This window comes from Nelumbo nucifera, chromosome 2 (genome assembly GCF_055504915.1).
Source record: "Nelumbo nucifera cultivar China Antique chromosome 2, China Antique-T2T, whole genome shotgun sequence".
NCBI classification, from domain to species: Eukaryota; Viridiplantae; Streptophyta; class Magnoliopsida; order Proteales; family Nelumbonaceae; genus Nelumbo; species Nelumbo nucifera.
In genome coordinates, this window is record NC_142650.1 from 50,064,518 (window position 1) to 50,168,028 (window position 103,511).

General features: G+C 39.7%; 4 protein-coding genes, 2 long non-coding RNA genes and 4 pseudogenes across 9 annotated transcripts; 6 read left to right on the forward strand and 4 right to left on the reverse strand.

The window, feature by feature from the left end:
• Positions 1-12,717: 12,717 nt before the first annotated feature.
• Positions 12,718-15,696, forward strand: LOC148802201 (uncharacterized). The gene is made up of 2 exons (XR_016082668.1): positions 12,718-15,123; positions 15,314-15,696. It is a non-coding gene; the product is annotated as an uncharacterized LOC148802201 (long non-coding RNA).
• Positions 15,697-16,200: 504 nt separating this feature from the next.
• LOC104601075 (nifU-like protein 3, chloroplastic) lies at positions 16,201-17,781 on the reverse strand. Its single transcript, XM_010264264.2, has one exon. It carries the CDS (start codon positions 17,779-17,781, stop codon positions 17,050-17,052), a length of 732 nt encoding a protein of 243 aa, XP_010262566.1. The 3' UTR covers positions 16,201-17,049.
• Positions 17,760-18,536, reverse strand: OHP (one helix protein). The gene is made up of 3 exons (XM_010264263.2): positions 18,339-18,536; positions 18,088-18,210; positions 17,760-17,966 (listed from the first exon to the last, which is right to left on the reverse strand). The coding sequence occupies exons 1-3, from the start codon at positions 18,492-18,494 to the stop codon at positions 17,898-17,900; spliced, it is 348 nt and encodes a 115-aa protein (XP_010262565.1). The 5' UTR covers positions 18,495-18,536; the 3' UTR covers positions 17,760-17,897.
• Positions 18,537-19,424: 888 nt separating this feature from the next.
• LOC104601076 (uncharacterized) lies at positions 19,425-21,709 on the forward strand. The gene is made up of 4 exons (XM_010264265.3): positions 19,425-19,615; positions 19,758-20,012; positions 20,142-21,077; positions 21,471-21,709. Exons 1-4 carry the CDS (start codon positions 19,543-19,545, stop codon positions 21,521-21,523), a joined length of 1,317 nt encoding a protein of 438 aa, XP_010262567.2. The 5' UTR covers positions 19,425-19,542; the 3' UTR covers positions 21,524-21,709.
• Positions 21,710-25,365: 3,656 nt separating this feature from the next.
• LOC148802202 (uncharacterized) lies at positions 25,366-32,584 on the reverse strand. Of its 2 annotated transcripts, none has more exons than XR_016082641.1 (3): positions 32,202-32,584; positions 30,258-32,037; positions 25,366-28,101 (listed from the first exon to the last, which is right to left on the reverse strand). It is a non-coding gene; the product is annotated as an uncharacterized LOC148802202 (long non-coding RNA). The 2 variants fall into 2 exon arrangements; XR_016082642.1 differs by having other exon boundaries at positions 30,258-30,969; positions 32,202-32,501.
• Positions 32,585-32,645: 61 nt separating this feature from the next.
• On the forward strand, positions 32,646-37,941 carry LOC104601077 (uncharacterized). Of its 3 annotated transcripts, XR_735818.2 has the most exons (6): positions 32,646-32,794; positions 32,978-34,852; positions 35,613-35,817; positions 35,984-36,183; positions 36,259-36,515; positions 37,168-37,941. XR_735818.2 is itself a non-coding variant. In XM_010264268.2 (5 exons), exons 2-5 carry the CDS (start codon positions 33,064-33,066, stop codon positions 36,318-36,320), a joined length of 2,256 nt encoding a protein of 751 aa, XP_010262570.1. In that variant the 5' UTR covers positions 32,646-32,794; positions 32,978-33,063; the 3' UTR covers positions 36,321-36,850. The 3 variants fall into 3 exon arrangements, 2 of the variants coding, with proteins under 2 accessions (XP_010262570.1, XP_088754621.1); XM_010264268.2 differs by lacking the exon at positions 37,168-37,941 and having other exon boundaries at positions 36,259-36,850; XM_088898495.1 differs by lacking the exon at positions 37,168-37,941 and having other exon boundaries at positions 32,670-32,794; positions 33,051-34,852; positions 36,259-36,850.
• Positions 37,942-56,402: 18,461 nt separating this feature from the next.
• On the forward strand, positions 56,403-59,226 carry LOC104601078 (L-type lectin-domain containing receptor kinase SIT2 pseudogene; annotated as a pseudogene).
• Positions 59,227-73,112: 13,886 nt separating this feature from the next.
• On the forward strand, positions 73,113-75,949 carry LOC104601300 (L-type lectin-domain containing receptor kinase SIT2 pseudogene; annotated as a pseudogene).
• An 840-nt stretch (positions 75,950-76,789) lies between these two features.
• LOC104601079 (L-type lectin-domain containing receptor kinase IV.1 pseudogene) lies at positions 76,790-79,081 on the reverse strand (annotated as a pseudogene).
• An 11,164-nt stretch (positions 79,082-90,245) lies between these two features.
• On the forward strand, positions 90,246-92,688 carry LOC104601080 (L-type lectin-domain containing receptor kinase SIT2 pseudogene; annotated as a pseudogene).
• The last annotated feature ends 10,823 nt before the right edge of the window (positions 92,689-103,511 follow it).

Here is a 103,511-nt window from a genome sequence, read left to right on the forward strand (position 1 = left end):
GTCGGTTACCCCTCTTTAGCCATAATGGGCCATCTTGCGAGGTCCCCGGTTATACACTAGTTTAATGGGCCTAAATGGGCCATTCAAATTTCTGTTATTATCAACAGTTCCATCAACTCCTCTCCCCTTTATAACAACCTTGTCCTCAAGGTTAACGCCGGGGTAGCGTTGCTGCAGTTGACAGTAGTCTTCCCATGTGGCGTCTTCCGGTGGGAGGTGTTTCCATAGCACCAAGGCTTGCTGAACTGTCTTATTGCCATCTCGTACCCACCTGAAGTCAGCAATATGATCCATCTCTGGCTGTAGATGTTATGGACACACCGCCTGCAGCACACTGCGGCGCAGTCATAGGCAGCAATACGCACAGCGAGCCGCCTAGCAGCACGCACCGCCCAGTAGCGCCACACAGCCACCCGGCAGCACACTGTTATGGGCCCGAGCGTAGGATTTCGTCACGGGGCGGTTTGTTGGGAAAACTCCTTGCCTTCCCTTTGCGAGTTGACCCTATGGTGGCGGACTGAGGGGTGATTTGTTCAAGAGATCACCTAACTCTCCTTGCTCTCTTCTTGACTGAAAATTCGATACCTTTATTGAATAAATCAGCTCCTTAAATAGAAGATTACAGGAGGGTTTCCTTCTTGTATTCGGCTAAGGTAGTCCCTCTCTTATCGCAACTTAAACTTCTATCGAAACTCAAACTCCTACTTCTAAAGGGAACACAAAAATAGGGGATAAGGGAAAGGTACAACTGGCGTTGGCGAGTAGGGCTGTTGTGGCCGGATAAGTGCGGGCCCACCCGGATGAGCTGGCGTGTGGGCCCCGTTCTACCCTTGGTGCGCGCGACCCACCTTGCTGTTGCTGTGAGGTGCATGCTGCTGCCGTGTGGTGCGTGCCGCTGCCGTGCGGTGCGTGCTGCTGCCGAGTGCTGCTGTCGTGCGGTGCATGCTGCTGCCGGGCGGTGCGAGCCACTGGGCGTGCGGCTAGCAGACTATACCGCGGCACGCTGCCGGGCGGTGCGTGCCGCTAGGCGCACTGCTGCCTGTGGTTGCGACGCAGCGTGTTGCCCGGGAGTCGTATCCATAACATTACACCCCTCCTGGACAACGAGCTTGTCCTCGGGTAGGCGTTGTGCAGGTCGGTCCATGGAATCCAAGTGGCCTCCGCTGATGGTAGTCTGTCCTAGTCTACTAGAACCTCGAAGGTGCCCTGATTGATGCGTGACCGGACGAGAGCTCTAGGTTGGAGGATGGGTTTGCCGTCCTTGAGAGGGGGTAGAGGAGGCACTTGCGTTGGGGGAGTCCTTGTAAAAGGCTTTAGTAGGGACACATGAAAGACATCGTGGATTTTGCTGTGCTCGGGCAATTCCAGTTGATAGGCAACCTTCCCGATCTGTTGAAGAACTTTGAAGAGCCCGTAAAACCTTGGGGTTAGCTTTTGGGGGCCCCGTCGCCTGAGGGAGAGCTGTCGGTAGGGCTGGAGCTTTAGCCAAACGAACTGTCCTGGCTGGAAGGTGACCTCGCGGCGGTGTTGATCGTAGGCTATCTTCATGCATGCCTGTGCCTGCTGCAACCGTAAGGAGACTTCAGCCAGTAGGGCATCGTGGTCTTGGAGGCTGCGGTCTACTTCTTCCAACCATGTTGAACCCGACTCGTAGGAGAGAAGACGAGGAGGGTCTCGCCCATACACCACGCGGAAGGGAGTCATGCCAAGGGACGAGTGGTAGGATGTGTTGTAGCAGTATTCGGCCCAAGGAAGGCAGTCCACCCAGCGTCGTGGTTGGTCCCCCTTGAAGCAATGGAGGTACATTTCTATGGTGCGATTGACAACCTCCGTTTGCCTATTCGTCTGTGGATGATAGGCGAAGGAAAAGGCTAGGGTCGTGCCTTGTAATCTAAATAGCTCCTTCCAGAAGGTGCTGGTGAAGACTGCATCCCTATCACTGACGATGGTCTCGGGCAGACCATGTAGGCGGAAAATGTGTGTGAAAAAGGCGTGGGCCACAGAAACTGCGTTGTAGGGGTGGGACAATGGGAGTGAAAGGGGCTGCAGGAGTCCTACTGGGTGTAAGTTCTCCCACTTTTGTTGCTGACATATGGAGCAGTTCTGGATGAAATCCTTGACCGAGCCTCGCATACCATGCCAATGAAAGTCTGCACGGACGCGGTGTAACGTCTTCTACACCCCTTCATGGGTGGCATTGTGGATGCTGGCGAGGATAGCTGGAATCAAGGGACAATCTGTTGGGAGATATACCCTTCCTTTGTACAGCGCAAGTCCCTCGTGGATGGTCCAGTTTGGTTTGGTTGTGCCCGACTGTAACTCTTGCATCAGGTCTCTCCACGTTGGTGATTGGGGCAACACGCTCCTTAGGTCCTCTAGTAGGGTCACGCGGGGCTGGGAGACCGCGCAGAGGTGCGCCGTGTCCTCTTCACGCCTGGGCAGCGCATCAGCGGCCCCGTTAGAGGCTCCCGCCTTGTGGTCTACGCGGAAGTCAAATCCTAGCAGTTTGCTTGCCCAGTGCTGTTGGGGTGGAGTAGTAAGCCGCTGTTCTAGAAGGTATTTGAGGCTGTAGTGATCTGTCTTGACAATGAAGGGTCTGCCCCACAAATACGGCCTCCAGTGCTGGACGGCCTTGGCTAGTCCGATCAATTCGCGCTCGTAGGCCAGTAGCTTGAGGTGCCGATCTGCTAGTTTGCGGCTAAAGAAGGCTATGGGGTGCCCTTTCTGTTACAGTACTACTTCGATGCCTATGCCAGACACATCACATTCTACCGTAAATTCTTGCTCAAAGTTTGGTAGTTGCAGCACGGGGGTAGTGGAGAGTGCGTCCCTTAGGTTTGTGAAGGCGGTGTTAGCTGCTTCATCCCATTGAAATGCATTCTTCTTCAACATCTTGGTCAATGGGGCCGCCAGGAGTCCATAGTCCCTTACAAACTTGCGGTAGTACCCTGTGAGCCTCAAGAACCCGCTGAGAGCCCTAATGGTCTGCGGCTTGGGCCACTCCTGGATGGCTTGAATCTTGGAATTATCTATCGAGACTCCTTCCCTACTGACTATATGGCCTAGGTAATGAACCTGCGGCTCTCCAAAGGAGCACTTGGTTCGTTTTAGGAAGAGCTTGTGCTGTCGTAGCAGCTCTAGAACTGTCCTTAGGTGACAAACGTGCTCCACCCACGAAGTACTGTAAATCAAGATGTCGTCGAAAAATACTAGGACGAACCTGCGGAGGTGGGGTCGAAATACCTCGTTCATCAGGGCTTGGAATGTAGATGGGGCATTGGTGAGACCAAAAGGCATGACCAGGAATTCAAAGTGGCATCCGGAAGGCTGTTTTCTCCACATCTTTAGGGGCCATTCGGACCTGGAAGTAACCTGACCTGAGATCCAGCTTAGAAAAGTACTGAGACCCGTGGAGCTCATCTAGCAATTCGTCTACCACCGGGATCGGGAACTTGTCCTTGACGGTTCTACTGTTGAGTTCCCTGTAGTCCACACAAAATCTCCAGGTGCCGTCTTGCTTTGGCACCAACAAGACCGGTGAAGAGAATGGAGAGCGGTTGGGGCGTATGATTCCCTGTTCTAGCACCTCTACACACTGCCTCTCTATCTCGTCCTTCTGTAGGTGCGGGTAGCGGTACGGCCTCACGACAACGGGTCCTGCCCCTGGTATTAATGGGATCCGATGGTCACACGACCGGCCAGGTGGAAGGCCCTTAGGCTCTGAGAACACGTCTGAAAAGTCGACAAGAAGCCTCTCCCTCTCTACGATGTGCAAGGTGTCGCCATGGAGAGTATGCACCTATGGTTTTCTTGCTCTCATCTTGGTCCCTTTCCAGGTGACCCGCTTCCCATGTAAGCCAAATGTCATGGTCAAGGTGCTGAAATCCCATAGGATGGGGCCGAGGGTGATGAGCCACTTAATCCCCAACACTATGTCGAACTCGTCTAAGGTCAGTACAAATAGATCTACGAGGAATGGTTCAGAATCCACCTGGATTTGGACGCTTCGGAAGATCCCTAGACTGTGAATTCTCTCCCCGTTTGCTACAGCCACCTGGAGCCGCGGTCTGTCTTCCATTGGTAGCTTCAGTCGGAGCGCAGCCTGCTTGCTGATGAAGTTGTGGGTGCTCCTTGAGTCAACCAGAATCCGTACCTGTTTTCCTGCCACCTGGACCTACAGCTACATAGTTTGGGAGTTTTGGACTCCAGTGATGGCATGGAGGGAGATCTTGGGTTCTTGTGCCGCCTGTTCCTCTTCTTCCTCCTCCAGCTCATCTACCATGAGGCAGAATAACCGCTTGCAACGGTGGCCGGCTGAGTACAACTCGTCACAGTTGAAGCATTGGCCCTTGGCTCGGCGCTCTGCCATCTCGGCCCTGGATAAGCGTCTGATGGGAGGTGTTGTCGTGCTACTACCCATGCTAGTTGCAGCTCGGGTGGTGTTGCTGGTGAAAGGGCGTTGTTCCTTGTTGGCGGCCATCGAAGGCCCTCCTATGGTAGATCTTGGGTTCGCCCAAGTCGTTGCGGGACGCCCCATGCTGGACGGCCCTCGGCTGATCTGCAGCTTGCGCTTGAACGCTCAGGCCAGATTCATTGTTGTGACCAAGTTGGGTGGGTTCTGCATCTCCACATCAACCCTCAGAGGTTCTGATAGGCCGGCTGTGAACATATCCACCTGCTGGTCTGGCCGAACCGAAGAGGCTCTGGCGATACAGGTCTAAAACTGCCGCTGATACTCCGCGACGGTCCCGATCTGCTTGAGGTTAATGAGCTCCCCCAAGGGGTTGCTCGTTAATGGGAGCCCGAACCGGAGGAGGCAATACGACTTGAACTGGCCCCAACTAAGGCCTGGTTCTTCCTGCTCCACTCAGTAGAACCAGAGCTGTGTTTCATCGGTCAAGTGGAATGCTGCCAGGCTGACCTTGTCCTTCTCTTCCGTGCGCTGATTGCGGAAGAATTGCTCACAGCGGTACAACCATCCAAGTGGGTCACCGCTGCCGCTGTATGAGGGGAACTCTAGACGACTGTATTTGGGTATGATTGCTGCTATTGGTGTGTCATTCTGTCGCTCACCGGAGCCCTCTGCCCGATCTGGGTAGCGGCTGTGATGAGTGGCTGCCCCTTTAGGGCTCCCTTCACTGGTGGAGAAGTATAACTCCAGTAGACGCCGAAGTTCCCTGACGTCCTCTTTAACTTCCCTTATCTCCGCGTGATTTTCCACGAGACGGTGTTCCAGCTCATGAACCTTGGTCGATAGCTGCTCCATGTCGCCCATGACACTCGGCTCTGATACCAAAATGTTATGGGCCCGGGCATAGGATCTCGTCACGGGGCGGTTTGTTGGGAAAACTCCTTGCCTTCCCCTTGCCTTCCCTTTGCGATTTGACCCTATGGTGGCAGACTGAGGGGTGATTTGTTCAAGAGATCACCTAACTCTCCTTGTTCTCTTCTTGACTGAAAATTCGATACCTTTATTGAATAAATCAGCTCCTTAAATAGAAGATTACATGAGGGTTTCCTACTTCTAAGGGGAACACAAAAATAGGGGATAAGGGAAATTTACAGCTGGCATTGGCGAGCAGGGCTGTTGTGGCCGGATAAGTGCGGGCCCACCCGAATGAGTTGGTGTGTGGGCCCCGCTCTACCGTTGGCGCACGCGACCCACCTTGTTGCTGCTGTGAGGTGCGTGCTGCTGCCGTGTGGTGCGTGCTGCTACCGTGCGGTGCGTGCTGCTGCCAAGTGTTGCTGCCGGGCGGTGCGAGCCGCTGGACGTGCGGCTGGCAGATTGTACCGCGGCGCGCTGCTGGGCGGTGCGTGCCGCCTGTGCCGCGGCACGCTGCTGGGCGGTGCGTGCCGCTAGGTGCGCTGCTGGCAGCGTGCAGCACCGCCTGGCAGCGCGCAGCACGCACCGCCTGGCAGCGCGCAGCACGCACCGCACGGCAGCACGCACCGTGCACACGCTCGACACCGCACGGCAGCGACACCATGAGCCGCGCACACGCACTGCGCGGCAGCGGCACCGCGTGCACGCACCCGACAGCAGCAGCGGAGCAGGGCCCACATGACAAATCATAGGGGTGGGCCCACCCTTATCTGGACACGTCAAGAGAACTCGCCGCCAGCCTACCTCATCCCTTATCCTTATCCTTATCTTTATCTTATCTTAAGTAAAGATTTGTGTTTCCATTAGGAGTAGGTAATTAGGAGTTTGAGTTCAAGTTGGAGTTTGAGTTTAATTAGGAATTTCCTTCTGTAATCTCCTATTTAAGGAGCCACGAATTAAAATAAAGGCATTCAGTTTTCCAGTCAAGAAAAGAGTGAGGAGAGTTCGGGTGGTCTCTTGGACAAATCACCCATTCGGAGAGTTAGGGTGGTCTCTTAGACAAATCATCCATTCAGTTTCCGCAATAGGGTCCGCTCGCAAGGGAAAGCGCATGGGAAAGCAGGGCTTTCTCCCCGTGGACCGACCCGTGACGAGATCCTACGCGCGGGACCATAAGAGTAGAACCCCCTCAGAATATTCTGGTAAGCAAGCTGAAACCGAAGGGACTGGCCCTAAGTGTTTCTTCAATAGGGATACATGAAATGTGGGGTGTATCTTGGAAGAGGTAGGGAGGTCTAACTTATAAGCCACCTTCCCCACCCTGGTTACAATACGAAATGGACCATTAAAATTTGGGAGCCAACTTTTGAGAGGACCTTTTGGCCAAGCTACTCTGCCTGTAGGGTCTCAGCTTCAAATAAACCCAGTCTCCTACCTCGAACTGAACATCTCGATGTTTCTTATCATAGTAGGCCTTCATTTGTTGTTGTGCCTTTAGCAAGTTGGCCTTTAAGTCCTTAAGGACTGCATCTCTGTCTGCTAGATGTGCATCTACTTCAGCCACAGCTGTGGATCCCTTCTCATAGGGTAGTAGAGAGGGTGGTTCCCTTCCATACAGGGCATGAAAAGGTGACATGCCAATTGAAACATGAAAAGAGGTGTTATTACCAGTATTCCGCCCACGGCAGCCACTTGGTCCACTTCCCGGGGTAATCACTAGTAAAGCACCGAAGGTAGGTCTCAAGGGAACGATTCACCACCTCTGTCTGTCCATCGGACTGTGGATGATAGCTGGTGGAATGGTGGAGTTTCATTCCTTGCACCCGGAAGTATTCACCCCAGAAACGGCTCATGAAAGCTGAGTCCCGATCAGAGATAATTGCCTTGGGTGTGCCATGTAAACGGGAGACCTCCTGGAAAAAAATTTTGGTCACTTGTGCTGCAGTGTATGGATGGGAAAGTGGTGCAAAATGCGCATACTTAGACAGCCGATCCACAAAAACAACAATGACTGTCTTTCCGCCGGAAGGAGATAGACCAGTAATGAAATCCATAGTTACCTCATCCCAAACTTGTTCCGGGAGCGGTATAGGCTGAAACAGCCCAGCCGGGGACTGATTGTCATATTTATGCCGCTGACATATTGCACACATGGCAACATACTCCCGAATCTGTCTCTTCATCCCTACCCAATAAAAATGAGATGATACCCTACGATATGTTCGTAGGATGCCAGAATATCCACCCACTGGTGAAGCATGAAAAAGCTCTAAGAGGGCCGGAATGTGGGTTGAGTTACCTGGCAGCACCATTCTGCCCTTGTACATCAGAGTTTCATTACAAAGGGAGAAACCAGGTGGGACTTGTTCTCCATTCCGGATCTGGTTTCTGATCTCAGTGAGACGAGCATCATTAGAGGCTTCCTCCCTCAGCTGACTCATAAAGGGGTAAGTGAGCCTAGTAGCTACCATCTGACAGCACTCATGTTGCCTTGACAAAGCATCCGCAACTAGATTGGACGGACCTGTTTTGTATTCTATTGTGAAGTCAAAGCCTAGCAACTTATGTAGCCACTTCTGTTGTATCTCATTCAGAACCGGTTGTTCTATTAGATATCGTAAGCTTCTTTGGTCGGAGCGAACGGTGAAAGCTCGACCCAGCAAGTACCCCCTCCATTTCTGCACAGCCAACACAACCGCCATTAATTCCTTTTCATACGTGGATTCCCCCGGGCCAGTGGTGAGAGAACCTTTTTGAAATAGGCAATGGGCTTTTCGTCTTGTAACAGTACCTCCCCTACGCCCTTTCCTGATGCATCCGATTCCACTACAAACGGTTTTGAAAAATCTGGCAGGGACAAGATGGGGGGTGTCGTAAGGGCCATCTTCGGTGTCGTGAAGGCATTCTCCGCTTCTTCCGACCATTAGAATGCATTCTTCTTGAGCAAGTTTGTTAGTGGAGCCGTCATAGTGCCGTACCCCTTAATGAACTGCCGATAATATCCAGTAAGACCCAAAAAGCCCCTAAGATCCTTGACAGTTGTGGGCTTGGCCATTGCAACATACAATTTATCTTGTCTGGATCAGTTCTGACTGTGCCTGCTGTGACAATGTATCCCAAATAGTGAATTTGCGTTTGTCCAAAATCACATTTCGACTTTTTAGCATACAACTGATTGGCCCTAAGAATATCAAAGGTGGAGCGTAAATGCCGCATGTGAGACTCCCAGTCCGTGCTGTAGACTAAAATGTCATAAAGAAACACCAGAATAAAACGCCGCAAATACGAACGAAAGATCTCATTCGTTAAGGATTGAAAAGTAGGAGCATTAGTAAAGCTGAAAGGCATCACCAAAAATTCATAGTAGCCCTCGTGAGTCCTAAATGTCGTCTTATAGACGTCTTGAGCATGTACTCTAATCTGATGGTACCCTGCCATAAATCTAATTTGGAGAAAATTTTAGCCATACCAAGCTCATCCAGCAGTTCATCAATTACGAGAATCGGAAACTGATCTCGGACAGGTGCCATTTTTCTTCTTAACCAAGAGGACAGGTGCTGAAAACGGACTGTTACTAAGCTTGTCCCTGAGTTCCTTCACCAATCTTTCTATTTCCGTTTTCTAGCAATGTGGATACCGAAAGGGTCGCACATTGGCAGGCACAGCACCTGGTTTAATTGGAATCCAATGGTCATGTGACCGCACTGGCGGCAAGCCAGAGGGTTCCTGGAAAACATCTGAGTAACCAGTAAGTAATAACTGCAGTTCGGTTCCCCGCGTTTCAGACATGTGTTCACTGTCACTCCCGGACAAGGTTGGGCCTGGCTGACTCACGCCCAAGCTTGATAAAATAACTCCCTTCGCACCAGTTCCCGACTTTAAGGTTTAACCTCTCTTGTTGTATCGTCTCAGGTTTCCAACCTTTAAGGTGACACCGTTTGCCTTGGCTCTGGAAATCCATCGTGAGGTGGGCCCAATTACATGTTATGGCTCCAACTCTTTTAAAAATTGAATCCCTAACACCACCCCACAGAATTCCAACGGGTACAAATCCACTCGGAATTCACACCCTTGCATATGTAACCTGAGCCCTTCGCATACTCCATCTCACCGTATACAGTTACCATCAGCTACATGGACGGAGAACGGGATGGTCGGTTCGATTGCTAGCCCTTCTGCTTAGCCAGCACAGCGGTAATAAAATTCAGAGTACTACCACTGTCGGTTAATACTGCAAGCCGTCGGCCCAAGCCGGCCCATCACCCGCATGGTCTGGACTGAATGTGTCCCCGTCAGAGCTTGTAATGAAATGGTCAGCTCTCCCGGTTGCCCTAACTGTCTCGGTTCATCCGTGTCGTCGGTCCAGTCATCTTCATAGTCTCCCTCAGGGTCGATTTGTAAGGTGAACACCTGATGTCGGTTACACTTATGTCGAAGGGAGAATTTCACGTCGCAGTTGTAGCAGAGGCCTCGTTCCCTACGAGCCTGCATTTCCGACCATGAGAGCTTCTTCAGAGGAATTGTTTGAGTTGGTACTGTCGTTGCCTTGGCGGTCGGTCCTGCGCCTTGGTTTATTTTCCTCAAGCTATTTAGCCTGTCCTCGTGGAGTCTAGCCAGTCCAACAGCTGCGGACATGGTGGTAGGTTGCATGGCCTTCACCTCTACTCGTATTTCGTCTCGGAGACCGCCAATGGAACATCCTACGAGCGCATTCTCCGGCCAGCCATACACTCTCATAGCCAGTCGCTCAAATGCAACCTGGTATTCCCGTACCGTGCCTTCTTGTCGCAGCTTCGACAGAGCTTCGCCAAAATTTTCGAAAGAGGAAGGTCCAAAACGGATACAGAGGGCTTCCGAAAACTCTTTCCACGTCATCTGAGGATGCGATCGTTTGTACCACTGGAGCCAGTTGATCGCCTCTCCTTCTAAGTACACTGAAGCGATCGCTACTCTCTAATGGCTCGCGATCTCCTGGATATCAAAGTATCGCTCTGCTCTGTAGATCCAAGAAAGAGGATCTTCTCCACTGAAAGCCGGAAAATCCACTCTGACCTGGCGGTGATTATTTCCGCCGAACCGGTGAGAACTGTCTTGGCTGGAGCTCTCGTCACCGTTTTCTTTGCTGTTTGGTGATGCATTCATCTTCTCAATTCGATCCACTCTCTCTTCTACCGACACTGATCTGGTCTGCGGCATGGACAACAACTTCTCCGGACGAAACCTCAAGCTCTGATACCAGAATTGATGAGAGCCTGCTCACCACAGGAGTCTTCTTCGAGGGAGACTCTGCCTCCTGAAATCAGAAAAGAGAGAGACTGAATCTCATTGTTTCATGAGCTATTTATAGATATCGGTTACCCCTCTTTAGCCATAATGGGCCATCTAGCGAGGTCCCCAGTTATACACTAGTTTAATGGGCCTAAATGGGCCATTCACATTTCTGTTATTATGAACAGTTCCATCATAAGCATGGAGAACAGATTAGCTAAATTTGATGCTTGTGTTATGGGCTGTTGTACCTATAGAAAAGTCTCATGCCAGCTATAGAGTGCATATGGTCCAGAACTACTCAATCTCTCTGCAATTCTGCTAATGAGGCCCACTAATCATATGCATCCCATCTTAAAGAGATTTTAGAAAAAGAAATATCATGTTAATCATACTATGGCTCCGTTTGTTTTAATGTAGAAGCATGGGAAATTTCAAATAGAAGTTTTTTAGCTATACTTTTATTCACTGTTTGAAAACTTTGTTTTTCACCCATTCTCATTCAAAAAAAAAAAAATGTTAGCCATAAAAAAATCATTGTATGCATTCTTTTGGAAAAAAATGACAGAAAAGAAAAAATAGTTAGAAGCTGTCTATAAATATGCTATTGGATAAGATGGGTCATGATACACATGAATATCCAGCATGTATATGGAAGTAATAAAAATGGGGATTTCCTTCTTGTCAATAAGGATTTGATTTCCTTTTGCAAGACATTTTATAAGGCACCCAGGTGAGCATAGGCGACTATGGGGCGCCCAGGTGCCTAGGCGGTGGAATCCAAAAATAGGAAACCTACAGCATTTGGGCGAGGTAAGCACCAAAAAGCACCTATTCGCCTAGGCGTTGCCTTGACAACTATGCTTGATGTATCGATGGTTCACATGTGGCTTGTCACATACCTTTAAGTGCTCCAGTAAACTAAAGAGAAAAGCTTAACCTAACAAATCACAATTATTTCCCTCTTATGGTACTGGCCATATTCAATTCAGGTCAATACATTGTTGAACTCTGAAATTCGACATAAATATGATTTTGGAAATTGGACACAATTATTCTAGATCTACAGCTGAAAGGAACCAAGATGAAGAATTCTATGGCTTTGGTACTGACTCCTTTCCCTGAAAGTCTATATGGTTTTGTGACATCTTTGTTTTGAATTATATGATATAAAATTCTATACAGTTTAATATTAATAACGTACCAAATGGTGCTCAGATCTGCTGCCCACAACAACGCTGCCCAATCCACAAGACACTTGTTGTGAAAGAATGAACCCAAGACCTGAGATTGATTGGAAAATGGAGAAAACAAAAGGAAAAGCACAAAACAGAGCAACTCAAGAATGCACACAGAGATTTACGTGGTCATTGTATAGCCTACACCCAGAAGAAATCCACTATATTAATTACAGGCACAGTGTATACAGCCTCCCTCACCAAAACCCTATCTCCCAATACACCCAAACATGGTTTGTAATATCGATATTGATAAACATTTTGCCATATAGAGTTAGAGAAATTTTGGAGATATTTTTCTAATTTCACTAAGACATTTGAAAAGTTTTAAAAAATCAGGAAAATTTTTTAGAAATATTAAATTAATTAATAAATCTTCAATAGATCATTAGAAGAAATATAATTGCACAGTTAAGGCTCAAAAATCCATAACAAAGAATTATATAAATCAAATGGGATAAATTAAGTGATTGTAATAGGTATATTTCTCTTTGACTCCCTTTTGATCTTTAGCCATCTTCTGTTCTTTATATATGTTAATTGCTTGCCATTTTAACTCTTGTGTTTTTGTTACTATATGTTTTGGTTAGAATGAAAATATTCTTTTGTAGTTATAGGCATTTTTCCTTTTCTTTTTAATTATAGCAACTTAGTGAGTGAATCATATAAAAGTATTAAGCCAATTATTCAATTGCTAATTCCCTGCTAGCTCTTTTAGGAAAATATTTTTAAAATATTATGATGATTTTAATGAAATGTTGAACTTTTTAATATAAAATTTAAACTTTAAATATATAAAGTATTGGGGGTATTTGAAAAAAAGATGCCTAGAAGATTTCATATCGCCACCTAGCAAACGGGGATTTATTGGGTATATATATATATATATATATATTGAAATAGGTAGGGTATAATTTATTAGAAACAAAGAAGAGCAGTATACAAAAGACGAGAGACCGAATTCGAAATTGGCCTAACAAAGAAAATGGGAAAACCCACAAAACACCCAAACCTAAAAGCTAAAAAGAAAAAACACCTTGATACTTAACCTCTTCCACTCCTTCTTTGGGTATATTTTGCCAAATATCGTCGATATTGTGAACCACACCCTCTCTCTAATCTTTTTTTTTTTTTTTTTTGAGAAAAAAGTAATAGAATTTCATTAGAAAAAGAGGTACTTGAGAGGATATACAACACATAGGGGAATCCCCAAAAGCTTACATAGGAAGCAGCCTATCACCATATAAAATATCCAAAAGAGCACCTGGCTAGGCCATCTGCAATAGGATTTAGCTCCCTCGGAATCCAGGTCAAGTTTGCATTTAAATACTCCAGAGAGTCCCTAGCTTCTGGCTGAAAATGGCTCAATCTCCATGGGCCACCCTCTTTGTCCCTTGGCCATTTTATGGTATTTTCTAAGCCACCTGCAATGGTTAAGCTCTGAGAACCCAGGTTTCTCACTATTTTAATTCCTGTGAGAGCAGCCAACACTTCAGCCTTAGTAGAATCAGCAATTCTTATTGGACCACTGTAAGCCCAGCAAATATTACCCCTTCTGTTCCTTATAAATGCCTCCAATGCCAGCTATATCAGGATTGTCTGGAGCACTTCCGTCAAGGTTTAGAGAAACCCCTCCTTCCCATCTAATTACTGGTTCTCTTGAAACAATTTGGGGAGAGTGGGGATGGAACAGAAAAAGTATGAGCAAGATAGCTTGCACAAGATACTAAGAGATATATGAACGAGAAACAGAACAGCGGGAATTCAAGGCACCAACACAACAACACTACATTCGTACATTGGAAACATCTCCTGTACTTGTATGTTATAATTCATGGGAAGATGTTCCTAATGTGCAGCTGTAGTGTTCCATATGTAGGTGCAGTGTTTTAAAAGTGCAAGGGGTAATTTGCGTCCAAGGCGCAAGATGCAAGGCGAGGCATGCGCCTTTTTTGAAGCAAGGTGCAAAAAAAGTCAGAAAATAAAAAAAAGCCAAAAAATCGAAAAAATGAAAAAAAAATATTAAACATAATATTAATAAAACATATAAACTTAAATTTTAAAAAATATTTTTTAGAAAACTTATTATCTAAAATTAAAATACATAAACATAACATGTAAAGCATATTCAAATGAAAATTTAAAAATAAAATCAAACATATAAAACATTTTCAATCATGTAAAATCCACAATCTCTTTTTTTCCTTGATTGCATTACTTCAAGCAGGTAATGTGATGTAAAACATATTGTGTTCCTGATTCTACGAGTTGCCTTTGTACAAAGCCCTTTGAGGCAAGCCCAAACAAGTACATGTTAAATTCTTAAATTCTTTATTCTCACACAAAAAATAATGATTTTATAATTCTAATTGCCTTTTAAGAAGATATTTTATTATGATGAAAATGAATGAATGAACAACATTAAAAAGGCGCACGCCTTGGCTGACTAGGCATGCGCCTTTTGAAAGTGCTGCGCGTAGGACCGCCTACCCTAAAATGTGCCTCACTTGGTGTGCCTAAGCATGCCTTTTAAATTACTGTGTAGGTGTGGGTAGCAGATCTGGACACCACCAAATGGCCTTAGTAATAGAAATTAAAATGCTAGCATTGGGCATGTGGACATAGATTAAATGCCACTAAGTGAGCCTTATTTGTTAGGAAATCTGTGGAGCCAATTGGATTTAGGTGGCTCTATCCATCTTATTTCTCACATTCCTTTTAACAATAAAAATACCTATGGTCAAAGATCCATATAAAAAACTCAGTCTGAAATATTGGATTTTGATTTGTACTGATGCCTTCTGCCCTGCAGCTAACCCCTGCAAAAGAAGTAAAATTAAAATTGGAGAGCTCTCAGGTAGAATCCTTCAAATGTTGAGTGCCTTTCTCTGATCTTGTGAGTTACATGTGCTGCTGATCTTTCATTAGACTGTATTTATACACAGGACCTTGTGTCTTACAATCCTTCATTGGCCTTGTATATACCTGAAAGTGAGGGGATGAATTTCTTACCACATTCTATTGTGTATCTTATCTTCACAAGAGTCATATTTCTTTAGTTTCTTATGTTTAACCCGTAAAATTTTCTTGCTTCATCTTAAAATCTTATCTGGAATCTTCACCTTATTATCCAAAAGAAGGAAAGAAAAAAGAAATGACCTATATGTAGTTTCTAAACTTGATTGCCTATAGTGTTATAGAGGAACTTCTTAGAGACCTCCAATAAGAATTCTGGAACCGGAGGCTAATGTTGGTTCACAAGGGAAGCCAAAGAGCCCGTGGGAAGAACTGGTGGTGAGTCGTTGTCATTTAGCATTTTACCCTTGTGGTGGAAATTCAGTATTGAAAAAAAAAACACTAAAAAGATGGAAGGATTTGATCTATTCATTGTATTGACTAGAAATATTGAAATGTATAGGACCTTAAAGCAAGAAAAATGAACTAGTAGAAAAGATCACTGCTTACTACGGTCTTTGTTTTCCAGGACACGGGGGAAGAATTGCTGGAGTTCCTGGAGGAGTTGAACATCAGTGGTTCAATTGGTGAATTAGAAAATTACAACAAAGGACCTCTGCAGGATGAACCATATGCAAAATGTGGAGCAGAAAGAAGGAAAGATGATATTGGAGTTAAAACAGGCAAGAAAAGTAGCATTGAAGACAACATTGATGAGATTGAACTGCTCTTGCATGGTTGAAAAAGGAGTTGGGACTAAGGATGCAACTTTATGTCAATTTTCATTTTGTTGGAATGAAAGAGAACGATTTGCCATCAGTTGTGTTTCAAATGTGTTGCAAAGATTTTGAACTGAAGGTTGTGTCGAGTCTCAATCTCTCAAAACAAATTATTTTCTTTTTCGTCGTGGAATTCTGCATTGGGCCTATCAGTACTTCTCCGTTTTTTTTTTTTTTTTAGTTTTTTGCTGCACTTTCAATCCATTTTATTTAGGATTCCAAGTTTTTCTAGGTAGTGGTGTCATAAAATGATTCCATTCGATGTAGCATGCAATTTGCAAACACCCCATTGAGAATAATCATAATTTACAATCTCTGCTTCGGTATGGAAGATCTGCAGATAGTCTTCAATTTCTACATGGGAGATTTATCTGCATATCTTTTTCGATTTTAGTTTTCAGTGTGCTTGGACAAGCAGAGCAGTTCGCAGATTTTAATATCATGTTCCTGTCATTGTTAAGTGAAACAAACACACAGGTGTTTGATAGTGCAACATAATTGACTTCCTACTATCTATTCTTTGCAGTTGGCCAAAGTATCGACACGTATTGGCTTATAATACAAATCGTGCCGATAGCTTTCCGATACGCCCTTATAAGGGTTGTATCGGGTCAGATCATGGTTTAAAAGATACGCCTGATTTAAAAAATAAATAAATATAACATAAAAAAAAAGCATCGATAGAGGCTGATACGCCTTATGTCAATACTTTGAACCTTGCTGATAATAAATGTTGAGATAAAATGAATGAAAAAAACTGGAAGAACATAGATAAAACGAGGGAGAGTAGGTTAAGATGTTTGGTATACGTGCAGAGACCAGTATACTTTGATAATAGCAGTAGCAAAGATCCTGCTATCACTATTAGATGTGTGGGTTTGATCTTGAAGTAGCATTTGATAATTGCTGTTTTCTACTTTTCTTGATGTTGCATTATAGTTTTTAAGTTTCAACCTAATCCTACCTTCTTTCTATCTCCAGACAGTCTCTCCCGAAATCTGCTGTCAATCAAACTTTCCCATGTTTCCTCCGAGCTCGAAACTCTTTATCTTTCTTCGCCGACTCAACCTTTCGCGGCAACCGCTTCTGTGGTTCCATTCGTCTTCAGCTCTTCAAAGCTACATCCCTCCACAGTATCTTCCCCACGATAACCATCTATCTCGAGTTTCGGTGGCGCTGAGGAGATTGGGTGAAGGTGAGGACAGACGTATAAAGAATTTGTGGAGGAAGTACAAGCGATCGGACGGGTTAAGCACCCCAATATTGTAAAATTAAATTAATGGCTTAGCACTATGCTGCTGAAGTCTGAAGAGAAGCTTCTCATATATGATTTCATCTCAGATGAATGGTAATTGGGCGGCTGGAAGAGAAACTCGTCAATGGGTTACTGGAAAATTAAATCACTTTATCAATTCCAGATGGCAAAGAGAATCTGGGATGGGTCATTTACCCTGCTAACAGTCAAATGATATTTCTGTTACTCTAACTATTCTATTAGTTGGACGGCTGCTATTGCAGGTATTTTTTCTCTCAATTTTTGCGTTAGAGCAACTCGTACTGTCATAACCCCTGCTGCAGGCCCACTAAGGCGGACCTTGACAACATAGTCATTGATTTGAACAAGCTCCAACACCCCACCTCCTGTGCCTGCAAGATAAGGTCTTATCTCAGCGAGAACCTTTTCAACATTTTCCTCGTTTAGCTCAAGCCCAGTCTCTGTATCTAGGATCTGCTCCACTTCCTGGATTTCAGGAATCTTATCCCTGAGCCGAGTTTCAATTCCCATCTTCAAGGTCATAGTTGAACTCGGGCATGAACCGCATGCTCCTTGAAGCTTCAATACAACTACAAGGCCATCGATTTCATGGAGAGCTACATTTCCTCCATCAGCCATCAGGCTTGGCCGCACTTCATCAAGAACCTTCTCGACATTTTCTTCGGTTAGTGGAAGAACACAGCTCGGAGAAGTGAAAGTTCCAGCTCGGTTGCTCCTACGGCGTCCTGAAGTGACTCGAAGCAAGTCTCTGATATCATATTGGCCTCTTGAGAAAGAGGTGTGCTTCGACGAAACTGCGTTAGATTTGGATACGGGGTTCTTGAATAAGGATAAAGAAGCAACTGAGGTTGGTTCAGATGAAGTCAAATATGGATTAAATGCTGCAGTTCCAGTTTTGGCTGTTGCATTGAGACCTTGCATTTGGGTTGAGAAGGCGCTCATCTTAATTTCTAGAGTACTCCGCTTAGGAAGCAAATGCCCAATTACAGAATGATGGAAGAACAGAGTTATATTTCAAGTACAAACCCCTAGTATGTAAAGAATACATGTAAATATACTCATAGAGGAAGATCAAGTCCTTTCCCCACGTCCACTCCAATGACTTGAAGTATCCCCTTGTTTAATATCTGAAAAGCACAAGCCACCCAAGAAATCAGAGAGACATTGCAACAACTATAGCTCATCTCTATTTGCAATGCTAAGGAAACCCAATTTTATAGAATTAAGTAGTAAAGACAAAACACTCACTAGCTCTACTATGAAGGTCCCAATAAGGCCGATCATACAAGCTCTAGAATTCCATATCTCTGCAGTCTTTGTGAATCCCAGGAAAGGAGATTGGAATTTGGGCTCTACCTTTGGCACTTCTACCTGAAACATTTCCACCCATTTGATATCTTCTTCTTGTCATTCGATTATGATAAGAATTTTGAGAATTTCCAAGGAAATAAAAAAAACAAAAAAAATAACGGAAGGAAGAATCACAGAACAGAACTTACACCAGGAGGAAGCTTTGCTGCTCGGACTCTGAAAGAGAAGGACCTTCGAGTTTTGGCTTGTGGACCAGAAGAATTGAGGAGAGGTCGATGATGGGTTGGGAGAGCAGCACTCAGGGCTCTCGTTGGGAGGAGAGACGACGGTAAAATTGTAGCCATATTTTTCTGTTTCCACAATCGACTGGAACCATTGCTTTCTTATCTAACCACCCACCTTATCTCCTATGCTCTTTTATTTGTGGTTGAACGAGCATAACGCACTGATAAATGATAATGCGGGTCCCATTCCATCTAGTTGTGCCACATGTGTACACTATGTACCAACACGTTACAGCTTAGAGAGCCTCAACTCAAAGTGTATGATGATCAACCATATACATGTGATACGATCGCCCCAAGCCATTGGATCGGAACCAAGTTATTATATCCGAGTGCATGGTTTGGAGTTCGAAGTTTGAACCAGATACTGAGACCGTATCTGTTGCTGGTTCAGACTTCAGAGTTGATTTCGGTTTCTTATTTTTTCCATTTCCGGTTCATATCCAGTGAATTCGTGACACGTGTTTACGGGCAAAAGGGTGTCGCAACTCGCAACGCAATCACCGTCCAACATACAGGAGTCCACAAATTAGTTTTGATGCATGATATGTCAATCTGAGTCTGAAACGAAAATCTGATCTGGCAAAAAAAAAAAAAAAACAGTGGGTAAGGAATCTTCGCTTTCAAATTTCAAAGAAAAAAAAACCAAAAGAAACGGAAACAAGAAGAGACATCGATCTCTGTCTCTGATTCTAAGTCTCCTCCTCTCGCGGAGTGGATTGGCATTGAGCGAAGCCGCAGGCTACGGAGGAGGAAGATGGTTGGTCGGGAATCCAGAGTAGGGACCTGGTCGACGGTTATGTTTGGAGTTATCATCTAAAAGGATGCCACGTGGCAATAAGGGTAAGATACAAAAGCTTTGGGTGATGTATAATAATTAACACGTGGCTTTCTCAGATTGTTGCATGCCAAAAAAAGACAGGAAAATAACGGCGGAAGCATCGGTCTCCTGAAGCATTCGCCTATAACAGTTTGCAGTTGGAGCCTTGAGGACGATCCTCTCACTTTCTAACTCCTTAAATTCTTCCGAGTGTCTGAGAGAGGGAGATAAAGATAAGAGTCAATCGGGACTCGGGAGAAGGAGAGAAACCGTGATTTCTTAGCAAACATGGCTCAAATGGAGAGAATACGAAGACCCATCGAGACTCCTATCACACCCACCGTAGAGCAGCTTCTCCATGGTAACATTCAATTGCATGCATTCTCTGCATTTCTTAAACTCTCTCTGCATGAATGAAACTGTATATAGAAATTAATTGATCATTTGAATATGCCTTTTAATTTCTGTTTTTCTCTCCTTCGGTTCGGTTTTGTTTACAATAGACGATGAGTCGAAGTGGGGGGCATCATCACCCACCCTATCGTCGATATCGAAGCATTACGATCAAGACGAGGATCACATTCACCACTCTAAGAAATCTGTTCTGGCCAAGGTGAGAGAGAAGGCTAAGAAATGGAGACAAACTCTTGCCAACAAGAAGAAGAACAATCAAGACGAGAATGCCACTCCCTCTTGGGGTGTCAGTTTGGACGAAGACGAGGAAGAAGATGAAGATCCCGAATACTTTGGAGCCCCCAGTAAATTATATATAAATATTTTCCCTTTCTTTCTTTCTTTCTTTTTTTTTTCCCTTTAAATTCTACGTTGATGGTTAAAGCCGTTACTTATGAGTTTGTCATTCACTTACCCTCTATTCCCTTTCTCAGTGTATGAATCAGAGATGGCACCCGAAGCCTGCAAAGAGAATGCAAGACAGCATCCACGAGCGAACCCTGTGATTTCCGACAAGCATATTTTGGTGACGAGTGCCGTTCACCGTAGCGACCAAGACAATCAAAAGACGGAAAGCAAACCGGTTGCCTATAGCAAAGCGATTACCGCCGATAGCAAACCTATTGCCGCCGATAGAAAAATTATTGCCGCCGATAGCAAACCTGTTTCCGCCGAAAGAAAAATTATTGCCGCCGATAGCAATCCTGTTTCCGCCGATAGCAAACCTGTTGCTGCCGATAGCAAACTTGTTGCCGCCGATAGCAAACCTGTTGCTGCCGATAGCAAACCTGTTGCCGCCTATAGCGAACCTGTTGCCGCCTATAGCAATCCTGTTGCTGCCGATAGAAAACCTGTTGCCGCCAATAGCGAACCTGTTGCCGCCTATACCAATCCTGTTGCTGCCGATAGCAAAACTATTACCGAAACAGTAACAGAGAAGCTTGCACCGGCCTATGCCAAGGTAACCGAAACTGTGTCGGAGACGCTTGCACCCGCATACGCTGCTGTTACCCAGGCCACCAACATAATCGCTTCAAAGATTCATGGCTCACCAACCTCAGCCTCTGAGACTGGACCACAGAGTATTGCTATCAGTAGCAGTGAGCAGAAATGGGATAAAGGTGTTTCGGTGAAAGAATTTTTAATGCAGAAACTGGAGCCCGGGGAAGAGGAGAGAGCGCTTTCCCAAATGATATCCGAGGCGATGAGTCCGAGGAAAGTGCCTGGTGAAATGGGAGTCGTAGAAAAGGTGAGAGAGGCTGTTTCTTCTTTGCTAAATGTTGAGGAATCGCCATCATTATCATCTGTGCCCTCCACAACCGACTTATCCACCGCCACAGGCATTCCAGTCTCCACCAATGCTCATGAAGGTACCTTTTCCTGCTTCCGATTAAGTTTTAACGCAACCCACCCTGGCTTCTGTTTGCTTAAACAGGCTCTGATCATGGCCTGAAAATATTTTCCACTTATAAGCAGCAATTTATATATTGGGGAGCAACCCAAGTTCTAATTATCGTCCAACTGGATCAAAACTTCTATTAGGAGATCAACTGAGCCACCCATCTTGACCTTTTATCTGCATTTCACATTTTTAAACTTTCTAGTAGGAGATCACTTCTAGTTGGAACGACTCTAAATTTTTTAATGACCAACCCTCTTGCAATTTTTTTTTTCTTTATGGTAGAACCTTCTTGCAATTGGTATTATAATCTTTACCAGTTTTCATCTTGACTTTTCATTTTTTTGTTTGTTTATTTTTTCAGTAGTTGAGATTGAAAACGAGGGAACTCAGGGAAGGATAGTCCAAACCAACTGAGGCAGAGACCTTTCTCCAAGCATCAGTATTTGGTTTCTTTTTCTCTTCTAGTCTAAATTCAAGTTTACAGATTTTTATGTACTAATGGCATAGGTTCCAATCTCTGTGTAATTCCTAAGCGTAATTCTTGTTCATCTGTACTTTCATTTCCTCGTCAATAAACAAATTTGTAGAATTGCAGCCAAAGAATTACAGAATGGAATTTATCACAATGAAAGCCCAGACCAGTACAGAAAATTAAATAAAAAAAACCTCTGACTCTTCATCTGCCCATCACTTCTATCCTTGAATGATGAAAGCCCATACCGGATTGGATTAGAGCTAGTAAGACATTCAGTCAATTAGTTATATAGGAGAGATCTGAGAGCATTAACCAAATTTACAGAAGACGTGATGAAGGATAATGGACTGTGACACCGTTCCTTGTCTGGTGGATCGGCCTCTACTATGGTGGTCTTCCATCTTTAGCTTCATTCGATCAAGTTGGAATTTGACATTGGATCCAGCATCCTGAGGAAGCAGAACAAATCGATATTCTGCTTCTATTAAATACAGTTGTGGGGCTTGAAGGGTAGTAAGGGTGCCTACAAGCCATTGAACCGTAGGTTGGGTCGGGTATCTGCTCTTGCATGATCCTCTGGCATCTATCTTCCATCTCGGCCTGCATCGGCGGTATGGTGAACTACAAAAAAAAATTGAATTAATATGTAGAATATCGACATTGATCAACAGTATAGTCTATACTGCATCTTAGTGCTGATACTGTGACGCCGACGATGCAAGGCCTGGATCCAAGAAATTTGCGACCTTTTATAATTCAATCCACCCAGAGGGTGGAGCTAAGATTTCTAAGAGTGGACTGAATCTGCCCGTAGATTGAGGCTACTGGGTGCTGCTGGCCTAAAAGAGCTTGGAGGAGAAGCAACTAATTTAGGCTATTCTTTGTCCTGAGGAATATTTTGACAAAGTGTCAAAATGGTTTTTAATCTTTTTCAAGAATGGGTCGGGGCATATTAAGGGACAGGTGTAAAAAAAAAAATTTAAGTGCTCATTGGATGTGCTTATGACTTTGTGCCTACCTGATCGTAGTTTGGGTAGGGCTGTAAAGAGCCCGATTTGGATGCCTCCTTTGATCCTTACAAATCAGACCAGATCAAAAAAGTAGGTCTATCTGATGTGTTAATTATGAAATATTATATCTTATGTATTAATTTTATATTATATATGTATATTCTATATATATATATATATATATTATTTATATCATTTTATATTATATATTATGTTTTATATATTATTATATTATATAAATAATATATTATATTATTTAAATTATACCATAAATATTTTTATTATAATTCTAATTAAATCCCATATTCTAATTCGAATCATTCTCTTAAAAACACGACAGATTCTTATCGGATTAAATTGGATAAATCTAATCCAATCCATTTGTAGCCCTAAATTTGAGAATGCTTATTCGAAAATTTGGGTCGAGACCACACCAATAGTTAATAATTGGCGTCTGGGGAAATAAACCCCTTAGAATAAGTGCTTATGTCAGAAACCCAAAATTTGGGCTTATTTTTAGGTGCTCATTCAATAATCAATATTTTTTTAATAGCCTGTCTTGGCCTGCCACATCATTTTGAAAAGGGTATGCCTCCCTATTTGAAATAAATGTTTTTTCACCAAACGCTCGTAGAATAAACATTTATTTTTCAAATAGCAAATCCGCTTAAGAGTGTGTCGTCTTCGCAATTGAGAGGCCGTTCGTTCCAAAACTACTACCTGATTAGTAGTGCAAGTGAAGTTAATTTGGGCAACGACTGTTTCCTTGGTTGTCTCGACAACGAAGCCTGGCATTTCGTTGAGAATGTTAGATTTAGGATATGGATTGGATTCAGTTGGACTCTTCAGATTTTAGCATCATTAAGAACGTTGAAGGTTCGACAAATAAGGACTCTCTTCCCCTTTTTCAGGTACTGTTTGTTGGGAGTTATGGATATGGATTCAGTGGTAGCTGGTAGGTATTTGCTACGTAGAGCATATTTTCAAGATCAAATCAGCCCTTCACAAGATTGCCCCCACAATGTCCCACAGCACATCGGGAGATGTTCCCAATACACAGCGGGGATGTGCTGTGGGGGGCAATCTTGTGGGGGCTGATTTCTCCATGTTTTCAAGGGAGAGTCCTCTGGTTTCTCGGAAAAGAGTAGAGGCTCACATAAATCCAATGCCTCACATGTTTTGATTTTGAGGATAGATGGCACAAAACGATTAATATTATGAACAGTCTTAACTGTATATGATCAATGAGGGTTGACAGATGGGTACCCACCTGAACTGACTAATTGTTCCACAAGTGTGGTCCATGATGCACCTGTAAGTACAACAACCAAAAAAAAACTTTTAGGTCTGCATTGCACTAATCTTTTATTTAATAGTTGGATGACCTTTCTTGTTTCGGTAGTAATATAGTTGGTGACACAAGTACCCATTATCATCATGAAGCTTATCCAAATTATTAGAGTTGTAAGTGGTGACAGTTCTTTGTTTTATTTTTTGTTGTTGGTGATTATGTATGTAGAGCAAGTATACATGCTTAAAATCTAAACAATTCTCAATTACAGTGTTCAACTTGGAGTTATTTATTTTCTAATTGGTGTATCAGCCAAAAAATGTTTAAGTTTTGTTTGGTTGCACAGAAAATTAATGGAAATGGATAACTTACTAATGATCGTGGGAAATGGATTGGACTAAGTCAGAAAACAATCTGCCCCCGCTCCAATTTTCCTACATTTTGGTTGCAATTTTGAAAATTGGACCATTTGCTTTCTAAAAGAACACCTTCTTAATCATAATTCCACAAAATTCATAAAGGAATACATAAGCCATCCCAGATGAGGCCCTTGTATACTTACGTAGTATGTATTCAACCCCACCCACATCACATAAATGAAAATGGGAGAGACTTGGTAGATTTGAACTACCATCCTCTTGAGAATAGAGAGCTATGCTCTATTTCCCAAGTACTCTACCAATTGAGCTAAAGTCTCTTATAGAAGCTGTAAACAAATTCATTATCTCATATAGACACCTGGATCCATGTTATGGTGTCTATACAATTTGAACTAGCCCACAGCCAATTGCCATCTTTTCAGTTATCAGTTTGATATGTTTCTAGATACTGAATTTCTAGCATTTTTAATGTATTGCATCCAATTGTCACTGGATGTATCAATGCAGATTGAGAGAGAGTAACTCCAATTACATGGAACCTTGTCATGCCCAAACTTAGGTTGAAGTCCATGATAAAAGATCAAAATAATATTTTATATAAGAAAATAAATTGCAGTTCTAATTTAAGCACATCAAAAGCATACTTATCCTTAGATATCACATGGAAGAAAAATGAAAGTGTAGTACTTTTGAGGAGAAAAAGTAATATCAGCCATCGGAAAATTCAAACAGTTAAACATCACCAACCTCTCCTGTCAAGAATGGCATAATCATGAGTCCATTTTTAACTGAATTGATTACAGTAGAAGGCGATAAACATGGGAAAAAAGTTTTAGCATAATATGGATGAAAAAAAAAAAAATCAAGGAAGATGTCCAAGGAGGAAGCCCAAAGAGGATGCCATTCTTTTTTTTTTTTGAAAATGGTAAGGTAAAACTTTATTAATAGAAGTGTACAAGGAGTACATGAACTGCAGACAAGAAAACAGGCACACTCCAAAGCATTGCACCCACCCAAGCAACTAGCAATGCGAGTGCCACCAGCTCTCACCCACAAAAACCAAAACAGCAAAAAACAAGCAACTTAAAAAAGACCTGAAAATAAATTGATCAAAATAGTGAATTGGGTGAAGATATTGGAGATATTTTCTTCTTTTTCCAGAGATGACAAAATTAGAGAAAGACATTACATGGCAAACTCCACAACTACAAGGATAAATAGGTTAACAGAATGGTTCCCACCTATGTAGAACAAAGAAACTTTATTTCTTTTTCCCCCCTTTTGAGAAAGGTAAAGTAATGAATTGTATTAATAATCAAAAAACCATAAACACCTGTACAACAGGTTTCTGTACACAGGGAATATACAAAGCTGTTCACTACATTCAAAAGATCAGATCATGGTTGTTTACAAAAAAGATTATCAAAATTAAAAAAAAAAAGTATTTGTTTTCTTTCCCCCTGTGACTTGCAAACCAAGAAACATTTTCCACATAATTCTGACTATTATCGCTTCTTCACACTGAACTTATTTTGAAAAATCCTAGTGTTTCATTATTTTCATAAACACACACAAAAAAAAAAAAAAAAAACTGCTGCAGGTAACACTCCCTTTGCTACTTTACCTTTCTTACACAGCCCTCTCAATTACAACCATCTTACAAAATCTGCAATTGAGGCAAGGAAGCAACTCCTGACACAAAAAGTCCTATCATTTTTGACCCAATACTCTTAAGATGACTTGCAATGTAACAGTAAGTGGCTGACTGCCTCTAGACATTCATTGCATAGAGCCATAGAGCACAATTTGTGTTGAGTATCTGCATTCCTTTTTGGATGAGATTTTCTCTAGTCAAGATTCTGTCCAGAGTGGCTGATCAGACAAAAAAAGCATGGCACAGCTGCACACCATATTCTGTTACTGGGAAACTCACACCCCACCTACCTGGTTAATCCATTGTAGAAGGATCTCACAGAGAACTGGCTACAATTTTCCCAGGATCAAATTCTCTTATCTTCTCTATTGACTACCACCTGTATGTCGTAGAGTTTCTAAACTCTACCATTGGGGCCACCTCTCAATCATTTAGGTTTCTCCTATATATGGGGTTCCATGCTATCATGCCATTTTGCACTTGGTAAATTGGTAGCGTTCAGCTACACATGCCTCCTTATTAGATGCCACTTCAAACAGAGCAGGGAAAAGATCCTTTAAAGGTTGTTGTTTTTTTATCAAAAATCCTTTAGAGGTCTTTCTTCAGACCAACAATCCCTCCAGAACTTGATTTCCTGATAATTTCCCACTTGAAATTACACACCACTGTAATAGCTAAAAGGCTGCATTTGCACAAAATAGTGGCATAGGGTAACTCTAAAACAATAGTGAGATAACTTATAAATGATTCTAAAGGAACACAGAACACAAGAGCATCAGCACACTGTGAAATGAACTAGGCAGCCCATAAGGGAGACAGGAGTGAAATGGGTTTGGACTCACAGAGCATCAAAAACAGTTGCTGACTCACTAGCAAGACAAGGAGTTAATAGGAACAATTGTATTTTGGGGATCACAACTTAACTATCACTTGTAAGATATGTCATGGGGTTTGGTAGCAACTGCTAGACTAACAATGCAGCTTTAATAGTTTGTAGAAACTAGAAAGGGCATGGGTTGAAGTAGTAAGGAATGGTAGGGTGGAACAAGATTAATGTAGTATGGACTGAGAGAGGTTAGGGGATGGGTGGTGATTATATATAACACTTTTTTTTTTTTTGATTGGAAACGACAACTTTCATTAAAATAACAGTTAAATACAAGAATGTTAACCACTCAGAGCATGAGTGTTGATCCCATACAAATCTCAAGTCTTACAATACAGCCCAAAACAAGTTTTCCCTGAGAGTCCCCTGCTTTGCCAAATTGTCAGCCACAGAATTGGCTGATCTCCTTACCCATTTGAAGATTACTCCCACTTCCCTTGCTAGGAAAAGTATTTCCCTCATCTGTTGTCTAAGGGTCCATACACCCAAGCCTTTTGTCTGCAGCCATCCTCTTAGAAGTTTAGAGTCTCCCTCTACCTCAAGGTTTTTGATATATAACACTATACACCCAAGCTTTTTGTCTGCAGCCATCCTATTAGAAGTTTAGTCATAAGTCTATGCACCAACTACAACAACTAAAAGGTGCATAGACTTATGACTAAACGGAATGCTTACCTAATATCTCTAAAGTAAATTCTTAACATTCAGGGAATGCAGTCTGCATTCAATCTGGGTCCTAATATGGATGAATGATAATTAGTACAGGTCAAAGCCCCCATGAGGACAGTTATATTTACCAGGGTCTAACATGTAAATGATGCCCATTTTGAAGAGTACATGAAACAGTGTTAATTGCACCATTTGAGGCCCATTTATGTAAGAGTTTAGAACATTTCCTTTTTCTCCTCAATGACCTCAACTCAAACCTCAATAGGGAAGGACATTGTTGGATCCAGAGTTTGGGAAGCTTGACAGGACATCAAACAAATGCTAATGGTAGCAGTTATTAGTGTAGTTGTTTGTTATAAGCTCAGCCAAAGGTGCAGTACATATACTTTATATTGGACCTCTGGACATTGTATCATATCCTCATCCAGTGGACTGAGGTAATACAATTCTTAGTTAATGTTCAAAAATAAAAAGAAAAAATGAATGCAATATAAGGATTCCTGAAGGTAATGGAGCAAATCCATTATAGTTGATAATTTTGATCAATAGTGTTTCAGTAATTTTGTTGCTGCAATCTTGTTCATTGGGAAAGTAAGATGGACAATGTCAGTCTTTGTACAGTTACATCTTCTGTTATGGGCCCGCAAATAGGATCTCGTCACGGGTCGGTCCACGGGGAAAACCTCCTGTTTTCCTTTGTTCCTCCCTTTTCTTGAAGAACCTATCTTGCCGCCCCTAAGGTGATTTGTTCAAGAGATCACCAACTCTCCTTTGCTCTCTTTCTTGACTGAAATTTTTGATGCCTTTATTGAATAATATCAGCTCCTTAAATAGGAGATTACAAGAGATAAGAATCCTACTTTTAGGAAGACTCCTTGCTAATTAGGAAGACTCCCTACTAATCTATCCTACTGAACTGATAAGATAAGATAAGACTGAACTGATAAGATAAGATAAGACTCCCTTAATCTATCCTACTGAACTAATAAGATAAGATAAGACTCCCTTAATCTATCCTACTGAACTGATAAGATAAGAACTGTATCTAGCTAGAATTAGATAAGATGAGAATCAGCAAATCTTGCTCCCTTTACTGCTGCTGTCGGCGGTGATATGTCTTCCCAATAAAAGCGTCCACATCATTACTCCCCTCCTGGACTAAGAGCTTGTCCTCAAGCTCGAATTCAGGATGGGTGTCTTGAAACACAATCAAAAGAATCCAAGATAGGTGGAATGATTTTGCCCTCTTGGATCGGGTTCCAATGAAGAGGGTTCATCCTCATATTCCTCTTGTTCCACCAGGAGGCAGAAAAGTCTCTTGCACTTGTGCCCTGCTGAGTAAAGTTCATCACAATTAAAACACTGTCCCCTCGCCTTGCGTTCCGCCATCTCAGCCATGAACAAGTGCTTAATAGGGGGTGCAACAACGCTGCTCCCCACACTGGGTGCTGATCTGGAATTGTTGCTCGTCTGTGGTTTCCGTTCTTGGCTAGCTGCTGAAGATGGAGCCATTCCGAGTGGTTCCGGGGATGCCCATGCTACTGGAGGCCGCCCTATACTGATACTTCTGTAGTTGAGTTGCAGCTTGCGTTCAAAGGCGCGAGCCAAATTCATAGCAGTAACCAGATTGGGGGGATTTTGCATCTCCACATCCACCCTCAAGGTTTCTGCTAACCCCGCAGTGAACATGTCAACCTGCTGGTCTGATCGCACCGATGATGCTCTTGCAAGGAGGGTCTGAAACTGACGCTGATATTCAGCCACCGTTCCCATCTGTTTGAGGTTGATTAATTCGCCTAATGGGTTGCTTGTTAATGGGGGCCCAAATCTAAGAAGGCAGTAGGATTTGAATTGGGTCCAACTGAGCCCGGGTTCCTCCTGCTCCAATTTATAGAACTAGAGCTACGCCTCCTCCGTCATGTGGAATGTGGCTAAGCTTACCTTGTTGCTGTCCCCTATCCGTTGGTTGCGGAAGAACTGCTCACATCTGTACAGCCATCACAAAGGATCTCCGGTGCCATTGTAAGAAGGGAACTCCAACCTGCTGTACTTGGGAACGACCGCGGCTACTAGGGCGACGACTTGCTGTTCGCCGGACGATTCCGTCCAGTCTGGTCGGCGGCTGTTTGTGGTTGCAGCCCCTTCTGGATTCCTTTCCTTGTTAGAGAAATACAACTCCATCAAGTGCCGTAACTCTCGGACATCGTCCTTGATTTCGCGTACCTCCGTGCTGTTCTCCACGAGCCTGTGCTCTAGTTCGTGGACCCTGAACGTCAACTACTCCAGATTGCCCATGACGTTTGGCTCTGATACCAAATTGTTATGGGCCCGCGAATAGGATCTTGTCACGGGTCGGTTCACGGGGAAAACCTCCTGTTTTCCCTTGTTCCTCCCTTTTCTTGAAGAACCTATCTTGCCGCCCTTAAGGTGATTTGTTCAAGAGATCACCAACTCTCCTTTGCTCTCTTTCTTGACTGAAATTTTCGATGCCTTTATTGAATAATATCAGCTCCTTAAATAGGAGATTACAAGAGATAAGAGTCCTACTTTTAGGAAGACTCCTTGCTAATTAGGAAGACTCCTTACTAATCTATCCTACTGAACTGATAAGATAAGATAAGACTGAACTGATAAGATAAGACTCCCTTAATCTATCCTACTGAACTAATAAGATAAGAACTGTATCTAGCTAGAATTAGATAAGATGAGAATCAACAAATCTTGCTCCCTTTACTGCTGCTGCCGGCGGTGATATGTTTTCCCAATAAAAGCGTCCACATCACCTTCTATGTCAATAATTACATGTTTCTATTGATGAAAAAAAATTCAAAGAAATGTAGGATAAGGATGGTTAAGGGTAACATCTTATTTTTGATAAGCAAGGCTAGGAAATCAATCCATAAAATGAAAAAAAGAAAAAAAAAAGGCTAGGTTTATTGAAAACATCCAATTTTCTTCATAATCCATTTTCTAGTTTCATTTGTTTTCTATTGTTTTTCTATTAGTAACTGAAACTTATTTATTAATATAAAACATCATAAGTACAAAGCTTTCATACAGCCTACTTTTTGGCTAGATGTATCAGGCAAGCCTAACCCATTTAATTATATACTTTAGATCTGAGCCCAAAACAACTGTGCTCTAATCACCTTATAGCACAATCTTTCCAAGTAAATGTCTCTTGTCAATCTTAAAGCCTAAAGTGCAGCCATCAGCTACACTCAGAGTTCCCAATTCCTATTGGGCCTGAAAATAACACTACAATATATCTACTTTCATTTATAAATACACCTCCCACTACAAAAGACCTGGATTCCCCATTTGTTTTCTATCGTTCCTCACTAGCAGAACAGTGTTCATCAAGTTGGTACCAAAACACCATTAGGGTGTATGGTGTCAACTCATATGCAAGGGCCACCCTCAACTTCAAAATAATTTGATGCTATCTGAGATGCATACCCCTTCACTAACTCCAGCAGAGAAGACCCTTAGCTCCTTGCAACAAGAAATGGATTATCAGATCAGAAAGCTATAGAACAATTCTTGAAGAAACCATACAATCATTGTTCTAAGATCTTGTTATTAAGCAAGCTAAGTTGTTTAAGAGGTTTGACAGGGGAGAAGCTGAAGCTATCAGATTGGTCCCTGATATTCTAGTGTGGGGATTTCTTATTGTATGTTTAATTGAGAATCAAGTCCAATCCCTGGGTTGGTCCTGCCCAGGTAACAATATTTTGAATGTTTTCACAAGCTAAGATACTTTATTCCCCATCCTCTGTTACTCTATAATGCAGCCCCTTAGAGAATAGTCATATAAGGTGTGCTTCTGCCACCCCTTTGCCCCCTTTGTCTCAGTACAAAGGTTTTCTGACCAAAACAATTTGCTGCAACCTAAAGTTTTCTTAGAACAGATTTGGTCAAGTATAATTCATTTAGCAGTTCCAGTTCCACTTATGGATTTATAATAATTCTGTAACTAAAATATTTAAAGATTTTCTTTGATAGGTAACTAAGACATCTCAGATTAGCCAAACAAGGGAGTATCACATCAGTGGTATCTTGTGTTCTCAAGTCAGCATTACCAGTAATGTGGTAAGCCCTTCTAATGTATGGAATAATAATAGTTTCTTCTGATTTTGCAATTCATAAAGGTTTGGTATGAATTTGGATAAGTTTGGCTGTGAATCTGGATGATATGTACAAATTGCATCGCACTAGGAATTGGAAAAGGAAAGTAATTGAATTTTTTTTTTTTTGATCAGTAAGGAAAGTAATTGAAAATTCTAATTCGTTCTAAGCACTTCGAAGTCTAGCTTAGCCTTCTTCCTGTTGATTAAACAATTAAATGACACTTTCTTTTTCTGAATATTAACATAAACAGACTGGGGTCTGTCTCGATAAAATCGGAAGAAAGAAAGGATCCACTCCATGGAAATCTATATTTAAAAAATTGCACCAATAAATGAGGATATAATAACTTATAATCTTAGCCACGGCGTAACCCTAATCCTAGCTTGACCCTAATAACCTCCAACAGCCAATCCAGAAATAATCAACGTCCACCTATTATAATGAAAAGCAATTAAAAGGAAAAGAAAGAAAAAAAAATCAAGTTCTCGAGGTCATAGAGCTTGAGAAAAGCTTAATGGAAGCATAATAAGTCGAAAATTCGGACAAGCATATATCTATATTTGTTAAACATAAAGAAGCCAGAGTTCCATCGGTACCTGAAACTAACAGCGGTACAGATCTATCCACCACTCGGACGAGACGCTTCGCCAATCGATCAGATTCCATAAATATTCAAACCGGCGACATGAAAGACAGAAAATCGAGCCGTCGTTCTCCACTTTTCTCAGGAATAACCAACCAAACGATTAACCAGACCTGCCAAAAGCTCCAATATAGAACTGGTTTTATCACCCCAAAACGCCGTTCTCCGGCCGGTTTAACCGGAATCTGAACCATCGCCGGCTCTACCACGGCCGTCGATGTCTGTTCCATCTACTTAGAACCGGTCCAATGGCAGAGTTGACCTCGTAGATACCGGCTCATCCGGTAAAACCCGATCTGGTCGGAAGAGAAATAAAAACCCGTTGTCCACACAGATATAACTGGTTCATCCGGTTAAACGTCAATTCTCTCCAATGGTTTATAAACAACGAACCAGCCTGTCGCTCAATTTCTCCCTTCAACCGAAATAGAAACTTCTCTCCCCCTTCCTCCCCTCTCCCCCTCTTTCTCTCTCTTTCTCCCGTTCACTCTCTCTCTCTTCTTGGTTCGTCGTCGGAGCTGAAAAGACAGAACTGCTAGATCACAGGTGAGTAAAAATGTAAAATATGCTTTTTTTCTTCGATATGTTTTCTTTCCTCCGGCAGTTAGATTGTGAAAATGTCTTAAGTTGTAGGTAGTTCCATGTAGTATTGGTCTGTTATTTGCAATGAAGAACGCTTTTAAGTGTTTTTTTTTGGATAAATTGATTTGCTTTTTATGTCTTTTGAAGAGGGAAGTGCTTGTTGTGTTATGGACTAGTTGCTGCATTGCTCTTCCACTTAGGTTGCCAGTCCTGCTTTCAGTAATCGTTAGTTGATGATGGAGACTGAACTGGAACCTATGCCTATTGGTGCACTGAAACGCGACGTAGCATGGAAGCACTGCCAAATGTTTAAGTTTGAGAATCGAACCCGACTCAAATGCATCTATTGTGGAAAGATGTTTTCGGGTGGGGGAATTCATAGAATTAAAGAACACTTAGCTGGTCAGAAAGGAAATGGAGCTACCTGCCCTAGAGTGCATCCAGATGTTCGGCGTATCATGCGACAAAGCCTGGAAGGGTCCATTGTAAAATCGAGGAGGAAACAAAAGAGACCAGAAGATATTCAGAATCGTCTCTTGGGCACCGGTGAGATGGAAACAATGATTACTCAGAGTGAAGCAATTACTGGACTCCAGTTGCTTGCGGCCCCTGATGCAGGGGAACCACATTTGAGATTGTTAGCCAAGGAAGAGGAAGGAATGACTAATAGAAGAATGATAGGGAGAACTGGAAATACTTCTTCTCCTCCTGTTACTCCTCATGCTCATCCCACCAGTAACCTTACCTTAGGATTACCAAAGGGGAAGGATCAAGTGCATATGGCAATTGGTAGGTTTCTCTATGATGTTGGGGCACCTCTGGATGCAGTCAACTCTGTCTATTTTCAACCAATGATTGATGCTATTGTATCAGAAGGACTAGGGCTCAAAGCACCATCATATCATGATATTCGAGGCTGGATTTTAAAGAATTCAGTTGAAGAAGTGAAGGGTGTAGTGGATCAATATAAAGGAACATGGGCAAAGACTGGATGTTCTATCCTAGCTGATGAATGGACAACAGAAACGGGTAGAATTTTGATACATTTCTTGGTTTACTGTCCTGAAGGGACAGTGTTTCTGAAATTTGTTGATGCATCAGATATAGTTCGATCACCTGATGTTCTGTATGAATTGCTTAAGAATGTTGTGGAAGAAGTTGGGGTGCAAAATGTATTGCAAGTGATTACAGATAGTGCAGATCACTATATTATTGCTGGGAAAAAGCTAACTGACACATTCCCTACCATGTATTGGACACCATGTGCAGCTCGTTGCATAAATTTGATGCTTGAGGATTTCGGAAAATTTGAATGGATAAATGCAATACTTGAGCATGTTAAATCAATGACAAGATTCATTTATAATCATGTTGTGGTTTTGAATATGATGAGAAAGTATACATATGGAAAAGATTTAATACAACCTGCACTTACCCGCTCTGCAACAGACTTCACAATCTTGCAAAACATGGTTAATCTTAAAAGTAATTTGCAGGACATGGTTACTTCACAGGAGTGGATGGACTGTCCATATTCAAAGAAGCCAGAGGGGCTTACAATGATTGATATCATCTATAGTCAGTCATTTTGGTCTTCATGCAGTAGTATTATTCATTTAACAGAACCACTCTTGCGTGTTCTAAGAATGGTTGGTAGTCATAAAAGGCCTGCAATGGGCTATATATATGAATGCATGTATAGAGCAAAAGAGGCAATTAAGAAAGAATTTGTTGAAAAGAAGGATTACTTGGTTTATTGGAATGTTATAGATCAAAGATGGAATAAGCAATTAACACGTCCTCTCCAGGCGGCAGGTTTCTATCTTAATCCTAAATTTTTCTACAGCATTGAAGGAGATGTACATAATGAAATCATGTCAGGGATGTTGGATTGTATTGAGAGGTTAGTATCTGAGATAAAAATTCAAGACAAAATTACCAAAGAATTGAGCTCTTACAAGAATGCTGTTGGGGATTTTGGGCGAAAGATGGCAATTAGAGCAAGAAATACCATGCTTCCTGGTATGAATTCTTTCTTTTAGATGTAATTATGTTTTTGTGTCATGTTTTATATTGGTGTTTCATTTACTCATTTGTTTAATTAATTGGCTTACGTTCTATATTGCACTGTGAGAGCAGGGAAAACTGACATTCTTTCCTTTTATATACACAAAAGAGATGGGATTGTTTCCCTCTCTTCTCTCTTTTCTTGGGGGTTGGGCAGGGAATTTTGTTTCTAACATGAACAGACATTTTTGAGGGTCACATTTGGCATATAACCAATTTTTATTCACAAGTTGCTTCACCTTGATTTAGCTTCATTGTCTATTTGAGATGACCTTTTCTGTTTTCGAATCTCATGCCATTTCCAATTTCCATGGTAATTTAGCTGTTTCTGAAAATTACAGTTCAGACTACATTTGTACAGGTCATATTTAATGTATCTTTGTAGGACAGATATAATCACAGTCAAATGATTCAACATGTCTAATTTATTCCTTCAATTGATAGCAAACTTTTATTAAATTCCCAGAAAATACCACTGGAGCCAAACTTAACTCACCTGATGGGTCAATTGTTCCCTATTGTATCTTGTTTTGTGCCCTAGCCCCTTATGGGCTTATGCATGCATGACAGGGGGAGGAAGTGATCTTCCTTTTTTTCTGCATTCTAATGTAGTATTCTATATATGAAAAAAAATGCAGTTTTCTATATATATATATATATATATATATATATTATTCTCACACCACTGTTTCTCTTAAAATCTTAATCTTCATAGCTGAATGGTGGTCTACTTATGGAGGAGGTTGCCCAAATTTGTCACGCTTGGCTATTCGTATTCTCAATCAAACTTGCAGTGCAGTTGGGTTCAAGCAAAATGAGATTTCCTTCAAGCAAATTCATAACGTCACAAGAAACCAGCTTGAGCATCAGAGGCTTAGTGACCTTGTTTTTGTTCAATATAATTTGCGGTTGCGGCAAAGGTAAGAAAAAAATAGTTGCATCCTTTTCGTACTGATTAAAAGTGTTTCATGATCATGCAGTGTATTTTGAACAGTTAAAGAACCTAAAAGGTGGAAAAAGAAAAAGAAAAGAGAGAATGCATTTGTGGAAAATGAATGACCAACAATTTTCTATTATTATGTACAGGCTTCTCAGAAAGAATCAAGAACTGGATGCTATGGACCCTATCTCCTTTGACAACATTGATACTGTTGAAAACTGGATCACTGAGAAGGAAGCAGTGACAATGGAAAATGGGAGTTCAGATTGGATGGCACTTGACCAACCTTTAGCTAATGCTATGCTGGCACCATCTCCAAATGACGAGGCTTATGGCTTGGATGCAGGTAATGTCAGTTCCTTAATTGTTAACTTTGACTGAAGTAGGTAAAATCAGTTAAGTTAATTTGGATAACAAACAGGGTTTGAAGATGATGAGATTTTCAATGGAGTCAGAGACGAAGAGGAGAATGGCCGTCAGTAGGGGATGTCACATTATTCAGGACTTTGAGGGTGGAATCCATAAGAACTGTTATTTATTGCTGATTTAAGAGGCTTGACTTGTTACTTGCCACATCTCCAGATAGTCCATGCCAATGAGAGGGTTATCTCATTTTATAATGCAGGACGAAAAGCCATGTAAATTACGTGTGTATTAGGAGTTTACAGTTGAAATAAGGTAAATCATTTGTCATCTTTTTCTTTTATTTCCAAGTTTCTTGCTTAGTAAATAATGATTCTCCTTCTTGTTTCCAGTTTAGTTCTACATCTAGATACTCTTAACATTGTTGGTATAATGGCTTCTGAAGCATGTAGAAATATAGGAGACTAGGCAAAACAAGAACAATGAACCTTTGTATATGTATCTGTGACTGACTGGAATTCTCTTCGAGAAAGCATAGACCTATTATTTTATTTTATTTTATTTTTTTGAGTCCTTGAATAGGACCCAGTTTATAGAATTACAGAATTTGATCATTTGTGCAATTGAAGAGAAGAAATTATTCTGTGAAAGTGAAACCGGCATCAAAGAATGAGTGAAATTTATGGTTCTCATTTCATAGCATTGCTATTATTGAAGATAGTCAAAGCTTCATGGGAGAAAGGTACTTAATGAAAGATGTAACTTTGGAGAGGGTAGGTAATCATTGGCCATTCCGTTATTGACCTTGTATTATCCGAATTTCCATGTCATTAGCTTCAATATCTTATAGCTGAATAGAATTCATTGTTTGATTATTTTCTAGATTAGAAGAGCATATTAATACCTAAACTAGTGAAGAAATGGATTGCCACTTGCTAACAAGCTGCCCGCGTAAACTTTGCTTTAGGGGAGGGAAGAAAGGGAAAAAAGGGACTGGGGAGGTGTCGCACAGCAGAGCTGATCTTGCAGAGTCAAGGGGCATGCTGGAAGATTTTTTTTTTGATGAATAAGGCATGCTGGAAGATTGGAAGCAACTTTTTTGACATCAGCACTTTGGTTTATGGCTTTATGCTACATATACAGAAAGGGCATGCCTGAAGCCTCTTCTGGTTGCGAAGCGAAGACGAGAATCAGCAATCACCAGTTAAGGGGCCCCAATTCCCATTTTCCAACTCCCAACTTAAAGTTGCTCCGCCGTAAAAGCAGACCAGGTTAATCGTAGCCAAACTAGTACTATCTCGTGATCATGTTTGTACTATTGTATGTATCTCTCAGATAGGAGCTTGGGACACACAGATGCATAAGAAAAGTGGCCGCTGAGTACAACGTCGCAGAGTGACAATCTACCATGGATGAGTATGAATGGTGCCGCATGCCGCGGAATTGCGAAGACTTTTCGTGGGGAACTGGACGGTTGTTGGGTAATAGGGTGTTAGAAAGTGGCGACAGGGTTTTTTTTTTCGACTTATTGCTTGCCGCCTTGTCCGGCTTCTTCCGGGGAGGAAGGCGCTTCGCTGAAGGGACAGAGTTTCCACTTCACGGTCATTATCTATATACTAGGAATGACCCCGTACTTATATCATTTAATTTAAAATTTACTATTTAACTATAAAAGTTAAATTAGAAAAATTAACATGGGTCTTACATTTTTGTATATAATTGACAATCTATTTTGACTTATTTTGTTTGAAAATCATTATTAATTTATGTTGTTTTTAATATGATTTAAGAGATTAAATAAAGTCTTGCTTGTAAGCAGTAAGCCACTTTAATTGGTATTTACTATTTTTTTGATAAATTTATTTTTAAAAGCTAAATTAGGTTATGTTTCCAATAAAAAGTTAAATCTAGTTTACAATTAATGAACTATTTCATTTAAAAGAATAAAATTCACACCATTTGTATTAATTGTTTAGTCATTTTTATGAATTTCATTTATTTTTATTTTATTTATTTAATATTTTAAATATTTTTAAGTTAAATTATTTGTTTAATCATTACTTTTGAAATGGTTGTCTTGGAATAAAATTCAGTTTTACCATAACATTTGAAGTGGCTACTTTTTAGGTATTAGGATGCTATGTGTGAATTTTAAGAGAGTGGAGTTATCACTTTTTTGTGAGTGGATAGACTTTTTTAAGAGTGAGAGTTTAACCTCCTCTAACATTCTATTTATTAAAATTTTACAATGCCATGTGTCTAAAGGGTAGGGTTGTTGTGTAAAGACCTTTTTAATATATAATATACTAGTGGGGACTTGTGCGATGCACAGGCTTTGTTAAATGAAAGTTAAACAATAGAAATATATAATTATTTTATATTTTAACTTTTCAATAACCAATTCGATTGAATTCAATCCGAGTTGGTCAATTTCCTAGTATTTTCGATCGGCTTTGGTCTAACATTTTTTCAATTCATCTAAATTAGGTTAGTTTCGATTTGGCCATTTGTAAATCGACCCGACAATAGATATATATTAAAATTTTATATTTTAAATATAATTTTTAATACGAGAAAGTAGGAAAATTCTTATATTTCTTTGTTTAAAATATTTTATAACATAAATTTAATTTTTTAATTTATTTTTTAATAATTATATTGTAATTTATTAAATTTAAATTTAACTTTTTAGTTTAAATCTTTTAATCAAAGAAACAAAATTGAAAATAGACCCAAACTGATACAATCCGAGTTGGTGAGTTTTCACTAATGGTTAATCAGTTTCAGGTGATAAATTTTCAATTTAACTAGGTCGATTTGGTTAGCGAAACAACCAGCAACCAAACTGAACCGATACTTGACCACTCCTAATTTCCGCTATATTAATAGTATAATCTCTAATAAATAAGATTAGTTTAATCTTCAATAATTATTTAAAATTTATACCAAAAATACACAATTATTGAAAACACATTTATAATGAAAATACAATAGATATCTACTAAAAATATATTAAAATAGTCAATAAATAGTATAATATCAAATAATAGTTTAAACTCTTATAAATATTAATTAATAAATTTTAAAAAATACATAATTACTAAAAAAATTATAACAAAATATAATAAATACGATAAATTAAATTTCAAAAGTTAAATAATAGTTGTTTAATCTCCAATAATTACTGACAATTTATTGTTATGTAACAAAACAAAAATAGATTTAAAAATAATTATTGAAAACATATTTATCAAAAAATACAATAAATAATTAATAAAAATAAAATAAATTTTAATTTTAATATATATATATATACAATGAATATACACTATTATTGTAAAATTATTACTAATAAATATTATATTTTTGAAAGTTATTATCTATAATTATTAAATGATATAAATGAAATTATTTATATACAATATTATTTAGTTATTTAAATAATATTGTTATTTAAATTTTTAAAACATTTATATATTGAATTTAATAATTCATAAAATTATAATTAGTACTATTATTACATAATTTGTCATTAATTTTTTAAAACATTAAATTATTATTAAGAATATTGTGAAATCTATGATAATTATTTTTCTTCTTTTAAGAAATTTTCAAAATTTATTACATAATTTCATTATTTTAAGTATTTGAAATTAAGCCATGTTAAATATTTCGTTATTTAAATATTTAAATAATATGTAAAATATTTAAAATTTTTATTATTTGATTATTTTTAATTTAATGTTATTATATTTTATTAAATATTTTGTTATATAATTATTTAGATATTTTTAATGTTTTCTTATTTAAGATATTTAGTTATTGAAATATTTAAATAATGTTTTATTTTTTAATGTTAAATTTTATTATTTGAATAACATTTAAATTGAATAATTCGTAAAATTATAATTTATATTGATACTACATAATTTCATGATGAATTTGTAAAAAATATAAAATGAAACTTTCTTTAGATAAATGTAGATAAAAATTGGGGGAGAGGATAAATATGAATTATAGATAGTTTAGGAGGGAATCTCTCTACTAAATTAGAGATAATTTAAGAGATAAATAGGAGTTAGAGATAATATTGGAGATAAATAGGAATTAGAGACAACTTAGGAGAAAGTGGGGGAAAGTGGTGCCACTTTAAACATTAGAAAAGAAAATCCCTCTTTCTTTATGGTTGTTAGAAATAGTTAAGCTTATATTATTTCTTTATTGGTTTAATGGGTAATTCTGTGGAATTAAAAAAATAAAAAATAAAAAACACAAGAAATTAAGAAGGGGGTTTGGAGCAAAGAGAGTCATGGTGACGTGGACTGTCTTGCTATATATATATACTAGTGGGAACCCATGCATTGCACGAGAAGACGGGTTTAGGAAAAGGTTCCCACTCCCTGTCAGGGATGGGGAATCCTCGAATTCCCCCCCCCCCCTAGTCTCGAGCGGGTTCATGGCAAGGCACCCACTCCTTGTTAGGGACGGGGAATCCTCGACTTTTCCCACCTTCTCTCTAGTGTCAGGTGGGTACAGGGCAAGGCACCCACTCCCTGTTAGGTATGGTGAATCTCTTGAATTTCCTTGCCTCGTCTCCAGTATTGGGTAGTTCAGGGCAAGGTATTTAGTCCCCGTTAGGGACGGGGAATCCTTGAATTCCCCCCTCCCCGTCCTTGTTCTTGGGCGAGTTCATGACAAGGCACCCACTCTTGGTCAAGGATGGGGAATCCTCAAATTTCCCTACTTCATCTCCAATGACGGATGGTTCATGGCAAGGCACACCACTTCCCCATTAGGGACAAGGAATCCTCAAATTTTCCCCGCCTCGTCCCCGATGTTGGGCTAGTTTAGGGCTAGGCACCCACTCCCCCTTGGGGATGCGGAATCATCAAAGTTTCCTTGCATGTCCTTAGTGTCGGGCAGGTTCGCGACAAGGCACCCACTCCTCATCACTCCGTCAAGGATGGGGAACCCAATATTCAATTTGATGAAAAAAATGGTCACAAGGATATACTGAATATCAACCAAATGGTAAATTTCCAAAAGTATCTAAATTATCTTTAATTTTCAAAAATGTAATTTTATAAAAAATTTGGAAAATTTATTACGTTTATTTTATTTTGAAAACTTATTGAAATTTATTTTTAAACTTTTATTAAATAATTTATTTTCTTTTTAAATGGTTTACTAACAAAGTTACACTAATTTATCTTATAGTTTCTAATATAAACTAATTAATAATTTCGTTTTTCTAATATTTAACTAATTTATCTTAATAAATTTTGTAATTATTGGTTCAAATTACAGTTTTCCCTTTCCCATACTCATTTAGCTTTAATAATTCACAATAATTTACAATGAAAATTACACAAGTTTTCAATAATTTTCCAAAATATTCCAATAATTTTCAATAATTATTTACTACATTTTAAATAAACTTCCAAAAATGTTCCAAAAGTACAATAATATATCTTTTATTTTCCAATATAAATTAATTAATATTTTCATTTTTCAAGATTATAATATTTTATTCCCCCATCTGCATTCGATTATTAACTATAATAATAGAAATAACTAAAAATTTTATACATTTTGATAGTTGTTAAATATAATTCTCAATTTTATAGAAATTATTTAAAGAGTTTTTTACTTCTACAAAATTTTGTTAATTAATATGAATATAACAGTATTTACCTAAAATGCATTAAAAAGTTATGACGAATTAATTAATAACTGTATTTATTAATTTTTGGTAATAACAATTTAATGCTCATTGAATATGGATTGGATTAAATATTAACCAAGTTTAACTATTTATTAATTAACATGAATATTTTAAATGAGAGAGAGAGTAGATATAGATTGGGGGGAGGGATTTGAATTGATTGGGGATTGGGGTACCTAATGGGTTAGAGGAGATATCTAAGGAGAGAGATTGTAGGAATATTTTTAGGTAATTGGATTGGAAATACTGAGGGGGAGTCTGGTGACTTGGCTTATTGGGAGTAGGGGAAATGGAAGAAGAGAGAGAGTCAACGAGAATGCAAGGTGGGAGTAATGGAGCAAGGAGAGGCATAAGTCTAGTAATTTTCTCCTTTTTTTGAATTTTTTGAATTTTTATTCCATGTTATTTTTGAAACAACTAATGGGAGACTCCTTTTTTTATTAATTTCTCTCTCACACATGTTCCCAATAACCTAAATAATCTCATCTACTAAAATTTCTCCTAAATTAGCTTCCCACCTAATTAATCTCCTCTCTAACAACCAATAGATAAAGAAAGAGGGATTTGCCTTTTTAGTGTCTAGCCAAGTGGCACCACTAGCCCCCACTTTCTCCTAAATTATCTCTAATTCCTATTTATCCTCACATCCACATTTTATCTATATTTATCTAAAGAAAGTTTGAATTAAAAAATTTAAGAATTATTTAAATACTATCTCAAAATTATATTATAACTTTAAAATATTTATTAAAAACACAAAAATAATTATAACAGATTTAATAATATTCATATTATTAATAGTTTTATATTTTTTACAAAAATTATCACAAAATTATGTAAACTATAATTAATAACTTTAAAATAAATAAAATTCAAATATAAATTTTAAATATTTTACAAATTAATTAAATATTTAAATAACTAAGTATTTAAAAGAATGAAATATTTAACATAACTAAATTTTAAATAGTTAAAATAATGAAATTATGTAATAAATTTAAAAAAAAATTCTTAAAAAAGCATAAAGTTTTCTTAAATTTAATAAGTAATTAATATTTTAAAAACTTAAATAATGATATTATTTAAGTAACTAAATAATATTGTAAATAACTAATTTCAGTTATTTCAATTAATAATTCTAAAAAAATTATATATACTAGAATTTATATATATTGTATTTTCAGTAATTGTGTGTGTGTATAGCAAGACTGTCCACATCACCTTGCTTCTTGCTCCATTACCCCAACCCAGCATTCTCCTTGACTCTCTCTCCTCTCCCCTTTTCCACCACTCCCAATTTGCTACCTCAGCACCCTCTCCCTTCATTCCTATCCCTTCCCATTGGGTTCTCTCTCTCCCCCAACTCACATCTCTCACTTTCTATAAAAACCTAACTTCTCTCCTTAATTAGCTCAGTATATATTTTATCCTCTCCTTCACTTCTATATCTAATTCCCCTCTATTCTTTCCACTTTTCCATACAAATAGGGCCATAATTTATTAAGATTTGGTTTTCCAAATCAAACAATATTTATATCTATGGACATGATTTCAAGTAAAGAGAGAAGAATAAGGGGAATTCGATGTTTTCTATATATTCATGGCATCTTCCATTATTGTTAAATAATCTATTATTAAATAATAATCTATTGTTAAATAATCCATTAGTTATGAAAATTATTAAAAAATTCTAGAAAATATTCAACCAAAAATTATGAAATAATTATTTCAGAAACAATCCATTATTTAATAAATATTAAATAATTTAATAATCTACCAAAAATTAATAAACATTCCATTATTTAATAATTTTTTGTTATTAATAAAAGTTTAAAATTTCATTGTTTAGCATAATTTACATTAATCATTATAATTTAATAGATTTTCATTAAATATTTAAAATAATAATTTATTGATAAAAGATATTGAAAATTAGCATAATTTACTAATTTCTATAAAATCAATAATTATAGTTAACAATTATCAAATAATTTAGGGAAACTCTTTAACTAATAATCCATAATTATTTTTTAAATAAGTTGATGGAGCGCAATCCGGTCGGTCCTAGCTGTCAACGATCTTGCCTCTGACTGGAGCAAAGGTGCCTGAAATGGGGAAGAAAGCAAGTAGTCTCCGGGGAGGAACCCGATGAGAGTGCTCTGAAGCTCAAGTTAGTATTTTCTCAAAGGCAAGATAAAAAATCAGATGGCGCAAAGTTATCACGTACCTCCATTCGTGGGGGGAAGAGGGCCTTTTATAACCACTTCGCGCACTCACTCCCAAGCTCCTGTCAGGTCGGGTATCATTACCTCTGCACTTCTGCCAGTTTGGGTGTCATCACCTCTGCTGGGGCAGACAACCGCCACTGCTCTCTTTGTCGGAGCCGTCTCTGTAACTGGAGGTGGCGGTGGCAGGTGGTTGTTGAAGTGCGGCTGTCAAGCGTCAGATCCTAAGTCAGTCAGGCGCGCCGCCTCAGAATACAGACTCCTTTGGTGTCAGGTACGGTTGTTCAGTTCGGCGGCCTGGAGACGAAGTGTCGGAGTGGTGTGCGAGGTGAAGTCTTGAGTTCGGATAGAAGTGTGGCCCGAACTGCCCTGGGGTGGGCCAGTTCGGGTTGATGCCCTTTGTGCTCCTTGTAAGGCTCGGGGTCAAAGGGAGAGTTCGGGCTCCTTTTGGGGAGCTCAGACCGCTGGTTCTTCCTCTTGGAGCCCGCGCCTTGAGCGCACTGCCGTGTTGAGCTGTCGCTCCTGCCAGGTCACCCTCGGTTGCTTCCATGTGTTGGGTGGCCTAGAGGTCGGGCCAAATCTTCCTCCATCAATTGCCCCCCACTCCTCGCGCTAAGGCAACCCTAGCGCGGGGAGTTCGCGAGGTAATGGGTGGATTTGACCCGTATTTCAAACTGGTTGACTGATGGCGTGAAGTGTGCGTACGTACGTCAGGAGATTTCCGGATTCCTCGAGCGCCAAAAAGTTAGAAAGCGCGCCAATCCGTCTTTAAACGCTGGGAGACGTGATAGAGGGTGTTTATTTCAAATTCAAAAAACGTGCCACTACTGCTTTCAATCCTGGGAGACGTGCGCCGGCGCCACTTCAGTTTCCAAAGATGTGTGGCCAGTCACGTCTTGGACTTAGGAGGCGTGCAGTCAGCTTGATCGTAAGCCGTTGGATTTGCCTTGATCAGAGCCGTCGGTTTTCGGTCACTGTGGGTATAAATAGTGGGGGACCCCCAGTTGCTTTCCATCGCCATTCTCCTGCGTTCGCTTCTTGAGCTCGCGTCAACCTTCCGTAGTTCGTTAGCTTTTTCTAGGTGAATCAGTACTTTCTTCCTGGTTTTCCTTTCCTCCCGATGTCTAGCTCGGACAGCTTAGACAGCTTCTTGAGGGGGTCAGATGTAGGTTCCACGAACCGAGCTGCAACCCCTAACAGCCTTAGTGAGCCCAAGGTAGAGCTCGAGGATGAGTTCAAACCCGTAGGCCGAGTTGCCTCGGGTAGTTTGGCGTCCTCCTCCCGTCGAGGTCGGACGATAGACAAGTTCGGGTCTTCAACCATGACGCCTGAGGGGCTTTACTCCCTTATCACCCAGTTCAACCTGCCCGGGGAGTATACTTACTTTATACCCTCGAGCGATTTCCCTTGGAAACACGGTCCGGACGAGATCGTGATATTCCGGGAGCAGCTCGTCGCCAGGCTGCGCCTACCTTTCCACCCTCTTATCGTCGAGGTTATGAACCACTTCGGTGTCATCGTCGGTCAGCTCCACCCGAATTCTATCCGCAATTTGGTTTGGACTATCTCCCTCTTTTGCGAACACATTCTGCCTTTAGACCTAGAGATCTTCTCTTCTATTCTCATGCTTAAGAAGCAAGCGGGTCCCCTTCTCGAGCGTAGGCGGGCGTACTACCTGTCTCCTCGCCCGGGGTTCAAGCTTTTACACGATCTTCCCAACAAGGTTCCGACGTGGAACGGGACTACTTCGTGGTACGAAGTGCAACGGGGTGGCCGTTCCAAACCGGGTGGGGGTTGGCTACCCCTGACCCCGGTGTTACGCTAGATAGAGAGACGGCAAAGGGCCTTCGGGACTGGGCCCGGCTCGGGCTAAAATGCCACCATTATCTGACGGAGGCCAAACTCATCCAGGCTGGCCTGAGTTCGGGTAGGTTCCTTGCTCAGAGGCTTGCCTTTGTTTTGCTTTCCATTCTTTCATTTTCCTGATGCCGAGCTCTTTTTGCGGGTGCGATAGACGTAGAAAAAACTTGCGGTGGGAACATGTTTCATGCCATGAAGAGGAGGAAGCGAGTTGCCAAACGGACTCGTGCTGAACTGCCCCGAGATGCGGAGCCCGAGGTACCGAGCTCTTCGCCAATGGATCCGCCTAGGGAGCCCAAGATGGCCCCTCCAGTACAAGAAGCGGTAGGGGCCCCTTATGCCAAGGCTGCTTATACGCGGGCTGGGCCTTCAGGCTCGGGAGGCCAAGGCGAGTTCATGAGCGTGTTGTCGCCGAACCACGCTCTTTGAAAAAGTAAGGAGGCTATTTACCCTGAGGAGGTCGCAGCGTGGGCCGAGCTTCCTTTGAACCACGTAGCCGGGTGTGCTGCCTCTTATGCCATGGTGGTAAGTCAGTGACTTCTTGTCGGGCTCCTTGTCATTACCTTTCTCGCTATTACTCTTTTAACATTGTCGTTATTTTTCTTTTTGGTAGGTGAACTCCTCCATCCATGCTTTAGCGGCCCAGGCAGAAAGGAGCTTGAGGCAGGCACGAGCTGCCGAAGAGGCTTCCCGCGCTGTCGAAGCGGCTTCTCGTGCTGCACAGGCCAGGCTGGCAAGGTCTCAGAGAGACACCGAGGCCCTGGGAGTGGTGGTGAAGCACATGGCGGACCTGAGGCTGGACTTGCAGCATCGGGTCGAATACCTTCAGGAGGATATTAGGGAGAGGACTGAGATCTTTTCTCAGGGCATCGAGGATGCCAAGAAGAAGGCCGTCGATCACTATATCGCCTCGCCATGCTTTGACGACCTGATGGTGGGCTCGTACAGAAGGGGTTTTAAACTGAGCTGGTGGATGATCAGGAACACGTACCCCGAGCTCGACATCAGTGCCATAACTACTTCGCGCATTACTTCGGAGATGGCCAATGCGACTGATGGTGAACCGGATTCTGAGGATGAGGCAGGACCTTCGGGTATCATTGAAGTGCCTTCCGAGGGCGAGGAAAATGTACCTCCGGGCCTGTGAGCTCGCTTCTTTTTTTTTTTTGGAATGTACACAGAGTATTCTACAATGAAATGTCCTCCTTTTGGTTAAGTGTTGTTCTGTCACCCTCTCTTTTTTCCGAACTGACTATATTGCCGAACTGACTATATACCTATGATGATGAGATGCCGAGGTCCTTATTAGCTCGCTGTTAGCACTTCGCCTGTCAGCTAGGTGTTAGCATTTTGCCTTTGCTTGCCCATGCCGAAGAGGTGACTAAGTCTTATGGTGCCGAGGTCCTTGTTAGCTCGGCATTCTAGCCCTCAGGCTCTGGTAGCGACTCCTAGTCCACTTCGTTTGGTGATTTATAGGTAGTATCGTCTTAAGTTGACAACGTTCCACTTCCGGGGTACTTGTTTGCCCTCTAGGGTTTCGAACTCGTATGCTCCCCCGAGTGTTCTCTTTACTCGGTAGGGTCCTTCCCAGTTCGGTCTGAGTTTGCCAACGCCGGGCTCGGGTGCCATGATCTTACGGAGGACCAGGTCGCCGACGCGGAAGTTCCGCTTTTTTACTCTGGCATTGTAGTACCGAGCTACTCTTTGCTGGTAAGCTGCGGTCCGGATGTACGCGAGGTCTCTTACCTCGTCGAGTAGATTGAGGTTGGTACGCAGCTTGTCTTCGTTTGTTTGATCGCCGTATGCTTCTAGTCGCAGTGTGGGTACTTCGATCTCCGCCGGTATTACTGCTTCGGTGTCATAGGTAAGGTTAAAGGGGGTCTCCCTCGTGGCGGTTTTCTCCGTAGTTCGGTGGGCCCATAGAACACTGGGTAGCTCGTCCGCCCACAGCCCTTTAGCTCTATCTAGTCGCGCTTTTAGCCCGCGGAGGATAGCTCTGTTCATGACTTCTACTTGACCGTTTGCTTGCGAGTGCGCAACCGATGTGAAATTCTGCCGAATCCCCATACCTTGGCACCATTCCTGAAATTTGATGTCCTCGAACTGCTTGCCATTGTCGGAGATCAGTACCCGAGGTAACCCGAAGTGGCATACTATGTTCTTCAAAAGAAGTTCTGGACGTTTCGAGCTGTGATTGTTGCGAGGGGTTCGGCTTCTACCCACTTTGTGAAGTAATCCACTGCCACTACTAGGAACTTCCTCCCACCTGTTGTTGGCGGGAATGGTCCTAGTAGGTCGATGCCCCATTGTGCAAAGGGCCACGGACTAGTGAGGTACTTGAGGTCGGTGGCAGGCTGATGGTGGATATTGGCGTGCCTCTGGCACTTGTCACATTTTCTAACGAGCTCGATGGCCTCTGCCTTCATCGTTGGCCAGTAGTACCCATGTCGAAGTGCCTTCTGGGCGAGATCCCTGCCCCCCAAGTGTCCGCCGCACAGACCCTCATGGGTGTCGCGTAGTACGAGCTCGGCCTCGGTAGGTCGCAAGCAACGTAGATAGGGGAGCGTGTAGGATCATCAGTACAGCCGTTCGTCTATTATGACATACTTGGCTGCCTGGCGTTGCACCCTTCTGGCTGCGTTGCAATCTGTAGGGAGGGTTTCGTGTAGCAGGAAGCTTGCGAGTGAGTCAACCCAGCTCGGCTCTGCTCCAAGGACGGGAGCAACCTCCTCTGCCCCCCTGAGAATACTAGGCCGAGGTAAGTCCTCTATATACACGGTTCTCATGGTGTTGTCACTGGTGCTGGCTAGCCGGGACAGGGCATCGGCCTCAGTGTTCTCTGACCTCGGGATCTGCCTGATGAAGTGTGATTGGAAGTTGAGCAGAATCTCCTTTACCTTTGCTGAGTAGGCGATCATGGTTGACTCGCGAGCTTCATATTCGCCGGTGACCTGGTTGACAACGAGTTGGGAATTGCTACAGACGACTATGTGCTTCGCTCTTACTTCTTGCGCTAGGGCTAGCCTAGTTATCAATGCTTCGTATTCCGCCTCATTGTTGGATGCCGCGAACTCAAAGCGTAGTGCATACTCCAGTTTTATGCCACTCGGGCCGCGAAGAACTACACCGGCTCCGCTGCCCTGCTGATTTGAAGAGCCATCTACGTGAAGGATCCAGGGCTCCTCATCCCAGTTCGCGCTCAGCCTAACCAGGAGAGATACCGAACTGGGTGCGACCTCACGATGCTCGAACTCAACCTGCCTGGGAGCACCGAGCTCACCCGAACTGGGAGCCTCGTGCTCGATCGGACTAGGGACCTCGGAGCTGAATGTGCATTTTGCAACAAAGTCTGCCAAGGCTTGCGCTTTGATGGCAGTTTGGGGCTTGTACTGGAGGTCGTATTCACTGAGTTCAATGGCCCACTTCGTCAACCGACCGGAGACCTCGGGCTTGAGTAAGACTTGCCTCAGAGGTTTATCGGTCAAGACAATGACAGTGTGAGCCTGGAAATATGGGCGGAGTTTCCGAGCTGCAATTATCTGTGTGTATGCCAACTTTTCTATCTGCGGGTATCTCGTCTCTGCTCCCTACAAAATTTTACTAACATAATAGATGGGTCGTCGGACCCAATCTACTTCTTTTATTAGTACCGAACTGACCACCTCGTCGCTTGCCGAGTGGTACAGTTCTAAGACATTGCCCTCCTCGGGCCTGGTTAAGACCGGCACACTAGCGAGGTAATTCTTGAGCTCGTCGAGCGCGAGCTGGCAGTCGGGGGTCCATTCGAACCCTTTGCCTTTAATTGCCTTAAAGAAAGGCAGGCAGCGGTTTGCCGACTTGGACATAAAGCGGCCCAGGGCGGCTATGCGGCCATTTAACCTTTGAACCTCCTTCAATTTTTGTGGCGGTCTCATGTCTATGATTGCCTTAATCTTATCTAGGTTGTCCTCAATGCCGCGCTGGTTAACGATGTGCCCTAGGAACTTGCCCGAGGTGACACCAAAGATACATTTGTTTGGATTTAGTCTCATGTTGAATTGCCTTAGGATTTGAAATACAAAACACAAATCGTGTATTAATTCGTGCGAGAACTGTGTCTTGACGACCATGTCGTCTACATAGCACTCTATCTTTGTGCCAATTAAGGGTTGAAACAGCTTATTCACAAGCCTTTGAAAGGTTGCCTCAGCATTTTTTAATCCGAAGGGCATAACCTTGTAACAGTATAGGCCGAACTCTGTGATGAATGAGGTCTTTTCCTCGTTGGTCGAATCCATTCTGAGCAGTGGGAAGCAGTCTTTTGGGCAGGCTGGTTCAGGTCGGTGTAGTCGACGCACATGCACCACTTGTCGTTGGTCTTCTTTACCAGAACGGGGTTGGCTACCCAGCTCGGGTAATGGACTTCTCTCACGAAGTTGGCTGCGAGAAGCTTCGCGACCTCCTCGTCGACTGCTTTCCATCGCTCCAGGGCTAGGTTGCGTTTCTTTTGTCTAACGTGCCTAACTTCAAGATCGGTATTAAGTTTGTGAGTTATAAGGCTGGGGTCAATACCGGGCATATCGGCCGCAGACCATGCAAAAATATCTAAATTTTGAAGTAAGAAACTTACCGGTTCGAATCATAGAGGTTCCTGGACGGAAGCACCGATCTGTAGCGTTCGAGCTGGGTCCGCATCTAAAGTTGGGATCGCGACCGTTTCTTCTGTGGGCGCAGCTCGTTTCTTCTGTGGGCGATCTGTAGCGTCCGACCGTTTCGTCGGCTACCTTGGTTTTTCCCTTCAGGGCGGCAACATAGCACTTGCAGGACTCGAGCTGGTCGCCCTGTGCTACTCCCACACCGAAATCTGTAGGAAACTTCATTTCCAAGTAGTAGGTGGAGACCACTGCCCGTAGGACATGAGTGATTGGCCGCCCTATTATGGCATTGTATGGGGAGGGGGTCGTGACCACCAGGAAATCGTGGTTAAGTCTGACCGCACAGGGCCATGTGCCGACTTCCACAGGTACTGTCACTTTCCCGAGGGGCCTGACTTCCTCTCCGCTAAAGCCCGCCAGAGGAGTGTTTGCGGGCTTCAACTCGCTTCTCCGCAACTGAAGCTGGTCAAATGCCGACTTGAAGAGAATGTTCGCCGAGCTGCCTGAATCAACAAGCATGCGCCTGACTTCGAAGTCGTTGATCCTTAGTTTTATGACAAGCGCATCATCGTGGGGGTAGTGGACCCCCCGTGCATCGTCTTTCGTGAAGAAAATCGATTCCTCCGTCTTCGACCTCTTCGGAGAGTTCTGCTCTTCTCGGGCAGCTTCGCGAACTGACGCTCGAGCCGCTGCCGAAGTACAACCCGCTACTACCGAACCTCCCACTATCACATGGATGGTTCCCCGAACTGGCCTCTCTTCTGGAGGTTGTCTTTGCGACTGTTCGGTCGGCCTGCTGCTGGACTCAGGAGCATCCTTACCGTGCTCCCCTTGCCGACCTGCCATGGGAACTATGACCGTGGTCTCTATGGAAACTGCAGTACAAGTTCTTGTTCCTCTCGTTTGGGTTCCCTTTTAGGCGGGGTGGCCACTTTACGTACGGGGCGTCTTTGATCGTCATCAAGATCTCAGCCCGCTTCGTGTTCAAGGGCGTGTAGTCTGTTCGACCTGCCATGGGAGCTCGGACGGCTGGCTCGGTTTCGGCGCTCGAGCTGGATCCTTCCAGTTGTCTCCTTGATTGGGGAGTTCCTCTCTCTTTCTTTTCTCAAACCCACCCCCATTCCTTTGGTTGATCTCCTCCTCCGTTCGCATGAACTTGTCCGCGAGCTTAAGGAACTCAGCAATGGTCGCGGGCTGGTTGGCCACTATGTGCCACTTGAACTCCTTGTGTGTCACCCCCATCTTGGCCGTCACGAGCTGAACTACGGGGTCCAGGCGTGGGATCTGTAGGCATGCGTCGTTAAACCGCTTGATGTAGCTGTGGATGGGCTCCCCTTCCTTCTGGACCATGCCGAGGAGGCTCTCCTCGGTTCGGGGGCACTGCTTTCTGGTGACGAAGTGCGCGGTGAAGACCTGCACGAACTGGGCCCAGCTCCTTATTGATCCGGGGGCCAGGTTCCTGTACCAGGTGCGAGCCACTCCTCTGAAGGTGGTAGGAACTGCAAGGAGTTCTGATGACAGGGGGGAAGGGACTGAGAGGATAGGGGCAGCCTTTACCTCGTCCGAGCTCGCTTCTTCGCCCCGGAGCTCGAGCAGGACGCAGGTTGCAGTTTGGCGGCTTCGCCGGCGGTGCCTCTGCTGCTTGGAAGGCCCGGCGTTGGCACTGCTTGCCTCGGTGTTCCCGAGCTCGATAGGCCTAGACTGCTGGAGGTAGTCCGCGGCTAAGGCGCTGAACCGGTTTTCGGTGTACAAGGGCCCGTCCTGAGAGCGCCGAGGTGATGCTGACTTGATGGATCGGGTTCCTGGTCCACCGGTGTGTGGCGAGGTGGGGGCAGCCGCTCTCTCTCTTGCCGGGGGATGAAACCTGGCTTCTAGAGGGGCTCCGAGCCTAGGAGGCCCAAGCTTGGGAAGCCTCCTAGTGGGAGTGCCCGCCTTGAGGGGAGGGCTTGGCTCGCCTAACGGCGGGGTGCCAAGGTGGGAGCTGTGGCTGACTTTGAGGCAGTTGGGGGAATTGCTGCTGGTAGTGGTATTGGGATACATGGTGCAGCATCTGCTGCTGGTAGATTTGATGTTGTTAAACCTACTGCATTTGGGCTTGGATGGCCCGCATGCCATGCACCAGGTCATCAAGCTGGTTTTGGCTAGTTGCCGGGGGAACAATGGTTGGTTCAGCAAAGGTGGTTCCAACAGAGGGAGGAAGGGGGACGTTCATGGCGGGAAGATTCACGGGCGCCACTGTTCATGGCGCATTCAGGCTGGGGATCCCATCCACCGGAAGGGGGATGGTGAACTGTCCGATGCACACCACAGGGACTTGAAGTTGTTCCCCGGTGGCGTTCATCTCCGTGCTACGTCCGGCATTGCTGGAAGAGGCCATGGGTGTTGGGGTTTCTTGGAAAAAAAGTGCTATGAAAGTTTTAGAGGGAGGCTTTTAGAAGCGTTCCCACAGACGACGCCAATTGATGGAGCGCAATCCGGTCGGTCCTAGCTGTCAACGATCTTGCCTCTGACTGGAGCAAAAGGTGCCTGAAATGGGGAAGAAAGCAAGTAGTCTCCGGGGAGGAATCCGGTGAGAGTGCTCTGAAGCTCAAGTTAGTATTTTCTCAAAGGCAAGATAAAAAATCAGATGGCGCAAAGTTATCACGTACCTTCATTCGTGGGGGGAAGAGGGCCTTTTATAACCACTTCACGCACTCACTCCCAAGCTCTTGTCAGGTCGGATATCATTACCTCTGCACTTCTGCCAGTTCGGGTGTCATCACCTCTGTTGGGGCAGACAACCGCCATCGCTCTCTTTGTTGGAGCCGTCTCTGTAACTGGAGGTGGCGGTGGCAAGTGGTCGTTGAAGTGCGGCTGTCAAGCGTCAGATCCTAAGTCAGTCAAGCGCGCCGCCTCAGGATATAGACTCCTTTGGTGAGGTACGGTTGTTCAGTTCGGCGGCCTGGAGACGAAGTGTCAGAGTGGTGTGCGAGGTGAAGTCTTGAGTTCGGATAGAAGTGTGGCCCGAACTGCCCTGGGGTGGGCCAGTTCGGGTTGATGCCCTTTGCGCTCCTTGTAAGGCTCGGGGTCAAAGGGAGAGTTCGGGCTCCTTTTGGGGAGCTCGGACCGCTGGTTCTTCCTCTCGGAGCTCGTGCCTTGAGTGCACTGCCGTGTCGAGCTGTCGCTCCTGCCAGGTCACCCTCGGTTGCTTCCACGTGTTGGGTGGCCAAGAGGTCGGGCCAAATCTTCCTCCATCATAAGTAATTAAAAAAATTAAGAAACTAGTCTATGAAAGAAGTATTCTCCAAAACTATTTCAATAATAATCCATTATTATTATTATTATTATTATTATTATTCAACTAAATAATTATTAAAAAAATAGGAAATTAATCTATCAGAAATTGTTTCATAATTATTTAAATAACAATCCATCATCATCATCAACATCATTATTATTATTATTATTATTGTTTCAATAAATAATTATTAAATAATTTAGGAAAATTATTAAGTCCATCTACACTGATCTAGACCACTTGGTTGACTTTGACCATACCGGGTTTTACATTTTTTAACAACAAATGTTTACTTTTAATTAAAAAATAATGTAATTTACTATAATTACAATTACTTTGATTAATAGTAAATAATTTAGGCTTAAAAAGTTAATAATTTACTTTAATTTATTATTATTGTAAATAATTAATCTACTATACATTACTACTAATCAATAGAAATTTCAATAATTTTTTAGAAATGATCATAAAATATTATAATTTATTGTTATTTAATTGATCATGGGGCCCGCCAATAATAGATATTGTAATTCATTGTTTGGCTTCCATCCAGGCAAGTTAATTGGTGTTCGCATAATTCAATCGGCCCCTTGCAACCTTGCATTGGAAATATCTCCAATGAATTAATCCCAACCCAAGGCTGTAAAGGCTGTTAGAACGGACTTTAATTTGCCTTGACTGAAGATGAACTCATTGCATATAGCCCCATGTGTATACAACACACGTAACCAGGGGGAAATGTTTCCAATTCACGGGGATAGTGTATTGTGAGTAGGCATGGATAGAGTTCTTGTAGACAGGAGATCCAGAGTCATTCCATACATGGGGCTTGTGTATGAAACATTGGAACACTAATGTGTTGGTTTAAGTGTACGAAACACTTGTGTGTTTACTTGTGACAAGATTCATACACCTGCATAAATTCACAAATTCACAGCAAATCGTGTGCGATTTGAGGCATCATCCAAGGTGATGAACATTTTGTGGAGGATTAGAATGTCTTGGAAATAGTCCATCCTTCATCCCCTTATACCCCCAACCCCTGGTGGCAGCGGGACAGGTGACAAGTTTGACATTGTTCTTTATGACTCAGGCTCCGGGTTAGCTAAAAGAAATAAATTAAATATTGCCATAGCGCCATTATCAATTTATCATAATATGAAATTTGTACGTCAATGTGCATTCAAAAAATAAATAAATAAATAAAACAATAGGATATCAAACCAGACGTATAAGACCTTTGTTTTGGGTCCTGATATTGTCTTATGGCCTCTGAATTTTCGATATATTTTTAATTATAGTTTCTTTATCATTGTCAAAGTAGAACAAATAAGAATAGCAAAACACTGTTAGATGATTGCTGACCTTGTCTAGGTCACTAGGTGGATATATAAGGGGAAAGCTTCTGACTTTCTGGCAGAATTTTCCCATTTCTCCATTATACAAGGTCTTAGCTAGGAAGTTAGGATAGAGGAGACGGGAGGTAGGGAACATTTTCTCTTTTACTGAAAAACCTAAGAGAAGGGGAATTATTTGGGCACACCTATGAGTCGTCATTCACGGGGGGAGTAAGGTTTAGCTGAACGCTTTGGCTGTTCAGCAAGAGCTAAAGTTTTAGCTGTTTAGCGGACTATGGAATCAATGATAATATTTCATATTAATATTTAAATACATGGGGTCCACATCTTTACAGTGAGGCCCATTAATTTATTACTAACATGGTTCTGCAGCCGGCTGAACAGTTAAAAAAATACATGGGCCCGCATGCACCTTTTACAGTGGGCCCATGAATTTATTATTGACGTACAATTTCATCATTGGTTCCACAGCTAGTCAGCTGAACAGCCAAAGCATTCAGCTAATTGGAATTCCATTCATAGAGGTATTTGTATCAAAACACAAAACGCCTTAATGTTTTGAATCATAATCAATAATAGAACAATAATTTACAGCATTTCTTTGTAAAATTTAGGTCTCATTTGTTTTTCAAAATGTAGGGGCAGGTAAGTTGATGGGTCCTTGATAGGCTGATACTCCAGTAAAGGCGTATAGGTCTATATCTTTGGTCGTTTTTTTTCTTTGAAACTGGTTTAGAGAAGTCGGTTTAAGGCCAGTTTTCCCCTAAAATAGACCAAACACTTAAAATCCACCTGTAGGGGAATAAAGGGAAGCCTCAGGATGGTGTTTGGTATCCATGTACCTTTTGGAAGAAACAGTGCCAACAACAAATTGATTATCAAGAAAACACCAATTTTAACGTTTTTTTTTTTATATTTTTTACTGTTTGGCTTATATGGCGTCTAGTGGCGCCTAATGGTGCTGAAGTATAAAAAATAGTACAAAACGTTTAAAGCAGATTCTATCTCGTAGAAAAAATTTATCTACCAAACAACCTCTAGGTAAATCATTTACTCATTTACACTAAAATTTACTAGTACACATGATGCGATATTTGATTAAAACATTCATTGTATAACAACTTTTAAGTGGGGAATAAAAAAACAGTGAGAAGTGGTAATTTCTGAACACAATTGCTAAGGGTAACGCCAACGAGGACTTATTAATTTTGCTTACCAAAAATGAAATGTACTTGAATCACTCAACGATATTCACGGGCAGGAGAAAACGAATTAGCAGTACATGGAAATTAAGGGAAATCACGTTGATATTTCTGCTGTACTTTCTTAATAAAATTGACCAAATGGGGTGGTATTAATAATAATAATAATAATAATAACAATAAAAACGTAACGGAGACTGGAAAAACAATTGTTATCGTACGTAGCTAGGGACGGCGAACCAAACGTTGTTCTAGACTTCTAGTATGTACAACGCATCCAGATCCAGTCAGAGTTTCTACGCTGTTCATCTACCTTCCTTCCTACAGATTTAAATTGAGAGTAGTTGAATTTTCAATCTTCAACGTAAGACTAACGACCAATTCATCCCCATGTCTTAAGAGGGAATTGATAAAACAACGAGTTTGAAATTTTGAGTACGCATATATGCATTGAAGATTTTGGAGTCATTGCGATGATTCTACAATAAAAAGCCCATTTTGTCGTAAAGAAAAAAAGGAGGAACCTTTTCCCTCCTGCCAATGGCTATAGATCTCCCATTGCTCGAATCCCTGCTACTGCTCTTCGTTTCTATGAATGCCGTCGTAGCCTTAGCCCAGGACAATGGCAGTTTCGTCTGTAATGGCTTCCAAAGAGCCAATCTGCGCCTGGGTGGAACCGCTGTTATCCATCCCACTGGTCTTTTGCAGCTAACCAATACGTCCAAGCAAATAATAGGTCGTGCTTTCTACCCAATTCCTTTGGAATTTAACAAGTCTTCTTCAGCTGAGTATTCTCGGTCTCTCTCCTTTTCTACCACATTCGTATTCGCTATGGTTCGCGGGGCGACTAACGTCAGTGGCCATGGAATCGCCTTCGCTTTCTCGCCTTCCTTGGAGTTCTCAGGGGCTGTCGCAAGCCAGTATCTGGGGCTCTTTAATTTGCCGACTAACAATGGAAACTCTTCCAATAATCAAGTGTTCGCCATCGAGTTAGACACCATTCTTAGCCCTGAATTTTCTGATATAGATGATAACCATGTGGGGATCGATGTAAACAGCCCAAGGTCGATCAAAGCGGCTCCAGCGGCTTATTACTGGAGCGAAGAAGGGAAGAATAAGAGTCTGGTCCTCGTAAGTGGAGATCCTATACAGGTTTGGATAGAGTATGATGGGGTGAAGCAGCAACTCAATGTAACATTGGCTCCTTTGGCTAACCCAAAACCAGACCTTCCTCTGTTGTCGACTTCCATAGATCTTTCTTCGGTTTTTGTAGATTCTATGTATGTTGGTTTCTCTTCATCTACTGGTGCGGTTGCAAGCTCCCATTATATTTTAGGGTGGAGTTTCAGCAGAAATGGCCAAGCACAAAGGCTAGAACTATCTCGTCTTCCTTCACTTCCAATTCTAAGAGAGTCCAAGGCAAAGCAACGACTTTTGAAAATCGGGCTGCCATTGATGACAGTAGCAGCTCTACTTATAGCAACGATGGGGGGCATATACATAATCAGGAGAAAGAAATATGCAGAAGTACGTGAAGATTGGGAGCAGGAGTATGGGCCTCATAGGTTCTCATACAAGGACTTGTATAGAGCCACCAAAGGATTCCGGGACAAAGAACTTCTGGGTGTTGGAGGGTCGGGAAGGGTTTACAGAGGAGTGCTACCGGCAGCCTCCAACACACAGATCGCAGTGAAGCGAATCACCCACGACTCAAAACAAGGGATGAAAGGATTTGTGGCGGAGATTGCAAGCATGGGAAGGCTGCGACACAGAAACTTGGTGCAGCTACTCGGCTATTGCCGACGAAAAGGAGAGCTCATCTTGGTCTATGACTACATGTCTAATGGTAGCCTCGACAAGTTCTTGTTTACCAATGAGAGGCCTAACCTTAGTTGGTTTCAAAGGTACAAAATCATCAGAGACGTAGCATCTGGTCTTCTGTACCTGCATGAAGAGTGGGAACAGGTTGTCCTACACAGAGATGTCAAGGCTGGTAATGTTCTATTGGATGAGGATATGAACGGGAGATTGGGTGATTTCGGGCTTGCGAGATTATATGATCACGGAGCCAACCCTCAAACCACTCATGTGGTTGGCACTCTGGGCTATCTTGCACCAGAGCTTACTAGAACCGGCAAGGCAACTACAATCACTGATGTGTTCGCTTTTGGGGCCTTAATGCTCGAGGTTGCTTGTGGCCGGCGACCCGTAGAGATGCGAGCATTGCCGGAGGAAATGATTTTGGTAGATTGGGTGACAGAATCCTGGAAGAAAGGAGCAATTCTTGAGACGAGAGATCCACGACTGGGCGACGATTATGTGGTGGAGGAAATGGAATTAGTTTTGAAACTGGGGCTGCTATGTTCACACCCTCTGCCCACCTGTAGACCCACCATGAGACAGATCCTGCAATATTTGGATGGGGTTGCTACTTTGCCCAATGTATCACCATTCGATGTCTGTAGTACTGCTGTCGTGGCTTCTGCAAGTGAACAAAGATTTGGTCATTATGTGGTGTCATACCCGACAATATTGATTGGGAAGACGCCGGTTCAAACATTGTCTAGAATCGATTCAATCCTCATCGATGGCCGCTGAATGAATCTGTTCACCATGTAATCTTTTTTCAATTTTTTGATGCCAACTTAAATACAGCCACAGGGGCTTTTGTGTTCTTTGTGATTTAAGGACTGAAAAGAAAGAAATAGAGGGGAAAAAACAAAGCGAAAGACCCAATTGCAAGAATAGTTTATGTTCTTTAAATGTTGAAAGAACAGCTCCTCCTTAATTTGTTTTCCATTTTTCTAATGCACAGAAAAAGACAATAACTATCAACGTCCATACACATGTGGAAGAAACCTTCAAAGCAATAAATTTGTTTTGGGGATATGTCTTTTATCTTTTCAGCTGCTTGTAGAGAATTTTCAACTTTCCTCCCTTTTGATACAAGGCAAGAGAGTCCTGACTCGTGAGTACATAGATGGACCCCATTTAAAATTATAATTATTCCTTTTTCCTCTAGAATTTGTTGAAGGCCTCCAAAGCCACAAAAGTAGACTTTTGATCTGTTGTACCAATTCCATTGAGAAAACGATTTCCCATTTATCAGATAAGTTTAAATTCTGACGAGGATGTAGACTCCACCATTTCAATACATATTTATTTAATAACTAACTTCAACTAACGAGGATGCAGACTTTTGATCTGTGTAATGCCAAGGTTAGAAGTATTCCATTATTATACCAAACTAATGGGATTAATTAGGAGACTTTGGACCATTCAAGTTCCATGATCATGGAACAACTCCTACCGAAATGAGCCTTGACAACTCTCATGATAATTATTATTAGGAGCCTCTAATGAACCAAACTTTAGGGCTTTCTATACTTGAAATTGCTTGTGACTTTGATTAACACTCTACAACAGCCATGCTAATTTTGTCTCCTAAGAAGGTGTAGATCTTCTTTTTATTTGTTCAATGAATCAATTAGTTTTTATTGGCCAAATCATAGGCATGTATCAGATAGGGTTTCCCTCAGTCACTGCCAATGTTTTAAAAAATAGCCCAAAATGGAACAGTTTTTTCTTTCTAGGTAGAGGGTCAATGATTCAACCATTCAAGTTAAATGGGTAAAGTGTGATATCATTTATTAAACAATAAAAATATAAAATAGATAAAATTTGATGTATCTATAATATACATTATATTAACAAAAAAGTTTAATAAATAAAAAATTTTAGTTATTAATGATGGGAATGACTAAAAATGCGAAACAAAAACAGAAAATGAGAATTAATATACTTAATGTGTAAGCCGGAATCAGATGAATCAGCAGTACGAATAAAACCTGGACAAGTAATAGATCAAGCGGTCTGACAGCATTCAATTGCAGGTTGAAAACATTGGTCACCACAGTTAGCTTCACAACCTATGGAGAAAAATATAAAACATTTTTCACGCCTGCTTATGTTATATATGGCAAGCGTCTTATTATTAGGTTGTCCACACTCCACAGAATATGTGGACCCTGGGTTTAGCTACTTTTTGTTGTTATTCCAAAAATTCCACCAAAAGTCATTTTAATAGATCGGCCACACTTTCATATTGGATCTCTATGTGACTCCGGTAGGAGGCCGGTTTCGGTTTGTACCTCAATCACTATACTCTGTGAGTCTGTTACATCATTGAATGAAACATCCTTTGAACCAATGGTTCCCTCTCCGCTTCAGGGCAGGGACCACATTTCCCATCTCTAACCCCAAACCTGATCGGGTATCCTAATTATTCTCATTTTCATCTTGGTCCCCATCAGGGGTGTCAATGGATCGATTTTGAGTTAAACACGTTTAAATTGATTTAGAGTTGGACGGATTGGATGGACCAATAAGATACATTGAATTGGATCAATCTAATCTAAAGTATTTATTTAATTGGACTGGACCTGGTCCATCCCTATTATATTGAATTGGATAGGATTGAATCAATATCCGGTTTTTGATAGAAGATAAGAATACAGGTGACAATGGGCCAAATTTGGATTGGAACCAATTTATATTGAATTGGACTGATTCAAAATAGTCCAGAGTATATTCATTGGATTAGACTGGATCGGGTCTATTTGTGATGGATTCATATTCGACCAACTCAGTCCGATTGACACCCCTAAATTCTCCACCAGAACAGTCTCCATACTTGACTCAATTGCATCAGGGAGGGAAGGGTGCCCTGCGAGGATGGGTAAATTGCCCCTCCCCTTGATAAAATGGAGACTTTATGATCATGGGTTACGCGTTCATGGGTTTTTTTCCGTCAAATACTAAGGCCTCCCATTTCATTATCATGCCTTCAGTTTTGGTGAATGAAAGTGATCACTTCACATTTAATTAATAACATTTCTAAAGTTCATATATCTTTTTTTTTTTAAATATCTTGTAAGTTATGTGATAATAATTTTATCATTTAGGCTCAGTTTGGAAAGAGTATAAATATAAATATGTACATTATAAATGCAAACAAAATAGTCCAAAATACAAGGATTTGTACTTTACATATTTGTATTTTTTTTCCTTTCAAACTGAGCCTTATACTTTTCAAAGGGACAAATTTTTCCTACCATAAATTTATGTGGAAATGAAAATTTAAGATGATACCAATTTCAAAATATATATTTTAATTTGGAGGAAAAACTAACGTTTATTGTTAAGAGCTTTTTAATAAAATAAGGCCCCATTTGGTTTGTGAGAATAGGAGTCTGGAATCGGAATGGGCTATTCTGATTCCAATTGTTTGGTTGGGCGGAATCGGAATTTCATCCGCATTCCTACTGGAATGGTATTCCCCCATTTAAGGGAATGGCCATTCCCTGCCCCTCCCTTGGGAATGAAATCTCATTCCTGTCTGAACCAAACAGACTATAATAATGGACCATTCTGATTCCAATTCCAAAAAATTTTGGTTCTGATTCCGATTCCAAGTACAAACCAAACAGACCTTAACTATTATATTATTGTTCCTTCTCTTCAACTAACGGTGTGAATTATTATTAGATAAACCTTAGGAGTGGTATGCATTTGACAGAAATTTCAAATGAAGTATAAGTAATTTATTCTAATATTAAATAACATTTTACTGTAGGGGAGCAATTTAGGTGGGCCGATATTAAATAATATTTCAAATGAAGTATAAGTAATTTTGACCCAAGCCCAATCCTAATAATTGAGTTGAAGGCCGATATTAAGGTCAAGCCTGAATCTCCTGATCCATCCAATTTGGTCAATCAGCATGCACTAAAAACTCACATAAATGTATATGTAAAAAAAAAATGTATATTGGCACGTATATTTACAAACCTTGCATTTCATTAGTTAATTTTGTGGAATGTTCCTTAATTAAAAACATTTCTAAAATCTCAAACTGCTCTTATATATTTTATAAGACATTTCAACTTATTTTTTTTTCTACAATTCTAACTCAACTTTAATTCAACAAAATTCATCATGAGAATGTCCTGATATATGTATGTATGTATAATATATATATATATATATAGTGGGGATCCGTGCGATGCACACGATTATATAGGAATGACAATGGGGTGGGTTCTGGGCGGGGCACCCTATCCTTGTCCCTACCCCATAGTCAAGACACTCTACCCAATTCCCCATCCCTGCCCCATTCCTAGTGTTAGGTGGGTTCAAGACAAGGCAACCACTCCTCAATGTTGGGCAAGTTCAAAGGCAAGGCACCTCACTCCTCATCAAGGATGGGGAATCCTCAAATTTCCCCACCCCATCCCCAGTATTGGACAGGTACAAGTAGTGGTGTAAACTGGGTCGTGCTGGGCCGAGCCTTGGGCCAAGCTAGGCCACGTACCAGGCCAAATTATGAGAGGCCCATTTAAGAAAAAAACATTGAAAAAGATGTTTAAATTTTTATTTCATATGATTTTTGATGTATATAATTGTTTATATATACAATTGGACCTATTCATGGGCCAAGTAACCTGATGGCCCAGCCTGATCTGACCTGTTATTTTTCAAGCTTGGACAAAATTTTAGGCTTGTGGGTTTGAGGTTGAGCTTTCTCAAATAATCTTGGCCCGATACTATTACATATATAAAAAAGTACTTATGTTATATATAATAAATAATATATATATATATGCTTTTTAAATTATTAATAAATATCAATTTACTATTATGAAATATAAATTAGTTTATTAATTTATTAAATGATTACTAAATTAATCTACTATTAGTTTATAAAAGTATACAAAAAATAAGACATTTTCTATACACATCGGGCTTTGAACTTGGGTTCGAGCTTTGGGCTTTATATAAGGGCTAGGCTCGGACTCAAGATCTAGGTCCGATGGTCAGGCTGGGCTCAGGCTCGAGCTTGCACATTTTCTTTTGATAAAGAGGCCCGTGTTAATTATAAAACTATGATTTTTTATAAATTAACATTTTTATTTAATTCTAGTCTAGTATAAAAAATATATATAACATTTCTACATACATTAATATAAAATTTTTTTATTTAAATATTATATAATAATATTTACCATATATGCATATAACTTCCAAGTTGAGATTATAAGGGGATGTTTAGCTTGGGCCCTATCCGCTAAAGCCATCATTGGACTCCAAAAGTTTGATACCCAATTAGACTTTGGATTTGATTATCTCTAATAATGTGTGGGCATGGTGCATATCTCAACTAGATATAACTTGAAAGAAAATAATTGCTTGAGCCTGCAAATTTATAGATCTAATCAAGTTAAGTTAAGTTATAAATGATTTATTATTTATTATTATTAATTATTAAAATTTTGTTAGCTGTTAAAATATTGTAATTATTAAATTACCGTATTTATTTAAAATACAATAATTTCTAGAAATTATCATATTTTCATAAATATTGCAAATTTCTTGGCTAAAACTAATTAAATGTAATTTTTTGGTAATTAAATATAACTTATTGGTAATTAAATGTAATTTTCTACTATTTATAGCTTAAATTATAATTACTGTGAATTACAATTTAAAAATAGTTATTGTTAATTATATTACTATTAATAATTAAAATACATTATTTTTTCATTATTATTCAGTATTTTTTGCAATAAAATACAACTAGTTTAATTTTTAATTATTTTTAGTATTTTAACTAAGATTTAGGTTTTTCAAAATTTTTGGATTTTTAATTAATTTTTGGTTTCTTTTCATTATTATTTAGTAATTTTTTATATGAGTATTTTTTCAATAGTTTCCAATATTCTCATCATTTATTTTTACATATTAGTCACTACAAAATTAATTTGCATTTGCTTTCAATAAAAATAAATTAAATAACTAAATAAATACCATAGTTAATAAAAGATACAACTAATTTTCAATATTTTTCATTAATTTATGGCTTGGCTATTTTTTTACTAATTTTTTGTTATTTTTTAGTAATAAAATACTATTAATTATTTTTTAGTAAATATCCTTATTAATATAAAATATTGTTAACTTTAAATATTTTTAATTATTTTTGGTATATTAATTATGTTTTTTTATATTTTTTTGAATTTTAATTAATTGTTGGTATTTTAAAACTATCAATTAATATTTTTTATTAGTGTTTATTAAGGTCTTAACTCATATGTAATCTAATAATATTATTAAAACTATCAATTAATATTGTTTATATTTAAATTTCTTATTTTTATTAGCATTTATTAAGTTGGATTTTTAAGTGGAATTGAAACACATTTTTAATATATACTAACTTTTGTTAAATTTTTTTTTAGTGAAAGTTTTTGGGTTTTTTAGATTAATAATTTTTTATTGTTTAACCTCAACCTATTTATATTATTTGATTTATATAATGGTTTTCAACAATAGACCAGGCCAGAAAAACTGGGAACTGGTTAGGCGACCGGTTCCGTTTTACTCCAGAACCATTATTTTGCCAAAAATTGTTGATTTGGTCAGCAAACCACTGACCCAAGCAGTCAAACCGTTTGAACCGTCCAACGGTTTTGGTTGTTTTTTATTTTTATTTTTTGTTAGAACATGCATCTATTCGATTCAAACAGTCAAACCGTTCGACTCAAGAACCAAACCTCTAACCAATTCGTTGTTCAGTTCGATTTTAAAAACATTGATTTATATTATTACTATTCTTTCTCTCTCTCTCTCTCTTAAATGTAATAATAAAAAGCATTAAAATAACAAAATAAGAGGTCTTAGAAAACCCAAAGGTCTCTCTCTAATAGTGTGCAATTTTATTAATCTAATCAAGATAAGCAATGATTATTATTTTATATTTTTAAAACAAAAGAAAATAAGAAAAATGCAAATAGTGGAGAAACTAGATAAATAGATTCTCTCAAAGGAGAGACATGTTGACATGGACCGTCTAATTTTAGTATATATATATGTTACTGTCGACCCATAAAATCTTGAATTATCAGTTCATAAAATAGCAGGTGAACAATTTAGTAATTTTACTATTGTCATAACCCCATTAGTTGGTCAGGAGACAAAAATATTAGAATTTACAAGTTCATTGTCAGAGCAGGGGTTTTTGAGGGTTAAGTGTTACCACACCTTAAATACAGGTTGTCTATATGGAATATACCCAAAAAGATTCCTTTTATAATTTTGTTTAATGTTTTTGGAAGAATTATGAATATATTAAATCAAATACACTGATATCATCACTTGATGTGTAGTTTAATTCCAACACCACGATGAGAGTGAAAATACTCGGTCTAATGTGGTAACCTTTGGGTAGTTTGTAGCACCAATTTTACTATATGAATAATTGTTGTTCGGGTGATGGTTGAGCTGCTCAAGGATGCCACATGGTAATCTCCGCGATCATTCCCTCTTCGAAGCCACATCGATACCATGCATAAAAAAAAGGCACGACTAAGGAGTGTCCTGCATGGACAAGGAAGCGGACTCCACCAGGGAATAGGAAACCTCCTGAAGACCTTGGTGGATGCCCTCATCTCGGTAATCCCAGAAGTCTTATCCATATAGGACACAAACACCCAACTATAAATAGGTATTCCTCGCTTGAGGTAGGTGACTTTTGGAAGAATACTCTTTGAATACCTCTCTACACTATCTCTTCAACCCGGACCAACATTATTTCAACCTACTCGGTCCAACCACATCTTTCTCTACCCAACTAACTTAAGCGTTGGAGTACCTACCTGGGGAACAACTCCTCAGGCCTTAGACCTTTCTCCTGGTTGTAGATCTCAATGCACGGCTTCGTCCTTCCACCTCTGTCTCGTTTAGTTGGTAGGATTATCTAATTGTGTCCTCGGTTCGGAATACCTTGGATTGGACAGTATCAGATTGGCGCTATCTATGGGAAACATACAAAAAATTATCTCCCAAATGCCTTTCCGTGCACTTAAAGCAACCATGCCTAAAAACACATCTTGGGGATCGTACTCACTTTGCACCTCTCCGCCTCAGGAGCCCCAACATCAAATTGTGGTCGACCCTGCGCAATTCCAAGCCATGCAACAAAAAGTCGACTATATCCTAGCCATGATGGAGATGCTGGGGCAACTAGTTGATGCCCTCCAAGCTACTCACCCTGCTACGCAGGCGCCTACTAATGTCGATCCTTACACTGAGGACCCCAAAAAATGGCACATAGATAAGCACAAGGCCCAATCCGACCACGAACAACTACATCCATGTAGAAGATTTGACTCCCTAGCCTGGCCTCGCGTGCACGACACCCGTAGAAGATCGCATCACTCATCTCGAGTGCTGGCGAAAGAACGACTCAACCAATGTCTGCAATAGCCACTGATCTTGATAGCCGAATCTAGCTTGGTTCGAGACCGACCTGCAATCCCAAAAGGGGAAAGTCCATGACCGTGGTCCTAGCCGACAAAGACATCGAAATCAGAGAACTAAAAAAGCGATTGGCCGAACTGAAGTGCTACCAAGCAAATAGAAGTGCAGCTCCTCCAACGGCCTGGCCCTTAGAACAACACTATAGCCAGCCCAAAAAGGAACCCATCTTCGTCTAGGAGATCGTTGATGAGCTTCCCCTAATCGGTTGGCAACACCCTCATTTTGAGAAGTATGATGGAGCATTGGACCACAACAATCACATTGAGGGGTTCAAGGCCATAATGATGTTGCACAACTCCTCTGAAGGTCTCAGGTGCAAGGCCTTTGTCGCCACCCTCCACAGAGTTGTCAGAACCTGGTATGCCTCCCTTCTACTATGGTCTGTATCCTCCTAGGAGCATTTGGAAACGCAGTTCCTAGCACAGTTCACCGCTAGCCAAAGGCACTGGAAGACGTCGGTCAGCCTCATGCAAGTGTGATAGAGGAAAAGAGAGACCTTAAGGGAATACTTGGTGAGGTTCAACTTCGAGGCCTTCTAGGTCCAAGCTCTAGATCAGTCAGTAGCTGTGACAACCATCATGAGTGGACTGCGTTCCTAAATGTTCAACTTCTCATTGCAAAAGAACCCTCCACCCAACCTGATCGCGCTCATGAAACATGCACAGAAGCATATGAACACTAAGGAAGCCTAGGCACTACAAAGGAGCGAAGATGACCAACATGAACAGAAGTTGAAAGACCATGATGAGTGCAGATTAGACAGAGATAGTAAGAGACAGGACCACTGACCAAGGACCCCGCCGCCAATATACAAAAACTTTACTCCCCTGAACGTGCCACGAGTGAGATACTGATGCAGATCCACAATCGCAGTTTCGTTAGGTGGCCCGAAAAGATGAAGTCATAGAACAACAAAAGAAATCAAGACAAATACTACAATTTCCATCGAGACCACAACCACGAGATTGAAAGTTATCGTGACCTACGCCATCACTTGGAGGACCTCGTCTGGCGTGGGTACCTCGATAGGTTCGTAGACATCAAGGAACACAAGTCAAAGGGAGAAGAGCGCCGCCCTAACGCACCACCAGTTCGAGCTCCCCCAGTCGGAGTCATCGCTGTCATCTCGAGCGGGATGGCCTCTGGAGGAGAGAGCAGCTCGACCTACAAGGCCTATGCTAGAATGCATATTAGGTCGAGGACAAGGAACCAAAAAGACAGCGGTAGGATGCTCCGATCGCCTTCACCGACAACGACCTCAGGGGGGTTCAGACACCACATGACAACGCCCTTGTGAAAACCACTAAGATCACCAACTTTGAGGTCCGACGCATATTGGTGGACACAAGGAGCTCGACCAACATCCCCTTTGAAGAAGCCTTTAAGCATCTCAACATTGGGAAGGACCATCTAACGCCAGTCAACACTCCCCTGGTGGGATTCTCCGGGGACTCCCTAATACCCTAGGGGAAAATTACCTTGCCACTTCTAATAAGTGACAACCTCATCACCACAATGGCAATGATCAACTTCATCATTGTTCGCATCTTGTCCCCCTACAATGCCATCCTTGGCTGGCCCATGTTGAATGCTCTATGAGCCTCAGTCTCCATGTACCACTTGGCCGTGAAGTTCTCGACCCCATATGGAGTGGGCATAGCTCGTAAAAACCAAAGAACTACGAGGTAGTGTTAATTGATGACCTGTAAAGGGAGACCACACACCACTAAAGCGCTCACCACAGAAAACATGGACCTAAGGGATGAACTATGGATCATCGCGACCAACCCGTGGAAGACCTCGTTCAGGTGCCCCTCTTTGGCGAAGACCCCGAGAAGACGGTCCAAGTAGGATCCCTCCTAGAAGGCCACCTTCGAGAGGACATTATGCAACTCCTCAAAGACAATGCTGATGCGTTCGCTTGGTCAGCAACAAACATGTCGAGGATCGACCCCAAGGTCATCACCCACTGCTTGAATGTTAACCTGCGCTACTGGCCCTTAAGATAGAAGAAGGTGAGTTTCACCTCGAAACGGTGGCAAGTGATCAACAAACAAGTGCAGAAGCTGTTCGACGTCGACTTCATCCTAGAAGTGACATACTTCAACTGGCTGGTGAATGTGGTGATAGTCAAAAAGGCTAATGGAAAGTGGAGGATCTAAATCGACTTCACTGACCTAAACAAGGCTTGCCTGAAGGATAGTTTCCCCTACCGAGAATCGATCAGCTCGTTGATGCAACGACATGGTATGAGCTCCTAAGCTTCATGGACGCCTTCTCCAGTTACAATCAGATCCAGATGCGCTCGGATGATAAGGAGAAGACGACCTTCATCACTGACTGAGGACTGTACTACTACAAGGTGAGCCCTTTGGGTTGAAAAACGTCGACGCTACCTATCAGAGGTTGATGAATTACATCTTCAAGGAACAACTCGGCCGAAATGTGGAAGCCTATGAGGATGACATGTTGGTGAAGAGCAAGAAAGCCAAGCAGCACCCGACTGATCTAATGGAAGTCTTTGGCACGCTTAGGAAATACTAGATGAAGTTGAACCCGACGAAATGTGCCTTCGGCGTTGGCTTCGATAAGTTCCTGGGTTTTATGGTTACACAAAGTGGAATCGAGGCAAATCCAGAAATGATCCAAGCCATCATAGGCATGCAGTCATTGTGAACATACAAAAAAGTAAAATACCTTACTAGACAAATAGCTGCGTTGAGTAAATTAATGTCAAAATCCGTAATCGGTGTCTACCCTTCTTCAAAGCATTAAAAAAGGTGAAAAACTTCCAATGGATTGAGAAATATAAATGGTCCTTTCAAGAATTAAAACGCTACTTGAGCTCTCCACCCCTACTCATGAAACTAAACCCGGAAAAGCAGCTTTTGCTCTACCTATCCACAGTAACGAAGTAGCCAGCTCGATCATAATAAAACCAACCTGTGTCAACAAACCAAGATAAAGGCAGGATTTTATTCTTCTCTATCGTAATTTGTATTCAATAAATTTGTACAATGGACACCATTGGCAGATATAATCTCTTCTTTCCATTGGTATGAGATTCCCGAATTCTATTTTCACCATTGGCAGATATAATCTCATGTTTCTATTGGTATGAGATTCCCGAATTTTATTTTTGTTATAAAGAGGATTACGAACTCTGTATATACGCCAGATGACAGAACTTTGACTACAATCACTCCACTCGAGTACACATCGGAGACGACCACAAACCATTAAAATCTGAGTTGCAGAATACAACCTATGTTTCCTGTGATCTTGTTGCAGATTGCAACGATCTTGACAAATAATATAATGTTTTAAGTATCATCTCATGTTTCCATGTGTTCTGAATTCACTAATCGATCTATCGTTAAGATATAGTTTCTTTGAATGAGTCAAGTATGCGTCCTTTTCAGTTTGTTCAATTGAAGTAAAAATATAAATTTTGTAGATTTGATAGAGAAGCTAGAATTGCCGTAAGCGAAGCTGCGACGTAGGGAGGTGAGAGTCAATGATAACACAGATTATAATAAATTTTTAGTATTTTACCTCTTTTTACATTAATTTATCATTTATATTATCGATCTCATTTAAATAATTTTTACTACTTTTACATTATTTTTATCATTAAATGATATATTTTATATATTTAATTTTTATTGCTATTATTGTTTTATTTTTCTACATTTTATCATATTTATAATAATTTTTACTATTTTATCATTTTTATTCTTTTTTGATAACATATATTGATTTTTATAATATTTAATATTTTGTCTTATTTTTGTAGTATTTTTTATAATATCTTGTTACTTTTAATAATTTTCATTTACTTTTGTTTAAATAATGACTTTGAAGGGTAAACTTATAAAATCCAAACTTCTCAGATGTTATAGCATTCAAATTATCGAATAATCCCACTATATTCAGATGTTTGTAAAAGCAGAGAATCAAATTTTCCTTAAATGCTTTCAGAGATTTTATGGAAGTTTTTTCACTTTTCAGACTAAAGATTTTCCGAACGCCACCTTAGACTGAGCTTGAGTTTGATAAGACATTGGGCTTAGGGGGTTCAGGTAGGGGGCTGGGCTGGATGAGGTCAATTAGGCCTAATACTAAGAGTTGGGCCTAAGGCCTGAGATGAAAGTCAAGCCCAATTATTCAATTCAGGCTCAACATGAACTAAAATTTGTCATGTTGCTAGCCAGACTTGGTTAGGCTCGGGTTAGTTAATTGGGCTCAAAGGGGGTTGTGTGTGTGTATACATGCTTATATACATCATGAATTTATGTTATTTATGTATTAACATATGATATATATACAATAGGTTCATTCTTCATCCATGGAGGCTCCTCAACCACACACCTCCAACTAGCCATAAGATGAGTTGGCCTATCAAAGTCCTTCTTAACAAACTCAAAATAGGCCGCACCGAAAAAACTTAATTTCATCATCTACTGAATCTACAAACTGTCAGGTAGGTGCCTCAATGGACTGGTTTTAGGCTTGATCCGTCCAAGTCAAAATCAATTTGGATGGATTGGATGGACCAATAAGATATATTGAATTGGACCAGTATGGATTTAATGGTTCAAAGTATTTATTAACTTGGACTGGACCTAATCCATCTATAATGAATTTATATTGGATGGGGTTGGAACCAATTTAACTTAAAACCAGTTTGAATAGATTGGATGGTCCAAATATTAAATTGGACTGGTCTAAAATGTTTGTCAGATTAGATTGGATCTGGTCCATTTATAATGAACTCAGAGTTGAATTGGACCAAATCTAATCCAATTGACACCCCTAATCGGATGTCAATGTTTTTAAGCAAAATGGCTAATCTTTATTGAGTATGAAACAGCCCTCGAAATCTGGCCAAGTGATTGATCAACCACTCCAACCAACCGGTTCATCCATGGATTGTAAACATAGATGTTAGGAATGGAAATACTATTGAATCCTATCATCATCATCATCATCATCATCATTCAATCCTTATCCTAATATATGGGATTGGCAACATGAATTTTTTTTCTTTAATCTATTTTATGTAATGTCTTATACATTATTAAATTATTGCTACTTAAACCATTTCTTAATACTTTGTTTTTTTCTGTTTATTCCTTATCTAGGCTTCAATGGCTGAGCGAAAAAACAAATTCATTTTTAGGTCGTATTTAATAACCCAAAGGCTATTCTATTTTTTTTGGGCTAATTATTAAAAACTATTTTAATAAAAATGAAATGAGAACATAGAACTAGATCGAATAACAGATAGTGGTAATAAACCACCACAAGGCATATTTCAATTTAACCGGCATGACGAGCGACTTTTATGTTAGACTTTTCTAATTAGGGTTTTACTCATGCAGACTTTATCGGTATGCCCCTTCCTCCCTTTCTCTACTTCCCGCTTCCTATCACTCATTAAAGTCTTCCTTCTATTTCTACACAAAAAAGAAAATTTTGTCCCGAATTTGGCTTCGGTCAGTGCATGCCCGTATTCATACCGTTCGAACAGTCTTTTGTAAGACTGTAAAGAATGTTCGAACGGACGACCGAAGCTGAACTCGTCTGTCCCTACTCCCTATATTTGTAGATCGACAAATAACCCGATTCTAGAAAGGTGATGTGAATTCTTCGAATTAAGTACGCCCATGAATGTGTGTTGACTGTTGACCCCTTTTGCAGTAATTGTGCAGTAACAAGTTCATGTAAGGCCAACCATGTCCCTATATTTCCGGTTTTCCACCATCAAATGGTTCTACTTCTGCACGCTGCTTTAAAGTTTAGGCGGGTTGAAGGAGTCAAAGTGAACTGCAAGATAGTATTTTACTTTCGGCATCATAGATTTTTCACATATATGTATATAACAAGCAGATGAAAAACTTGTACAAGTGGCAAACGACCTAGTCTAATTTGGTGTTCTGCCCTCAGTCACCATTTAATTCATAGAGGATCAGATCCACCAATGACAGACTTGATGGTTGATCACTTGATCCAACATATAAATTGCGCTAAAAGTCAGCCAACAAGATTGCCGAGCAAATAAAAAAAATTAGCATGACCAGATGACTTCCGGACTTGTGATTTGGAAGTGACATCATTAGATGCAGACATTTCAGTCCTCCGATTATCTGAATGGTTCTAGTGTGATAATAGATCTCTTAAAAGTTAAAACGGGATCCATCCAATGGTGGGTGACAGACTCCCAATTCTTAAGTCTCGCTTTGGAAAGAGTATAAATGTAAATATGTATTGTCTAAATACATACAAAATAATATAAAATATAAGTTTTTGCACTCTACTCAGCCCCAAGGAGTCAAGAACTCGGGAGAGTAGAAATGGATTTTCATAATCCAAATCCAATTGCTTTTGAATCCGTTGACCTCATAATAAAATTTCCTTTTGCCTTCGCAAAGAGAAAATAAAGGAGAAGCTTAGTGGTCATCTTTTCGCAATGGCTTTCCAATCACTTGAATCTCTGCTAGTGCTCTTTGCTTCCATGAGCCTGCTGGTAGCAGCCTTAGCCCAAGACAATGTCAGTTTCGTTTACAACGGGTTTCAGAGAGATGATGTCCAACTGGACGGAATCGCCTTCATCCATTCCAACGGTCTGTTGCAGTTAACCACTACGTCTAATCAAAAGATTGGTCATGCTCTGTATTCATCTCCTCTGAGGTTTAATTCTTCTTCACCTGAATATTCTCACTCTCTTTCCTTCTCTACCACTTTTGTATTTGCCATGGTTCCCCAATTGACTACTGTGAGTGGCCATGGCATCGCCTTGGCTTTCTCGCCATTCATGGGGTTCCCAGGTGCTGTGGCAAGTCAGCACCTGGGACTGTTCAGTGAAACCAACAATGGAAACTTCTCCAATCACGTTTTCGCCATAGAGCTAGATACAATTCTTAGCCCCGAATTTGATGATATAAATGATAATCATGTTGGGATCGATGTGAACAACCTTAAGTCAATTGAATCAACTCCAGCGGCTTATTATTCAAGCAAAGAAGGGATCAACAAGAGCCTGCACCTCATAAGCGGAGATCCAATGCAACTTTGGATAGAGTATGATGGTGTAGAGAAGCAACTCAATGTAACATTAGCTCCACTTTATTACCCCAAACCTGAGATTCCCCTACTGTCGACATCACTTGATCTTTCTTCAGTTTTCATGGACTCTATGTATGTGGGTTTCTCTTCGTCCACTGGTTCGATTGCAAGCTCCCATTATATTCTTGGATGGAGCTTCAACAGAAGCGGCCAAGCGCAAGAACTGGAGCTTTCTAGTCTTCCTTCACTTCCAATTTCAAGACAATCCCAGTGGAAGCAGAATCTAAAAATTTGGTTACCGTTTACTATCGCAGCAGCTCTACTAATAACAATTATTGTGACCGTCTACATGATCAGGAGAAAGAAGTTCGCGGAAGTACTTGAAGATTGGGAACAAGAATATGGCCCTCACAGGTTCGCCTACAAGGACCTGTACAGAGCGACCAAAGGATTCAAAGACAAGGAGCTTCTTGGAGCCGGTGGCTTCGGAATGGTTTATAGAGGAATATTACCGGATTCCAAATTACAAATTGCAGTAAAGCGATTCTCCCATGATTCAAATCAAGGGATGAGGGAATTTGTGGCCGAGATAGTGAGCATGGGGAGGTTGAGGCACAGGAACTTAGTAAAACTACTTGGATATTGCAGGCGAAGAGGGGAGCTCATCTTGGTTTATGATTACATGTCGAATGGGAGCCTTGACAGTTTCCTGTATGATAGTGATGGAAGAAACCTCAGTTGGGTTCAACGTTATAGAATCCTTAAAGGAGTGGCATCTGGTCTTCTATACCTACATGAAGAGTGGGAGCAAGTCGTCCTACACAGAGATATAAAGGCCAGCAATGTTCTATTGGATGACGACATGAACGGGAGATTAGGAGATTTTGGGCTTGCAAGGTTATATGATCATGGCTCCAATCTTCAAACCACTAACTTGGTCGGTACCGTAGGCTATCTTGCACCAGAGCTTACCAGAACCGGCAAGGCGGACACCAGCACTGATGTGTTTGCTTTCGGGGCTTTTATGCTCGAGGTCGCTTGCGGAAGGAGACCCATAGATCCTCTCCTATCGGTGGATCGAGTTGTTTTGGTGGATTGGGTGTACCAGTGCTGGAGGAGAGGAGTAATTCTTGAGGTGAGGGATCCTAGACTAGAACATGATTATGTAGCTGCAGAAGTAGAACTGGTTCTGAAGTTGGGGCTACTTTGCTCACACCCTCTGCCTACAGAAAGGCCGACCATGCGGCAGGTCATGCAGTACTTGAATGGCGACGGCATCTTGCCTGAGATATCACCGGAATATTGTAAGATTTCTGCAGTTGAGCAAGTCGCCTCTTCATTCCCTTCACTATTTGGGATTGGGAGGACGCCTCTCCATTCATACACTACCGCTAGCAGCATTGATTCCATACTCATCTATGGCCGTTGATGGTGTCATGCTATGTACATGTATTATTTCAAAATTTCTCTATGAATAGCTTTTGCTTCGTTATGATCTCATTTTGTTGCTGAAAGATTCATCGGAACGAACCCAGATTTCCTACTCATTTTTCCTACCCACTCTCTACCCGCCGTGAATAAGTGCAATGGATTCTTCCACTGAAATTTTTTATCTGAGAAAATATCTTCTTAGAATCAATTGAACGGTTGAAAGTTGAAACCCAAACCCAGTTTGTTAGACATTGGGCTTAGAGTTGGATTGATTGATTTGTTCAACCACGAGAATACGTCTATCCATGAATCCAAAGTTTAGGGGTTTAGGTCAGGCGGACTGGACTGGATTAAGGACAAATAGGATTAATCCTAAGAATTGGGCCTAAGGCCTCAGATGGAGGTCAAGCCCGTTTGTTCAATTCATACACAACCTGAACTGAAATTTGTCCTATTGTAGTCAATTGGGCTCAAGGGGTTGTGTATGTATACATGCTTATATGCATGCATAAATTTATGTATACACTAAATTTCATTCACCACCCATGAAGGAGGCTCCTCAACCACATACCTCGAGTTTTCATAAAATTAGCCATAAGATGAGTTGGCCTATCAAAGTCCCTGTTAACAAACTCAAAATAGGCCGCACCAAAAGATGAGTTGGCAATGTTATTTGAAATGTATTTCAACTCCTCTAATCCTTTTTTCCTTTGACTTGTAATGCTGTATGTATTTGGTTCCATGGACATTTATAGATGGGGTAGTGTTTTTTCAGATAAATGTTTTAATTGAAAAATGTTTTCTTGTTTGGTTGAATGTTTTATAGGCGTTTTAAGTAATACACCGTAAAGCATTTCATTTCAATAAATGCTTGGCTGTTGGAAGAAATTAGAACTTGAAGTTTCCCCCAATGTCTCAAGCACATAAATCTAAGTGTTTCTTTTTTTTTTCTTTTTAATTTATTTGATAAATATTGAAACCAAATAGTGGTTTCATTCATAATAAACACCCACGCCTAAGTAGCACTGATTTGGCAGCGTCATAAAACCAAACATAGCTTTTGTTATATTTGTTTCGTTGCTTCATCAGGAGATGGCTTTCTTTTTAAAATTTCCCATGTTCATTGTATATTGTAAAAGAATTTTCTTTTTTTTTCTTTTTTTATTTCTTATCCAAGCTCGGCAAACTGAGCAGATTGGGTGAGGTGCTAGGACAAATTGTGCAAAATGAACAGATGAGAGAGTGCGAGTGGTGGTGGAGGGATTTTGGGGACTGACCCATTCAGACATTTTATCGAACAAATGGGGGTCAGCTATTTTCAGCAGTGAACAAGACATGGAGGGTTAAAATAGGGTTTTAAAAATTTTAAGCAAGTCATGTAACGAAATATTAACAGTTCTTTAGTAGAGGGTATGCTTAAATCCATTGGATCGGTCCACAAGGTATATATGTGTATTTAAAAAAAAAAATCAGGGGATGTACAACAAGGATGTTTTAAGTCTTTTTATACATGCATTACATACGACAAAGATAAATTTACAATGGAAAAGAAACATGGATCACACCAGTTTTTATTTATCACTTACCCTTACAATAAACGCCTAAGCTGCTTCGTTAACCAAACATATTTCTACCAACGCCCTGTGGAGAGAAGAGACTCTGCCACCGATGATTGAGTGGTTGTATTCCCCGGAGAAGAATACGGCATACTAAAGTCGCTGAAGCCTTCACTGTGAGCAAACGCAAGACTACTAGCGCTAACCGACAATGGATCTGGGAGAGGAGCTTCTCCCTTTAAGAACTCCAATATTTGTCGCATGGTCGGCCTAGCAGTCGGACATGAATTACAGCAAAGAAGGCCAAGCTTCAACACTAAATCCATTTCCTCAACTACATAATCACCCCTTAATTTTGGATCTGCTGTCTCAAGAATTGTCCCTCTGCTCCAAAACGAGATCACCCAATCAACCAAAATAACATCCTCACCGGATGCCTGTGGTTCTATAGGCCTTTTCCCACAAGCCACTTCAAGCATAAAAGCCCCAAAAGCAAACACATCTGTACTTGGAGTCGGCTTACTAGTTCTAGTGATCTCCGGTGCAAGGTAGCCTAGTGTCCCCATTACATGTGTCGTTTGTGGATCAGTTCCGTGATCATATAGCCTTGAGAGTCCGAAATCACCTAACTTCCCATTGAATTCTCTATCTAATAAGACATTGCTGGACTTCACGTCTCTGTGAACAACGATCTGCTCCCAATCTTCATGCAGATAAAATAGCGCGGACGCTACCCCTTTGATGACTTGAAATCTTAGGTCCCAACTGAGTCTAGACTTTGGTTGGTCGAACAGATACTTGTCTAAACTTCCATTCGGCATGTAATCGTAGACCAACAGAAGCTCTCCCTTACGCCGGCAATAACCCAAGAGTTGTACTAAGTTCCGGTGCCGCAGCCGACCGATACTAGCAATCTCGGCAACGAATTCTGTCATTCCTTGTCTTGATTCATGGGACACTCTCTTCACTGCAACTTCCACTTTGGAGGTGGGTAATATCCCTCTGTACACCATACCGAAACCGCCCGTACCCAGAAGCTCCTTTTCCCTGAATCCCTTGGTGGCAATGTAAAGATCCTTAAATTTGAACCTGTGAGGCCCATAGTCTAGTTCCCAATCTTCAAGCACTTCCGCAAATTTTCTCTTCCTCAAGATAAAAAGGATGCCGGCGAAAACCGTACACGATAAAACCAGGCCAATAATGGGCAACCCAACCGTAACAAACTTAGATATCTGTTTGGGTCCTACTCGAGGAAGCTTAGGAAGTTGGGAGAGAGTGAGCTCTTTTGCTGGACCATTCATCTTAAAGCTCCACCCCAACACATACTGTGGTGTTAGAGCTGGGCTATTAGACGCCGAGAAACCAACGTACATGTGGTCTTCCAATATCGAAGAAAGATCGTAAACAAAGGATAAGAGTGGGATATCAGGTTTAGGCACATTAATAGGAGCTAATGTGACATTAATTTGAGTGTTGACGCCATTATATTCGATCCACAGTTGCATTGCTTTCCCACTTTTGAGGGTTAGGTTCTTATGCCCACCATTTTGATCGGTAAAATAAGATGCTGGTGCGGAAGCAACAGAAGTTAAGCTGTTAACGTCGATACCTACATGATTATCATCGACATCAGCCAATTCAATGTTCCGGAGTGTGTCAAGTTCAACTGCAACAATATGGTTGGATGATTTTCCATTGTTGGACTTGTTGAAGATGCCTAGATACTGGTCTGGTTGAGATCCGGGGAACCCTCTTGAAGGTGCCATCGCAAAAGCTAATCCATGGCCGCCTATATCTGGGTAACCGGGCTGGCTGAAGATGGCGAACACCAAAGTGGTAGAGAAGGAGAACACTTTACCGTCCGATAGGTTCTTGAAGTTGAGTGGGTACGGGTAGAAAGCGTGACCTGACTGTTGTGCAGTGCGGTTGGTTATCATCAATAGCCCGTTTGATGTGATCTGGGCCAGACCTTCCAGGCTTAAGTTAGAACCTCGGAAGCCATTGTAGGTGAAATCAGCATCTTCAGAATCTGCATACCAGACAAGCAGAAACAGAAGCAGATTTAGCTGCGGGAGCTTCACAGACATGGGTGGCCAAGTGCGTATTTGCTGCTTAATCGACGAGGGTCTCAACAAATGAGTGCGTTTTTCTTCTGTTAGACAGATATAATTTGTTTAGTAAAAATCCATGAACCACCAAAAATAACGAGAAAATTGTAAAAGAAACAACAAAATTAAAGGACAAAAGTCTCAAACCAAATCAAAATATCTTGTTCGCATTTATTACACTTGCAAATTCACAATGGTGATGCGAAGTGGGTGCCTTCACTCTATACGGGGACATACCAAGTCCGGTCCAATAGGAGGATTTGACATGATTTTAAAAGGCTTAAAGCTCTTTTTGTTTTGGAAAATTATTGATTTGTATCCTACTTACTTTGGGCCTAGTATCACTTAAAAGTTGCCAATGTCAAAATTATCTTTCAAAATAAAAGTTTAACTTGTTGAGAAGGCCTTTGATCTTATCGGTGTCCTCTCACCAAGGGATGGCAGATGCCAGCGTTTTAGTTTCATATCCTTCTGTGGTCGAAGGAGCTGACGCTGGCTTGAGCTCCCATTAAGTTCTGACGCCCCAGAGGTGCCAGAAAGATACCGATCGAAACCGGTAATTTCCAAAAGGGCTGGCATTTTTTATGTTGCTGAAAGCTTCTTTTGCATCAGAGCCCTATAAAAAGACAATCGGGGCACAACAGTGGCCCTTTTCTCAAAAGCTCTCATCATCTCTATAGCTTTACTCTCTTCCGCTGCATCAAATTAGATCTTTTCTTTCATTTTCATATGCTTTGCTTTTATATTAGCAAATGAAATTTGTTATTTGATGATAGTGGCCGCTGTCCGGTTCCGCATATATACTTCATTGGTCTGAAACTGGTAGAGTTGGAGATTATGCTCCTGGCCAGTGGCCACTCCATATGTTTACAACTGGACTCGCGGAACTAGAACCCTCCTAGGTCCTTAACGCACATTAGAGCTCTCACTTTCTTATCCATTAGGCCACATTACAGTGAAGCAAAAACAGAGCAAATTAATAACTAACTGAACACTTCAAATCCAAAAAATTTTGGTCTAAGACACTTGTCAAAGCAAGACTTGGTCAAATAAGAAGTTTACTTTCAAGAAGAAAAGCTGAAAACAATCTTGCAAATTACAACCCATATAACAAGAAGTTACTCCAATGGAGTGAGAAATATCTAAATCAAATAAGGTATGAAGGTATCAGTTATGCAGCTAAATAAAATGATGAAAGCTATAAGTTTTAAATTGGAAAAAAATAACGAGGAAATTAAAGGTACCTCAATTGCGTCAAGATCATAGTATGTATTTGAAATCGATGCTGCAATTACAGCAATACTGTGTTTTCTGTTTGGTACCAGTACCATTTTTGAGGTACCTCAATTGTGTGGATTGAAAGTACCATTTTTGAGAAAATTGTGTTTTTTTTTTTTTTTTTTTATTTGAAAACGTTATTATCACGTAGGACGTTTCTTAGAACAATAGCAACACTTTCTGTTTGGTACCAGTACTTCATATATATTTTCAGCACTAGTACCCATTATAGGAAGTCCACATCACTATCACATCATGTCCTCATTGGCAGCAATGAGCTCTAATATGAGAAAACGTTGAATTTGGCATTGCTCCAAACCACGCCTTCTCGATTTCTAAAGCATGGCTTGAAGCACCATTTTATGAAAAAACAGTTTCCAAACATATTGACGTTTGTTGAAAGCATTTTTTTAATCCAAATAATATCTAATAACTTAATAACCCAAAATAGGTGGGTTAGCTGGTTTGCTAGCCAAATTATCAAAACTATAAAAAAGTATCTTGTATGAGAGTTCCTTCCATTTAAGTGGGGAGTTCCCTTTCTTTAAGTGGGAGAGATAGGTGTCCCTAATCTAGGAGGAATAGGTGGTTACATAACTACCCCACTCCCTATTTAATAAGCTCCTTAAGGGGAAGCTAGGGGGCTATTCGAAGAAAATTGTCACAAGAGATTCTTAACAAAAAAAAATATAAGGAAAGAAGAAAAGAGAAGTGCTCAAGGAAAGGCAAGGAAGGAAAATAAGTCTCACTAATACAGGTAGGAAAAGGAAAGTCCTCTTCGTGAATACTTCCTACCCAAACACTATGGGCTTGGGAATAGGGCCTGAGCTTTCTTGTCGAGGTGACTAGGGCCAGGGCAACCATCTTTAGATTTGAGTACTAGGTTTCAACGCTATTGAGGACCTTTCTAGTGTAATAGATCGGCCTTTTAGTGTCTTCGGAAGCATGTCGTTAACCATTTCGGAACACCAGTTTAATATTTATAAAATTTTACAATTCTCAAACAATTACAAACGTAGTAAAATGATGAGAACGAGCCATATCTACAACGAAGCGAGGGAAAAGTTAATGCGTACTCAAATCCGGACAAGAGAACACTCTATTTTATTTTCAATTTTGATAAAAGAAATAGAGGGAAATAAACCATTTACAACCAGGTGCCTCTACTTTGTTGACTATATTCCCTTCAAATGAAAATCATTTACAATCTAATTCTCAAAGACTGACTATGGCTCCCTTCAAATGAAAATGAAGAACAAGGGAATAAAATCGTTTATAATCAAATATGCAATTTGATTGACTACGGTTCCCTTCTTGTCTACAAAAATCCAAAGGATTAAGGCTGTCTACAATCATAACTTCATTTGATTGACTACAACTTATTGTGAAGAAAGGAGTGAGAAGGAAATCTTCTTTGTATAAAAAAGAAAAGATACAAATTTATTGTTGTAGAGTTTTGTTTTCTTCTCATTCTTGTATACTTGATGTAAAAGAAATGTAAGTGATTTTTTTTTTTTAAAGTACTCTATTGTTCTTCTTTTTCGTTCTATTCATTTCTCCAAATCATAATCAAAAGGTGCTCTCTACTTTCTTGTGGAGATGTAATTAAGGGGAACAATCCGTATGATCCCCAGAATGGACCTTACCCAAAATAATAAAAATTCGATCATTTGATTGAGTGAATTATGTTGCATGAGAATTTATTAAAATTTTCATACTAACAACGTTTCCTGGAGTACTGATTTTTCCAACATAGCGCTGATGTGTCACCGTTTTCTAGAACAACGACATCGATACCAAACACCGCTTTAGTGTGATCAAGTTCATCTCGTAATCGTGGCCCATTGCTCAATAGGCTCCTTCCTTCCACCTCTGTTTCTGATTCATTAAGGGCCCCAAACCTACTGAATATTGTAATCAGATCATCTATATATTGATGGCAAAGAGAAACTTGAACGTTTTTGTTGGTGGGGGGTCAGTCACCTGGGAATTAGCCTCCAAGGACTTCCTCTTTCATCTGCCTTGAAGAGCTACTTGCTCGGTGTATATCCCATAAGCTTCTAAAAAAAAAAACACTTCCTTTGATCGCATCTAAAGATTGATTTCTTTTCAGATAACAAACAGCAAGAGCGACAGTGCGGGGTTCCAACAGCATTTAACTCGACAGTCGCAGTACAGACCAGGTCCACAGTTGCCATGGTAATCCACTATGAGTAGATTGTGAATCCACATCGTGTGCATCGTGGTTATAGAAAAAACTCTATAACCATCAATACAAATCCACCACGTCACTTAGTTGTAACGGAGCAGTGAAAAGTTGAAAGCGAATAGTTTATTATTTTTATTAAGATTTGAATTTTAAACACCCGCCTAACCTTTTAGAAGTTAATAGATGCACTCCTCTCTACTAAACCTTCATTCCGTCTTTACATCTCTTGTCTATTTGAATTTAAAGAACAAAGGAAGGTAAGTGAATTTAAAATAAAAAAAAAAGATGGTTCATGAGATTCAAGTTCCGGGTTTTGTATGAGGATCGAAGAATTCTTATGTGTTACCATAGTTGGGGCTATAGAGTTGGGTTCATCCAATACCACAATTGCAATTGAATGCCGGTTTCGCTTGGCATCATCATTCAATTCTTATAATGTTGCATCTAAGGCATTTTCAGACCAACCTGATCAAATCCCAATGGGAGTCCAACAAGTGCTCTGAAAGTTGGGAGTTTCCTCCTTCTGGTGGTTGTTTCAGTCATTGCCAATATGCATAAAATGGAGCTTGTTAATGTTGATTATACCGGAAAAGATCCAAGTGGTCAATATGTTCGAGTACTAATCCTCTCTCTCTCTTTCTCTGTCTCTCTCTCCCTTTTTCTTCATGGTGTTAAAATTGAATATATGATACAATCAATTTTATCTGATTATACGTTAGAATTGGGTTTCACCATAGACTTGACGGTCGTCTAAAACTTTACACTGCCACTCTCATAAGGAAGAAATCAAGCTCCCTACCTTAGCTGAAATCCTTTTAAGTTCCTGAAATTGAATAGACTTTGGAACTTGCGTCTTCCTCTCTTCTCATTTCTATCTGTTTCCTTATCATTTTATCTTTACTAGCTTACCAATGGATGTGTTTCAAATAGAATTGCTTAGGTACAATTTTTAGGAGGTGAGGCCAAAATAATGAAGGGAAGATGGAAGGGTAAAATTTTCATTGGTTGGGTTTTATTTTAAAAATTTGAGAAATAATGATTGACATTTCACTTCTTTCTATTAGCACTTAATGACAATGCCAATTATTAGAAACAGAAAAGGTATTTTAAGATAATATGTAAGCAGTAAGGGTACTTTAAGACAATATGTAAACAATAAGAGTAGAGTTAATCAATTAGCTAAACTATAAGGGTAGTTTAAGAAATTTTCCCTTATAATTATAACCCTAACTTAGTATAACCATATATTGGATAAACACAAAGAAAAATAAAAAATAAATAAATACTCATCCCATAATTGAATATGTTTCCACGTTCAATGTAACAATGGTGTGACGAAGAGAGGAGGGAAAGAGAAAAAGGGAGGAAGAGAGAGAGAGAGAGAGAGCAAAAGAAAAAAACATAAAATTAAAAAATAAATACATAAAAGGAGAGAAAGGCAATGTTGGTTTGGTAAATACTCGATTATGATGATGGAGGAAGGAATTGGAGAGAAGAAGAAGAAGAAGAAGAGGAGGAGGAGAGAGAGAGAGAGAGAGAGAGAGAGAGAGAAGGTGGTGGTAGGTGGTTTTGTGGAAGGGTGCTCAATCCGCCGCTAGTAGCTCGAGTTTCAATTGGAGAGGGAAGTGAATAGTGACATTTTTTGAAGATGGGGGCAATTCCAGAAAAATGAACAAAACATTGAGGACAATTTTATCCCAAAAAAGGAAATAAGTATTTATTAAATAAGCACTTAGAAAAAGCAACCCAATTTTGGTTTTTTTTAAGTGCTTATTTTGGGCTTTTTTCCAAACATGAATAAGTGCTTATTTCCACTTATATTGTGGTTTTACCATTAAAATAAGTACTTATTTTAAGTGCTCCCAAACAAGGGATAAGGTGGTATTTGATAAATCTAAACTCCAAAGTTTGAAAAGCAAAAAAGCAAAAAAAAAAACTCCAAAAAAGCTTTCAAAATATTTAGTGGAAAATTAGCTTTTCTACTTGTGTAGAAATCTAAATATAGTTGAGTTGTTCGGTGATTTGAATGTTGTGACGTTTGAAAAGTTTGCATTTTACACATTTACCCCTCAAGCCATTGGTTAAATAAAAGAAATAAAATGATTAAATTAATATGATATTATAAAAAAATATTACAAAAATAAAAAAATATATAAAATACAATAAATAATATAAGTGAAAAATAATAAAATAGTAAAATTATTATAAATATAATAAAAATGTTAATGGTAATAAAAAAATTAAATATATAAAAATATCATTTAATAATAATAAATAATATAAAATATAATAAAGAGATTTGTAAATAGTAAGATAAGTTAAATAAAACAGTAAAAATTATAAATATGATAAATTGATAATACAAATTGTCATAAATATAATAAATAGTAAACATGATATAAAATAAATAATTTAAAAAACATAATTAGTAAAAAAATGTTACAAATATAATAAAAATGTAAAAGGAAAAAATAATGGTAATAAAAAATTTTAAAAGTATAGAAAACATCATATAATATTGTTAAAAAGTAATCAAAAAATAAATATAAATGATATAATAATATTAAGGATAAGTAAACATATTTTAAATATCTTTAGTTATACAATTAAAAATATTAAAAAAAGCAAAAAGGGTTTTAGGTTTGGGCTTGGAATGATTTAGGACGTAAGGTAGTTTTGGGTTTTGTGAATTCTCAAAGGGACACCACTAGAATAAATACTCGGTGTGCTACTTCCAAATGCACTCGAAATAGCACACGAAGGTAGTTCAAAGTCTAAGAATTCAAGGGAGCTTTTAAAGTTCAATGGGTTTATTGATTGGTGTATCCGGAATCCGGATGACCACCAAGCAGTAAAAAAGTAAGTTTTCAATGTTCAATGGTCGATTCGGTGCTATCAAATGCCACCACCTTAGCCTCGTAATTTGGATTTGAAGCTCAAGCCCTAACCTATTAAAAAGAGACATATGTCTCAACTATCAATGCTTGAGGTGTAGAAAGTTGTAAGCTTCAATACATAACTATTGAGTGATTCAATGAAAAAAATATTTGCCATATTTTAAAGTTGAAAGGATATGAATTGAGCACTTTGATGATTTTGGCATTATTTTAAAAGGCTTAAACATTGAGGCATGATACATAAAAAAAGCATAAGCCTTAAATATTAATGATTAAAATGATTAAAATGGAAATGAAATACATAATCTAAAACCAACAAAAAATGAAATTATTTTCTTGTTTAGTGGAGATTAATAGTTCTACTTTTGGGTCAAATGTGTTGACCTTTAATGTCATAATTAAATAATAAAAATTAATAAAAGATAAAAAGACAAAACATACATAAGTTTTGCAAAAATTGGGGAAATGTATAATGTCGTATATTTATCATTATAAACAAAAAATAAGTGCAACATATCAAAATTATTTTTATGCACATAGAAATATAAAAAATTATAGAAAAAATTGAACACATTTATAATTCAGATTTTGCAATCTTCATTCGATTAAATCTGAATCTGATTATATTGTAATATTTATTGGTTTTAATATATACAATTTATATATTATATTTAAAATCATAAAAAAATATTTTTTTTAAATTATAGTATATATGAATTTATATATATAAAATAAATTCAATATGTTATGTTTATATTAATTTATTATATATAAAAATTGAAAAGTAATCGACCTTTTATCTTTTATTTTATAAATGAATGTGGAGTTCAAATGCAAGTTTTTAATAGCAGATCAAATTCGGATGCAAGATTTCAATAATCAAATTGAATTTCAATTTTTATCAATCAAATCCAAATCTGTTTGTTTATAACCCTACAAGCAGGGGGGCTTTCTCATATACAACATTCATCTAGAAGTCTAACCTTCTAGGGTATTATATGAGCAGGTTTAGTGAAAAGTCGAGAGTTGTAAACAAAAGTGACAAAAGAAAACTATTTGACAACTTTCCTAATTTTTTCTTAGAACCTAGTGGGCATTTCTTTTAAAAATTATATCATTTCTAACTTTCCATATGAGATATTAAATTTTTTTCTCTCTCCATTTAAGGTATTTTTCTCATAAATAAATTCTATTAATTAGACCTATATCCAATGCTTTTAATAATATACAACTCATATTTAAAAAAATGATCCAAAACAAAACCTTCTTCTATCTATGGGGCAAGTAAGCAATTCAACCGTACAAGTGAAATGGTTTAACCCATGATTCCATAATTAAATAATAAAAAAATATATGAATAAAAAATACATAAATTTCATAAAAATTAGATACATTATTATTACTATTATCATCATCTAAAATTGTCAAGTGCAAAGCACATACACACTTACTAGTTTTAATTAAGGATTTGACTATGATGTAGAAAGCACTCCATATCTCTAGGCTTCAACTATGATACTAGGAAGGTATAGTATCTAAAAAACTTGTAACCAATCAACCGGTATCATAAATGTGTTAACCAATTAGGTAGTATTTATCAAAATTCATGGGTGGTTTTTAATTGGTCAAAACACTTCTGGTATGTCTTTCTGGCATCATAGATTTTCCCATATCTCCTACATACAAATTGTTCCCATATTCCTACCCACAAGACACTACCACCTTGTATTGGGAACACTTTTTGTAGTGTTTTGTGGGTAGGGATGTGGGAACAGTTTGTGGGTTAGAGATCCAAGCTCAAAAGGATTATATTTTTTCATTAGTCTTGTTTGTATTGTATTTTCTTTTTCATTTTTATTGGATAAATTGTAGATAGGTATCTTGTACTTTGGGAATATAGTCTCACCTTAGTGCCTAAACTTTTAAATATGTCACTTTAGTATTTGAGCTTCCAAAAATATACATTTAAGTCCAATTCCATTAATCTACCATTACGGTGAGAGATAAAATTATGAAAATGCCCATGTTTTCATCTTCTTTTACCTTCCTACTTAAAAAACAAACCAATGATGACATTTTTGTAATTTATAAGCAAAGCACACTTGTATTGAGCCTTTATCAACTCTAATTTGCATTTGAAGTCTAAAGATAGAAGAAGATAAACAATAAGAGAAAGAGAATTAGAACGTGTGCAATTTTGTAATTTTATCCCTCATCATGAGAATATATTAATGGCTTAATTGGAATCCCAACGACTTTAGAATCCTAGCGAATATCTTTGATGACATCAACCGGAAGTTCTCAAGTTTCTTCTGGGATCAGAAAACAAATGAGAGGAAATTACACTGGCTTAATTGGAATAAACCCTGCCTAGTCAAATCTAAAGGAGGTATGGGCTTTCAGAACCTAAAACTTTTCAATTGGGCCCTCCTTGGGAAACTAGCATGGAGGCTAAATAGCCAGGATTCCTTATGGGGAAAACTTCTTATATCTCTGTATTCAGCTGGATTGCCACTACTGACTTCAAATTGCCCATCTCGCTCCTCCTGGCTTTGGTAGAGAATCACTTATGGTATGGAACTTCTTAAAAATGGTCTCTATTGGCGAATTGGTTCTGGAGCCAACATACTTATTTGGGAAGACCCTTGGCTGCCTTCCTCTAAGGATTTTAAAATCCATTCCCCCAAACCCCAGTGATGTGGGTCTTGAAAGCAAAGGATTTGATTTTATGTAACCCACGCCGTTGGAATCAGACAATGTTGACTAGTTTGTTCTCAGCATCAGAGGTTGCAGGTATCTTAACTATACCGCTGAGCATGGAAGAGGAGGAAGATAAACTTATTTGGGCTTACTCAAAGGATGGTCAGTACTCGGTGAAATCTAGTTACCAAATTGCACGTAAGTTAAATGAAGAAACAAGAAGGGCAGCCAATAACCAAATTGTAACACAAGCACCACCATCTCTATGGAAGAAAGTTTGGCAGCTAAAAGTTCCTCCTAAAATTAAAAACTTCATTTGGCGGGTGTGTTGGTAGGCCATTGGTGTTGGTATGGAGTTGAAAAAGTGGCAAATAAAGGTTGATGGGATATGCCCAAGGTGTGGACAAGAGGAGGATGTGAAACACCTCCTTATAAGTTGCTCTTTTGCGAAGGCAGTGTTCCAATCCCCATTAGGCATTATCTCTAAGAGTGTAGAATCCAGGAGCATAGTTATTTGGATCATGTATGGGTTTCAAAAGACCAGCTACCCTGATGAAGACCTGGATACATGAGCATCTTTGCAAGCAATCATGTGCTGTCAAATTTGGAAGGCCAAGAATGATCTCATGTTTAAGAGAGAAAGCCCGGACCTGATGTGAGTAGTAAGGAAGAGCACTAGTATGTGGAAGGAACTCTTACAACTCACAGAACATTTGGAGCCAAAAACCGAAGTAAACAATAGATGGCAACCCCCTCCTAACCAATGGATGAAGGTGAATTGTGATGCAAGCTTTGATGCATCCTCTGGGTGGGCGGGAATCGCTTGTGTCATAAGGAATCAGGAAGGGAAAGTTGTTGGTGCTCGAGGAGACCGAATTCGTTGCCAATCAATCGTTGATGCTGAAGGAAGAGCCATTCGGTTGGGCTGCTGGGAAGCTCTAAAAGAAGGGCTAGATAGAATTCTAGTGGAATCTGATTCTCTGGAAGCTATTTTAGCCCTCAATTCCAATAAACAATCTGACTTTAACCCCCTGAAAAATGTATGGTCACATATTTGTAGCCTCTCAAGGCGTTTTACCCAATCTAAAGTCCTCCACTGTGGTAGGAAGACAAATAGGGTAGCTCACCATTTAGCTCGTGCAACCCTTTCCCCCGATTTTAATCGATTGATGGCAAACCATTTCTCAACTTGGTTTGGCCCATTTGAGTTCCTTTGTTTTGAAGATTTGTACCCCCCTTGAGTTTCTCTTAATGAAAATTTTCAATCTCTATTACCAAAAAAAAAAAAAAGAATTGAACTTAAACACATATTTTTGGAAGATACAACTTACAAGGTATCTACAAATTACCATTTCACACAACCCTTATCCCACATAAATTGAATGACATGTTAAAGGTAGTTTGGTGCCTAGCCCACATTGTAAGATGGTGTTTAATTATGTGTTGTTTAGCTAAAAAACCAAATGGGATATAATTTCCTACTCACTTTTCCTATCCATTCTCTACTTGTCTTGAATTGTAGCCACACATCTCTAAGGCTATGTTTGGTTTGAAGGAAAAGGTAGGGAAAGGAAATGAAACATAGGAAAACCTATACAAGATTTGTAAAGATTTCCTTACATTTCCCTTCCTTTCCCTACTTTTTGCTTCAAACCAAACACAACGTATGTATATATTTCCCAATAAAATTTGAAATGCTGTTTAATTAAATTATTTATCAAATAAACATTAGTCTCAATTTGTGTAAAATTTTACGAGGGAATCTTTTTTTTAATATTTCTCCTAACACCAATTCATTTTTTTTTTCTAATGGCACCTAGCTGTAAAATAAAGTTTTTCAACCATTTTCTCGGTTTCAAAATAAATACCGTATAAACACCAACGAAACTAAAGAGCCCCTAAATTTGTGTTTCTAGTTAAATCCAAACTTTTAATTAAAATAAATGGATTCACCAAACCACTAAATGAGCAACATATATGTGATAAGTTTTTGGGTAAACAGTAATCGATTTTATTTATTTGGTAAATCGGTGATAGAGATTTTATAATTACATGGTAAGATAGTTCACCAAAAAAATCTGATAGATGATAGGACCATTGGCATTGCCAGGCCTTGAGTTGATAGGAATAAGACAAATATGGTTGAATAATTTAATGTGGATGGTGGAAACAGTTGGGCCACTTACGCAATCTGTATGTAGACCACGAGAACAAAAGTAGCTGGGTTTGATTTAGTAGGGTAGGGGCTGTATCGCTGATGAGTGGATTCCGATCGAAGAAGTGAAACACTGGTTCTTCACTGGTTCCTAGATATACGTACCTGAGGAGTCCGTTGAATTTTGTAGCAGAGAAGAAAGTAGACAAAATTTTTGCTAGGATAAAACATACGATAAAACTTGCGTTCTCGGACAAGATATCGATGATGTTTGTGAAGCTCGAGCTACTACTGCTGCTTCTGTGCTCTTTTCTTCTTTTATTCATGTCGTGCATGGTAGCCTCGGAAGATGCCGGTTTTATCTATAACGGCTTTCAGGGTGCCAATGTTAGCCTGGATGGCATGGCACAAATCACACCCAACGGCCTCTTGATGCTAACGAACCAATCTATACGACAGATAGGTCATGCCTTCTATTCCTACCCGTTCCAGTTCAAGAATCAATCAGACGGTAATGTGATTACTTTTTCTACAACTTTTGTATTTGGGATCCTCCCCGAGTTCCAAAGTTTAGGTGGTCATGGGATTGCTTTCGTGATCACACCTACAAGAGCGTTACCGGGAGCTCTACCAGCCCAATATCTAGGCCTCTTCAACGAGTTTAACAATGGTAAGCAGTCCAATCATGTTTTTGCAGTGGAGTTCGACACCATCATGAACACTGGTGATTTCTCCGATATCAATAACAATCATGTTGGTATCGATATTAACGGTTTAATGTCCATCCATGCCGCTCCGGCGTCTTATGCCACCGATCACAGCGGTGGCGTAAACAACTTAACCCTTATGAGTGGGAAACCTATACAAGTGTGGGTAGAATACAGTGGTCTAAACAAGCAACTTAATGTAACGTTGGCTCCGATCGATGTTACTAAACCCGATATTCCTCTGCTTTCCTATTACCTAAATCTTTCTCAGGTCGTGGAAGATCTCATGTACATTGGCTTCTCCTCCTCGACGGGTGCCTTTTCTGCGTCGCATTACGTGTTGGGATGGAGCTTTAAGATGAACGGACCAGCCAAAGAGCTTAGCATCTCCCAGCTTCCGAAGCTACCTCGAATAGGACCCAAAGAGCATTCCAAATTTCTGACGGTGGGACTACCCATTATTGGCCTAGTTTTGGCCTTCATAGTAATTTCCATTGTCCTTTTCATCGTGAGAAGGAAGAGAAAGTTCGCTGAATTACTTGAAGATTGGGAACTCAACTATGGGCCTCATAGGTTCAAATACAAAGATCTTTACATCGCCACCAACGGATTTAGGGAAAATGAGCTTCTGGGTATCGGCGGTTTCGGTAGGGTCTACAGAGGCGTGTTACCCACCTCCAAAATCGAAGTCGCAGTGAAGAGAGTCTCTCATAAATCTAGACAAGGATTGAGAGAATTTGTCGCTGAGATTGTTAGCATGGGACGGCTGCGGCACCGGAACTTGGTACAGCTCTTGGGCTATTGCCGGCGTAAAGGACAACTCTTACTGGTGTACGATTATATGCCCAATGGAAGTCTAGACAAATTCCTCTTCAACCAATCAAAAGCCACACTGAATTGGGGTCAAAGATTTCATGTCATCAAAGGAGTAGCATCTGGGCTATTTTATCTGCATGAAGGGTGGGAACAGGTGGTTGTTCACAGAGATGTCAAGTCCAGTAATGTCTTGTTAGACAATGAATTTAATGCAAGATTAGGAGATTTTGGCCTCGCAAGACTCTATAATCGAGGAATGCATCCCAAAACTACTCATGTGGTACGTACGCTTGGTTACATTCCGCCAGAGATTACTAGGTCCAGCAAAGCATCACCGAGCTCAGATGTTTTCAGTTTTGGGGCCTTTATGCTTGAAGTGGCATGTGGGAGAAGGCCAATAGATCCACAAGCATCGTCAGCAGAAAAGATAATTTTGGTGGATTGGGTGTTGTCATATTGGACTAGAGGGAAGATTCTTGAGACAGTAGATCCAAATCTGGGTAGTGATTATGTAGCTGAGGAAATGGATTTGGTGTTAAAGCTTGGCTTGCTTTGCTCTCACTCCATTCCGACTGCTAGGCCGACTATGCGGCAGGTGGTGCGCTTTTTGGCCGGTGATGTCCCTCTGCCAGAATCATCTTTGCATGGTCAAGCGTTTGCACATGGTAAAGGGACTGAAGTATTTGCCACGTCGCATCCTTCTTCCTCTCTAGGAAATACATCGACTACACAACTACCATTAGTTGCAGATTCACTCCTCTCAACCGGCCGTTAAAGTTTGTAATCTTTTTAGATAACTTGCGGCTAAACTTTACTTGTATGTACATATCAATTACTATTAAATATACAGCAGTATTAAAAGTGTGAATAGAGTGGGGAAATGTGAAAGCGCGCCGGTCAATAGTTGGTCATATGTGTTAATTCTTGATTTCATAATTAAATAAGAAAAACTATAAAATATAAAAATACAAAAACAATACAATGTAGAAATTTGGAGAACAATATTTCTCTAATGTTTTATATCTATCGTATTAAAAATTAAACACGATAAGTAAGAATTATTTTTAATTTTAATTGATGATAAAAATTATAAAACACAAAATTTAAAATTAACTCAAAAGTAAATTATTTTTATACATATACAAATATTATATATTTATCATATTAAACAAAAATAAATATGATAAATATAAGAATAATTTTTACACATATAGAAATATAAAAAGTTTTTGAAAATTTTAAATACATATTTTTTTAACATCATACAAAAATTGCCAATTACAAAAGTACATACAAACTTACTACTAAATATAAATGACATAATAATGTTTGATAATTATCAAAGGACTGAAGTAATAATTAATCTTTGTTTCTGTTAGCTTTTAAGCCTTTAATATATAAAGTTCAAGTTACCAGAAAAAGTAATTAGATAATGGGAAATATTATATTTCTGTTAGCTTTTAAGCCTTTAATATATAAAGTTCAAGTTACCAGAAAAAGTAATTAGATAATGGGAAATATTATATTTTTAGTATTAAATCGTTCCATTCTCTTTCTATTTCATTCATATAGCTTACTGGTTTAACCTTATGATTTTGTTTATAAATAAAATGCCAAATTAGCAGACTTGCTTTTGCTGATATATATATAGGGTCGTATGAACCCTGGCCCTGTTCACGTGCGATGTGGGTCCCATGTATATAGAACAATGGCACGTTGACTATTTGACTTGTAATTTGCCTTACATCCAGGTTCACACACTTGTGATATCTAAATATTATTACCAATTAATTAACCATCTTATAAGAATTATGTTCGATCAGTTTGTTAGGAGTGAAAATACAAATGTATACAAACCTCCAACTCTATATGTGCCAATTCACTGCATGTGCCATTCCTATTCGATTGCCCTTCCCTAACTCATATCCTACTACCACAATAGCAATTCAGATCTCTTACCCATGAGAATTCTATCCACAGGACACTATAGCTGTATATTAGGAATATCACCCCCCCCCCCATAAATGATAATATGCAAATATAATAAGTGTTCTCTATCATATTAATTATTCGTTCTTATAGTGGATTTTTGAACACTTCTTCACTAGTGAATCAGTTGAGGCCCTATTATATTATTCCTAATCTGAGTGAAGGAGATCTTTTTTTTTCTTCAGAAAATTTATATAATTCTTCGTCCAATTCAATTCGATTTAAATGTATATACTTTCATATGCTTAAGGATTATATTTTATCTAATAGTAAAATTGGTATGAATGTTGTGTTTTCGCTAAAGTGTCATTAGTTCATGTTCGATATATTTTAGTTGATAAATTTGATTCGGATCTGAAAGTGAACAAATAAAACTTGAATCTACCATGTATCCAATTCGGTCCCATTCATTTACAGCCCAATTGAATCTTGGTAGGTGTTCCACTGCACATGTATAATGTAAACCAACTGCACATAATTGGTTAATGCAGAAAGTGTAGGAAAAATAAAAAGGTGCAACATATCCCAACTAATATTTTGGTGCTGTTTGAATGTAAATGGGGTAGAGACATGCAGTATAAGGTTGGACAGGCCCACTGTAGATTTTTGAATTCTACTACACATAAAAATTCAAAATATCAAATACCCCCATTTTATACACCATTGCTCATTCATGAATTGATATTAATTCTAGTTACATCTGGGCTGTCTTTTTCTCAATTAAATATCTATATATATTTGATCTTGATTGATTGATTGATTGAGAGAGAGAGTGCCTGAAACCATACGTCATTTGTCCATATCAAGTTCTTGTGATTCTAAAGAATTGCATCAACCATTAATGTCGATGGAATTCGAAAGCGGCAGTGCCGTGGGAAGGAAAAAATAGCAGTGCTCTAATAAAAGAGATAGACTTGTTGCAGACTTCTTCAATGGTCTCTTTGGATAGATCTGTTTAGTGGAGTGATGAAGGAAAATGTTTTTTTTTTTTTTTTTTTTTTGCTACTATATGTAAGCTGGACAATATATATTGTTTATTAATCCGTTCCACTTTTGTGATAATATTTCTAAAAAAGGAATTCATGTATATACTTAGCTTTTAGGCAATCAATTTATTATGATGCCGTTTGATTGATTTTCGTAATTTGACGCCAGTCAAAAAAGAAAAAAACAAAAAAAGCCCTGCTATCATTTATGTGAGTTCACTTTGACTCCTTCAAACCAGTAGTGTATTCAATTGTGTAGAACCAGTGTTGTCATTGTTACAAGAGGAAAAAAGATTGAATCCAGTGTTGTCATACCCCAATTGGACAAAGTTGGACAGCCAGAACCAAAAGTCGACAACCAAAACCATGGTTTTATAAGACTTAAGCCTTCAGGTAAGGCGGATGGAACTGGGATTTTGAGGTTGGTGTGAAGAACGTGCTGTGAGAAATAAATCCAGACTCCATAGATTTTGCCTCAAGGTCTAAATCTTATAACTTTGGTTTGATGCTTAGGCTTTTATTGAGGTTTAAGTCTGAAAAACTAATGACAATAGGGGTACTTAATACCAAAAAGACTAGGAATTATAGTTGATAAGGGTAATTTTTGGGCCCTAATATCAATAAAAATAATATTTTTAATATAGATTAACTTTTTTTAAATAAATATAAAAAAGAATGGCAAAACTACTATTCATCTTCCATCAACTGCGACACCGCCTCAGCCTATTTCTCAGCAGTATTAATTCCACTCACAAGTGACAACCATTCAGCAAATGCTGTTATATATGTGGCGCGGCGCATTTCTCAGCGGATTCGGGTTGTTCAGTTAAGTAAGTATGTTGGCCAGCCCATTTCTCAGCGGAAATTGATTAATCTCTCCTTTTCTGAAGCATCAAATTGAAATGGGGCGCCGGCGCATTTCTTGGAGATGCTATGGTTATATAAAAGGCGTTGCATCTCTGTAATTCCGTGGTTTGGACTGAATCTGGATGAATTAGTTTATGAAATTTGTTTATCTATTTATTTCGCTCAGTGCATGCACTTTCTTTTCATTTTCTTTTCTGCAAGTATTTATTGAAGATAACAACAACCTCCCTAAGATGATGCATTTCTTTTGCTTGCTCTGTCACGTGCCGACGCATTTCTTTGCTTGCTCTAGCACGCAGTGAAATTGGTGAGAAATGATGAATCGTATGCTCAATGGACATGAATACCCTCTCGACGGTGAGAAGACCACCTGTCGTTTGTGCAGGAAAATTGCCGGTGGTCTTCCGGTGCTCTTCTCACTGTTATTTTCTTCTTTTAACGTTTGGTTCAACCAGACGGATGGAAGTTAATATTGAACACCCGTTACGTAAGGTTAGTGCAAAGGAGTGGATGTGCACGCCTCCTATTGGTGGGTTTACGCGTCCAGTGCACCCATGGGTTGGGATTGGAGGCCTTATTGTGTATTTGGGCCGGGCCCATTGTAATTCATATAAAGGCTGAATTAATGTTCTCTGTCATCCGCATACCTCAACCTATTTGATATTTCAATATTTTTTTTACTGTTTACGTGTTACCATTCATAGGTGTAACTGGTTATTCGCATTACTGTCTTGGCTCAGAATGATACGATGAAATATTGCATCATTAGCGAGATCTCATTGTATTACAGTCCCTCCGCATGATTCGCAAAACAAGAGCTGAAGAAGATTTCTTCAAGTAAGCTAATGAGATTCTCTCTTCCTTCCGTGTACTAACAGGCTGAATATATGAAATAAAACACTATTTAATTTGCATATATAATTGATTTTACAATCTGAACTCATCTAAGAGAGAGAGAGAGAGGTGAAGTATATTCAGCAAAACACCAGTTGTGTGTTAAAATTCTAACAATTGGTAAAGATGTATAAACTACAACCCAAAAGAAAGACCGATTACATCACTTCTTTTTATTTTTAATTTTCGCAGCCAAGATTGGTCAAACCACTTACCTTGCAATAAACGCCTGAGCTGCTTCATTAACCAACCATATTTCTACTAACGATCTGTTGAGAGAATAGACTCTGCCACCGATGATTGAATGATTGTAGTGCTTATTGTAATCCCCAGGCGAAGGGCACGACATACTAAACCCGTTTAAGCCTGCTTCATCGTGAGCAGACGTAAGACAACTGGCACTCACCGGTAGTGTGTCCGGGAGAGGAGGATCTCCGTTCTAAAGTTCCAATACTTGACGAATGTTCGGCCTACCAATTGGAATTGAATTACAATAAACAAAGGCAAACTTCAACACCAAATCCATCTCCTCACCTACATAACCACCTCCCAAATTTGGATCGGCGGTCTCATGAATTGTCCCAAGATCTTCATCAAATGCTTGTGGTTCTATAAGTCCTTTTCCACAAGCCACTTCTAGCATAAAAGCACCAAAAGCAAATACATCTGTGCTTGGAGTCGGCTTACTAGTTCTAGTGATCTCTGGTGCTACATAATCTAGTGTCCTCATCACATGTGTTGTTTGAGGAATGGTTCTGTGATCATATAACTTTGAGAGTCTGAAATCCCCTAATCTATCATTAAATTCTCTATCTAATAAGACATTGCTGGATCTTATATCTTTGTGAACAACAATTTGCTCTCAATCTTCATGTAGATAAAATAATGCAGATGCTACCCCTTTGATGATTCCATTCGGCATATAATCAAATTGATGTGTAGATACATTTATTGTAAATGAATAAAAATACATTATTATTTCATATTAATGTTGGTATGTTTCTATGGAATTACCCTTTAAATTTGACACTTATAAGACTCATGTTAATTTAGAATATTTTCAACCGTTCGATAGACTTGGGGAGTTTATCCTGTCAAGTCTGATACTGATGTGCTGCTAAAGAAGTTGGGGCAACTTGTCTTAGCTGCTAAGGTTAGACCTTGGAGATTGATGGAAAAAACTGAAAAGTTATACATAACCCCTACTTTTGATTATAGTACTGTACTATGTGTTGGATTGACTGTCTTTGATATGCCAATCAGTAATATTCAATAAGCATCAAAACCTATGTATGTTAGGGCAGTCTAAGAATTCATTTGAATGGGTGATCATAGAGATAGGATCAGCCCCTTTTTCGGACAAAGTGAATGATAAGGTTTACACTCTCTCTGATGGAAACCTAAACTGCCGGCAGTGGATTTCAACTGTGTTTGAGATTTGGTTTTACAAAATATATTTATATGACATATATATTATATTAATGTTTTATAAAAAATGTCTATAAAATGTTTTAATTCCCATGATCCATTCAAGCAAAGAGTGTGATACTGTACCTTGCAGTCAGGGGAGAGGTCCTTCCCTGTCGAACAATTTTGTGATCATTATGGGCCAAGATGTTAACTGTAAGAGACCATTACAGTACTGATTATTGATGGGCTTTATCTTACTTAAATCCATTATCCTTGAGTCTTCATAGGATGACTGAATTCAATGATTATTTATGTGTAAATGTTGGACCCATAGTGATGTATTTAAGCGTTTATTCTGCTTAGTAGTAAATCCGCCTGAGTCTTTTTATAGAGGTTGGGCTGAACCCATGTATACTTATGTGAGGCCATTGTTGGGTCCCACGCCATACAAAACAAGCCTAAGTTGGTCATGTAACATTTTGGGTCATGAGCCCTTGAAGGAAATGGGCCTAATGCCCATAATTAATAAAAATAGGTAAACTATCACATGAAAAATTAAGTTGTCATGTGCTCTAGGTCAAATCTACGTTTGGAAATTAGTATAGAGCATCTATCCTCTTAAAAATATATGACTTATCTTTTAATAGAGTCCAAATCCAAATTAGATTTGGATAATCTCTTAATTTAATTAGGAGAGTGCTCAATAAGGAGATAAAAGAAGAAGATGGCGAATCAGACTAGGAGACTCACTCTCTTGTTCTCTGTTTTTCTCTTTTGTCTTCCAAGAAATCCAATCACGATCTAAGCTTTCAAGGACTGATAGAGATTAGTTTTCTTTTGACTTTTGCAAGAAAATTCAAAGGAATTTTAGGCTCACCCTCCCTAGCTTGATCCAAGCAGTTGGGTTGCAATTTTGCTAAAAATTATGTTATTGAGTCAACTTTACCTATATACTACATCATCTTTAGTGGATGCTAGTATAATTTGCATTTTTGAAATCTGTATCATGTATAAATCTCCTTCTTTGTTTGGTTTTAAATCTAATATGATTCAGTACAAGACCAATCCTAAAAAACTACAATTTTTCAAGACCGATCCTAAAAAATGCTCTTTTAATAGTTACAATTTCAAACATTGTGGCTGTTAAAAGATAGTTAACAATTAATGATTGTTAATTTTGAATATTGCCTCTTAATTACATCCAATCAAATCGTGACTATTGAAACATCAATGGTCAACCTTGTACCAAAAGTCAAAGCCGTCTTACGCATGCCATGCGGGTGTGAGCAAAGTACGCCTCTAAAACGCCTCATTGTGTCGCACTCATGCGTACATGCATGAACGCACATTGCGCGGTAACAAGCCTCCATACTCTCAACTCATATTTCTAAGGAGTGTAAATGAGCTCCTATTTAAAAAGTCAAAACATGTTCAGTGATTTTCCAATATGGGACAAGTTGAAAACTAGTTTTAGTATAAAAAACTATTTTCCAATATATATGTGCATGTGCTTTTTTTTCATGTAATTAACCAATCAAACCTCATGAAATTTAATCTCTAATGAGATTAAAATCCAACAGTCCCTCACTTTGATTGATTAATTACATTGGTTTCTCTCGATCCAAGCTATTATGACATAGTTATGTATACAAAAGGTGTTTTATAAGTTTAACCTTTAATTAGTACAAATACCTTAGAATCTTGTCAAAGTCATAAACCAATTATTCTGAAGACATATAAGAGATACCCATACACATAAAAATGTACTGCTTTTGTAAGAGTTTCAAATTTTTTGCTCAACATTATTACAACTATGTGCTTCTTTCCTGGTTTCATGAACAATCCAGAGAGAAAACCTAAACTCTCATGAGAAGCGACACCACTTCTATGTTTAGATAGGCAGAGTTCCACTATGTGTTCCGTTACTTGACATATTTCAAAACTTCACTAAGACGTTAAAACCTCCCTTGAAGTTTAGGATTTTACAACCCATGCAGGTATGAATAGAGTATGGTATTAAGCTAAACCTAACCTTCCTTGACCTACAATACAATTTTATTTGCATAGCACAAATGCATAGGAGTGCAAATGGAAAGAATGCAAAAAAATTGCTAAAACCTCCCCTGAAGTTTCTGGTTGCCACTAAAACCTCCCTTGAAGTTTGGTAATTGCAATCCCCTCCCCTGAACTTTTTGACATAGTTACAAGTAGAACCCCTCTAGTAGAATCTTCTAAAAAGAGGCATAAAAATGTCTGAAATACAGTTGCTTTGATAAAAATGATTATTTTCCAAAATTTTTCTTCATATGAATCACTACCCCAAACCTTTCCGGTCTCTTTTCTGAAATTGATTTATTTTTCAAATTTGCCCTTAAAATCAATCACTCAAAGGGCTGCAACTTTAATTTTTTTATTTTTATTGTTCATAAAGTTTGTATTGTTTTTATTTTCTGTAGGAACCAGCCACAGAAGTAACTGTATGGGTATTTTGGGCACTTTCATGCCCTTTTTTAGAAGACTCTATCATAAGGGGGTCTACTTGCAATTACTAAACTTTAGGGGAGGTTTCAGCAATGGTCAAAAACTTCAGGGGAAATTTCAGTAATTTACCCTTAATTTTATTTTAGGTTTTACTTTATTTTACTTTAGGTCTTATTTTACTTCATTTGTACTTGTAAATTTTGAAATAAAATAAATCAGAATTTGCACTACTATAATTTTGTATCAGTACAAATAAATTTGCATTTCAAGCAAATACAGCCTTAACGTCAGTAAAATATCTATTAAATATGAGAGTTAACATCAAAATCATTTCATTACACATCTTCTCCCCTTCCCCATTAAATTTTTTCCCACAATTTTTCACATTTCCTTTCTCTCCAAAATAATTTTGACTTTTGAGCTTCTCCGGTAACACTTTTCTCCCCAAAAAACCTCCAATGGCATCATGCCAAGATATTTGAATTTGGAGAGGAATTCAACTAAGCTAAAATGTGGTTTGTTCAAGTGAACAATCGTTCAAGACAAGCAATGGATTCCTTAGAGAACATGCCTAAAGAATTCTATATCCCTCACATTTCATTCATTCATTCTTCCGTTCTTGCTAGCATCCATTTCCCCTTAATTACTTTCTTTTCCTTAAATTCAACGGATATTACTTTGTAATGGGTAAGCACAAATGTCAATTTCTTTTCTACCTTCCATCATATATTGAACATGATCTCTAGTCAATTGGTCAACATTAAGAATAAAAGCTTATCCAGAGACCTAATCTAACAACTTAAACTTTTAGATTAAATAATTTCTTGAGATGGTATCACAGCCTGTTTGACTAAGTGGTCTAGTGTTTTCGTCTTCTCCATTATAATTCGTTAAATCTCAGCACAAGGTAAAGGTGGATTTGTGCTTGTTCACACTTCAAACTCAATAGGCTTTCAGGTGTGTTAAAAAATGAAAACCTATTCAGAGACGTCACCTAACCAGTGGCAGATCTATGTAGAAGTCAGTGCAGGCAATTGTCCCCACTAAAATTTAAAAATGTTTTGTATGTATATGAAGAAATTTAATTTTGTTTTACAATTGACTTTTTAAATAGGGAAAATTCTTGAATAGTACCCTAAACTTTGGGGGTTGTGTCAAGTTAGTCCCCGAACTTTTAAATGTGTCTCTATAGTACCCTAGACTTTCAATTTATGTCTAATAAGTCCCTACCATTAGTTCCCTGTCAACCAACACCGATATGTGACATTAAGTGTTCATAATTTTTTTCAAAATGGCAAAATTATCCTTTCTGATTTTATAACCATTTTGCCCATTTCATTCAAGTATTAAAAGAATGGAAGGGAAGAAGAAAAGGGGAAACCGGACACCAATCTTTCTCTCCGTCCACGAGCTCTCATCTTCAAGCTTCCCCTTTGAACAAGGCCCCATCCACCGTGATCCACTATTGAAGCTCCCCGGTCCACCGTGATCCCCTGTTAAGGGCTTCACCATTCAACCAGATCCACTGTTCAAACTCCCCCGTCCACCCTGGTCCCCTATTCAAGCTCCCTCGTCCATAGTATTAACCAATAGCAGTCAGACACTATCTGAACCCTGGTCACATAAACAACAACAGACCAAAACATTGTCAAGCACACATTGCTACCCCAATTCGAAAATCAACAAAACAAAAGTGAAGAAGAGGTCCACGGAACGGAGAAAAAACATGAAAATCAAAATAACCTACATCTCTCGACTAGACAAGAATGAAGAAGACAAAAAAACCATGAGATTTTTGTATGTTTGATGAATGGACAAAAAACAACGCTTGATTTGAAAAATATAATTTCTGTTATCTATTGAATGAGCAAAAGACCCAACTAAGAAATCATAATCATATAACAAGTCAATGGGGCAAAAATTTATTGTCTTCTCCGACGATGACAACTGTTTAGTATTTCCTTCGGCGACGATAAAGGACTCTTATTACTTTCTTCCCATTAAGCAACCGTATTAGTAAAACCTTATAGCCACAAATCAGAGGGAATGCTCAGTTAATCATCAGCGATGACTTTAAACTATTGGTAAATGGTCTCCGACGGCATTTACTCGAACAATTACAATGGTGGCGACTATTGCAACCTCAGAACAAAACCAGTGTTAGTGTTTTGAGTGAACAGTGCGTCCCTCGGATGTATAAACCCTGGAGACAGTTATGCCATTTTTCTAAAAATCTCTCTCCCTCTCTTACTGCGAATACGAACAACAATATAATTCGGGCATTTCACTTGGTCGTTAATTGATTCAACTTAATTGGCATGAATTTTAATGCCTATTTTATCTCACATGACATAGGGCAGGTGTAACTATGTTAGTGTTAGTGGGGATCTAGCAAAGTTTACACACTATAGGTAATTAGCAAATCCGGAGACTCTCATATCCAGGCTGGTGAGGAGAGGATTCGGGAATCGGGGTGACTTAACGAGTGGGTGGGGAGTAAGGGAGAGAAAAGGGCAGATTCAAAAACAGATCAGATGGGCATGACGTTGTATGCACATTAAATGAACACTAAAAAAAATTTTTTTGACACTTGGTCCTATAAAACACTTCCAATCAACCTTTCAAAAAGATTAATATCCACTTTTTGTTAAATTATTGGATAAAATACAAAAATCTCTTCTGAAGTTCTGACAATCATAAAAACCTTCCCTCTAGTTTCATATTAATAAATACCTCTTTTGAACTTTTGAAAAACTGGACAAAAACCTTCCTTCCGTCACCTTCTCAGACGGAAAACAATAAACTGATGTAGCAGTTTCTTCTAAGTACCCATTCTACCCTTTTACGGACCCGATTGGATGGACCCGTCATTTCATATTCAGGCTTTTCAAAAACAGGTCTCACTGACCCGTGTAGGTCGTCTTCTTTACCCGAACTGTCAGACGGGTCATGTGCCGACCCAATTAGTTTTTTGAGTGTTTTTACTTTTTTTTGTTAAATCTTCATTTTTTCACAATAAAAAAGACGTTTGGCCTCCTACTTGTTGTTTGCAATGGCCTCCTACCTACTGAAACGTCCACGACCTCTGAAATGTCTTTCTC

Bases quoted from the DNA above. Each gene is read 5' to 3' on its own strand.
- OHP (XM_010264263.2), bottom strand. From the start codon at position 18,494: ATGGCTACAATTTTACCGTCGTCTCTCCTCCCAACGAGAGCCCTGAGT. The intron at 18,211-18,338 runs GTAAGTTCTGTT...GAAATGTTTCAG, and splicing joins CAGCAAAGCTTCCTCCTGGT to GTAGAAGTGCCAAAGGTAGA. The intron at 17,967-18,087 runs GTGAGTGTTTTG...TGTGCTTTTCAG, and splicing joins GGACCTTCATAGTAGAGCTA to ATATTAAACAAGGGGATACT.
- LOC104601077 (XM_010264268.2), top strand. From the start codon at position 33,064: ATGATGGAGACTGAACTGGAACCTATGCCTATTGGTGCACTGAAACGC. The intron at 35,818-35,983 runs GTAAGAAAAAAA...TATTATGTACAG, and splicing joins AATTTGCGGTTGCGGCAAAG to GCTTCTCAGAAAGAATCAAG. The intron at 36,184-36,258 runs GTAATGTCAGTT...GATAACAAACAG, and splicing joins GGCTTATGGCTTGGATGCAG to GGTTTGAAGATGATGAGATT.
- LOC104601076 (XM_010264265.3), top strand. From the start codon at position 19,543: ATGGCTCAAATGGAGAGAATACGAAGACCCATCGAGACTCCTATCACA. The intron at 19,616-19,757 runs GTAACATTCAAT...TGTTTACAATAG, and splicing joins CGTAGAGCAGCTTCTCCATG to ACGATGAGTCGAAGTGGGGG. The intron at 21,078-21,470 runs GTACCTTTTCCT...TTATTTTTTCAG, and splicing joins CTCCACCAATGCTCATGAAG to TAGTTGAGATTGAAAACGAG.
- LOC104601075 (XM_010264264.2), bottom strand. From the start codon at position 17,781: ATGAGCGCCTTCTCAACCCAAATGCAAGGTCTCAATGCAACAGCCAAA.